Genomic DNA, 144,179 nt, shown 5'->3' with positions numbered 1-144,179 from the left:
TGTCCAATTTCATCAAGCTTGTGGGCAACACAGGGTTAACTCAGATGTGTAAAAATAGCACATGGCAGTGTCTTCTGGGACAGTGCTACTTCATATTGCAAGTTGGAAATTGCATGCTTGAATGTTTCTATCAGGGAGAAACTAGCTTGTCATGTGCAGGGTTGTCAGTTGCTTTTACACTGGGGAGCATTACACTGGCTTCATGTTTTTTCCTGTACCCAGTACAAGTTCCTTGCCCTTAGTAAGCCCTCCACACACTTCTGCCCTTATATTCCTGATGCAATCCTTCCTGTGACTTTCACTCCTCTAACATCACCACCCACCGCAGTTGAAAGGTCTGCTGTTCTCTCAAAAGCCTCCCTTTCCCTCTCTTTCTGGCCTTGTATGCTTGGAACTGCCTCCCCAGAACACCGGTGTAACACTTCTCCTACTTCCTTAAGATCCCCCATCGACCCACCTTTTATCTGAGGCTGTTGGCTCAGCTGCCTTGTTCCCCTGCCTGACTGCAATGAAGCCCGTAACCAAGCCTAAGCATGTGCAATGGAAACAATTGCATATTGTTTCCCTGTGTACTCCAGCCTCCACTTTCCTCCCTTTCGTGTCCTCTGTGTCCTGGCTCCCAACCAGAGACGCAGGACTCGGTGACTGGGTTTTCCTGCGTAAAGCATTATTCCAGACATCAAAACAGGGATCTAGCATCTCACACTAGGCCTAAACCAGGAATCAAACAGGAACAGGAATACTAGATGTTGGAAGCAACAGTAGACGCATTGTCACAACGGCAAAGACTAGCAATGCTACTTCTTATATACAGAAAAAGGGTGGGCACTTGACACAATTAATTCAGGTTCTTTTCTTCACAAACTACAAGGCAGGAGCTATGACGGGGTGGTGGTAGACAAAATTGGGCTACTTGTAACAGTATCTTCTCTAACTTCCGCAGTCTTGGAGACATGCCAGTCTCTGACTCTGCTGAGTCACTTTCATTCCCCCCCCCCCCGAAGTTCCAATGTTTATGTTAGCACTTATCTCTTTTGCCATTACACTTGGTCTTGGTGCCTGCAGAGAATCATCACCAGCCGGCTCAGACAAGGAAAGGCTGTCTGAGCCTTCCACAGTACCTCCAGCAGCTAGCTTCAAGGCTTTTGGTGACACATCCTCCGTAACACCCTCATTTCCTTCATTAGTGCTGGCAATGTCCTCCCCAATGTCGGCAACCCCTTCTCCATCCTCCCAACCTTGCCAGAGATTCTCCTTGGGGCCCATGACACCCTGTGTCAAATTTTAGACCAGGAATGAGGAGCCTGTACTCATACCATAGGCCTTTATTTTAAGTTAGTTACAGCTGTGTAGGAAGAAATATGTTGTTCTAGCAGTGTTGTTTTTCATAATTGGTTTTACATTCAGCCTAGAATTATTTTTAATGTGGTGCAGAAAGAGAGCCTATAACTAACACCACTTGAATTATGTACTGTCAATCTTACCCTGTTGCGTGTTCGCATTCGGTCCCGATTTCTGCTCTCACTTCCTTTACGTGTCAGTCCATGCCAGACACAGAAGGATAACAATTTTCACCTTGTGGACTGCTTATAAATTGTCTGCTTTGGCTTCTCATTGCATTTAAAATGTTCTTTTCACTTCCCCAGGACACACAGTGTTTTTCCTCTCTAAAACAGGGATTTCCAAGCCTCCTTCATTCAGGGAACCATTTCCACATCAGTTTTACATTTGTGGGCACACAGCAAGCTCACACAGAGTACAGACAGGGCCAGACTTAGGGGTGGATGAGCTGGGCCGTTGCCCAGGGTGCCAAGCTGAGAGGGGCACCTAGCTGAGCTGCGGGAGGTGCTGAGCTGAGCATGGAGCTGAGTTGAGGGGGCACCTAGCTGAGCTCAGTGTCTGAGGCTTTTTAGTTTACAGTCTGCAGTGAACTAGGGTGGCAACAAGCGTCTATGACCTTTTTTTCCAAGGTTCGACAGGTTGTTTGGGTACTATCTACAAAAATGATCTTCAATTCATTTTCAAATATGTTTCTGTTTCAGTTTCCACTTTGATGTCATTTGTGCTAAGTGAAGTTCAGTGGATCACAGCTTTACTTTGAGGTAAATACTCAAATACTATAAGCACTATATAAATATAAATATAAATAAAATAAAGCTATAAGATGTCAGCTGGATTTTTAAAGTTTATTTCTTTTGTTTATTGTTTTTAAAGATAAAAATAATGGGTATTGTAAAATAAAGAATGCTTACCAAAAGATAGGAACTGCTACCAAAAAAAATATTTAAAGTAAAAACTGTGATAACTGAGGAGGGAGTCTTGGAGCTCAGGGAAGATAACTTGTACAAGGAGCCATTTTGTGTGTGTACTGACCATAATAATGACTATAGACCTACAACTCTATGGGACCTACAACTCCATGAGAGTCACCCTTTGAGAGCAACCTGTGCCACATGACAGAGACTTGATTGGGATCCTAGAATTGGAGCAGGAGTGCACTGAAAACAGAGCAGCAAGTAAGAGATAGCTCACTCGTAGGCATTGCTGGGGAAAAGCCTGGGAGCGGCAGTGTCTGTTCACTGCTATGTTTTGCTATGGATGCAAGATAAATCAAAGGGGCTGTAATGAGAACATGGGGGAACAAATATCAACTAGAAGCAAAAGCAGTTTATTTTAAGTTGATAAAGTTTATTTTGAGTTGATACAGCTGAAAGTACAAACCTTTGTTTGAGCAGTATTACACTTTTGCACACAAATTAGGGGGGAAAGAAAAAGAAAGGCACCATTCATCGGCTAAGAAGTGGGACTGGTTGTTGCAATAAATAGCTGTAGAACACTGTCAGTAGTTTGCCCCCTGTGGCTGTTTGAAGAATTGCAGAACTGTTTGCCTTGAGAACTGAGGAGAGCAGCTGGAAGTTGCTTGTCCACCCGCAGGAAACAAAATGAAGGAAGGTAATTATATAGTGGGTGTAGAAAGGGGTGTATGAAAAAGGAACAATTGACACCATCACCGACAAACATCAAAGCAAAGCGTCTGCAACTACTAATGGAGTGAAGTGGAGATGTATTGTCCTCCACTTTCCGTATTATCAGCGGATTGGGTTAGTACATATTTATAGGAAGAAAACTGTGATAGCTTCTGTTTGTCACTAATGTCATGTGAATGATGCAAATTAAAAGAAGATGTGAGTAGCACCAAACACACAGTAAACCACCGTGTAGATAAGCCCTCACTGTTCCATTGGTTCCACTGTGTCTCCACCCCTGTTTTCTGAAAATGGGGCACACGATGCTAGTCAAACCCCACCCATTTTTACTGTAAAACCTGGTGGGAGCAGCTTGAGTGTTGTTGTTTTTTAAAATCAGCTTCAAAGAGATATTACAACTAATTGGCAGATCAACCCATTCGTCCTCCAGGTGTGGCTAATGGAAATGCTTTGCTGTAGCTGACTAGTGTGTTCACAGCCCAAAAGTCACTGCTGTTCCAGGAAAAGGGCCAAGAAGATCAATGGAAAACTAAATGAGCAGGGTGTGTTTTAAAACAGGTGGGAAATCCAAGAAGCAGGGAAGAAATCTACAAAAAATAAAGACTGTCACTATTTTAGGAAATACCTGGAAAATTCAGGTTGCACAATTGAAGTTGATTTGGAGGTCTTGTGCAACAAACCCACACACACATATATTATGATCAGAAAGTGACTGGAAATGCTGGTGAGATAACCCTTGCTCGATACATCATATAACTTCCCCATAAAAAAATCAAAATGAATGCTCAGTAAATAGCTGACATCGTCCAATCTTCCTGCAAACATTGTAGAAACAAAACAGGATGAATGCTCAGTGAACAGATCATCTGGTAGTGACCTTTTACTATTGATAATCATTAGTTATAGGGAATACACATAATGGAGTGCAACCCCATCAAAACTCAGATGGTTTTCTTCATTCACCTAAATTACTGGAACTTCTGACTAGCAGTTACTCTGTTTTAAAGCCAGATTAAATTTCAGTTTGTTTATCTTATCTGCTCCTGAACTAATTTCAGACAGGTGGTTTGTCACTTCCACCACCTTCCTTGAATCAGAAGGCCGAAACAAGAGGTGGAACTCTTGTTCCCAAAATCTCCAGATTACCTTTGCCAGCATTTTCATGTGTTAAGCATGAGAGAGAAGATGGAATCTTGTGAACCCCAAAGGCCATGTTGTCGAACAGCACTCTCTCAGCACCAATCTAGGAATGAGCAGAAGCACTGCAAATGAATACATCCTAATTCTATACCTGCAAGGAATCCCAGAAGTACATAATGTTCAACGGAGTAAAAAACCACTGACATGTCCAGGAGAATCGATATCATCACACTAATACCACCCATCCCCCAGTTAAGATCATCTACCACAATGACTGAGACAGTTTCCATTCTAAAACCATGTCTAAAAGCAGACTGGGAAGGGGCTGAATTATCATTTTAATGTAGGAATACCATGAGTTGAAATACCATCACTTCAGATTCATAGGGTAGTTCTTTCTTTCTTGCTTGCCTGCTTGCTTGCTGCTTTTCAGGACCATAAGTCCTCCCAAAGAGGCTTACAATAAAACAAAAATGGGGAACCTTTTTCAGCCCAAGGGCCACATTCCCTCATGAGCAACCTTCTGGGGGCCGCATGCCAGGAGTAGGTAGGGCCAGAGTCAAAAGCGGGTATGGCAATTAATGTGAATAGCAGGCTACATTCCAGCCACAACAAAAGTCAGAGATTTCTATAATACCCCCAACCCCATTTCCCCATCCTCCACCCAAACAAGCAAGAGGCATGACTATACTTCAAGGACTCATTTCAGCTAAACAAAAGCACTTGAGGAGGATGTCGAGCAGGGTTGATGAGAGGTGTGGCCTGGGGAGAGGAGATGTGGCCAGAATTATGGGTGTGGTCTGGGAAGAGTCTTGAGGGCTAGACAGAGAGGACTGGAGGGCCCCTTGAAGCTCCCCACGCCTGCAATAGAACATCACATTTTATGCCAAGAAGCCATTATAATGTGTTTACTACTTCCAGCAGCACCCAGTGATGTGGGGTGTGGACAGGGAAACACATCACAATGCCATGACATGGGTAAACTGAGCTGTGTATTATGGAGGGAGAAGGGGAACGTGACATTGAAATATTTTTGGTGGCAGTCCAGCAATTTTACTAACATGAAATCCTATGCTCAGATTCTTGAAAATGGGATATTGATTCTTGCAGAATATCAGCAACCCATTACTCATAGGAAAAGGGGTAGGGAAGGCACAGCAGCAGGAAGGGTTGACTTATGCCCTTGTTTTGCTTGAATTCCAAATTCAGACATTGTTCAAAGGGGGAAAGGGTCATGTGTTGAGTCCCCCAGACCATGTTTTTTTTGTAATTATATAATGCAACTGACTTCTGTTCTCATAGCTTCTTCTCAGTGATCCAAAATAACAAAAGTGAAGCTGGGATTGCAATGGCTTTAATTACTTATGGACTGCTAACCTGTCACCCTGGTGACTCATAAAAACAAGCTGCTTGTAAACTATGGGGAAAATTCAAAGATTGTTATGGGGTGCTCTATACACCTTGAGGTTATGTTTTTCAGGAATTATAAATAAAAGGAGGAACACCAATTTCAAACACTGTTAGCACTTTGGAAATTGTATCTTAGGTCCTACATGGTATATAGTGTCATTTTGCTGAATTTATACAGAATCAAAGCTGGGGCTTTCAAACGTTACTATAATACATGTGCAGTGTAATTAGTTATTGCAGGTTTATGGGACACCTGAACTTGATGTGTATTTCAAGGCAGATGATAAAATGGAATTCATCTTAAGGATCTGGGAGATCAAATCCCCAGTCAGCCATGAAGCTCACTGGGTGACCTTGGGCCAGTCACTGGCTTTCAGCTTAACCTACCTCACAGGATTGTTGTGAGGATAAAATGGAAAAGGGAGAAGCATGTATGCCACTTTGAGCTCCTTGGAGGAAAGATGGGATATACATGTAAAAATAAAATTAATAAGTGGCTATTGATCATGGAATGTATGCAACAATTTGGTAAGCTAGTGCTGTGACATCCTCCAAAATGCTGAGATCATTGTTACTTATCTCCTGCTTCCAGATCAGATTTGATATGCGGTGAAACTCTTACAACCCTCTTCATGAAAAAAGATTCTAGAAGAGTTTACAAACAATTAATAAAACACATAATCCCTACAATAGCCCCTTGAGGTAGGTTAGCTAAGAGATGGTGGCTGCTCCTATATCACCCAGTGAGCTTCATGGCTCAGCAGTGATTTGAACACAGATCTTCCAAATGCCAGTCCAACATTCTAACCACTACACTATGTTGGCTCTATATTTTAACTTGCTGAAAGAAACCCAATAGAGTAGAGGCTGTCCATGCCTCTAGGGGGACGGAATTTCATGATGCCACTATGCCACTGGGCAGGATATTACAGATGGCCAGTTTGCCAAGTGGTTGCATGCATGTTATAGTAAGTTACCACTTTGCAAATGATAGTTACCCACTTGGTTGCAAGATAATTTCGCGCCCTTATACCCCCCTGCCCCCAGCCGCTATTAACCTTTTCACAATGGGAAAGAAGCAACTACCTGGTAAGCCTGTAACTTTCCATTTCCAGGTATGAGGGTGTTCTGCTACTAGAAGTGCAGCTGTAATATAAGAACTGTGTAATGCTAAGAATTTGTGCCTGAATGTGCTTTTCCTCCTCCCTCCCATTCCTTTTTCTTTGTGTGTCATGTCTCTTTGCGTGTCATGTCTTCAGATTTTTGTGAGTGCTCCGAGAGCCTTTTGGCAAAAGGGTAGGGTACAAATGCTTTAAATACATTGTTAAAAGTCTTAGAAGAAGGTTTGTACTCTCCAGCCTGATTTGAGTTAGAAGGCTTTTGCCTCAGCAGAGAGAACCTTTGCTTCTGGAAATCCTTGAGGGATTTCTGAACTGAATTGCAGGAGATACCACTGGAATTTCTCTCTCTAAACTCTTATAGATAATAAATAGAAAGGATAACACAGCTCTCAAACTGAGTACATCTAGAAGAATGCCATTGCACTATTTGCAATCATGCTGGTGCCTTTTTGCATCACTTTAATCATTTGAAAAGTAAAACTAAATGATGTTTTTATCTGCTCGCAGGCCAGCAGTACAAAAGCATTAAAAAACTTTATTATTATAATTGACTGTCAAACCACAATCCTTTTCTTAATGAGGATCAATCAGACGAGCTTTGAAAAGATTTGGTGCTGGCTAGGGTGGAGAGGTCAGCAATCGTTAAGAACAAAGAGTGTGAATTCTGACCTTGAGAGCCAATGTGGTGTAGTGGTTAAGGAGTTGGACTACAACCTGGGAGACCAGGATTCAAATCCTCACACAGCCATGAAGCTCACTGGGTGATCTTGGGCCAGTCACTGCCTCTCAGCCTCATGAAAACCCTATTCATAGGGTCGCCATAAGTCGGAATTGACTTGAAGGCAGTACATCTCAAACAGGCAATAAGGTAGCAAACCTTTGGGTAGAGGCACACTTACTGTTGTGTCGGTTCTAGTGTGTCTCCACCTCTATTTTCTGAAAATGGGTACACAATGCTAGTGAAACTCCACCTCTTTTTACTCTAAAACTTGGTTGGATCAGCTCGAATGTTTTTTTTTAATTCAGCATCAGACAGATTTCTCAACTGATTGGTAGATCAACCCATTGGCCCCTCCAGGTGTGGCCAATAAAAACATTTTGCTGTAGGCTCAGGGAGAGATGGTGAGTGGCCCAACACTTTTCTGTAGGCAGTCCTAAAAGATCTGATGATACCAGTGCGGAAGGGAGGTGTGTCCAGCTTGGGCAGAGTTGCTTTAAAATGCAGCCAGAAAAACCATTCTTGCAGCTTTTGAAGCAACTAGGGTGCCCGTAGCCTTCCATCTATATGGTACCATTTCAGATTGCAGGTAGAGGAGGCTGATGTGATGGAATGCTCCCCCATGTGTGTATGTGGGAGAGGATATCCCCACACATAGACATCTAGCATGTTAGAGTCAAATTAGGTTAAGAACCCTTCTGCCTTGCCTTCTAGTTTTCTCTGTTTATGGTGGAGCATTCAATAATGTTGTTGGGTTCAAATTTAAACCCCCTCCCCTCCCAGGAAGGGTGAGCTAGCGCAAACCTCAGTCTTGCATAGGGGCGCAAGCTTAGTAATTTAATTTACCTGTTAGTGGTTCAGCCAGATACCAAACATAAAGCAACACACAAAATACTGCTTGATCAAGAGGGATCTCTGCTCTGCACAGACAGAAGTCCATCAGGGCAAAGAGCAACGTTTATTGATTGCAGGTTCATTAAATAGGGTTCATAAGCAAAACAAGGTATTGTTGCAAAATCATAACAAGAAGGGAATACAGTGTTACATAGATAAAGCAAGCGCATCTTCATTTCTTTGTTACATTACTCATTATACACTTGTCAATCTAAGAAACTTAATGTGAGATAAGAACTAAGAAAAGGCGAGGAAGAGAGTAGATTGACATTTAAAGGAGATAAGGATGTTACTAGTCTGCATGGGAAAGTTATCCTACTCTGTAATGTGACGTAAATCTTATGAATACATTTCTAACACGCTGTTTTGAGAATACTGCTTTCTTTGTGCTGAGTTTGCTACAAATGTTGCAAGATGTGCCTAGTGAAGTAGACAGAGAGAAATAGCAACAAAATAAGAGGGAATACACTTTATCTCTATTTCCAAAATATTGCAGTCTTACAGGCGCCTCTGGGTGTTATTTCCCACAAGAAGAGAAACGACTACACTTAGCATCTCTGAACAACTTTTGGGGCCTAGCAATAAAATATTTCCTAACAATCTCAACCCACACCTTGAGTCTGAAGTGGTACAACTCAGATTCATGTTTACCACTTCATCTGCCGCTTGTGAGACCTAGGCCTTCCTCTTGGCACAGGTTCTTCCTTAATCTAACTCTGCAAGGGTTAATATGAGACCAAACTTGCCTTAAACTAGGGGGTTAATCTGTATTACCTCTAGATGCTATCTAGGCCTAGGATTCTATTATCAGCTGCACTAATATTTAACAATACAATTAACCTCACGATCAGGTTCAGCATCTACAAATTACATACAGTCTTTCCCTCAATTACTGTGTTTGAATTTACTGTCTTTTTTTCCATATAGCCCACATTAAGTGTAATCACACAGAAAGTATTTTTAGTCCTTTTTTACCTAGATATCTCTCATAACAGAAACGTGGTAGATCCCCAAGTTATTTGGCTGAATGAGACATGACTGCAAGCATTCAGAAAAAAATGATTCAGAAAATTCAAAACAATGCCACTTGAGACTGCTGGAGATGGGACATGAGGCAGATTGACAAGATGATGGGTAGTTTATTTCTTCATGTCCAAGGTCCAGTTACCATATTTTAGAGCTGAGAAGGGCCAGATTGTGTTGTACAAGAATATCCAACTTGACCTATCAAAGGCCTTTTTCTGGATCTAAAATTAGGGGATCATTCCTAACATTTGGACTTATGCAAAATTTTAGGATACTGTGGGGTAAGTAACGCAGTACCTCAAACTTCTACCCTTTTCATTTCCTATATTTCCAATATTCAAGGTGTGAGTGTTGTTGCTTATATAGCTACTGCTTATGTAGCTAAAGCAGCTGCACCCATACACAAGGAGTGGAGGAGCCATCAGCAGTAGGGATGGGTGAGAAATTCGATTCAGTTCATATTTGAAGCCAAATCTATCAAATTCACACTTTCTCAAACAATATGAGAACTGAAACACAGTCATCCTTCAAAATTTGCACTATTCAAATTATGCAATGTAGTTCGCTAACCAATGTTTAAAAAAGGCATATGTTAGGGGAAAGGGTGCATAAAAATGAATGTATGAATGAAAAGAACATGCAGAAATGCATTATGTGATGAGAAATTGCTTGCAAAAATGTGGACATTAGTCAAAATTGCCTACAAACAATGTGCTTATTAGGAGAAATTTATACTAAAATGCTGGAGAATTTTCATGAGGATTTTTTTTAAAAAAAACACCCACAAATTGCTGCAGAAATATGGAGAACTGAATTTAAGATTGGAAAAATGAGAAACTGAAAGAACTGAAATTTACATAAATTTTCATCCCTAATCAGCAGCCTTGGGGACGCATAGGAACCTGCAAAGGTCCCTTAAATGGAGTCAGACCCATTGGTCCATCTCACTCAATAGTGTCTACAGTGACTGGCAGCTGCTCTCCAGAGTCTCTCCTAGCACTACCTGGAGATGCCCGGGATTGAACCTGGAACCTTCTGCATGCAAAGCAGGTGCCGTACCACTGAGCTATGGCCTTTCCCCAAACTCTAAGTCTTGCAGAAGTATATTAAGGGGGGAGCTGTAGGAGGGGATGCCCAAAACAGCCCAGTGAGGGCTGAGTGTACTCATTGACCATTGAATGCTGACTAATCAGGATGGGGGTGGGAAGAGATGACATATCTGGAATCCTGAACAGTAGCACTCCACACTGCAACATTTTGTTGCCAGGTCATTCTAGCCGCCCCGCTTAATCATCTCTATTTCCCACAGCACTCATATCAATAAGGACTCGTGTGTGATTGAAACCTTGTTGCTATGGAAGACGCCCCACTTAGTTTGGATGAAGTAACAGGGGTAAGATCTCAAGGCATGTTGTAAATGCCATGGCAATTTTAAAAATTGTTATTATCGGCATTTATCAAGAACATTAACAGGAGAGAGCAGACTGATGGATCTTGGTTTGGTTTGGAAAGAACTGAGATGAGTGGCTTATACATTGACTCTAGTGGTGCTGGTGCTGGAGTATTGGATTAGTGTATTTTTTTATACCCCTGTTGGACCACATCACCAAAGTCCTGTTAAAGATTTTATACCACTCAACAGTATACCCATCTGGGCCTGGCGCTTTCCTATTTCCCTCCGTAGATTTAATTTCTGATTCAATTTTAAATTTAACTGCTAGACACAGTTAATGGGGTGGCTGAAACATCTTTTTGCTGATAATCTAAAGATCCACTTTGCCCCCCAAAGTCTGAGTTTTCTGGAGCATTGTTGGCAGAAAAGAGCTGAATAGAGTGGCTTAAATTGATCGTGAGTCACTTTCTGAGGAATATGAACCTGTCCCAGACTGATTTCAATGTAACCATTTCTGGATTATGAAGACTAAACACCAACAAATTACCAACTTTTATTTTGGCTGGCAAATTCCCTGTGATTCTGTTTAATGTAGATCGAGGTGACCTTCAAAATGTGAGAGAAGTAATTTGTTGCCTTCATATTGGTGTATGTGTTTGTCATAATTCTCGAGAATAGGAGTGGTGCACCAACATTTGTACTTTGTTATATTGAGTTTCACTTTTAACCAACCCTTTATTCTGTTGTCTCTAAGGCGTAAGCAGTAAGGAAACCACAAAGATTGTTAAAAAGTCGTTGATTAGCATCAAGGTCTGCATAGAACAGTAGTCACAGAGAGGCGATGTATTTAGTTTCCAAAATATCTCTCTGTGTGTGTCTGTCTGTGTAATCTGTGCCTAGGTTAATTATTAAAGGAATCAGAGAATGATCAGAAATTTATTGTGTGCATACCAATATTGCCAGCTCTGCTCTCCTGTTCCTATGGGCCTCTAATGGTAGTACTAGAAGTAAGCAATAACAGAAATGAAGTGATAGCTAGTTTTATGGGAAGAAAAAGCTTAAACATAATCCTTTCCCATGGGGCAGAGTAAATGCCCTATGTCAAACATATGCCCCCTGCAACGCTGCTCTGAAAAAAGTGGGGTCTGACAATTTTTCACTCTTTTTGTCTAGTTTCATAATCACAGGATATTCCAGTTCCCTGAATTATGATGATCATATGGTGGTGGGGGGGAGGATCTTTCATATTGAGATGAAGAAAGTTTTACCAGCAAAAATGGGTAATAAGTAATGTTCATCATTGTCAAAAGTTTGGAATCAAGCACTTCCAAACTGACATGATTTCCAGGTGATCTGTTTATTGAGCAATTTGCAGGGAGATAAACAAAGTTGGCTATTTAATGAGTATTCATTCTGATTTGTTTGCAGGGAGGTTAGATGGCATTGCATCAAAACAAGTGTTATCCCATACTTTCTAGTGCATTTCCCATGACTTTCCTCATTGCAAAATGAAGTCCAGTCTTTCAGGGAAGTGGGTTTGTTGCTCAAGGCCTCCCAGCTATAATTGTGCAACCTGAATTTGCTGGTATGTGATTAAATTCCACCCCAAAATAGTGACAGCCTGGATGCGCCCTAAGATTCCTGTGTAGGAGGGGTACAGCAACACCCCTTTCTCAATTGGAGTTCCCAGCACAATAGGTTCCACCCACTCTTTTTTATTTTTTAAAGTTCACCTTCCTTTAGGAACCAGGTTTATGGCAAGGCTGCTCTTAAAGCTACAAAGAACTTGCTTATGTATATGAGGGGTTCTGAAGCCTTTTCTCATTCCATCACATGACTGTTAATGCAGATATAATTGTAGGAAAGGAAAACACAGCTTGAAATAAGATAGGGCTGCTGCAATACAGATAAGCCTAAAGAACATAACACTGCCTAACTGTACTCAAATTGAGAACTAGTAGTTTAGCAATCAGTGCAGGAGAACAAAAAATTAGAAAGGACAGTGAGAAGAAAGATTAACAAAACAAGTAGAGGAAAATCTTGTAGAGTTCTAGTGAGCAAACCAACACGAATCGGCAGTACTGTTGCATGGCTTCCAATCTAAATAATTAATTTAAAAAATTTAGACATGAAAAGCCAAGGCATTTGCAACAGCAATTAGTGAATATTTGATTTAAAAAAAAAATGGGAGAAGATGCAGCTAGATATACATGTGTCATAGGTGGGGTATCTGTGGCCCTCCAGATAGTGCTGGATATCCAGATCACATCAGCCCGTGCTAATATGGCCAGTTGTCGAGGATGACAGGATGGTAGGTATTGTAGCCCAACATCTGTAGAGCGACAGGTTGCACACCCCATTTTAAACAATATTTTTGTTTCATCATATTATCCTAATATAAAATGCATTCCTGGATGAGAATGTTTAGCTAGATTTACTATAATCTGGGTTCAGCCCTGGTCTCGGGATGGAATCAACCTTGGTTGCCCTGATGGATGACCTTTATTGTGAAAGAGACAGGGCAAATACAACCCTGTTACTTCTGCTTGATCTCTCAGCAGCTTTTGATACCATTGACCACGGTATCTTCCTGAACCGACTCAGTGGGATGGGCATCTGGGGCACTGTATTCTGATTGTTCCATTTCTTACTTTCAGGGCTGTATTCATTGGGTGAGTACTCCTCGCCCTCTGGCACTTGTGCTATGGGATTTTGCAGGGTACTGTCCTTTCCCTAGTGTTATTTAATACCTATATGTGGCTGCTGGGGGTAGTCATTAGGAGTTTTGGAGCAAGGTGTCATCAGTACTCTGATGACACACAGCTGTTTCTCCATAACATCTGAATCAGGAGAGGCTATGAAAGCTCTGGATACATGGCTGAATGCAGTGATGGACTTCATGAAGGCCAACAACCTTAAATACTGGGAAGATGGAGGCTTTTTGGACGGATGATTCTCATGTCTGGGAGATAGGCATGTTGTCTGTTCTGGAGGGATCACACTCCCTCTGAAGGAGCAGGTGCGTAGCTTAGGGGTACTCTTGAATACATCTCTGTCACTAGAGGCTCAAGTGCATCAGACAGGGGGGGTGCATCCCTGTTGGTGCCACTGGGCCTCTCTGCGGCCTTCGATACGATCGACCATGGTATCCTCCTGGACCATCTGGCTGGGATGGGAGGCACTGTTTTACTTCTGTCTGCCGTGGTCTTTAACATTTATATGAAACTGCTGGGAGAGGTCATCAGGAGATTTGGAGTACAATGTCATCAATATGCTGATGACACTCAGCTCTATCTCTCCCTACCACCTGATTGCAGGGAGGGAGTGATCATCCTAAACCGGTGCCTGGAGGCTGTGAAGGGCTGGATGTGGGCTAACAAACTGAAACTTAATCCAGACAAGATGGAAGTTCTGCTGGTCAAGGGAAAAACTGCATCAGGGACAGGGTTGCAACCTGTTCTGGATGGAGTTGCACTCCCCTCGAAGGAGCAGGTCCGCAGTTTAGGAGTTCTCCTGGATCCTGCCCTGCTGCTTGAATATCAGGCGGCTGTGGTAGCCAGGAGTGCTTTTGGCCAACTCAAACTGGTCTACTAGCTGCATCTGTTCCTGGAGGCAGTTGACTTGGCCACAGTGACACATGCATTGGTAACATTGAGGTTTGATTACTGTAACACACTCTTTGTGGGGCTGCCTTTGACAACAGTTCAGAAATTGCAGTTGGTTCAAAATGCAACAGCCAGAATGTTAACTGGAGCATGGCGCAGGGAGCATATCACCCCTGTGCTTTATCGACTCCACTGGCTCTCAATTTGTTTCCGGGCCCAATTTAAGGTGCTGGTTCTGACCTTTAAAGCCCTAAACGGCCTTGGACCAATGTACCTGAGGGACAGCTTACGCCCATATGTGCCTGTCCGGGATTTAAGATCATCTGCCTCTGGTCTCCTCTGCGTGCCTGGAGTGAAAGATGTTAGACTGACAGACAAACAGGAGAGAGCTTTTTCAGCTGTGGCCCCCAAGCTCTGGAATACCCTACCCCATGAAGTTCGCTTTGCTCCCTCCCTGTTGGTTTTCTGGAGACTTCTGAAAATGATCTTGTTCCGGAGAGCCTTTGGGAGGGACTGAAGGTAGAGCCTGACACTGATTTTATGTCTTCTATGTTAAATTTTACCTTTGTAGTCCCTTTAGTACCAATCTCTCTCTATATGTATATATATATATATATTGCATTTTATGTATTTTAATTGTATTTTATGTATTTTAATTTATTTTAATGTTTTTTGTGATTTTACTTCTTACAATTTTATTATGTACATGTCTGATTTTATTTTTGTAAGCTGCCCTGAGTGCGCTATTACACGGTAGAAGGGTGGGATAGAAATATTTGAAATAAATAAATAAGTGTCCTCTGTGGCTAGGAGTGCCTTTTACCAGCTCTGTATAGTTTGCTAGCTGTGGCCATTCCTGGTCAGGGATAGCCTAACCACTGTAGTCCATGTGTTGGAAACCTCGAGGCTGGATTACTGCAATGCACTGTATGTGGGGCTGCCCTTAGGCCTGGTTCAGAAGCTCCAGCTGCTGCAGAATGCAGCAGCCACACTGCTAACGCGGGCACATAACTGACAACATGTGACACCATTGTTAAAACATCTGTGCTACCTGCCCATCTGCTACCAAGCCAGGTTTAAAGTCTTTGTATTAATTTGCAAAGTCTTGAACAACGTAGACCCAGGGTACCTTAGGGACCTTCTGAACCTTTACATCCCAGCTCGATCATTGAGATCACTAGCAGGAGCATTGTTTGTCATCTCCTGATCTGGCGAGGCTCATTTGAGAGCAACAAAAAATCGAGCCTTTAGTGTTGTAGACCCAGTTCTATGGAGTGCTCTGTTTTGACTTTTAGACGCCTGCTGAAAATGTTCTATGCTGCCAGGCTTATGCAGGCAGTTGAGAAAATATCTTTCTGTAATAGTTAATGATTTCTGATTTATTTTTTTACATGGTTTTAAGGTATTTAGATATGATTGTTATAAACTGCTTTTTTATGAATAGCGGTATACACATATTTTTATAAATAAATAAATGAAAGGACAAAGGATATGAGTATGAAAATGATGATAATAATAAACAATAAGCAATAAAATATAAAATAATACTGTTAAAAATTAAAAGGAAGTGATTGTTTATTGCATTAAATATTTGAACAGTCTTTTTCATGAAATCCTGAGTGACCCTGAGTGTAAGGGGAGGAGTTCAGTGTGGACATTTACATTCCCAAGGAACACAGGCAGGCCTGTAGTCAACCGAAAAAAAGTAGGGGGAAGAATTTTTTTTCTTTAATACATTTAATTATTTATTTTTTGTAAACAAATTTTTGGGGCAGGAAAATTTTAGGGGGCAGACCCCCCCTTGCTCTCCGCTGAGCACCCTTAATGCCACTCCTAAACCCTTCCCACCCAGTTCAGGATGGGAGATTGGTGGGCAACACACCAACAGAATGCCATCATACATGTACCATCAAGAACACACAGTTGAAATTAGGCCTCTATTGACTCTTTTACCTTGTAAAGAATGCAAAATGAGCCCCCAGATTTGCTCATATAGAGACTGTCATGCTTCTCTTTATTTTGCCTCTCCGGGTAACAAGGCACCCATGGGTTTTGCCTAAGTTGCGAGTATGATCTGGGTAATCGCTGGGCTTCATGTGTTTTTAAAAATAGGGAGGAGCCATTGCTTCTTTGTCACAGAATCTGAGGTGTAACCTGATACCTGCAGCATCTAGCAGAGACTAAGGCTGGAGACCCACTTGCAGTTGTACTGGTTTCAGCATGTCTCCCCCTGTTTTCTGAAACTGGGGCACACAACGTTAGTCAAACTGCTCCTTTGTAATCCAAAACCTGGGAAATTGGAGGCTCAGTGTGTTTTACCCTGCAATTAGCTTCACACAGACTTCAAAACTGATTGACCATCAACCCCGTTGCCACTTCAGGTGTGTCTAATGGAAACACTTTGCTGTAGGCTCAGGCAGAGACAGTGACTGGTCCAGTGCTTTGCTGTGGGCAGTCCTGAAAGGTCTGACATCAGCAGTGGGAAAGGGAGATATATTTCAAACCACAACCAAACAAAATGGTTTCGCTGCTTTTGAAACAACTAGTGTGCACGTAGTCTCATTCAGTCTGCAATCTCCTTCTTGGAACTGAATCTAAATGCAGATCCTGAGGCTTACAACATCCAGTCTAGTGCTTATATTACCTTGAGGAAGAATTCTGGATTATTTTAAAAAAATGTTTAGACTGAAAGTTTTCAGAATTACAAATCAGGATCACATAACATAACCCAAAAAGAATTTAACATCTTGGTGGTAAACAATGTTGCTACAACACAGTGGCAGCTGGTGGTTCCATGTCAGTGGGGCAATGGAATCCACTCTGGGTTTTAGTCTGAACTTTCAATGAGCTTCATCATCTTGGATAGCTCCTTGAACATTCAGACTAAAACCAGGAGTGGATTCCACTGGCTCACTGACATGGAGCCACCAGCCGCCACTGCTACAACAACAACAGCAACAACAACAAAACTTTGGGCTGCACCTGAAATACATGAGAACATTTTTCTAACTTTGGGTCTTTCCTGACCACTAGTTGGGTCTGCTTCCCAGTCTTTGAATTAGATCAGACCAACTGGATAAATGATTATCAGAAGGCCTGTTAGTGTATTCCTCCTGATTAGTAAACATCAAAAGGGGCCACCATGTTTCCATAAAGCTGTCAGATTTAATCATCACTCCCCTATACAAGTTCTGGAGATACTGTGTGCCCTTTTGGTTGGTCCTAATAAATCTATTGCCCAACTATGGATTTTAGAATTTTGAAATTATGTGACTATTGAACAGGGCATCTGGAGAGGGACTTTACATGATAGACAACTGTTACATTACCTCCCCACCCGTGGGCTTTAGGCTACTGCTGACCCAGGAAACTTGGGAGGCAAAGTTGAGAGAGATTAATCTTCCTACTTTATCCATTCAAGTCTCCTTGATAAATGCTACTCATATGCCACAAACGGCTAATATCAATATGTTTGGGACCTGGACTAGTAACTTTTGTGGCTGTACTTTGTTTGCAATTTGAGAATTACACAGGAAATATGTGAGATTATGACTGTCAGAATCTCACAAGTGGTTTAAAAGCCTAAGAACACTAACAACAATGGGAATTGTTTTAAAGACAATGGAATGTGGGTTCGGGCTGTACATTCACCTTGTTATTGTTCAACTGGAATCCATATCTGCCATTGCTCTTGAGCAAGTGCCTTGAGGCTCTCAGCTATCATGTTCAAAGTATGTGAATTCTTTTAAAAGCCTTGGTGCCATTGAGCCTTTTATTCAGAATGTCTGGTTATGATGGAGAATAAGGATTCCAATTTCTTTTTGTATATAGACTGGTTGATTCAGCACCAAGGAAAGCAGTGGCTCGGAGCAGAGGCATCACTGCCTTCGTTTAGGGAAGGTCTGCGTTTCTTTTTGACTGTTTGATTATTTTATTGAAAAGCAACTTGGAGGCTATGATAAGGAGCAGAAGAGTGTGTGTAGCTACTTAACTCTTTCCCCCTTCTGCTGCTTGCTCAATCAACAGACCTGAGATCTACTAGCGCAGATTTGAGATTTTTCCTGCCCGTTTTGACCTTTGTTTTGCCACACTGCTGCACATAGACCAGGGGTGATGAACTTGATCTGGCTGGTGGGCTGGATCCTTATCTCCTCCACCCTGCTGGCAAGTTTGACTGAGGAGTAGATGGGGCCATCTATCTGTCAATCATCTAGGATCACAATGACAGGTGACCCATTTTCCTTTGCCTGTGTGGTTTGAAATCAAATCAGAAAGGCTCAGAGCTTTGCAGGTGCTCAGCACCATGGACAACTCCTTAAAAGTTTGGACTAAAAACAAAGCAGATTCACTGCCCCACTGGCATCAGAGCCACCAGTCTCCATCTCTAGCAATTTGTGCTTGTGTTATTTGCACTTCCAAAGGCCCTTGTCATGATTTTGGATACAGAAAATAATGTGAAGAAAAGAAAATAAGACATGCAGTATTACTTTGACCTTCAGTAGGAGTGGTAGACACTAGCTAGAGGCTATGCAGCAGGTTCCTCCTGGCGGGGTGGGCTCCATTTCTCTGGATGCTATTAATGTGATGATGATAAATAATGGAGCAACGTCTCTACTGGGATTTGTTTCCAGGGTGAGAGAGAATGCTTTATTATTTCTTTCTCTTTCATTTTTAATTACTAAAGGAATGCTCCTCACACTCCTTTGCATGCCTGAGATTAGAATGAATTTAAAATTCTTCTGCTTCATTCTTTGACACTAACTCATACATATATAGGTTAATCTCAAATCGTGCACTTCAGGTATTGCAATAAGAGTTGGCAAATTCAAATAAAGCCAAAACAGCCACAAACTAAATAGGCACCAATAGAAAGCATTTAGATATATGGGTAAGTGTGGAGGGAAGGGGGGTATTTCTTTACTTATTCTATTAACAAAACCCAACTTCTACTCCAGTGGTTTTCCTGAATCTGTACCTCTGCCACCATTTAATATAGCTTTGAACCCTTAAATTACCAATAAAACTGGTGGGACATAGGCATGATACAAAGCTAGTCAGACATAGTTACTATCTTGAACAAAGACATTTGTTTTTATTACAAAATTATGTAGTGCACAAGCTTATGTGGTTATTTTAATAAAGTACTGTCTCTTTAAATGGGTATTCACTTCACAAACTTGTGATTGTCTCTTTAAATACCAACAGCTTATGTTACACTACTATTACTAAAGCAAGACAGCTTTGAGCAAGCAGTTAGTTACCCTATTAAAACTCTTTTGCTAAATTGCTCTTGCATGTACTCCACCCCATATAACTATAACTGAGGACTTTTGCGGAAGCCTTTGTTTCAACCCTTGCTGATCTGTTTAAGCACAGGTATATTTTTGCTGTACTGTTCTGGAATCTTCCTCTGGCTTTCTTACCAGACCCTAGCATTTCAAGCTGCCTCTCACTTCTTCTGCCTCAGCACTGTAGACAGGTTTTCTCTCGTCTCTTCAGCCAAAGCCAAGTGATTCAGCTACTCCAGCAAGTCTTTGGCCACAAAGCCACTCTGTGTTCCTCCCAGGTCTTCTTTCTTCTTCCCCTGTCCTCTGCTGTCTTCTTCTTCTGGCTGTCCCCCATGAGCACCAAGCGCCCACCAACCAACATGGACTGATTAGCACTGAGCCATATATTCACTTCTTCTGCCCCCTCCCCCAGTCTAGCCCCAGCCAATCACATAGTTTAACTAAGAATTCTGAACCTGCAACCACCAATCGGAATAGTGCACACCTTCTATCCTTCTTTTGCATGCTGAGGGTTCTACCTACAGGACCTCCTCAGCTGTCAGTTAAGGTCCTCCCGTGACAGTTAAACCAACTTGCACCTGATCAGACAGAAGATCTTCCCCATCAAACACATTACAATGTATATTACAATACAAATGGCAGAATACAGTATACAATACCCATTAAAACACAGTTTTACAAACAGGCGTTCTTCACAGTAAGTGAAATACATTCACACAGTTTAAAGTAGGAAGTGGTTTGAAGATCACCTAGGGCAGCAAGTAAGAACTTGCGGCCCTCCAGATATTGTTGAGCTCCATCTCATATTTTCCTGACTCTCCAGATATTCTTAGACAGCATCTCCTATCTTTCCTGACCACTGGTTATGCTGGTTGGGGCTGAGCTGGAGACCAACAAAATCTGGAAGCCCACAGGTTCTTTAGCTCTGCTCTAGGATGATTCCTTATATATTTATTTACATTTCTGAGCTGCTTAATATTTCAAAAATCTCAGGTGCATCACATTCTAATAATCCCTGAAAGATTAATCCACTATCGGAGAGGCACATAGTTAAGAGTGCACACTGTTTCATCTAACACCTGCACAATGCGGAAAAGCCCTACACAGTATTCAGCTAGCCACCCATGACGTTAGGCTGAGGTAAATCCAACAGAAAATATTCCTCCAGGCCTACTGGACACCAGCATGTCTTAAATGCAGGGACATTACACCAACAGACAACTGCTGGAGATGCAAACAGCCACAAGCGGATCTAACTCATTTACTCTGGAACTGCCCAGTAATCAAACCCTTCTGGAAGGAAGAACAGGCTAGAATTAACTTGGTTCTGGACAAGTTTCTATTAATGGGAGACCCCAACACAGTAATCGACTACATTCCTGCGAGGTGGGGGCTATCAAAAGGTTGAGAAGGATGGTTCCACCAAACCAGGCTAACAGCAGAACAAATTGTCCTTCAACACTGGGAAGCTTGGAGCACACCAAGCACAGACAACTGGATACAAGACCTTCTGCAACTAGCAGCCCATGAGGAAATTCTGCTTTGTAAACTACACAAAAAGTCAAAACTTCCAAGAGATTTGGAGTGCGTTTTTGGAGCTCTTCACTGAGTAAAACCTTGAACTAGAAGAAGTAGGAGGCGCAACGCAATGCAGGGCGAACGCTTCTCCAACTCAACAGTTGTTAATCTGGGACCCAGCAGAACATCGACACTCATCTATTGTAACCCTTCAACCTGAACACTACATAATGTGTTATTTGGGCTGATTGCAGGTGTGGCCACCACTCACCATATGCTCAGAGGGACATCTTACCAAATTCTTCCAAGCTACACAGGAAGTGGATTGGACTGTGAAAGACCAACCCAAATTGTGTTTGCATTTTGACACATTTGTAGAACAGTACAATATCTTACAGAGGAGGTTAGGTCTCCTGTTTCCCAGCTTTTTGAAGTTTCATAGAAATGTCTGTTGGCTATAGGTAAGTTCTTAAACTGCAAGGGTTTTTTTGCCTATTAGTGAATTTCTATGCTTTTTAATCTGGGAGGTAAGAAATGGGATCCTGTGCAAGTTTTCTGAGAATTGATTGATCATTTGCATGCTTATTGAGTTCAGTGGGATTTACTCCCCTGCCCTGGGTATGTTTATACCTCTCTCTTGTTCCTCAGTGGCCCCATTTTGCCAAAGACTCTAAACTTACACGTCAAAAGAGGTGACCAATTAGCTTTTGTGGAAAAGAGATTAATAATGAGGATGTGTATTCAGAAATTAAAACCCAAGAGATTGATTTAAGGGTTCTTTGCAGGAGTGTCAAATCTCAGACACCCCAGGGATCAATGTTACTATCTTCAGGATATAGAGTTCGTCACACCACCTGATTTAATTCATGCAGAGATGCAGTGATCAGCCTCCTTTAAAGGCTGCTCCGTTTACATTTAAGACTGGAGTGATTGAATGATCGAGGGCATGATGTGGAATTACATCCGTGCAGGTGATGATGGAAAGGAGCAGAGATGCAGTTGCCAGCTGCCCCTCTGGCTATGCTGGACTCAGAGAAGCCTTCAATAATTTAATGGATTTGTTTTCTCTGTGCACGCACTGCTTGTGAGAACTGGTATAGAAGGGAATGTTTAGAATGTATAAAATGGGTATGATGAGGAAAGAAGCTGTAAGAATGATGGGACTTCAATTAGAAGGTGAACGTTTCTGCAGTAGCAATCTAGATCAAAACGACAAAAGCCAACTTCTCTACTATCTGCCAGGTAATTGCTCCTTGCAAGTCATGCCTATGTGTGGCTGATTATATATGGCTCACTTCAAATACAGGGATAATAATAACAGCACCTGCCCTGCCCAAATTCGAACTCAGCTGTAGTTTTTTCTTTTATTGAAGTAAGAGAAAGTTTCAGTTCAGTGCGCTTCATGAATCTACCTACAACTTACTCAGAACTCAGCATCCCTCTAGCTAACTAGGCATAACTTGGCGGCAATAAGACATTGACTCAGCAACTAACCCCCCTGCGCCCAGCTTAAATAGGGTTGGACCGGCTCCCTGCCTGCGTGTACCCTGAGTCACTATTGGGTGCACGCACATAACCTCAGACTCCTCCTGAGCTGGGATTGTTGAATCTCCTGCCGCATTTACCTCCTGGACCAGGGCAAAGGCAGGGCTTGGTCTCTGTCCTGTCTTCTCCCTCTGTGGGGGGAGGGCTGTCCGGTGGCAGTGTGGGCACTGGGAGAGGTGCCTCATCAGTCGGAGGAGTGACAGGCAGGGGGGTGTCTGGGACTGCTGGAGATAACCCATCGACGTCTGGAGCATGGGCCGCTTTCATAGAATCATAGAATAGTAGAGTTGGAAGGGGCCTATAAGGCCATGGAGTCCAACCCCCTGCTCAATGCAGGAATCCAAATCAAAGCATTCCCGACAGATGGCTGTCCAGCTGCCTCTTGAATGCCTCCATTGTCGGAGAGCCCACTACCTCTCTAGGTAATTGATTCCATTGTCGTATGGCTCTAACAGTTAGGAAGTTTTTCCTGATGTCCAGTCGAAATCTGACTTCCTGCAACTTGAGCCCATTATTCTGTGTCCTGCACTCTGGGATGATTGACAAGAGATCCCGGCCCTCCTCATGTACTTGAAGAGTGGTATTACAGCTCCCCTCCGTCTTTTCTTCTCCAGGCTAAGCATGCCCAGTTCTTTCAGTCTCTCCTCATAGGGCTTTGTTTCAAGTCCCCTGATCATCCTTGTTGCCCTCCTCTGAACCTGTCCAGTTTGCATCCTTCTTAAAGTGCTGAGACCAGAACTGGATGCAGTATTCAAGATGAGCCTAACCAGTGCTGAATAGAGGGGAACTAATACTTCACGCGATTTGGAAACTATACTTGTTAATGCAGCCTAATATAGCATTTGCCTTTTTTCCAGCCAAATCGCACTGTTGGCTCATATTCAGCTTGTGATCAATGACAATTCCAAGATCCTTCTCACATGTTGTATTGCTGAGCCAAGGCTTTGTCATCCCTCCCCTCGCTGGGTCCTTCCCCGACTGAAATGTCCCAGTTCAAGACCTCCTTGCCCCCCTCCTGCTCACCGGCCGACTCCCTGCTAGCATGGCTCACAACAGCACCCATGAAATGATGGCTCTCTTTTAATTGCAGATAAATAAGTGGTGTAGTTAAATGAGCTGTCCCTGACGGGAGAACAAGCAAACCGCATCCTGCACTCCGAGCAAGTCAAGAAATAGGGCCTTTGTTGGTTTATTTGCTTTGAAAAACCATGCCCTGCATTTTCTTTGCTAGTGGCAGCCCTTGCACCTCTTCCACCTGCCACATCTTTGCAAAGTGGTGCCAGAGGTTTGTGCCTTTCTTATGGATGATGGGTAGTGGTGCTAAAAGGTACTAAGGGATCTTTCTGAATCTTCAGTGCCTGCAATATTTTATTTTTTTATGTAGGGTTGTATCCAATGCTGCTGTTCTGCTCCCTCTTGACACCCTCAAAATCTGCTCCAAAGGGTTGGGGGACCCTCTGGAGCAGATTTGGGAGTTATGTAGAGACAGAAGAGGAAGGAGAAGACCCACCATGTGAGCCGAACACCCTTATTTGTTCAATATCTACCCTGTCCTTCCTCCCAAGGGAGCAAATAATAAGGCAGCAATACAAAACAATTAAAAATAAAATGAACGTAAAACATTAAGAACATCTAAAATATTTAAGAGCGCTTGCCTATCCTCAGCCTAAAAGATATGCTATCCAGTAAGCAGCAACTTTGATAATTTCTACAAGTGCCTGAGTGCCCCTGGTTAGAGATGTCATTCAAATTCTGGCAAGCAGGGCCCTGCTCACCTTGATCCTGTGAGTGCCACTGCCAGGGATTCTGGGATTGGTAATTGCAGCCATCCCTGGTGGGGAAAGATCATCTGCCAGGGCCCAGAAGTGCCCCCCCTCCAGGCCCACCACCTGCCTTCTTCCTCTGCCCAAAGATAATTTGCTGGCCGTTGAGGAAAGGGAAGGGGGAGGTGGTGATGGCTCTTGCAGGATCAAAGCAAGCAGCATTTTATTCCCTGTTCGAAGATTTGGAACATCTATACCATAGAGTGTATAATTTCTTTGTGGATGAAAAGGAAGGCAAGCATGAATATTTTCTCATCTATTCTTTCCCTGGTTTATGATTAGTTAGCAAATACTGCCCACATATTTTTGGGACAATCAGATGGACTAGAAACAGGTCGACAATGTAAAAAGTTAACATTTTAGCAGTCTGAGGTTAATAGCTGTTTTTGTCTTCAGCCTATTGGATCCCTCTCAGTGTGGAATGATATTGTTGCATACAGATCCTAGGAAGGTTTAAGTGTTCTAAAAATCCTTGTTCAGGTCTTTGGGCCCTATAGCTCATATGCATGATGTGGATTTGTTATTCCAGAATGCAACCGCCTGGAGTGAGCCCATCATGCCAGTTCTGAAACAGCTAAACTGGTTCTGAGTCTGTTTGCTAGTGTCAGCTCTACACTGCATCAGCAGTGTCAGGGGGGCCTGGAAATTCCTGGGTCTTTGGCAGGGAAGGAAAGTCCTTAGCCAGCAGTCGGGTTGTAAATCTGTCAGGCCTATCCGAAGCATACTTGCCGAGTCAGAAGTCCAGAAGAGAGGTCAGTGGAGGTCCGGGATCAATTGCCAAGGAGGTCAGTCAAAGAGATGCTGCAGGGACACTAGGTCTACGCAAAGCCACGCCTGACGTTGCAGTCAGCAACAAGCTGCAGCCAAGGTGTGCCTTAAAGAGCAGGATGGACAGCAGGTGTGAGCCCTCAGCGTTTGGGCCTTAAGGAGACAGGCCTGCCTCTCTTCTGCCTGACCTTCTGCTGTCTACGTTCTGCAGGTGAGGGGGGAGTATCCTGTTCACTGTCTGTGTCTGGCTGCAGGGCCTCTGCTGTCCCTGGGGTGCTCTGCAGCTGAGGGGCAGAAGGAGCTGGATTCTCAGGAGGCTCCTCCATGTCTCCTGCTGCTCCTGGGTCTGCTGCTGTTACTCCCGAGTTGTCCTCATCTGAGGAGTCCTCTGACGGGGCCATAACACCATCCCCCGCCCCACAACCAACCCTCTGCCTCCCGCCGGGGCCCGGCTTATCCAGGTAGCGCTGGTGGAAGCGCCGGACCAGACGAGGGGCATGCACCTGCGCTGCATCTTCCCATGAGTGTTCCTCAGGGCCGTACCCCTGCCAGTCTATGAGGTACTGGAGGCGGCCCCGATGCCTCCGGGAGTCCAGGATCTGCGCCACTTCGAATTCCTCTTCCCCGTTGACTTGTATCAGTGGTGGGGGCCGTGGTTGACTACCCAAGGGGTGAGGTGGGAGAGCGGGAGTCAGCAGTGATCTATGGAAGACAGGGTGAATGCGGAAGGAGGCAGGGAGTTGAAGCCGGAACGCCACCGGGTTAATTTGCTGGGTGATCCGGAAGGGACCTGCATTCCGAGCCTCCAGCTTGTGAGACGGCCATTGCGAACGCAGGAATTTGGTTGAGAGCCATACCCGGTCGCCTACCTTCAGCGGCGGGCCTGGTTGGCGGTGGCGATCTGCAAAGCGCTTATACACGTCCTTGGCCTGCTCCAGCTGCTCCTTCAGGACTGCCTGCAGGGCCTGCAACTCCTGCAGCATGACATCCGCAGCGGGGACCGGCGACGGGGGTCGCACTGAGGGGAAGAATCGGGGGTGGTAGCCGTAAGAGGCAAAGAACGGGGTCTGGCGCGTGAAGGCATGCACGGAGTTATTATACGCGAACTCCGCCAGCGATAACAGATCCACCCAAGTGTCCTGTTGGAAGCAGGTGTAACACCGCAGGTATTGTTCGACGGTGGCATTGGTACGTTCTGTTTGTCCATCTGATTGAGGGTGGTGGGCGGAGGACAAGTGGATCTGGACGTTCAGGGCCCGAAACAGGGCCTGCCAGAACCGGGCGGTGAACTGGGCTCCTCGGTCAGAGATCAGGTGGTCGGGGAGCCTGTGTAACCGGAAAACCTGGGTCAAAAACAGTTGAGCAGTTTCTGGGGCAGAGGGTAGGCCAGCACAGGGGAGGAAATGGGCCATCTTGGTGAACAGGTCTACGACTACGAGGATGGTGGTCATTCCCCGGGAGGCCGGTAAGTCCGTGATAAAATCCAGGGAGACCGAGCGCCAGGGCCCGGGGGGTAGGCAGTGGGAGCAGGAGCCCCGGGGGCTTGCCGGGGTGGCTCTTGGCTCGCTGGCAGGTATCACAGGCTGCTACATAGTCCTTGATGTCTGCTTGGACCCGGGGCCACCAGAAATCCCGTAGGACCAGGTGGAGGGTTTTATACGTTCCAAAATGCCCTGCCGGCTGGCTGTCATGGCAGAGGTGGAGCACCTCTCCCTGCAGAGCTCCCGGGGGAACGTACAACCGGTTCCGGTGATACAAGAGGCCCTGCTGCAAGGAAAAGGGGCTGTCCCGGGTGGGCATCTCTGACTGGAGCTCTCGGTGCTGGGCCAGGGCGTAGGGGTCCTTTTGCTGCTGTTCCTGCACCCGGTCCAGGAGGGGTTGTGGCTGGTGGGTAGCGGCGAAGTTCTCTGGGCGAAGAATTGGGTGAAGGGGGCGATCGACCTGCTCGGCTCGGTATTCTGTCTTGCGAGAGAGTGCGTCTGCTAGGGTGTTTCGGCGGCCAGGGAGGTAGGTGACCATGAACTGGAACCGGGAGAAAAACAGGGACCACCAGATCTGGTGTTGGTTCAGCCGTCGGGCGCTTTGCAGGTGCTCCAGGTTTCGGTGGTCTGTTCGTACCTGGACCGGATGGCGTGCCCCTTCCAGGAGATGACGCCAGGTCTCGAAGGCTACTTTGATGGCCAGTAACTCCTTCTCCCAAATGGTGTAGTTCTGTTCCGAAGCGTTGAGTTTCCGGGAGTGGAACGCACAGGGGAGCAGGGACTGCTTGCTCCCCACCGGCTGAAGTAGGACCGCTGCCACTGCCTTATCCGATGCATCGGCCTCCACTATGTAAGGTCAGGTAGGGTCGGGTTGCTGGAGGATGGGTTCAGATGTAAAGGCGTGTTGGAGGCGCCGGAAGGCCTGTTGAGCGGCCTCGGTCCAAACAAACTTCTCTTTGCCTCGAAGCAGGTCTGATATGGGCGTGGTGAGTTCGGAGAAGTGGGAGATGAACCGGCGGTAATAGTTGGCGAAGCCCAAGAAGCGCTGCACATCTTTGGGGCTTCGCGGAGCGGCCCAGTGGAGGATGGTCTCAATTTTGGCGGGGTCCATCTGGATACCCGAGGGTGAGATCCGATGGCCTAGGAAATCCACGGTCGTGAGGTCAAAGGTGCATTTTTCGAGCTTGGCGAAGAGGCGGTGCTCCCGCAGGCACTGCAGCACCGCTCGAACGTGCTCCTTATGTTCCGAGGGGTTCCGCGAGTAGATCAGGATGTCATCCAAGTAGATCACCAGGAAGCGGTCTAGGAGGTCCCGGAAGATGTCGTTCATGAAGTGCTGGAAGACGGCAGGGGCGTTGCACAAGCCAAACGGCATCACGGTGTACTCAAAGTGCCCATAACGGGTGCGGAAGGCCGTCTTCCACTCATCGCCCTCCCGCATACGCACCAGGTTGTAGGCCCCCTCAGGTCTAGTTTGGTGAAAATGCGAGCGCCCCGCAGCCGTTCTAACAGTTCTGGGATCAGGGGCAGAGGGTAGCGATTCCGAACTGTAATCTGGTTGAGGGCGCGGTAGTCATTGCACAGCCGGAGTTCCCCACATTTCTTTTTGACAAAGAGGACAGGGGCGGCTGCAGGGGACGTGGAAGGGCGAATGAACCCTTGGCGCAGGTTCTTGTCGAGGAACTCTCTGAGGGCTGCCAGTTCGGGTTCTGACAGGGATTAAAGCCGGCCCACGGGAATCTTGGCTCCGGGGAGCAGATCAATGGGACAGTCGTAAGGACGATGGGGCGGCAACTGGTCTGCCTCTTGCTTTCCAAACACATCCGCGAACTCCCGGTACTGTTCCGGTAAGGCCTCGGGCACAGAGCTTGCCTCCTGGGTCATCAGGATGCGCTCCTTCGGCCTCCAGCAGTTGGCTTGGCAATGGGGGGATCCGAGGGTCAGTCGGCCCGTGGACCACTGGATGATGGGGTCATGCCACTGGAGCCATGCCAGGCCCAGCACGACTGGAAAGTGGGGTGCGGCAGCCAGGTAGAACTGGAGGCTTTCCTCGTGCTCCCCCAGGGCCATGTCGAGTGGCACTGTCTCCTGTACTACAGGGCCCGAGGCGAGAAGCCGGCCATCAATAGTCTCCACCAGGAGGGGGCGGTGAATGGGTTGACTAGGAACCCGGTGGAGCTTGGCAAAGGACACGTCCATAAAATTGCTGGTGGATCCTGAGTCCAGCATGGCAGGTACTTGTAGGGTCCCCCTTCCAGGGACTGTCAGTGCGATCAACACGGTCAGATGCTTGGGCGGTGAGGAACTGAGGTGGCGGGCCCCTTCAACCATGAGGTTGTCCCGGCTCAGGGGCCTGTGAAGGCCGGGGCATGGGCGTTTCCCAAGGCAGGGGCTGTGGGTCGTTTCGCGGAACACTGGGCTGCAAAATGTCCTGGGGCCCCACAATACAGGCAGAGGCCCTGTTGCCGGCATCGCAGCTTTTCGGCCGCAGAGAGACGTGGCCGAGCCCCTCCCAGCTGCATCGGTTCTGCCGGGGGTGTAGGGTCCTTGCCGACAGGCTCCAAGGGCCCAGCCACTGGGGCTGATGCTCTGCAGACTGGCCGGGGTTGGTTGGCAGCACGCCTGCTTTCCAGCCTCCCGTCAATCTGGAGACACAGGCGTATGAGGGCTTGCAGGGTTCCAGGGTGCTCCACCCTAGCTAGCTCATCTAGGAGCTCATCTGACAGCCCCTCCTGAAACTGGTCCATGAGAGCGGCTTCGTTCCAGCCCAGGGTTTGTTGCAATAGATGAAAGTCTGTTACATATTCCCCCAAGGGGCATCAGCCTTGCCGCAGACTGCGTATCCGGCGGTTGGCTGTGGCAGATTGGACTGGGTCCTCGAACATAGCCTTCAGTTCTCTGGTGAAGGCAGCTAGGTCGTTGAGCACGGGGCTCCGCTCGAGGAGCAGGGGCATGGCCCATCTAGCTGCCGCCCCGGTGCAGAGGTTAATCAAGAACCCCACCCGGGTCTTATCATCTGGGAAGGCCTCTGGGCGTAACTCCATGAAGAGCTGGGCCTGGGCCAAGAAGGCTGAGAGCTGGTCGGAAGCCCCAGTAAATTTCTCTGGGAGAGTCACAGGGCACTTGGCTCTCCCTGTAGGGAGAGGGGGTGGGGCTGCTGCTAGCTGGGTTTGCAAGCCTTGGACGGCCAAAAGCAGCTGGTCTACTTGTGAGCGCAGGAGCAAGTTTTCCTGCTGGAGTTGCTCCATGGTCAGCACTTCCCCCACTCCTTTGTTGCCTGCTTTGTTTGGGCTGACTGCAAACTGTCAGCTCTACACTGCATCAGCAGTGTCAGGGGGGGCTGGAAATTCCTGGGTCTTTGGCAGGGAAGGAAAGTCCTTAGCCAGCAGTCGGGTTGTAAATCTGTCAGGCCTATCTGAAGCATACTTGCTGAGTCAGAAGTCCGGAAGCGAGGTCAGTGGAGGTCCGGGATCAATTGCCAAGGAGGTCAGTCAAAGAGATGCTGCAGGGAAACTAGGTCTACGCAAAGCCACGCCTGACGTTGCAGTCAGCAACAAGCTGCAGCCAAGGTGTGCCTTAAAGAGCAGGATGGACAGCAGGTGTGAGCCCTCAGCGTTTGGGCCTTAAGGAGACAGGCCTGCCTCTCTTCTGCCTGACCTTCTGCTGTCTACGTTCTGCAGGTGAGGGGGGAGTATCCTGTTCACTGTCTGTGTCTGGCTGCAGGGCCTCTGCTGTCCCTGGGGTGCTCTGCAGCTGAGGGGCAGAAGGAGCTGGATTCTCAGGAGGCTCCTCCGTGTCTCCTGCTGCTCCTGGGTCTGCTGCTGTTACTCCCGAGTTGTCCTCATCTGAGGAGTCCTCTGACGGGGCCATGACAGCTAGCACAGTTCAGAGTGCTGTTGCTCACCTTAAAAGTCTTTTAGAACTGGGGACCTGAGTACTTGAAAGACTGCATATACCTGCCCACCCATTGAGATGTGGGTCAGAGGCTCTCCTCTGTGTACCTTCTGAAGTCAGGTGAACAACAACTGATAACAACAAGCCTTTTTAGCTTCGGCACCCCATCACTGGAACAGTCTTCTCCAGAGAGGCTTGCGTGGCTTCCAATCTGTCTTTTAAAATATCAGCTGGATTTTTTATAATGTTTTCCTCTGATCATGTGTATTTTAATTTTATCTGTGTGATTTTAATCTTATTACTATTGATAGTTATTTTAGTTTTCAGTAGTTTTTAGTGATGTAAGCTGCCCTGAGAGGGTGTTTTGTTTATACTCAAGGATGGGGTAGAAATCTTACAATAAAATAAATGTGATAGGGCAGATTTAGTTGACTGTAAGTTCCCATAATGGTTCAAAGTTGAAACACTGGTCCTCCCAAGTTTGATTGCGATGGCATCTTTCCCAGACAATACACATTAGTCACCGCAAGAGAGCTCAGATCACCCACCTTGGTTATAAATCTTTTGATGACCTGCAATTACTGACATGACACCTGGGCCAGGTACATAAGACATGGCATCCATCATCATAGCACCCGAATGCCAGCTGGCCTCCATTTCCTTCTGTTCTCGGATACCATGTTCGATGCAAAACCAATATTTGTGGTAGCCAGTCACAGCAATGTTCTGTAGGTAAAGGGAACTGATTGATTTAATCCGGCTTGTTTTGCTGCTGTTTCATACAGTGCAGTGCCTTTTGGATGAAAAGAGCACGAGATGATGTGCCTTAAATGTACATTTTGGTCCACTGCATTGCCAGCCAAATCTTTGTGTTGTGAAGCAGCCAACCCCATCAAATAAATGGCTGAATGTGTATGACATCTATTTTATGTGCCACATGAATGGATTTTTTTTAAAGTCTTTTTCTGATGAGTGGGCACTCATGGCATAGTTAAGGGGTTCACTGTGTATTGTTTTTGCTTACACTCCAAAATGGTTATAGCAGAATCTGAATTTCTGAAAAATGCACACACACACCTTTAAAAAAGCCCATGTTTCTGACCATCATGGTTGTGGAAAATAATAAGAACACAGTGCCACTACCAGGTTTGGGTAAAGGTCCCCCAGTGTTTCCCCCTCTCTGCAGGCATCCTCTCTCCTCTCTCCTGTCCTGTCCTGCTGCCCACTTGCTTTCCCTCTCCTTTTGGGACCAAATGACAGAACTGCCCTGAGGGAAACTACAAGCAAGGCAGATTCAGCTGTATCACCTCACTTTGGTTATTGCATACATGTTTGCAGATGGCAGGTGAAGACAGGCAGCGACCATAAAGAGGATGTGCATCAGAAGCAGGAGTCTCCAGAAAGTGGCAGTGGACTCCCTGCAGTGGAGTGGGCCTACCCCTGATGCTGGCCCTCTATGCACATGCAGCATCTGTTAAAGGCTCAGAAATGAGTCAAAAACAGGTAATACCTTTCAGGGTGTAATTTCTGTGCTTTATTATCCCGCCCCTCCTCCATTAACCATCTGCCGCCATTCCCATTTGTAAATACAACTTCTTCTTTCTCTTGTTAAACTGGAGGAAAGATGTAAAGTCAAGAAATCTCAAATATGCAATTCAAAGTCAGCAAACTGTGAACATTTACCTAATTGGCACACTTTATGCTTTATGCAACCTACATGCTTCATTGCCATGGAACTAGGATTTTTGAGGGAGAGGAAGGGGGAGGGGGAGGAGAAGAGCATAAGCCATAATTTGCCATCTGTGGAGGTGTGCTGATTTTTCTAAACCTAGTGAGGACTTCAGTGACTTTTTAGAGAATCAAATATCCTAATATCTGCAGTGTCAGGAAAGGAGCAAGCCTGAAAGGGAATTGTTTGTAGATAGGTCAAACAGATCAGTTCAATCGCAGGTCCTAACATTTGCTGGCCCTTTTGTGTTGGCCCTTTTGCGTTCCTTGATCAAGGGTAGTTTTCATTCTCCCAGAGAACTATAAACATACGTGATGCACTTTCTGTGGAACTTTAGTGCACAAAGCCACCACTTCTTGTTCTAGCCTTAGGGCTGCTACCTGTGAGCCATCAGAACAGCATAAAATCCTGGATAAAAAGAAGTATTGGGACTCAGCTGGATTTTCTAGACAGAAGGAAGGTGGGAGAAATCTTCAGCAAGACATCTTTGTAGACATCAAGAAGTGGAGTCCTAATGAGGGAGTAAGTTGCAGACCACATCAATTGCTGGGAAAAACAGTTGGTGTGGAGATACCCTTAATAATAACAGCCCAAATCCACAAAAAGAGGTGGGGAAGGAGGATGACATTTGATATGAGTTGTTCTTTCCAGAGACTGAAGCTGGGATGCTATAAGCAGTTATATTGTTTTTAATTTGAGTGTATATTTTATATTGTGTTTTTAATTGTAGCCAAAGCATCCCAAAACACACTTACAGGGCAAGATGTGCATTTTAAATAAATGAAGACTATACAAGGTAATTTAAGATATGCAGACAATATCATACTACTAGCAGAAACCAGTAATGATTTGAAACAAATGCTGATGAAAGTTAAAGAGGAAAGCACAAAAGCGGGACTACAGCTGAACGTCAAGAAAACGAAAGTAATGACAACAGAAGATATATGTAACTTTAAAGTTGACAATGAGGACATTGAACTTGTCAAGGTTTATCAATAACTTGGCACAGTCATTAACCAAAATGGAGACAATAGTCAAGAAATCAGAAGAAGGCTAGGACTGGGTAGGGTAGCTGTGAGAGAACTAGAAAAGGTCCTCAAATGCAAAGATGTATCACTGAACACCAAAGTCAGGATCATTCAGACCACGGTATTCCCGATCTCTATGTATGGATGTGAAAGTTGGACAGTGAAAAAAGGGGATAAGAGAAAAATCCACTCATTTGAAATGTGGTGTTGGAGGAGGGCTTTGCGCATACCATGGACTGTGAAAAAGACAAATAATTGGGTGTTAGAACAAATTAAACCAGAACTGTCACTAGAAGCTAAAATGATGAAACTGAGGTTATCATACTTTGGACAAATAATGAGAAGACATGATTCACTAGAAAAGACAATAATTATGGGAAAAACAGAAGGGAGTAGAAAAAGAGAAAGGCCAAAGAAGAGATGGATTGATTCCATAAAGGAAGCCAGAGACCTGAACTTACAAGATCTGAACAGGATGGTTCATGACAGATGCTCTTGGAGGTCACTGATTCATAGGGTCGCCATAAGTCGTAATCGACTTGAAGGCACATAACAACAACGTACAAGGTAAGGGTAAAGGTGGCAGAGGTCTTCATTTTCTTTTGGCTTGGGGCCAACCTACCTTTTGACCCTCACCGACAACATAGAGCCTCACTTTTTATTTCATATTTTCCCTTGTCACATAGTCTGCCCTGGAGTGCTGCTTTTTTTTACAAACATTTATTTTTTGGGGGGGGAATGGCTATTGGGACTGTGCTGTGGAGGAGGGTCCGAAAAGTGCTCACACACTGGCGGGGTGTGTGTGTCTGTCACTATGGGAGGAAAGACCATTGTGTGGGAACTTCAATTCAGTTTCTTTCTGGAATAAAATTATGAAGTAAATTTCACTTTACATTCTGTGTGAAATAAAAGTTTCACCACCCTTGGAAATTTGAGAGGGGGGTGGCAGCAGCCTGGAAGAGGGAATTCCCTGTGGGTGACCCTAAGTTGTCGAATTCCCTCCCCATTGATGTGTGTCTGGCACCTTCATTGTGTAGCTTTTGTCATTTACTGAAGATGCAGCTCTTGATCCTGGCCTTTGACTTATTTTTGAGACCCACCCTATTTAGATTGTAAATTGTTTTAACTGATTTTAATGTATTTTCACATTGTTATAACCCGCCTGGCATGTTACGGTGAAGGACAGGTATGAAATCTTACTCCTAGTAGGTCCTGTCTTGAGTAAGTTAGAGACAAATACTCAGGCATCCTCCTGCAAATGCACGATAGCTCCTTTGTAGTCCTGATTAGAATCTCACACCCGTGTGCCTGATATTTGCAATGAGAAGAAAGCTTCCATCGGCACGAGGGACAAACAACATGGCAAATGTCACAACTACTTTGGCCCTCACTCTCCATTTCTCTCTCCTCCAAAAATGGCCATTTTGCCACTGGTATGGCGCACCTTGAAGACCAATGAACTAGGCCACTGAAATTCAGAGGAATATTGTACCTCCATCGAGCACATTGCTACCTGCGTTTTCCCCAGTACAAACAAAACCCCAGACGGCAGCAAATGTTCTAGTGAATTTCTTGCTGGTTAATCTGACATTTAACTAGTTTGCTTTTGAAATGTCATTTGTGAGCAGCCTAGTATGTCTGTTGTTTCATGACCTTTTGCAGGGCTTTATCTAGGTTAAGAATAATAATTTCCTCAGGAACTTTCAGTATAGTTGTGCAGTTAAGAGCTCATCCTTAGTTCTCTCTGTGATAGCGCAGAGCTGGAGGGTAAAAGTTGTTGCCTGTATATGAGTGGGAGTGCAGGAGATGGGGAAAAGCTGGTCTGTTGACTTGGTGGCTGAACCTGCAGTCTGAGGACCTTGTACTAGAATCTGACTTAGGGCCAAAGATGGGAGGCCTGACTCTGCTCCCTTTCAAGAAATGCACCTCCTCCCTTTTGGGCAGTTTCTCAATGAGAAGGATGTGCAAAAAGGGAAAGCGCCTTCACAGCACAGATCCAACACCCACTCTGCGTGAGATCAATGCTTGATGCCCTCACTCTGAATTATTTTGTGACATCATCACAGCCAATTTAGAGTGAGAGCAGGAAAGTTTTGACACTGTCACATAGCCCACTTGGATTGTCTATATATTGCCACAATGCCATTGCATTCACATCCTACTTGGCTGAATTCGTAGTTCCTGAGACACAGTTAAGGAGAAACTGGAGCAGGATCAGCAGTCAGTCGGAGGGACTGTTAATTCTTAAGAACAGTCACGGAAAAGGTAAACATTTGGGAGGAGGGAGTTAAGAGAACCATCCAATACCACAAGTTAATTTCACACCAGAGATGCTCACTGAAAATATAATTTGGCCCAGCATTACTTGCAATATTATTATTATTATTATTATTATTATTATTATTTATTAAATTTATATACCGCCCAACTAGCAATAGCTCTCTGGGCGGTGAACATAAAACAGCATAAAAATACAATGAATAACCAAATAATACTAAAATACAATCAACAATCCAATACAATAAACATTTTTAAAAGTAAATCAGTGTAACTTAGAATGCTTCAGAGAATAGGAAGGTTTTGACCTGGCGCCGGAAAGAGAGCAGAGTCGGCGCCAGGCGTACTTCCTCGGGGAGACTGTTCCATAGTTCGGGGGCCACCACTGAGAAGGCCCTAGATCTTGTCATCACCCTCCGGGCCTCCCTGTGAGTTGGAACCCGGAGGAGGGCCTTCGTAGCAGAACGTAGTGCACGGGCCGGTTCATATCGGAAGAGGCGTTCCGCAAGGTATCGTGGTCCCGCACCGTATAAGGCTTTATAGGTTAATACCAACACTTTGAATCTAGCCCGGAAACATATTGGCAACCAGTGCAAGCTGGCCAGAACAGGTGTTATATGCTCGGACCGCTTGGTCCTTGTCAGCAATCTGGCCGCCGCATTTTGCACTAGTTGTAGCTTCCAAACTGTCTTCAAAGGTAGCCCTACGTAAAGCGCATTACAGTAATCCAAACGTGAGGTTACCAGAGCATGTACCACTGATGTAAGGTCCTCTTTACTCAAATAGGGACGTAGCTGGGCTACCAACCGAAGTTGGTAAAACGCATTCCTAACCACCGAGGCTACTTGAGCCTCAAGTGAGAGGGAAGAGTCTAAAAAGACTCCCAGACTACGAACCCGGTCCTTTAGGGGGAGTGTAACCCCGTCCAGGACAGGGTATATATCCACCATCCGATCAGAGAACCCGTCCACCAACAGCATCTCAGTCTTGTCTGGATTGAGCTTCAGTTTGTTAACTCTCATCCAGTCCATTGTCGCGGCCAGGCAACGGTTCAGCAAATCGACAGCCTCACCTGAAGAAGATGAAAAGGAGAAGTAGAGCTGCGTGTCATCAGCATACTGATGACAACGCACTCCAAAACTCCTGATGACCTCTCCCAACGGCTTCATGTAGATATTAAAAAGCAGGGGGGACAAAACTGACCCCTGCGGGACCCCATATTGGAGAGCCCGCAGTGTCGAGCAATGTTCCCCAAGCACTACCTTCTGGAGACGACCCGCCAAGTAGGAGCGGAACCACTGCCAAGCAGTACCTCCAACTCCCAACTCCGCGAGCCTCTCCAGAAGGATACCATGGTTGATGGTATCAAAAGCCGCTGAGAGATCAAGGAGAATCAACAGAGTTACACTCCCTCTGTCTCTTTCCCGACATAGGTCATCGTACAGGGCGACCAAGACTGTCTCGGTGCCAAAACCGGGCCTAAAACCCGATTGAAATGGATCTAGATATTCAGTTTCATCCAATAGCGCCTGGAGCTGGCCAGCAACCACCCGTTCCAAGACCTTGCCCAGGAATGGAACATTCGCCACTGGCCTGTAGCTGTTAAAATTGTCTGGGTCCAAGGAAGGCTTTTTCAGGAGTGGTCTCACCACTGCCTCTTTCAGACAGCCCGGGACCACTCCCTCTCGTAAAGAGGCATTTATCACTTCCTTGGCCCAGCTACCTGTTCCATTCCTGCTAGTTTTTATCAGCCAGGAGGGGCAAGGATCCAGTACCGAAGTGGTTGCACGTACCTGTCCAAGCACCTTGTCCACGTCCTCGAGTTGAACCAACTGAAGCTCATCCAACAAAACAGGACAAGACTGTGCTCCGGACATCTCACTAGGATCTACTGCTATAACTTGAGAGTCTAGGTCCTGGTGGATACATGAGATCTTATTCTGGAAGTGATCGGCAAACTGATTACAGCGGGCTTCCGATGATTCCGCCGTGTCCAGAGGGTTTGAATGGAGAAGCCCCTGGACAACTCGAAAGAGCTCCGCTGGGCAGCAAAGAGATGATTTAATAGTGGCAGCAAAATGATGTTTTTTAGCTGCCTTCACTGCTCCTACATAGAGCTTAGTCGAAGCACTAACCAGCGCATAATTGTATCCATCGGGAGTTCGTCTCCATTTCCGCTCAAGCCGCCTCCTATCTTGCTTCATCGCTCTCAGCTCCGGAGTATACCATGGAGCTGTATGAGCTCTACACAGGAGAGGGCGTGCAGGAGCGATCGTGTTTACAGCCCGGGTCATCTCCGTATTCCACAGAGCGACCAGGGCTTCAGCAGGAGCGCCAGTCCTATCAGCCAGAAAATCCCCCAGAGCCCTTTGAAAACCTTCAGGATCCATTAGTCTCCGGGGGCGGACCATTTTAATAAGTCCCCCACCCTTGCAGAGGGAAGAGGCTACTGAAAGTCTAAACTTCAGCAAGCAGTGGTCTGTCCATGACAAAGGGAGTGTTGTAAAACTCCCCACATCCAGATCACTTTCCCCATGCTCAGTAGCAAAAACAAGGTCTAGAGTGTGCCCCGATACATGTGTTGGACCACTAACATATTGAGACAGCCCCATGGCTGTCATGGAAGCCATGAAGTCCTGAGCCGCGCCAGACAAAGTGGTCTCGGCATGAATGTTGAAATCCCCCAGTACTGTTAGTCTGGGGGACCTCAACAATATATCCGAGACCACTTCCGCCAGCTCAGTTAGAGAAGCCATTGGGCAGCAAGGTGGGCGGTACACCAAAAGGATTCCCAGCCTGTCCCTCTGGCCCAACACAAGGTGCAAACACTCCAGGCCAGTAACTGAATGAACATGGTGCTTGGTGAGTGAGATGGAACTCTTATAGACCACAGCAACCCCACCTCCCCGACCCTCAGATCTACCATGATGCTGAACCAAGTACCCCGGTGGGCAGAGCTGAGAGAGACCAACTCCTCCCTGCTCACCCACCCAGGTCTCGGTTATACATGCCAGATCGGCTGCCTCATCCACAATCAAATCGTGGACGAGGGAGGTTTTATTATATACCGATCTGGCATTTAATAACAGCAACTGGAGATCTGAGAGTTGGCTGATAGGACTACCAACGACCTTGCGGGTGTGGGAAGGACCGGAACAAGGCACAGCCACAACATGTCTGGACTGCGTTCCCCTTACTTGGCACGTCCTTCTCACAGCGCCATGCGTTCCTTTGCCCGTCACTATGGTAATTGGGTCCCCCTCAAGTCTCCCCACCTGATGGATAAAACTCTCTCTGAAGCACATAATACAACTAAAATATACAACAATTAAACGTATAAAAACAGCCATATATACAGCCATATATACAGCATATAAACATACACACTCACTCAGACATACATTCATATAATCAGGCACCCATTCATCTCAAATTGCATCAACACACCAACAAAAAAGAAAAAGAAAGCAGCAGCACAGCAGCAGCACAGCAGCAGCAAGAGCAGCAAGAGCAGCAAGAGCAGCAAGAGCAGCAAGAGCAGCAAGAGCAGCAAGAGCAGCAGCCTCTCCTTCCCTTGGGCGATGGTTTCTTCTTCCTGCAGGCACTGGGTCTCCCAGGCCACCTCAGCCAGCCGGCTTAAAGAGGGACAGGTGGTAAGAATCAAGTCCTGGCTGGCTGGGTACCTGGGGCCTGGTCCTGCCAGGCAGAAGTCCCTCTGGGAAGGGTGGTGGAGGTGGTGGTCCCACGGCGGCGGCGGCAGCACGGCGGCAGCACAGCGGCAGCACAGCAGCGGCAGCACAGCAGCGGCAGCACAGCGGCAGCACAGCGGCAGCACAGCGGCAGCACAGCGGCAGCACAGCGGCAGCACAGCGGCCTCTTCTTCCCTTGGGCGATGGTTTCTTCTTCCTGCAGGCACTGGGTCTCCCAGGCCACCTCAGCCAGCCAGCTTATGTATCCCTCCAAAGAGGGACAGGTGGTAAGAATCAGTCCTGGCTGGCTGGGTACCTGGGGCCTGGTCCTGCCAGGCAGAAGTCCCTCTGGGAAGGGTGGTGGAGGTGGTGGTCTCACGGCAGCAGCAGCAGCACAGCAGCAGCAAGAGCAGCAGCCTCTCCTTCCCTTGGGGCGATGGTTTCTTCTTCCTGCAGGCAATGAAAATGAGTGTGTGGGCACACATCATTACAGCCTGCAGAATGGCTGAGAGGTGAATGATAAGTCTGGAAATACCGTCATGGTAGAAAACTAATCTAAAAGAAGTGTATTATACTACAGTCCCTCAGCTGCTCTTCACCTTATAAAGCTGACCTTCAGCACATTTGGAGGTTAATACAGATTCAGTCATTCCAGATTTCACCCATAACTGTAGAAGATACCATTTTAATTTGAAGTGCATCCCCAACATACTTATTTTCTAAAGTATGAAAGCACCCAAGAGTAAAACTCCCAACAGCCAAATCTTAAATGGTGGAAATTCAGAACCAAAAAAAAGTCTGTGTGTATATCTACCACATATACGTTGGCAAGTTGTTTGTCTGTTCAGTATGCATTTGGAAACCTCTTAAAAATATTGTAACCAAATTTTGCATGATGGTTCCTGAGATCAAGGAGCAGGCTTTTGCCTATGTTTGGATACAACTGGACGCCATTTTGAATCAAGATGGCAGGTTGAAGCTTTCAAAACCGCACTGATTTTAACCAAATTTTGCATGATTTCCGATTCCTGCATGATCAAGGAGCAGGTACGAGGCTACTAGTCTGTTTATGTATTTCTAAAATAAAATAAAAGCAGGGATTACTTGATGGTGATTGACATATTACAGAGCTTGTTTCCACCATCTCTCCAAGATAGAACATGACCATCACTTGTCCTGCGGCAGCAAGGATAAAGGTAAGGGCAGTCATTGGCCAGAAGACAAAGGGTAGCTTGGTAACTGTACCAATTCCATCCCAGGACGAACACCAAGAAGGGAAAATCAGCCTCCCCACCCCCGTGCCCTGCGGTGGATGTAAATTTATTTTTAGTTATTACATTTATATCCCACCTTTTCCCCAGGGAGCTCAAAGTGGTGTACAGGGTTCTCTCATCTCCATTTTATCCTCACAACAAACCTGTGAGGTAGGTTAGGCTGAGAGATAATGACTGGCCCAAGAGCATCCAGTGAGCTCCATGATTGTGTCAGGATTCAAACCCAGGTCTCCCAGGTCCCATCACCACAGTGGCTCTAAATGCCAATTACCAGTTTGCTGTCTCTCCAACACAACTTCCAGACTGTTACTTTTTTTGTGGGAGATTCAGTTGCATACTGGCAAAGTCAGGTTGTGCAATTAAAGTAGGTTTGGCAATCTTGCACAACAAATCCACTTCCTACAGAAATCTGACATTCTGCAATAAAGAAAGTGATGGGAAAATGTGCTGGAAAGGTGGGATTACAATTTCTTGATCCAACATCATGTAACCTCCCTGGAAACAAATCTGAATGTGCTTGATAAACAGTGAATGTTGAATAACCTCCCTGCATACTTTGAGTGAACAAATTAGGATCAATGCTCAGTAAACAGGAAGTGGCTTTGGTCTTTGTGTCTCTGGTCTTGTGACTTTATTTTGGTTTATGTACAGTGCCTTGTTTATGCAGGTTCTCTAAAAATGATAATTACAGTCAACGAAACAGACTAACAAAATCAATGCCACACTGATAAAACTCTAGGTATAAATGATATTAAAAAATTAATAAACCAAAAACGATTGTTGGTGGGAGGTAGAAACCCTATGGAAAGCCTATAGCCCTCTGCAGATGTTTAAACTCATTGTGGAGTGGGAGAATGGGGTTATTTGCATGGTAGAGCAAACATTTTGCAGAGGGGTTGCATGCATAGGACACACAGCGTATAGGCTGTGTGATCGGTGTAATACAAAATCAATTCATACAAATGGTAAGAATACAAAAAGTATACTTTGTGACAACTCAGTTAAAGCTTAAAAGTATGCAAAACTACTCTTTACGGGAGCAGGAATTGTTGACTACTTCACAATGCTAAGATTATTGTGTTATTTAACACATGGAGTGTGACAGGAAACCACTGTCTCTATTCAGAACAAAATGAATAGAACCACACCCTTTAATTTATATACTCTCAGGAGTTACTTTTCAGAGTACTAGTATAGACAGACATTAAAACTCACAACACAATGAGGAATTAGGATCTCACTGGGCTGTCCTGTTCCACCGCAAATTTGAGTACTGAAAATAATGTTTGCACTGTGGCCTACGTTCAAAGAGCCCAGTGCGCAAAGGGCCCATTCAACTGCCATTACACTCTTGCCCCTTTACATCTATCTGTCTCTATCTACACACTACACAACTGAGGATCACACTTCATGCTTCTTCTTAATTGCATTTGTATCCCCCCTTTCTCCAAGGAGCTCAAGGTGGTGTACATGGTTCTCCCCCTCTCAATTTTATCCTCACAACAACCCTGTGGGGTAGGTTAAGGTGAGAGGCAGTATTTATTTATTTTATTTATTTTATTTCAATTCATTTTTAAACCGCTCATAGCTAGTAGCTCTCTGGGCGGTGTACAAAACAGAGTTAAAATACCATGTCACAATAAAATCCGATTCAAATAACAGGAAAATTTAAAACATTAAGATGGAACAATTAACATTAAACATTAAAACATTAAAATGCCTGGGAGTATAGCCAGGTCTTAACCTGGCGCCTAAACGAAAATACCGTAGGCGCCAGGCGTATTTCCTCTGGTAAGCTGTTCCACAATTCGGGGGCCACCACAGAAAAGGCCCTAGATCTAGTAGTAATCCTCCGGGCATCTTGATGAGTTGGTACCCGGAGGAGGGCCTTAGATACTGAACGAAGTGGACTGGTAGGTTCATAGCAGAAGAGGCGTTCCACAAGGTACTGCGGTCCCACACCGTGTAAGGCTTTATAGGTCAAAACCAGCACCTTGAATCTGGCTCGGAAACAAATAGGGAGCCAGTGCAAACGGGCCAGGACAGGTGTTATATGCGCGGACCGATTGGTCCTTGTCAACAGCCTGGCTGCCGCGTTTTGCACTAGCTGTAGTTTCCGAACTGTCTTCAAGGGCAGCCCTACGTAGAGCGCATTACAGTAATCCAGTCTAGAGGTTACCAGAGCGTGAACAACTGAGGCGAAATCGTCGCTGTCCAGATAGGGGCGTAGTTGGGCGACTAAGCGAAGATGGTAAAACGCATTCCGTGCCACCGAGGCCACTTGAGCCTCCAGTGACAAGGAAGGGTCAAAAAGGACACCCAAACTACAAACCTGTTCCTTCAAGGGGAGTGTAACCCCATCTAGAACAGGTCGGACATCCACCATCTGGGCAGAGAAAGAGTTCACCAACAGTGTCTCGGTCTTGTCTGGATTGAATTTCAGTTTATTAGCTCTCATCCAGTCCATTATTGCGGTCAGGCAACAGTTTAGCACATCGACAGCCTCATCTGAAGAAGGTGAAAAGGAGAAGTAGAGCTGCATGTCATCAGCGTACTGATGGCAGCGCACTCCAAAACTCCTGATGACCGCACCCAGAGGCTGCATGTAGATGTTAAAAAGCATGGGGGACAGAACCGATCCCTGAGGGACTCCACAATGGAGAGTCCAGGGTATCGGGCAATGTTCCCCAAGCACTACCTTCTGGAGACGATCCGCTAAGTAGGAGCAGAGCCACTGCCAAGCAGTGCCCCCAACTCCCAACTCCGCAAGCCTCCCCAGAAGGATACCATGGTCGATGGTATCAAACGCCGCTGAGAGATCAAGGAGAATCAACAGGGTCACACTCCCCCTGTCCCTCTCCCGACAGAGGTCATCATACAGGGCGACCAAGGCTGTTTCAGTGCCAAAACCAGACCTAAAACCGGATTGAAACGGATCCAGATAATCGGTTTCATCCAAAAGCGCCTGGAGCTGGGTGGCAACGACCCGCTCCAAAACCTTGCCCAAAAAAGGGACATTTGCCACCGGTCTATAGTTGTTCAAAACATCTGGGTCCAAAGAAGGTTTCTTTAAAAGAGGTCTCACTACTGCCTCCTTGAGACTGCCAGGGACTACTCCCTCTCTCAAGGAAGCATTTATCACCTCTTTGGCCCAGCCGGTGGTTACAGCCCTGCCAGCCTTCACCTGCCAAGATGGGCAAGGGTCCAAAGCAGACGTAGTCGCCCGCACCATTCCAAGTACCTTGTCCACTTCCTCGAGCTGCACCAACTGAAACTCATCCAATAATAAAGGACAAGGCCGCGCTCTGGACACTTCAATGGATTCAACTGTCATAACATCAGAGTCCAAGTCCCGACGGATGCATGCAATCTTATCTTGGAAGTGCTCCGCAAATTCGTTGCAGCGGGCTTCCGATGTTTCCTTAGTATCAGGAGGGCCAGAATGTAAAAGCCCTCGTACCACCTTAAATAGCTCCGCTGGGCGGCAAAGAGATGATCTAATAGTGGCAGAAAAATAAGACTTTTTCGCCGCCCTAACCGCTTTTATATACAACTTAGTGGAAGCACTCACCAAAGAATGACTACATCCGTCAGGAGTTCGCCTCCACCTGCACTCTAGCCTCCTTCTCTCTTGCTTCATCACTCTCAGCTCCGGGGTATACCACGGTGCTGCATGAGTTCTGCACCGAAGGGGGCGCGCAGGAGCGATCATGTCAATGGCCCGAGTCATCTCCGTATTCCACAGATCGACCAGGGCCTAGACAGGCGCGCCAGTACTATCAGCCGGAAAACCCCCCAGAGCCCTCTGGAAAACTACAGGATCCATAAGCCTCCGGGAGCGGACCAAATTAATAGGTCCCCCACCTCTGCGGAGGGAAAGGGCTGTTGTGAGTCTAAAACTCAACAAGCGGTGATCTGTCCATGACAATGGAGTAGATGAAAAATACCCCACCCTCAGATCACCATCTCCATGACCAGTGGCGAAGATCAAATCAAGAGTATGTCCTGATACATGCGTCGGGCCAGTAACAATTTGAGACAGCCCCATGGTTGTCATGGAGGCCATGAAGTCCTGAGCCACCCCAAACAAGACAGTCTCAGCATGAATGTTGAAATCCCCCAGTACCACAAGTCTAGGGGACCTCAACAATACCTCCGAGACTATCTCTGTCAGCTCAGCTAGGGAAGCCGTTGGGCAGCAAGGTGGGCGGTACACCAACAGTATTCCCAGTCTGTCTCCATGGCCCAGCACAATATGAAGACATTCCAGACCAGTCGCCATCTGGACAGGGTGCTTGGTGAGAGAGAAAGAACTCCTATAGACCACAGCAACCCCACCTCCCCGGCCCTCAGATCTACCACAGTGCTGCACCGAATACCCAGGTGGGCACAGCTGGGAAAGAGCAACTCCTCCCTGCTCACCCACCCAGGTCTCGGTAATACACGCAAGATCGGCGCCCCTCTCCACAATCAAATCATGGAGAATGGTTTTTTTATTAGCAATCGACCTGGCATTTAAAAGCAGCACCTGGAGATCCAAGAGCTGGCTGACAGTACAACCAACAGTCCTGTGGATATGATGAGAACCGGAACAAGGCACAGACACAACTTGTCTGGGACGAGTTCCCCTTACCTGGCACGTTCTCCTCCCAACACCATACCTCCCATTACCCGTCACTACGTTAATTGGGGCCCCTGAAAATCCCCGTACCAGGTCTGAAGTATGTTCTCCCAGGCACATCTTAACGCTAACACAACAAACTTAACAACACGAAAAACACAAGATACACACATACATCCACTCAATCTCATTCAAGCAACAACAGACAAAACAGACAAACAACAGACAAACAAACAACAACAATTTAAAATGCAATCAAACAACAATAACAATAACAACCAACATTAAAAACCCTCCTCCATAGCAGCCTCGTCTGCAGGAGGTGCTGTCCTTCACAACGTTCTCCTGCCGCCGCCGCCGCCACCAGCTGGGCCGTAATGACAGCCTGGTCTCCTCCAGCGATGCCCTCACCACCGCCAGGCCATGATGCCTCCTCCAGTGGTGCTCTCACCACCGCCAGGCCAGGATGTCTCCTCCAGCGATGCTCTCACCACCGCCAGGCCAGGATGTCTCTGGCAGGACCCCACACTCAGCTGCTCCGTGTGGCGCTCTCTCGCCGCCGCCACTCCACGCCAGCTGCCCAGAGCCACGCCCAGAGCCTAACCAGCCTATCAGCTCTCCTGTTGGGCTATATTCAATCAGCGTCCTCCTCCACTCAAGACTGCTGAATCATAGATAACAAAGCATGGCCTACAGAGGCCTCTCACAAACATTCATCAGCAGTATTCACCCAACAGGGTGGAACCAGCTCAACAGTCAAAGTAGATGATAAACTTAAAATATCTTTTTGTCTTTTTTTTCTTCTTAGTTCCACAGTGATTTAGTTATAGTGTGGGTTAACTCCTATGATGTTCCTTTCTGAGTTGTTTTCGGTTGCTCTCAATAGCAACCCCGGCTCTGAGCTGCTCTAAGCTGCTGTAGACGACCAACAGATAGTACGCCACTCCCCGGCTGCAATCTTATCTTCAAGGCCGCTCAGTGGCGTTTTATAATCTCATCCAAGACAGAGTGTAATTAAATAAAAACTCTTAACTTACACTCTCCTCGGGCAATGTTCCCTTATAGGCCCCTTCCCAGCTGCAAGCAAGTGCTGTTTTGGAGTTGGAAGACAATGTTTTGGTCTTTGTCACAGGAGAAAGGAGAAAGCGTGCCTCTCTTCGGCTCTCCCGGCTGTACAGTAAGTGGCTTAAGATCAGCCAGTGAGCTTCATGGCTGAATGAGGATCTGAATCCTGGTCTCCCTGGTTCTAGTCCAGCACTATAACCACTATACCACATTAAATGGATTCTAGCCTACAAAAGCTTAGTCTTGTGTCCTCCACAGTGGATGGCCTGAACCCTAGCGACAAGGATCCCATGTGGAGAACACTGTGCGTCTGTGTGTAGAAATGTACTGCAATTCCCATGACTTTTTGTTGTTTATCAGTCCTCTCTCCACATAGGTTGCACTGGGTATTTTACTAGATAATAATACAGTTTCCTGCTTTTTAAGATGCCCTTGCAAAAAAACATTCCAATCTATTAATACCTTATATAATATGGACTACCCCCCCACAAGCTAAAACTAGAAAATATATCAGAAAAGGACAACAAAAATGATCAAGGGCTCTTTCATTCAAGGAGAGTTGGGACTCTTCATCTTAAGAAAGACATGGCTAAAGACCCTTTATAAACAGGGAACATACAAATCATGAATAGCGTTTTATTGTTTTACATGGTACTGGAACGAGAAACCACTTGATAAGATCAAGTGTAAAATCCAATATAGCAATTATAAGGCAATACTTGTTCATACAGCACAAAATTTATCAGGGGAATTTGCTTCCAATAACATGGTTATTTACACAATGTTTATGGATTTCTAAACAAGAGAGGACCATGTTCTATATTCCTGAGGCCCACAGTATTGATCAGACAACAATCCTGGGTACAGAATTGTTCTTTGTCGCACAATCTAATCCCCTTGCTGTTTGTCAGTCATGATGTAACAAAGTCAACAAGCACCTACTGGCTGGCTCTTTACATACAAAACCAGAAAAGTTGTAACATTAAAATGTGGAATCTCTCTCACAGACACAACTTTTGAAACTGATTTTCTTTTTCTTACAGGTGAAACTATGAGCAAAATTTCTACAATTCTCTTGTTTCTCTTTTGAGAGTGTAGGTGAAATTTCTTCATGGGTTACAGAAGCTGGCCATCCTTGATGCATTATTTCCCAGGTACCTAGTTGATTACTCCTGTCCACTGGGTGTGGGGAAATACGTTATTCCAGGGAACCTATGGCCCTCCAGATATTGATGGACTCCAACTTCCATCAGCCTTTGCAAAGTATCTGGAGCACCACACGTCCCCTCCCCTGCTGTATTCCACTCACACCCTTTGCGAAGGAAGTGGTCTTTGCTGTCCTGGGCTGTTAATGTGGATCTTGTTTTTTAGGAAATGTATAATATGGGAATGCATGTTTTTACTGGTCTTTGTTTAGGAAGGTAGAAGATTAACATGCTTGAATCACCTGGCCTAGGGGCACAGCTTTCAAGGCAATGTGTCCACCTTGGCCTATGTGTGGAAAGTCACATCAGTCTGGATCATTAATCACATCCTGCAACCGACTCGGAAGGGGTATATGACTGACAAGGAGAGCTTTTTTTAAATTAAGGAATAGCCATTCTGGAGTTTTTTAGAACAAGGTGGGTTCTCAGGGGGATGAGGTACCTGGGAGAGAGGCAGAAGTTTGCTGATCCTGGAAGGTAGGCCTCAAGGAACAAAGGGTTGCTCATGTGCAAGATTTCCCTGAGAGCCTGCTGAGCCTAGCTACTGATAAGGCTAGGGCAAGGGGATTGTGTTTATCCAGTTTTATATTAGTTTTTCTCCAAAGAGGAACATACTGATTTTCTGTAATTTGTCCAAAAGGATATTCTGGGTTTCTTGTAATTTTTTCTGCATCAATGTGGTGGCATTTTTATGTAATGCATATCTTTCCTCAAGAATCATATTATTATTTCTGTTTTTAGTTAACTCTTTAATTGTTTGTAAACCTGGTGTGGTCTCTCTATTTTCACTGCTCACGCCTGAAGCCATTACACCATGCTATCTCAAAAGACTTATTATTAGGCTGAATAATAAGGGGCAGCCTATAATCAAATCAAGCAACTCCCCCATTTGGGGGCAGCATACCCCTAAAGGGGGGAAGGGGGGCAGTTCCAAGAGGGGTACTCTCTGTGTTGTGGTCAGATCTCCCTTCCCCAGGCAGCCAGGGGCCCAGGGTGGCTGGGGGTGACCATCACATTTTCCTTTGCGGTACAGGACTAGAGAGACCATTGCCTATCCTAGGAAAGCTGCTCTCCTTCAAAAGTCATTTTTCTTTGTAGGCATTATGTACTTTCAGTACATCCACAGTTTAGCAGAGATTTGGTTCGGCAAGAACCACTGCCACTTGGCAAAAACATTATGCTTCTCACTACTTTGGAGGCCCAAGAAACCAAACACATGCAGGAGCAGCACAGCTTATGAAAGCTGACCCGAGTGTCCTAGCTCACAAAACACTGCATTCTCTTTCCCTTGATAAGCATGACTGAATACAGCTGTATGCCCAAGTCAACCATATTTCACACTTTAGGAATGGCTGGAGATGTCAGGAGGTCAAACTTGATCAGTGGCCTGGCAATCACCCGGATCTCCTCATTTAATGGGTTTGACTTTAGGTTCACACTCTGCAGAGACTCCATAGAGGCCAGCTTCTCAACAGGCACATCTGTAGCAAGAAGAATGAGGCAAGAAATTAGTGACATCCGTGCCTGAATGCCAACCATCAGCATTTTAGAAACAGTGGACTTCCCCCATTAAATCACCATTAAAAAAGAGTAGAATTGGGCATTTGGTCAGTCAAATACTGTAAAAAATGATAATGTATTCAAAATATTAAATGTATTTGAACTGTACTTATTGGCAAAAAGGCCATAGTCCAATGGCAGAGTACATGCTTTGCATGTGGAAGGTCCCTGGTTCATTCCCCAGCATCTGCAGCAGTGGTGGCTGGTAGCTCCATGTCAGTGAGACAGTGGAATCCACTGCGGGTTTTAATCTGAACTTTCAAGGCTTTGCACCTTGGACAGCACCTTCAAAGTTCAGACTAAAACCTGGAGCAGATTCCACTGTCTCACTGACATGGAGTCACCAGGCAGGACTGGCAAAGGCTCCTGTCTGAAGCTCTGGGTAGTCTTCAAGACCCACCTGCAGTCCAAACGTGCATTTGGAAACCCACTTAATGTGTCCTGAGCCCTGAAGGATAATGGGGTAGACAAGCCTGAGCTAGTTGAAGCAAAGGTCTGACCCAGTGTAAGACAGCCCCTTACATTCCTAATTATAAAACAAAAACACCCCCCAAAAAACCAACCCCCACCTATTGTTATGAAACAATATTTAGTTCTAATCAGATATAGTAAATTATTATTTATATTTATTCCAAATAGCTGAGTAATATTAAGAAAACTGAAAATTCAATTCAGAAAACATACAGCATTGAAAACACAGTAAAACATCAGAAAACAGACGTATTAGAATACCATTTATAGTTCAAAGGTCTCCTGAAATAAAATCCCATTTTAACCTGGTGTCTGAAACATAGCAGGGATGGTGTTTGCCTGATTTCAAATGGGACTCCTTCTCCCTTTTAGTTTTTGATGCTGCATATAAGTGAGTTGAAACAGCATCTGCTTTGAAGTATTTATTTATTCATGGCATCAATTTCTAGCCCATCTTTCATTGATTCATGATCCCATGGTGGGTTACAACCTAAAACACACATGATAGTGCATTACACTACAGAGTGTGTCACAACAATTCAGTTGGGAGATTACCAGAGCATGGATTACTATGGCAAGGCTCTCTCTCTTCAGGAACAGCCAGAGGTGTAAATAGGCACTCTCTACCACTGATGCCACTTGGGCCTCTAGTGACAAAGGTGGACCAAGGATAACCTCCAAGCGTATGCACCTGTTCATTCAAGGGGAATGCAGCCCCAACCAGAACAGGCCATCTATCCAATTCCTAGACTGAGGACAACAAGACCTCTGTCTTGTCAGGATTCAGCTTAAGTTTATTGGTCCACATTCAGCCTATTACTACCTCCATGCACAATGTGCATTTCCTAAGCCATTTGTAATCAAGGGGTCTACATGAAGCTCATCAAGCCGGTTTTTGCTATATCATTTCTGCAGCATCAATATTGAGTGCAAGGAGCCTGCTGTCTGTACTTGCAATGATAGCCCAGTAAGAAGTCAACAGATACTGAACAAGTAACTGGCTGATGTGGCCATAGCACTATGGGGTGCTAAGCTCACTGCTGTTTGAAAGCAATCACAGACTAGTAAGTGAAGGAAATGGTTCACATCACTGAGAAAAATGGATGCTGTAAGAAGTGGATTACTGTCAGCTTCCTGCAAACAACTTACTGCATCCAATAAAAAACATTTTGAGGAAAAGGGCCGGTTTTCATTTTACATTTAATAACCAGCCATATGCATGTTTAAAGCTTCTCCGCCACACTTTTCTCAAAATGATAGCAGTTCAATACAATATATATTCCTCCTGCTGTACTCAGATATCTATTTATGTTTGCCAGTTTTGTATTGTTTCTTCTATCTCAAGGAGACCTGAATTTGCGGACAGTTCATGCACTTTGGGAAATATCAGTAGATGATACAGGCTGCAGTCCTATACACACCTACTTGGAAGTAAGTCTTGTTGGTATCAATGGGACTTACTTATGAGCAGATGTGTAGGATTACTAAGTGTAAGCAAGATATTCTTATGAGAAGATGACAGTCAATAACATGGAGACTCCTCCACCAGGAATACTGTTAGAGAAGGGAGTGGAATATATGTTTTTAATATTATTAAAACTCCTCTAATATGGAGTATTTGTTTATTACATTTATGTCCCACCTTTCATCCAGGGGTCATTCTCAAGCCAGGATACAGTATATAGGGTTCCCATGCAAGTTTTTTGCTAGGCACTTGCACAAAGACCTGCTTAATTTCATCAAGGTTGCTATGCCATGTGCCTTCAGATCAGCAGCGGGGAACCTGTGGTCATCCAGGTATTGTTGGACTCCATCAGTGAATAAGGCTTTAGATGCTTAGTTTCACAATGTCTTAATCTGCCTTTTTAAAATATCTTGTGCTATTATTGTTTTTAATCTTGTTTTATTGTTGATATATTGTCTTACTGCCTTTGTTGTAGTTTTTGACTTAGAACGTCTTAACTGTTCTGATATATAGATGTAGTGATGGCCACCACCAACTTGGGTGACTTTAAAAGAGGACTAGGCTCTCCCCAGTCGCAAGTGGGGAGAGTACTGTGGTCCACTTTTCCTGCTGCTTCTGGGCTTTCCATAGGCATCTGATTGGCCACTGTAAGAACAGGATGCTGGACTAGATGGGTCTTTGGCTTGATCTAACAAAGCTCTTATGACCTGAAGAATGGAGTAAAATAAATAAATCTCCAAAACAAAATACAGCTGAATAAAGGTGTGAAGACTGTTATCTCTAAACAGATCACAAACATCCATGCAAGAAAACTTGCAACCAAGCTAAGCCCAGGGAGAGATTGCTGTCTGCACAAAGAACAATGAAAGACATTTTTTCCCCATCTGGTTGAAAACAAAGTTTTCTGCTTCTTGCCTATTTCTGTGGCAGGGCCAAACTTACAATACATGAAGCAACAAGAAACAGATACTTTGGGTAGCTCGATCTAGAGGTGTCTCATTTCCCCCACTTTCAACTTCCATCCGTGCACCATGAGAGGAGAAAGATATGATTTAAATTTTTCACTTCAACTGCACAGATATCTAAAGTTGACCCTGCCCTGCAGGCAGACACTAATTCTGTAAGGCCTAGAGGCCAACTTTTGAAGTAAGCTTTCATTATTTGCTTGACCTTGAAAATGTCTCAAGAAGTGAGTTGGCTCAATGAAATGTGGCCTTGTTTACTGGCTTTGATCCATTATTTAAAAAATAAAAGAGTTTGAAGAATACTACAAGGTACGTGAAGGGAGAGATAACTGACTTCCTAGGCCTTTTATTTCTTTTTCAAAGTACAAATTGGCACACTAAGGCACACAGAGATGAATTGCTGAGCTGTTTCTTCAACGCTTCAACAAAAAATAAGCTAGACAGAGTTGGGAACAGTTTCTGGCAGTTTGCATGGGAAGAAATCCATAAATACTTCCTCAAGAGTCTGTCTCATTCTGTATTTGAATTGTGATAGTGCCAATTTGCCTACACCTTATGTGCATATAGGCTACATGGCATAACCAGTAACTGAACAAGCACCACATTTTCCCTGTAATAAATTATACAGCCACAGGAGTGGCTGTATACTATAGCCAGTGTGGATTTTTCACATTCCGCAGTGTTAAATTGAAAATACCCCCATGCCATTCTGATGCTTCCCATAAGCGCATTTCAAAACAAAACCTTACAAAACTTATAGTCTTGAACTCAGAAACGCTTGCTTAACAACCCTCTAAATTTTCATGGCGATACACAAAACAGTCAGAATTAAGAGTTCACAGTGTAAAAAGAGGGGGGAAAAACCCAGACCCCTTTTGGACTTTTCTGTCAGAGTTCTCATAATTTGTTGAAATTAATTAAAAATCAGCAGTGTTCACAGAGTACCTGTAATCCTATTACTGACCTTGCCCCATAACAATGCTTATATTTTCTGCTTCCAGAGACAGCAATAACTGCTCAGACAAATTTACAAGCGTTAATTACTACTGCTACACTCCAGTTGCAGTAATTAAAACTTGCTCGCTCTTGCATTGTGACAGTTACTATGACTTCCCATAACACCTGTATTGGAGGGCTTGGCCACAATTGCTGCAATTCGAAGCATACTCACACCAGGTAGTAAATACAGTGGGATACAGTGGGACTTACTTTTGACAAAATATATGTACGATCAGGCTGTAAATCTGCTCCAGTGACCAAACCATGATTTTCAGGCTTTGCACAAATTGTGCACAAATCAGTTTGCCCAGTTTGAGAGAGAGCAGCAAGCTGTGTTTTAGCACAAATTAGGAAGTCAGGGAGGGATCCTGAGTGTTCAAGGATAGAAGGGAGGTGGAGGATTGTGGGAGCTGGAGGTTCACAGGGGGAGGGAGGAGCTGGAGAGTAAGAGAAAAACCTCCATCTGGAATTCGAATTTGCAGAAGAGAGAAAACTGCAAGTGGGAGTTAGCTGAACCTGGTGACGCAATCTTGGAGGAACTATGCAAGTTGCTTTGGGGCGATCTGCTCTCTGTATTTAGAACTCTGCTTCCAGTCAGATCTTCTTGAATATTTGTAAATACAGCAGATATTTTGAGGACAATGTTAGAGTGTTGGACTATGACCTGGGAGGCCAGGGTTCGAATCCCCACACAGCCATGAAGCTCACTGGGTGACCTTGGGCCAGTCACTGCCTCTCAGCCTCAGAGGAAGGCAATGGTAAACCACCTCTGAATACTGCTTACCATGAAAACCCTATTCATAGGGTCGTCATAAGTCGGAATCGACTTGGAAGGCAGTACATTTCCATTTTCAATGTTCATCCAAAGAAAGTGAGGATGGAGCAACAGGTATATTCAGTTTCTCTATATACAAGGTGCTATTTTCAATAAATGAAGGCAAACTGGTCTGGGAGCAGGACATCCCGTAAGTTAGTAGAGGAGACATAGTATTGCCTCTGTCACCAAAATGCCCAGGGTGATCTTAAGATGGAGAATGAAATCAAGGAGCCAGTCTTGTAGCAATGTGTGACTTCAACTGCCCTCACAAAGGGTGCATGCATGCTCCAATCATGAGAAGAGGTACAATTTCTAGATACTCTAGAATCAGGGGCGGGGAACTGGATCCAGCTAGCAAGCAGGATTGTTATCTCCTCCACCCCTGATGGACCAAGGTGGACATGTGGGCATGGCCACCCACCTTTCAATCACCTGACATCAGAATGACATGAGGTGACCTAGTTTTTGCCTGTAAGGTTTGAAATCAATTTGTAGAGCAGCAAGCACAGGCTCTGCAATATCCACAGATCAGCTGCTCATTGGTGCTTGTGAAGCCCTGTGTACTTGGATTTGCAAGCCCTTTGCATGAGTTTTGGAAACTCCCTTTCAGCTCAGGTGTGTCTTTATCAATGCTACCACACCTGATTTTATATATGATGTCAGGTGTAGGGCAGGTGGGCGTAGCTTGGATGAAACAGCCTTGTGGGCCAAATTAAAAGGTCTGGCAGGACAAAAAAGGTTCATGGTCTGGAGGTTTCCACCACTGCCCTAAATGATTATTACCTAGTATGGCCATCCTGGACTTCATCTTAAGTGGCACCCAGGACCTGGTGCAAGAGAGAAGTATTTTTAAACCGCTTGGGAACAGTGACCATAGTGGTATGAAATTCAATATATGTGGACAATTGCCAAAAAAAGTCCAACATGGTCACATTTGACTTTAAAATAAACTTTTTAAAAATGAGGGGATTAGTAAAAAGGAAGTTGAAAGGGAAAGTGAAAAGCATCAAATCTCTCTGGAATGGTTTGGGTTTGTTCAAAACCACAGTAACAGAAGTTCAGTTAGAATATATACTGCAGATCACGAAAGGTAACCACCAGGGCCAAGATACTGCCTATGTGGTTAACAAGCAGAGTCAAGGAAGCTATTAGAGGTAAAAGGGTTTCCTATTCAAGAAGCACACTGCTAAAAACATAAAAGATATTTAAGACTTTTAAAAATCTTTAAATTCATTAGAAGCAAGAAACTGGCTATTGAGGCAGTTGGACCTTTGGATGACTTGGGCTGAAGGAGGAAAAGGAAACAGTAGAAAGGTTAAATGAATTATTTGCATCTGGGTTCTCAGCGAAAGATATAGGGCAGATCCCTGTGCCTGAACTAACTTTCCGAGGAAGGGAGTCTGAGGAACTGGGGCAAATAGTGGTGAACACAGCTGATGTTCTAGGCCTTGACAAATGATGTGATTTATTCTGGATCGATCCCACTGAATGCTTCTGTTGCTAGGACTCTCAGTCAAATACTTTTTCACACCAGCCAACCTGATGTTTTTTTAAAAAGCACTGTTTATTAAACAGCAAATCTTGCCTAGAGAGCTCATGCTGATATGAAAGCAGCCTATTATAGTAACTGGCCTTACTCCAAAAAGCAGCACAGTGGACACCAGAACACCTTGTAGCCCAATAGTGCCTGGCCTAATTGGTCTTCACTTTAAGTATATAGTGAGGCTGGCTGTGTGCTACTTTAACTTCCTAGGCAGGAAAGCAAACAAATCCCTTTCTCCTTTCATATTTCAGAGAAGTAGCTGTGTTAGCCTGTAGTAGTAAAAACAACAAAGCAGTGTCTTGGCATCTTAAAAGACTAACAGATTTATTAAGGCATAAACGTTTGTGTAGTCCACTTCATTCCGGGTGTGCCTTGGACAGGGATATGTCTTATGAAATGCGGTTTAGAGTTAATTGAGACACAATTCATAGTTCAGTTGGAAGGAGGCAGGTATGACAACATACATGTTCCATAGGATGAAGGCTTATATTTTGCTGAGAAAACAATCCTCAGGTCAGAAGGAGGAGCTTTAATGTCAGAAGGGCCACAGCTCAATGGCAGCGCACATGTATTGCACGCAACAAGTCCCTGGGCTGGAACCTCCTGTCTGAAATTCTGGAGAGCCATTACCAGTCAGTATAAACAAGCAGTTAATTCATCAATGGTCTGATTCAACGGAAGGCAGCTTCCTATGTGCTTTTTATCACGACCTTCGATTTTTAATTATTACCCTGATTACCCAAAACATCCTGGGTAGGGACGCTGCATTTTATGTCAGATACCTTTTATCTGATCAAACACCTTAAATCACCAGTAAGGTTGCGAGATTCTGTGCTGCAGCAATCACACATCGAAGAACACTGCTAGCTCAACAGCCCATATAGTCTTGAGACTTGGTTTTTGTTTTTTAATTAGAGCCTGTGTTAGCACAGAAAATGTGCTGTTTTAATATTGTTTTCTGATGTTTGAGCTTGTGTATATTATATTGGTCTCTGACCGTAATAAAATTCCATTCTATTCTATGTTCCTATGATGCTGGCCTTGTGTCATACTGAAGTAATGCTTGCAGTTGTAGAGGAGTTCTTAGAAATTGATCCTATACTGCATCAGATCATCTAGCCCAATATTAACTGGTGGTGGTTCTCCAGCAATTCAGGCAAGGATCATTCCCAGCCCTGCCGCTCGAGTTTCTTTTAAGTGGAGATGTCAAGGACTGAGCCTTGATCACTTTACATACAAAGCAGTGTTCTATCACTGAGCTATGGCCCCACCATAATGTTTAAAAAGGTTTGACCAAGTACAGAGTTTGCACACCAGTGAGTAGGAACCTTTTAACCATTACACCAGTGGCATGGACTTCTTACATGGGTAAGAGCTTTGTGGGTAGCAATGTATACAACCAGCATCATAGCTAATCTTGTCTTTATTCATACAAGGACCAGGTGCCCTCCTGAAAGAAGATTATGGATTTAAGGTATTTTCCTACCCCCTCTTTATCTCTCCCTCTTGTTCAGGTTAAGTGTTAGCATGAAGGAGGAGACCATCTAGGGAGGCGATTGGACCCTTGGATGATAAGGGAGTCAAAGGTGTACTAAAGAACGATAAGGAGATTGCAGAGAAGCTAAATGAATTCTTTGCATCTGTCTTCACAGTGGAAGATATAGGGCAGATCCCTGAACCTGAACTAACATTTGCAGGAAGGGATTCTGAGGAACTGAGACAAATAGTGGTAACGAGAGAGGAAGTTCTAGGCTTAATGGACAATATAAAAACTGACAAATCACCGGGCCCGGATGGCATCCACCCGAGAGTTCTCAAAGAACTCAGATGTGAAATTGCTGATCTGCTAACGAAAATATGTAACTTGTCCTCCTCCATGCCTGAGGACTGGAAAGTGGCAAATGTAACGCCAATCTTCAAAAAGGGATCCAGAGGGGATCCCGGAAATTACAGGCCAGTTAGCTTAACTTCTGTCCCTGGGAAACTGGTAGAAAGTATTATTAAAGCTAGATTAACTAAGCACATAGAAGAACAAGACTTGCTGAAGCAGAGCCAGCATGGCTTCTGTAAGGGAAAGTCCTGTCTCAGTAACCTATTAGAATTCTTTGAGAGTGTCAACAAGCATATAGATAGAGGTGATCCAGTGGACATAGTGTACTTAGACTTTCAAAAAGCTTTTGACAAGGTACCTCACCAAAGACTTCTGAGGAAGCTTAGCAGTCATGGAATAAGAGGAGAGGTCCTCTTGTGGATAAGAAATTGGTTGAGAAGCAGAAAGCAGAGAGTAGGAATAAACGGACAGTTCTCCCAGTGGAGGGCTGTAGAAAGTGGAGTCCCTCAAGGATCGGTATTGGGACCTGTACTTTTCAACTTGTTCATTAATGACCTAGAATTAGGAGTGAGCAGTGAAGTGGCCAAGTTTGCTGATGACACTAAATTGTTCAGGGTTGTTAAAACAAAAAGGGATTGCGAAGAGCTCCAAAAAGACCTCTCCAAACTGAGTGAACGGGCGGAAAAATGGCAAATGCAATTCAATATAAACAAGTGTAAAATTATGCATATTGGAGCAAAAAATCTGAATTTCACATATACGCTCATGGGGTCTGAACTGGTGGTGACTGACCAGGAGAGAGACCTCGGGGTTGTAGCGGACAGCACGATGAAAATGTCGACCCAGTGTGCGGCAGCTGTGAAAAAGGCAAATTCCATGCTAGCCATAATTAGGAAAGGTATTGAAAATAAAACAGCCGATATCATAATGCCGTTGTATAAACCTATGGTGCGGCCGCATTTGGAATACTGTGTACAGTTCTGGTCGCCTCATCTCAAAAAGGATATTATAGAGTTGGAAAAGGTTCAGAAGAGGGCAACCAGAATGATCAAGGGGATGGAGCGACTCCCTTACGAGGAAAGGTTGCAGCATTTGGGGCTTTTTAGTTTAGAGAAAAGGCGGGTCAGAGGAGACATGATAGAAGTGTATAAAATTATGCATGGCATTGAGAAAGTGGATAGAGAAAAGTTCTTCTCCCTCTCTCATAATACTAGAACTCGTGGACATTCAAAGAAGCTGAATGTTGGAAGATTCAGGACAGACAAAAGGAAGTACTTCTTTACTCAGCGCATAGTTAAACTATGGAATTTGCTCCCACAAGATGCAGTAATGGCCACCAGCTTGGATGGCTTTAAAAGAAGATTAGACAAATTCATGGAGGACAGGGCTATCAATGGCTACTAGCCATGGTGGTTGTGCTCTGCCACCCTAGTCAGAGGCAGCATGCTTCTGAAAACCAGTTGCCAGAAGCCTCAGGAGGGGAGAGTGTTCTTGCACTCGGGTCCTGCTTGCGGGCTTCTCCCAGGCACCTGGTTGGCCACTGTGAGAACAGGATGCTGGACTAGATGGGCCACTGGCCTGATCCAGCAGGCTCTTCTTATGTTCTTACGAAGAAGTAGGAATAAAATCAGTCTGTAGCATGAAAATGTTTAAAATCTCAGAAATCAGGTGGCATAAAAGCAGTTTTATTTTTGTTTTTATTGTTTTGCAAAAGTTTCAGGAGATGGTTGCATTCTTAAATCACGGAACCCTTCCATAGTTTAATGGATATAGTAGTGACAGTATCAACCAACAAATCCTTTCAGTGAGTTATTATTTTATAGTGGTAAGATCCTCACAAGAACTCTCTATATCATTTTATAGACAAATTTTCATTTGTCAGCAATGCTAACATCAAGCAATGGCAGGGAAAAAAGCCCTAAAGACTTTTGAATTGCTCCCAGGCAGTACATTGATAAATCTTTACAGCTAAACAGCAACTGCATTTCAGTTAAACCTCTGAGTGGAAATGAGCTCAAGTAAACTGATCATTCTGTTTCATAACATTTCACAGCATGCACCAACAAGAACCTTACAAAACAACTTACATTTAGTGGGAAAACCAATACATGAGATCTCAGTTTGTTTACCAGCTGTGATAAGTAGTACTGATTGACAGAATGATTAACCATGGTTTATTGTGACGGGCACAAGCCTAGGCCAGCCTTTCTGCCCTCCCTTCCTCATAGCCATGAGGAGGAGTTTGGAAGCTTTTGCTTCCATTTTATATTAATCTTAGTTTGTCGTACCATCCAGCCCCAGCAAACTAGTTAATCTTAACTATGGCTAGATAACACAAGTTAGCTTAAAAGCACAGGTAATTAAGCTGGCTTGTTTTGAACACACCACAGTTGAAATTAATCACAATTTAGGATTTGGACATAATGCTAAGGTGTGATTAATTGAAATCAGAAGCAAAAGCTTCCAATCTCCTTGTGGCCACACTAGGAGAAGAGAGGGGGCAACGCGCAAGCCCAAACCTCACCTATTCTTGTTGGAAAGCAGGCATTATCTTTAGAAAACATGAATGGTTTAGTTTGTTCTGTATTGACTAAAAAGCAAAAAAAAGGTATTATTCTTTGGCAAGAATAATCCAGAGTAGCAGAAAGAAAACATCTTAATTAATAGGATGTCCCCATAATTAAGGTGATATTAGCTAATATATGGTCCATGCTATTCTCGGGAAAGAGTCATTCCCAGTCTGTAGCTTTGTTGGGTCTTTTTGGACAAGCTCTGTCAAACTTCTGACAAATAAACTCATCAGTGGTGTAAGTACTCCAATGATTCAAGTAGGCGCTTAAGACACTGCTTAAGAATACGGGTGGTAAAAACCTAATCTGAATAGGGAACACCATTTAAAATCAGTTTGCACAAGAGTTGCTCAAAGGCTTCCAGCTGAAGATCTGTGACCTATGGAAACTCAGTCAGTGCTTATAACTTAAACTGGCCTCACAAAAATAAGTCCATTAAGAACATAAGAAGAGCCTGCTGGATCAGGCCAGTGGCCCATCTAGTCCAGCATCCTGTTCTCACAGTGGCCAACCAGGTGCTTGGGGGAAGCCCGCAAGCAGGACCCAAGTGCAAGAACACTCTCCCCTCCTGAGGCTTCCGGCAACTGGTTTTCAGAGCATGCTGCCTCTGACTAGGGTGGCAGAGCACAGCCATCATGGCTAGTAGCCATTGATAGCCCTGTCCTCCATGAATTTGTCTAATCTTACCATTACCAGCTCACAGAATGTGTACAAGCCTATCAGTGGATATATACTTATATTAGACATTCTGGGCTCATTGAGATGGTAGTGAAGTTAGTACCAACTTTTCTAAAAAAGTGTCTTGGCTTAATTGATTAGGGCCAGCTCTTATTCTCCTTAAGCAACCCTAGGTGGCTATTTAGAAACATAGTATAAATTGTTTTCCTTTTTCATATTGATAAACCATAAATTTACAATCACACTGTAATACAAGAGGCCATTCCTTTATCAATGTCAGAGATTTGCCTTCTTCTAAGGAAACATGTTTCTTTAGCGTGCCAGTGGCCAGAATGCATTTCCTACATATTAGCTGCTTATCTTATGTAAAGAGAATATCCTCCCAAGTGGTGGGATTGCCTATGGTAATATGGATACAGAATGTTGAGTGCTGATCTCTCTCTCTCTGTAGTTCCTCATCCATTATGAGTGCAGAACAGGCCATCAGTTTCACATGACTGTTCATGGGGCTGTGCCTAAAAGTCATTCACAGCTGATGAAAATGACAGCCTCAAAGGGCAATGCCATTTCCTGTATATTGTACTTCTGAATACAACTTAAAGATGGTATACAAAATATTAAGCAGTTTGGAAATGCTTTTAAATAAAATAAATATCTAGGCTGGAAATGCCAAGAAATGCTGGAAAAAAACATGCATGAAATAAGGGGAAAGTGGGGAGGGGAAATGCCTGCTCAGAAGATGGCAGCGACACATTGCACTCTTAATGTGTGCAACACCCCCCCCCCATAACCTCTAGTCTAGTCCTTTCCATTTTGTTTAGTGGAGATTTTAGTTCAGTAGTCTGTATCTCAAAGTGTGACAACATTCATTAGAGCGATGAAATGGGAAAGGCACAACTTTTATTGCATTTAGATTTTTGTTTTCTTTTTTTGGCTGAAGAATTACTTTCAAGACCCAAATCTACAGTGGAGTATTGGCAGCATTATTCCAGAAATCTTGCAGTGGCTCAACTTAAATTTGGCACTGGCTAATCGGTAAACTAGAGGACTGCACAAGCCCTTAAAGACTATTTACGTTCATAAAAATATTCCTCTTCTATAGGATTCCCAAGGCTGCATGCATTTCACACATCCATGGCTTTGCTGTTCAAGCATGGTATCTGGTATCTGGTATCTTGGCAATGTGAAGATCTCAAGTGCAGTGCCCTACCAAATTTCTTTTACTGATATTATTTTCTGCCCCCAGTGTCTACAGACATCCCAAACTCCATTCTTTCATTTGCTCTTTCCTCCCCAGTTTTACATCTATCCCAGCCTTCCCCACCCTAGTTCTAAATGCTTTAGTTACTGTAAACCGCCCAGAGAGCTTCAGCTATGGGGCGTTATATAAATAAATAAATAAATAAATAAATAGAAGCAGAATCATGTAGAGCAGGCAAGTGCAAATACAATTGATCTACAGCAGGGATATGGAACTTGTAGCCCTCCAGAGGTCATTGGACTCCACTTCCCATCGGCTCCACGCCAGCTAGCATGGCCCATGTTCAGGGATGATGGGAGTTGTCTGCCCAACAACATCTAGAGGGCCACAGGTTCCCCATCTCTGTTCTATAGAATGTATTCTGGGCTTTCAATGCCATTTCTTTGACACACTCCCAGAACCCTGTTTTGCCTCCTTCAGGATTTTAAGAAAAAGTTGATGAGGAGGAGGGGTAAAGGGGGTGGTTATGGAAAGCTGAACTGAACGCAAGAGATTCAATTATACATATATTCATGTATGATATACATGTGTGATCATGTCACATATTTTCTACACGAATCCCACTTACGTGCAGGAAATTTGCATGTAACTATATGTGTACTTTTCAGATGTGATGAGTGCATGTAAATCTGTTGTACTGCACATACAACTCTGTGAGAAGCCACAATTGGAGTAATAATCTGCCTAGGAACATTTTGTGCATGAAGTCTAATTTTAAATGCAATAAGCCACTGGCAGTGATCGCGTAAGATGAGAATGAAAATTTGCAGCAGCAACAAATATTAAGAAAGATATTGTTAATTTAGTGCTCAGTATCTCTCAATGGCCTGACTATGCTTTTAAGTCATACTTTAGGTAAAAAGTCTGCTATTTTATTCAAACCAAAATGGTCTATTTTCTACTGAATTTTCACAACTGTTATGTTACATTCATGTATCAAATATTTATTGTTTTTCTGTTGTGGTTTTACCTTTGATCATGGAAGACATTACATTTTTGGACAGGTCTTGTTGTTTAATGGACTCTGTTGATGTTCAGGTTATAACACTGCAACAGAAGTCAGAATATGTACAATTAAGGAGCAGATCAATGCTTGTTCTCTCACAATGGCGACATGTACTTACTGTATATGTGAAAGATTGGGTAAAACAAGCAGCAAACACAGCAGCCTTCTGGCAATATGAGAACTGTACACTTGGAATGAAATAAATGCAGTTGCTATCTTCTTTGTATCTAGTAGGCAGCTGCAGCTCTTGGGATGCCTGGCTCGAGCAATCATTAGGGATTCCCACCTTTTATTAATAAAATCTGTGCAGCAAAATATTGTTACAGTAGCCCATTGTTCTTGGAAGAATATTGGATATAACTCCATAACTTTTTCTTTTCATGGGTTGCCATGATCAACAATTCTCCTTGAAAGGCCTTGTTTTCCTCTTTCACAGGACTGGAGACCAAGATGGATTTCTTTCCTCTTCTATAAAGAACACAAGTTTCAACAAAACCAAAACTATGCTCATTAGTCAGGTGAAGGGAGGCACTGGTTAATTTTATTATTTATTGAATTTATATCCTGCCCTTCCTCCTGAAGAAGCCCAGGGCGGCAAGCATAAACAAAACAATTTAACTAGAAACAAAACAATTTAACAAGAAATTGGTTTAATCTGGGGTGGGGAACCTTTTTCAGCCTGAGGGCTTTGTTACCTTCCAGGCAACCTTCTGGGGGCTGCATGTCAGTGGTAGGTGAGGCCAGATGTAAAAGTGCCCTTTCAAAGTGGCCTACATTAAAAAGTCAATGGTATAACAAAATAAAACTATAACTGTTGAACATTGAGATATCAACATGAGATCTGGTGCACACATTCAAGGTCACAATTTTTTATTTCAATGACCTGAACCCCAGGCAGTGGGGTTGGGAATGGGGCTTGAGCTTTAGCCCACCTCCTCCAGTGCATAAAGTCCATCTGTGTGAGCTAGAGCATATGTGCATACACTGGTGTGTGAGTGACCTGCTCGCTCACACAAACACACACGCCTCCCACTTGCTGGCTTACAGCCCCCCTCATGCCTGGCCATGCTGGCTGGCGCTGAAGGGAGTTGAGTCCAGCAACATCTGGAGGGCCACAGGTTCTCCATCCCTGGTCTATGTGGAATGTGTATGTGCATGTGCACATGGATAAGGGAGGCCCTAAGCCCCAGTATAGGGAAAACATGCACGGTTTGGTCATGCGTGAACCAGCCTTGAGCACTGAGTACATTTGTGATTCTAGAATGTTAAGTCCTTGCTAAAGGCAAGCCTCTTTGTGATGATCTGTTCTTCATCAATCAACATTCCATTGAGAATAAACCATGCTTTAAGCAAATTTAAACTAATCCAGCTTTCCTAACGGGATCAATGCCATCAAGTAGAGGAAATTACCTGTGTTTTGTTGGGTTTTTTGTTTATGCACAGGGAATTCAGTAATTGACTTTTGCTGTTGGTAGTGATGATGGCATAATTGACACACCACTGGCCATTCATTCCCCCCCTTTCAGTGGTTCATTATTTTTAGGTGTTATCCGTCTAGGCATATCCAATGACGAAATTTATGGAACAAGACACAAAATCTTTAGAGCTGGTGGAATGAGACTTAAATGTCACAGGCAAAAATGTGACTTCTCACGTACAAGTGTTAATAGGCAGTGACTCATGCACTGAACACCCAGAACTCCAATAATGTTGTTTATATGTGCTTGCCAAATAGTAACTGTGAAATGAAAGGGGCTCCTTTGATTGGATGATTCTCTAACATCAGAAATTAAAATACCTAGCTTTCAAACAAATAGCAAATTAAAGCAGCTTTCTTCACACATGGTTCTAAAAATCTATTTTTTTGGGGGGTAGCTTTTGGCCCTCCAGATGTTGAAAGACTACAATTCCCATCATCCCTAATCAATGGCTATGTTGGATGGGGCTTATGGGAGTTGGGTGTCCAACAACATTTGGAGGGTCACTGGTTAACTACCCCGGATCTATTGCTTTTACTCCTCTCTGCCATTACATGTTGAGCAAATGTTTATTAAAATCCAGCATGGCCAAGCCAGGGATGATGGGAACTGTGATCCAACAACATCAGGAGGGCCACAGCTTTTCCCCACCCTGGACTGAAAATGGAAATGGACTGCCTTCAAGTCGATCCCGACTTATGGCAACCCTATGAATAGGGTGTTCATGGTAAGCAGTATTCAGAGGGGGTTTACCATTGCCTCCCTCTGAGGCTAGTCCTCCCCAGCTGCTTAGGGCCTGCTCAGCTTGCCGCAGCTGCACAAGCCAGCCCCTTCCTTGTCTGCAACTACCAGCTATGGGGCAACTGGGCTCCTTGGGACTATGTAGCTTGCCCACGGCTGCACAGGTGGCAGGGCACATAACCCCTGAGCCACTCACTGGGGGAGGGGTGATCTTTAGCTGGCCCTTTACACCCAGGAGACACGAGACTCTGGACTTCAAGACTGGCTCTCCTCCTACAAAATACTCAAGGAAGCCAGTTCATTCTCCCTTCCACCTCACCAGATTTCCATTTTTTTCCAACTGACACTCAACATTTTGTGGCTCCTGGATGCCACTTAAAATGCTCATTCCTGACTTGGCTGCTTGAGGGGAGGCCTCTTTTTGTAGTTTAATGTTTTGAACTTCTGTAGGCCTTGGGGTTCACTTGAGCCTGCTGACACCTTCCTTTTGTTTCTCAGTGAAACATTTTAGCTCAAGCCCTTGAGTTTACTATTAAAGGGAATAATGAGACCTGGAACAAAATGTTGTAGTGTACCTTTGCCTTCTAACATGTGCCCCTGTTCAGGGTTTCAGATAGCCAGCTGCCCATGCCCTTTTTGAGGATGCTGTAAAATTAAAAGGAGCAGGGCATCATATTCCCTCCCCCTCAGTTTTCCATTTTTCTTGATAATATTCAAGACACTGAATATTTTCAATTTTTATTTAAAAAGCAAAAGACTCAAGGAACCAGCCAGGATGATAGGTCCATCCACCTCATCCTTTTGGTTGTGTCTTTGGCTGAAGCGCTTAATTCTCATTGAACTGACAATCCAAAAACTGAATAGACAATATTCCATGACTACTGAATATGCTCCATACTCATTCAGCTGTTTTTAAAAATGGTTGTGTGGGGGAATGCCCCCTTAGTTTTTCTTTTTTAAAGCTGTACATCTGTAAACCTGAGGATTTCCCCCTGAGCATGGTAATGCCTCTCTCTTGTTTCTCAGTGGCACTCACCGCCTGAGTTTACTACTATAGGGTGTGTTGCTTATCACTTTTATGGGTCCTGCAATGGCTAGAAGTAAGCAGAAAGCACAAACTGAGAGGCATGCTTAGTCTATATCTTGCAACTACCCCATTTCTGTCTGGGCTTTATAGTATTGTTATTTACATGGAGTCATTAATTTTATTTATTTATTATTAAATCTATATCCCACCCTTCCTCCCAAAGGGAGCCCAGGGCAACAAAAACAATGACAAAACACTAAAAAAAACTTTTAAAAAAATCTTTAAAAAACATATTTAAAACAAAATGTTTTCAAAAACATCTTAAAAACAATTCCAAAACAGATGCAGACTGGGATAAGGTATCTACTCAAAAGACCTGTTCAAAAAATGGAAGTCTTGTCCAAATGAAGAAAATAAAAAAGAACACAAACTCTGGCAAAAGAAATGCAAGAAGACAATAAGGGATGCTAAAAAAGAATTTGAGGAGCACATTGCTAAGAACATAAAAACCAACAACAAAAAATTCTATAAATACATTCAAAGCAGGAGACCATCTAGGGAGACAATTGGACCCTTGGATGATAAGGGAGTCAAAGGTGTACTAAAGAACGATAAGGAGATTGCAGAGAAGCTAAATGAATTCTTTGCATCTGTCTTCACAGTGGAAGATATAGGGCAGATCCCTGAACCTGAACTAACATTTGCAGGAAGGGATTCTGAGGAACTGAGACAAATAGTGGTAACGAGAGAGGAAGTTCTAGGCTTAATGGACAATATAAAAACTGACAAATCACCAGGCCCGGATGGCATCCACCCGAGAGTTCTCAAAGAACTCAGATGTGAAATTGCTGATCTGCTAACTAAAATATGTAACTTGTCCCTTGGGTCCTCCTCCGTGCCTGAGGACTGGAAAGTGGCAAATGTAACGCCAATCTTCAAAAAGGGATCCAGAGGGGATCCCGGAAATTACAGGCCAGTTAGCTTAACTTCTGTCCCTGGAAAACTGGTAGAAAGTATTATTAAAGCTAGATTAACTAAGCACATAGAAGAACAAGCCTTGCTGAAGCAGAGCCAGCATGGCTTCTGCAAGGGAAAGTCCTGTCTCAGTAACCTATTAGAATTCTTTGAGAGTGTCAACAAGCATATAGATAGAGGTGATCCAGTGGACATAGTGTACTTAGACTTTCAAAAAGCGTTTGACAAGGTACCTCACCGAAGGCTTCTGAGGAAGCTTAGCAGTCATGGAATAAGAGGAGAGGTCCTCTTGTGGATAAGAAATTGGTTAAGAAGCAGAGAGTAGGAATAAACGGACAGTTCTCCCAATGGAGGGCTGTAGAAAGTGGAGTCCCTCAAGGATCGGTATTGGGACCTGTACTTTTCAACTTGTTCATTAATGACCTAGAATTAGGAGTGAGCAGTGAAGTGGCCAAGTTTGCTGATGACACTAAATTGTTCAGGGTTGTTAAAACAAAAAGGGATTGCGAAGAGCTCCAAAAAGACCTCTCCAAACTGAGTGAATGGGCAGAAAAATGGCAAATGCAATTCAATATAAACAAGTGTAAAATTATGCATATTGGAGCAAAAAATCTGAATTTCACATATACGCTCATGGGGTCTGAACTGGCGGTGACCGACCAGGAGAGAGACCTCAGGGTTGTAGCGGACAGCACGATGAAAATGTCGACCCAGTGTGCGGCAGCTGTGAAAAAGGCAAATTCCATGCTAGCCATAATTAGGAAAGGTATTGAAAATAAAACAGCCGATATCATAATGCCATTGTATAAACCTATGGTGCGGCCGCATTTGGAATACTGTGTACAGTTCTGGTCGCCTCATCTCAAAAAGGATATTATAGAGTTGGAAAAGGTTCAGAAGAGGGCAACCAGAATGATCAAGGGGATAGAGCGACTCCCTTACGAGGAAAGGTTGCAGCATTTGGGGCTTTTTAGTTTAGAGAAAAGGCGGGTCAGAGGAGACATGATAGAAGTGTATAAAATTATGCATGGCATTGAGAAAGTGGATAGAGAAAAGTTCTTCTCCCTCTCTCATAATACTAGAACTCGTGGACATTCAAAGAAGCTGAATGTTGGAAGATTCAGGACAGACAAAAGGAAGTACTTCTTTACTCAGCGCATAGTTAAACTATGGAATTTGCTCCCACAAGATGCAGTAATGGCCACCAGCTTGGACGGCTTTAAAAGAAGATTAGACAAATTCATGGAGGACAGGGCTATCAATGGCTACTAGCCATGATGGCTGTGCTCTGCCACCCTAGTCAGAGGCAGCATGCTTCTGAAAACCAGTTGCCGGAAGCCTCAGGAGGGGAGAGTGTTCTTGCACTCGGGTCCTGCTTGCGGGCTTCCCCCAGGCACCTGGTTGGCCACTGTGAGAACAGGATGCTGGACTAGATGGGCCACTGGCCTGATCCAGCAGGCTCTTCTTATGTTCTTAAAGAGGAAGGTCTTCAGTAGGCGCTGAAAAGACAATAGAGATGGCACCTGTCTAATATTTAAGGGGAGTGAATTCTGAATGGTAGGTGCCACAACACTAAAGGTCTTAAAATATCCATGGCTCCAGACAAAGTTTTACTAGCAAAAAATGATAGATCCCTGTCTCCAAGGAACTTACCAGTTAAATTCTGATGTTGAGGAAGTCATCAGAAGAAGGGGGGAAACACAAAGGACAAGTGCTGAATGCTGACTGCAAATAAATGCAGTTATATATCGTTAGACTTGCTTACATGAGGATTAAGAGCTTCAGTCAATGACTTTGAAGAAAAGGCACAACCAACAGGGTGAAATGGATGGAACTATGACTGTGGCATCGTTCAACCTGGCTGGTTCCTTGAGTCCTCTACTTTGGGGGGAAAAAATTAAAGGCAACCAAATGCAAAATCGAAAGTGTGGTACGGTAGAGGGGTGCAAAACATTTTTGATAAGTTTGAGTGCAAGACAGAAAAAGATGGATGCCATTTAGTCCCAGGCCAGTTGAATCAAAGTGAAGTGCTTACATGCTTTGAATGGGGCTTAAGCACCATCACCTGATGTCCAGATTGCACCCACTGATACTGGCCAATTTAAACCTCAGTCCTGTATCTTACCTGAATCTGGCATGTATTAGAGAGCAAACTATTTCAAATTACACGTGACAGAAACTGACAGATCAGGAAATTACAAAAGACTCAAGATTTCTATTTGTCTGTTTGCCTCTACTGGATAGTGGAATGGCACCATGGTCCATGTTTAAATCCTGCCTTCACAAACTATAAACTTGTATGCAGCTGTGCCCCTGAAATTGTTTTATAGTGGAATTGGCAATATAAAATTACAATTCATAATACTTCCTCCCAGTTATATGGAGTCATGCATGTTATGTATGGAAACAGAAATAACTGCTCCTTTTGTAAAGTTTTGCTTTTTCAAATAGACTAAGATCAACCACCTAATGAATACATTGGGAAGTTATTCAACATCAGTGTTTCTAATCCTTTTATGACAAAAAGAAATAAAACTGTTTCATAATTAAAGCCAATTAGTGGCATTCATTGGATGCAAAATTGACTTTTCTTGTATGCAAAACTTGATCTTTTAAACTCAGTGGGTTCCTGATGTTTACCAAACTAAAGGAAGACAAATAATGAATACCAGCTATCAATTCTTTGCTCACCTAAGAAACTCTCTAGTCTGAAAAGGGTGTATTCAAAAGAACCTCTTCTTCATCAATGGAAACAATTTCTATGTGCAATCTGCAAAAAAAAACCCTATTGATAGCTGAAAAAATAGATTTGGAATGTATTATATTCCTTTTACTGAGCAAATACAGGTTATGTTGGAACCAAACTTCACAACTTCATACACAGATAGCGCTCTTCATGTAAGAAAACAAAATCCATATAGTTTGAAAAGGTATGCACGACTGCTATTTTAATTTAGAGTACACAGTGCCAAAAAGAATTTGCATTCCACACTTCCAAGGACACAAAATACATTATTCTTCCTACACTGATATTGTAACATCTGAAACAGTCCTAAGCACAAAAGAATGGCTGACATTTTATTTATGCAATAGTTTATGTGTTTGCAGCATCAGCACCAGGCACCCAGAAAATGGTATGAGGGCACTTCATATTGTTACATTGTTAGAGCTAAACAGGACTCAAGCCTGGTCAGTGACTGAATGGAAGAGTGCCTGGGAAATCTACATAAGCTACTTTGAGCTGTCTTGAAGTAAACATTAAAACATGGGTAGGGAACCTTTTTTAGAGAGCCAGTGTGGTGTAGTGGTTAATATGCTGGACTAGGACCTGGGAGACCAGGGTTCAAATTACCACACAGCCATGAAGCTCACTGGGTGACCTTGGGCCAGTCACTGCGTCTCAGCCTGAGAGGAAGAAATGGTAAAACCACCTCTGAATACCGCTTACCATGAAAACCCTATTCATAGGGTAGCCATAAGTCAGAATCGACTTGAAGGCAGTCCATTTCCATTTTCAGGGAATCTTTTTAGCCCAAGGGCCATATTCCCTTCTAGGTGATCCTCTGGGGGCCACATGCCAGCAGTAGGTGGGGTCAGAGGCAAAAGTGGGCAGAGCAACAAATTCAAAACGTATGTTTATATAGCAGACCAATTGTAAATACACTCACTTCTCTATCCTCCATTCAGGCAAGCAAGAGGCTGTATCAAAGTCCAACAACACATTCCAGCCAGGCAAAAACATTTGAGGATATTTATTTATTTCCTACCTTTTCCCCAAGGAGCTCAAAATGGTGTACATGGTTCTCCCCCTTCTCATTTAATCCCCTCAACAACACTGTGAGAGGCAATGACTGGCCCAAGGTCACCCAGGGAGCTCCATGGCTGAGTGGGGATTCAAACCCTGGTCTCGCAGGTCCTAATCCACCACTCTAACCACTACATCATACGGGGTCAGCTGGTGAGGGGTGTCGCCTGGGGGGAGAAAGTGTGGCTGGGGAGGGTGTGTGGCCTGGGGGAAGTCCCAACGGCCTGATAGAGAGGCCTGTGGGTCCCATTTGGCCTGCAGTTTCTCAGCCCTGCATGAAAACCACAGCATAGTCTAAATTATGACCTTGCATGAACCTGTGGGTTGCATCTTATCAAATGTGAACAATTCTTTATAACATTCATTAAACTATTGTTTTTTCATGTAAGCATCTTTGCCTTTTCGTATTTAAAGAAAAAAAATGAAACCTGAATCCTCATTAGGCTCAGGTCATGGATCTCCCTTTTTTGGTCCTTTCCTGGTATTCCAATGGCTAAAAAATAGTGTTGGAGAATACAGAGAGCAGGGATCAGGTCACATTTCTAATATGGACTGACTGCATGGACTTCAGCCATTCACTGTCTCTTGCAGATTCAATTTCCTATCTTTAACATGGAAATAAACATTCCTGGCTTCACATATTTGTTGGGAGGCTAAGCATAGTAAAAAGGCTGTAACGTACTTTGCAAATTAAAAAGTGCTACATAAATATCAAACTGATAAGGGCTCTGGAAGCAAATGACGTATTGATAGAGTGCTTATGAGCTTCATAGACAGAGCCCCCTGAGTTCTGAGAATCAATCCCATCTTGGCTGTTTTCAATGATCTTTTTTTAATAGCAAAAAAGTGTCCATGCAAGACAAACGCCATAGTCGTTTATGCTCCTACTGCCTGCTCGCCTTCAGAATTGTTTTCTCTGGGACCTGCTTGCAATTCTACAGCAAAGGTTAACAGACTAATTAAACTGAAGCCTGGCGAACAGTCCTATTGGCAATGCCCAACCTGGCTACTGTCCAACTTCTTTAGATGTATGAATTATGCAGAGCTAATAGAGACATTAAGGAGCAAAACAAGAACAGCAGCAGCAACACTCAAGCCAGAACTGTCCTGAATATTCACAGAGTATCAACCATAAGGCTGTTGTTCTGTTTCAACATTAGGGACAGGTCACGTTCATGATGACTCTAGACCCCGAGAGTCCAGGCAGCAGCAAGTCCCAGATAGATCTCTCGTAGGTAGCACCACAGCAAAATAGCAAGCCAGGACCCAGGGCCAACAGCCCAAGTCAGAAAGAGTTGTAGGACGAGGCCCCACAACAATCGGAAGTCATATTGCAAGTATGTGAAAGTCAGTTTTATACCATCAGTCTGTAGAGAGCAATACTGTATACTTCACATGGCAGCAGCTCTCCAGGGTCCTTAGGTATAGGCCTGTTATTCAAGACACTTTAATAAGGGTTACTGGGAACTGAAACTGGGACCTGGGAGCAGAGAAAGCTGTCAAAGTGAGTCAGACCATTGATCCAGCTCGCTGGCTGGCGGCACCTCTCTAGGGTCCCGAGCAAGGACTCTCCGAGCCCTACTGTGAGATGCTGGAGACTGAATCTGGGACTTCTTGCATGCAAAGCACCTGCTCCACTACTAAGCTACTGCCCTTCTCCTTATGGATATTCTCTGCTATTGGGTGTTCCTCATATTTAAGCAATAAAAAAGTGTTACATGCAACCCCCACAAAAAGCATTAAAAGCTATATAAACTTTACACTGAATAAAAACTTTACAACAAGCTTCCCACATTCTTTCCCTTGGTTTCCCCATTTCTCTCCCTCCAGTCTCACAGATCACTCTCCTTTTCCTCCTGTACTTCCTTTTCTTTTCTGTCCTCTCTGTCTGTCTGTTCTGCTGCTTAAGTGCTGATCTGAATCTTGAAAAGCACATAGCGCTGACAGAGAAAGTAGAAAAGAGCTATGCTCTTCCTGCTTCCTCTTTCACTGTTAAAGATTTATACAATATATGCCCTGCTCTTCACAGACCATCTGAGGGCAGGTCACAGTTAAATAAACTAATAAATACGCTCATTAAAATATCTCATTAAAACATTACAATCACATTAAAGCCATATAAATTTTACAATGAATCAATATACTTCCTAGAGCTCAGGTGTGAGTCTTCAAAAGCAAATAGAAGTCAAGGAGGAAGTGGGAAAGAGTGTCACTCTTCCCATTTCTTCTTCAGCTCTATGTGCTTTCCAATGGGGAGAACAGGTAACCACATACACCACCTCATAAGAAAGGAGGCACTGAGGAGGGCAGGAAGGTCAGAGGCTTTGTAGGCAGTACATTCACAAAGGGACCACTGTAGGCAACTCTGGGATTAGAGCATCACACATTTGCTGTGCAGCATGAGAAAATGATGACTTTAAATTATTTCAAGAAGATAAAAGTTGCAAAGTTTGAGTGTAGAAAAAAGAAAAGAACACAAAAAAGAGAAAAAGAAATTAAACAGAAATTAATACAAACAAATAATATTGACTAAAGATAATAATGGTAATAAATTATCAAGTTTTAGAGCAGGCTCACAGACTGTACAGATTTTCTGTTACCAGTTTGACCCTAGCATATAAAGGTATAAGGCCAGTACTTAGACTTATGTATATAGATGTATATATTTTCTAATTTTTTAAAAATAAAACTTATATATCACTTGATTGTATTTACTGCAGGATCTTCAAGTGTAGAAAAAAAGACAAAGTGGTTTTTATATTATCCTGAAACTTGTTCCAATAATTTACAAATAACGATCATTTTTAAAGAAAGAAAGAAAGATTGCATGAACAACATTTAATTGGAGTTACACAACATGGCCTTGTTCAATTATGGTTTATCTATGTAAGGAACTGAGTGATTCCATCTTTTTCTGAAATCTATAAGGTTGGGACATACTCTCCACCCAGCAAAGCAGCACCAGCCTAAGGTCCTGGGCTCCTTCAGGAGGAAGGACAGGATATAAATTAAGTAAGTAAGAAAGTAAGTGTGCCTGAATAAGAGCTACAGATTCAGTCTCATTGTTTCAAAACCAACTTGACAAATACAATTCAACAGGAACAAAATCTTAACCTTTATCAGTTTTGCAATTTAGTTTTCATGCCTGTCAGCCACTGACTTTATTATGCACAATCAAACAGATTTCTTTTTGTGTGTGCTTAAAGTCATAATGTTGGCTACTGGGTGGAATATAAAAGCAGAGAGACAGTTGAGCCTGCATTACCCCTACTTATCTATTCCACATGCTGTTCTCTAGATCTTTTTGGAAAGAATGAACTAGTTCGACGTATCAAAGCATGAGATCAAACTAAAAAATCAAATATTAAAATCATTACTATCATTGAAAACTTTAGGAGTTATTTGAAGATGCTAGGACATTATTTCTCAGCAGCTTTAATTTAACACAACAGTTTGTTGCAAGCAAATCAATGTCTACTTGGTGGGAATCAATGTCACCAAGGACGACCAATACAAGAGTTTGGATTACTGAGGGACAGGATATTTCAGTCAGCACCATTCCAGCACGATGCACAGCTTTGCATACTGGTGATTATTGTTATCACTGTCAGAAATTTAAATTCAACAGAAAGCAATGTTAAGAATAAGAATTACACAATGGCATTAGGATGCTATTGGCACTGGGATGATGTTTCCGGTACCAGAACAAGAGGACACACTTGTTTCCTTGCTCCACTGTTGGGCCTCAAACTTTGCTCTTCTGTGTGTCCCGCCGTCCCCCAGTGTCACTGGACAGAAGACAGGGCCTTATAAAGCATCTACAAGACTGGCCCTGTCAATCTGCATAAGCTGCAGTAGGAGGTAATGTGAGTTGTTTATGTAGCTGAATGGTGAGAAAAAAGAGAAAATCTTACTAGTGAGTTAATAATTATAATGAGAATTCAGCTGGAACTTTCTCATACACAGCTTACGTTCTTAGCCACTGCCATATTACTAGCAATCTGCTTAGCATCAGATATTATGTTAACTAAATGGGTATTACTAAGCCTCAGCTTATGTGGCAGCAGCTGGCCTGCATTTCGATTGCTGAGAACATTAACTGACTGTCATTGATGTCCATTCAGCTGGCACTTTTGAGCTATACAGAAGCCTAGAGAGAAAATCTCTTCACTGTGCATAAACAGTATGGGTATAACAACATTTGTCCTGACTAGAAAGCTATGTCTGTGCATGCTGCCCTGGTCCTCTCCTTAATCTCTAAGCCCCATAATGTTCCCCATCAGTAGAGAAATGCCACTGATTTCTTCCATTGGGGAGTAGTGCCTTCTCAAATCAAGACAGTAGAGATTTATCAATGGTTTTAGTTTACCACAGTTCTTTAGACTAGTTCTGATCTTTAAAAAAGAGGTTTGGAGAAGGGCCATAACTTGGTGGTAGAGCATTTGCTTTGCCTGCAGAATGTCCCAAGTCCCAATGAGAGACCCCTGTCTGAGATCCTGGAAAGCCACTACCAGTCAGTGTAGATATTACTGAGGTAGATGGACTAATGATCTCACTCAGTATAGGTTTCTGGGCGAATTCACAGTTCAATGCACTCCAGCTGGTAATGATTTTATTCATTTATTCATTATCACACTAACAGACCACTTTTCATCACACTGTGATCATATAATGATCTCCATCAGCTACATAAAACAACACATTAAAATTCATAAAACAATTAAAATTTCCATAACTTGGATTGTAATAAAAATTACAATAAAACAAGTGACATGGCAAAATGAAGCAATCTCACAAATCCAGCACAACATAAGCAAAATCTGCAAAAGCCTGACAAAGAAAGAGTGTTTTTACTAAGCGAAAGACACCCAATAATGTTATGGCAATCTGTGCTTTCAGGTTAAGCACTTCCATAGCCTGGGCACCACTATGTAGAAGGCCCTGTCCTATCTTACAAGAAGGGTCTCTCCCCACTGATGTCAGGATTGGCTGATATAGGGAAAGGTACTCCAGACCTTCTTTCAAATGAATGTTAAAGAGACATTTAATTTTTTTTAAAAAAAGATTGTGTTCAAAGCACAGTGTGCTTGTGCAAGACCAATGATAACTAAGTCAACATGCAATTAGCTGATAAAATATGCAGCAGGAGCTTGCGATTATCAGTGTGCGTTACTGAGTGCTACTACATGGGCAAAGGGACCCCACCTTTTTTACCTGAGAGTGTTGTGAGGCAGTGGTGGAAGCATAGGGTGGTTAACTCAGAACTTTGCCTTTAATTCTAATTAAACCTTCAGTGAGAGTGAGGTTGCTGATTCTTATCGCATACTGGGGATTTCTTACACCCGGTGGTAGATTGCATCCACAATCTAAAAGCAGATACTGGACTAGAGAGACTGCTGGTCTGTTCCAAACATGTTACAAATTCCTAAGGAGCCGAGCACATTCTAGGAAGAGGTGTGACAATCAGCCAGTGCAGAAATCAGATTTTCATTTATGCCAGTGTCATTCCTTTCTTCAACAGAAGAACTGCTGCTCTAAATGTAATATAACTAGGAATAGTCAGAAAGGGCAGCACCAGGCCTCAGTGCAAGGATCCTGCACACCAGGGATTTATTTATTTATTGTATTTGTATACCGCCCCATAGCCGAAGCTCTCTGGGCGGTTTACAGTAACTAAAAACATTAAAAACAAATATACAAGTTTAAAACACATCTTTTAAAAACAATTTAAAACACACTGGGATGGGGAACTTCCAGATGTGGTTGGAGTCACAGTTCCTATCAGCCCCAGCCAGCATGGCCAATGGACAGGGATGCTGGGAGTTGGTAAACATCTGGAGGGCCAAAGGATTCACACTCTTGTAACATACTGTACTAATAGCGAACTCATTCTTCAAGTATGGATTCTTATGTAGTTAAAATGGTACCACCTACACACAAGAAGGAGCCTCTGCGCTGGCTGCCAGTGAGGTCCCGGGCTGAATTCAAGGTTTATTTATTTAGGACCAAATGCACATGGTACTGTACAGAAAACAAAACAATAAAAACAAGTCCCTACCGCAAAGGTGGACAATCTAATGAAAATAAAATAAAAAGACAACAAAGAGGAAGGGAAGGGCATAAAACAGGCAGGAGACAAAGCAAGCACTTCAGGTACACATACTCTGGATATACAGGATTATAAAAGTAAAACCTAGACTGAAATTCCAAACGCTTTGGAGGAAAGTTTTTAGCTGAGACTTAAAAACTGAAATTGAAGGAGCAGTCCGCAAGTGGTCCAGGAGACAATTCCAGACATATGGAGCAACAAGAGAAAATGGACAAAGTCAAGCTAATGGATAAAAAGCATAGAGTTCACAGAAAGAAGATCCGAGCAGGGCTATAATGAGAAATAAGGGCTGAGAGATAAGGGGGAGACAGATCTCATAAAGCTTTAAAGTATTAGTAGTGGTATGCAAGATCCTAAATGGCTTGGGACCCAAGTACCTAAAAGAACGCCTTACCCAATATCAACCATCCCAGGTCCTATGATCAGCAGGGGAGGCCCTGTTGGTTGTTCTGCCACTGGGGGCTGCCTAGTTGGCAGTGATCTGTAATAGGGCCTTCTCTCTGATGGTCCCCATTTATGGAATGCCCTCCCTCATGAAGTGTGTCAGTCTTCGTCACTACTAACTTTTAGGAGAAATTATAAAACATTCCTGTTTACCTTGGCATTTGATGTCTTAAAGTCCTGTCTAGCAACTCTGTAATTATTAGTTTGAGAGTAGGTGATTGCGTTTAGGAGTTAACTGTTTGTAGAAGGTTGTTTTTAATTGTTTTTAAAAGTTTTAATTTTAGTATTGTTATGTTTGCCACCCTGGGCTCTTTTGGAGGAAAGTGCGAGATATAAATCTAACAAATGCTGAGCACGTTCAGCAGATATGAAATGCTGACCGACTGTTTTGCTGGGGGGGGGGTAGATGGTGGTGGTGGAATGGAATATCCTAGAAAAGGGCATGGCTGGCTGATGGGCTGGCTGGAACCCTGAACAAGGAACTTCACACTACGACATTCTATTGTAGTTCCCACTTGTTACTGTACAGTCTAGACAAGACCAAAGCAAAAGCAGAACCAATCAGAGCAGAACTAAACCAATGTCTGAATTTAGGTAGAGTGCAGTGCAAAATCATTTTAGTTAGGCTTGAACAGTTTCTTGAAATAATTAACTGCTATTTTCTGGTGCAATGTTTTAGTTCCCTGCTGTTTGCTAACTGCGTTGAAGTACTCTCAGGCATCACGTAACTGGCCAATGTTAGCTATCTGCTCACAAAAAAAGGAGCTGTTCAGAACGAATTTTGTGCCACCTGACACCACTTGATTCTGAATAAATATGGAGCAGATGGTGAAGGGTTCTGAGGGAAGGGAGAATATATGGTGACCATCCAGGGCCAACTGCTCCATCTTCAAGGAATAAATGTTTTCAGGCAGCACAAAATTAATAGCTGCATCTCCCATCTTAGAAAAAGGACACCCAATGTTGGACAGTTATATAATTGCTTTAAACATGGTTAAAAACAATTCTGACTGATTAAACAAAACCTAGCCCAGCAGCTACGAACTGCAGTTTGCCAGGTTCTTTACCATTCTCATTTTTGTAGTCTGAGGCAAGCAGCAAAAACCAGGCTTGTCAGCCTCTGGGTTGTCTGCCCTAACTAGCAGCATCTCTCCAGCATTTCAGACACGTTTCTCCCAGTCCTACCCAGAGGTGCCAGGGACTGAGCCTGGGTCCTTTTGCATACAAAGCATGTGCTCTGCCACTAAGCTGAGCTAGGTGCAAGCCAGCCCCTTAAAGCAAGAGCGCTTCCTTCTGCTTCAGCAGTTTCACCTCACAAGCCTCATTTGCCAAACACTCAGCCTAATACCTAGGGTCTGAATTGTAGGTATAAATTCATGCAGCAAATCTCATGCAGAACAAGTTCATCCCATTCACATCTGGACGCCAGGAGACAACTGCAGCCAGGTACTGTTTCTGTAGTGTTTTTGTTGGTGGCTATTCCAATATGAGTCTGGTTCTGTTGGAACTTCTAGAGCAGGAGTGGGAAACCTTTTTCATTCAGAAAGCCACATTCCCTTCTGGGAGCCACATGCCCATGTTGGGCTTGGCCATAGGCAAAAGTGGAGCAATGAGCATACATTTTTACCTTTGTACAGTAGTTTCTGCGCACACACACACACACACACACACATTTCTTTTTAGCCTCCACTGTGTCCTACTACTTCATGGTCAACTGCAGAATTTACAGCCCTATACTGCTGTTAGACACATACAATCTTCTCCTACTCCTGCTTTCGTTCTGAGTACGCTGTCCTGCTCCTGCATCCCTATGGGTTGTAGGGTTTCATCTCCCAGCCTCAAAACTTCAAGGCTTTATCTGGACTGTTACATGCTTTATCGATTTGATGTATTATTTACCTGTAGCTGATTGCTCTGTAACAACTTAGGTAAGTATGCCTGGCTGTTTGATATTGGTACAGAATGTAAATCATTGAGAAGAAGGGAGAGTGTTCTTCAATGCTTAGTGGCTAAACCAAGGAAAAATAAGGAGCATGATGCTAATACCACTAAACAGTGGTATTGTGGAATACAGCCAATGTTTGATGACTGAGTTTCCACTATTTTTTTTTTCATCCCTTTCAGGAATTTTGTTACTTTTCTCTTTTTAATTAAAAGGCTGTAGCTTAAGACTAGGGTCACTGAACTGAGCTCAGAGTTGCTCAAGTAGGGGAGGGGCTGTTGCTCAGTGGGAGAGCACATGCTTTGCATGCAAAAGATCCCAGGTTCAATCCCTGGCATCTCTAATTAAAAGGATAACGTGATGGGAAACAGCTCCGCCCAAGAGCTACAGCCAGGCCGGCTAGAGGGACCAATGGTGTGACTCAGTATAAGGCAGTTTCATATGTTCTAGATAAATTTTATTTCATCACGGGTTCTTGAACTGACGGTTTTGACCCACATGAGGCAGTCTATTGAATACTATACTAGTACTGAGAGACAGCCTCATCCCCTCCCCACTGCAGTTTTGTACATACAAAGAACCCCTTCCCCCTCAAGCCCAGGCCACATTTCCCAGCAATCCCAATTCAATTTCTCCTATCATATTAAAACATTTTCTTATCCACAGATGGAGATAGGTGAGAGAAGTGATGATGCTGGATGTGAATGAGGAAGAACAAAGCTAAGGCAACTATGATGTCATTTCAGACTGCAAGTTTTTTGTCCACGTAACCTCTTTCAGAGTGTACATCCCATCATTTACACCAGCAAGCACTTTTGTCTCCTTCACATCTTAAGATTTTTGCTGTGCATACTGTATACATGAGGAGGTTGTTTGCTTGACCCATCTGTATGAATCAGGAATCTATGGCCCTTGAGATGTTGTTGGATTACAGTTTGCATCATCCTTGACCGTTGGCCATGCTGGCTGCTGGTGCCAATGGGAGTCCAAGAGCATCTGGAAGGCAAAGCTTCCTTATCTCTGGCATATATCTTTCCAATTTGCTTCTGATAGATATGGTATTCTCTTATTTATTTATACTTTTTAAATTCAGTGATCTCTGACAGCAACTCACTTTGATTCCTCCTATTCTATTGATCTGGATATACTGGTTCATATTTTTGGAAAACATTGTTCATATTTCTTTACAGATTTGGTAAAATTGCAGGTAATACAGAAAATATCTCTGGATTGGGCCTGTAACAGCACCCTACTATTACACTATTCCAGGGACCTTTTCTAGGCCTATTGTTCTTTGGCATTTATTTATATCTGATTCAGGCTGATAAATAAAAGCTTTTCAATACCTCCTCACCCCCAGCACATCTAAACAAATTAAAAACTGATCCATGCAAAAAAAGAAAAGAAATTCACATTAATCCTATCTATACATCTTTTTGAAATGCAGCTCACCATCAAGGTATCAGAGCCTCTAAGACACACAGATCTGAAATCTAACGTACACTGCAACAAACAGCCTAAAATAACAATGCAGGCAGACTCTGAAAGCAGCTATGTTTTATGTCTTAAAATTATACCCTACTTTGATTTGTCTCCTTCAATCACATTCAGTATTTTATGTCCCCTGTCTTCTTACAACAGAAGCACAGAATTATTTTGAAAATTACAGTACAAAATGAGCTCAAAAAAGGACCTCCCAGTCTACTTCTCTCTTTGAAGCAGCAAATTGTGTACTCTTCATGCTTCTATGTATGTTTGCCAAACACAACTCCCCATAGTCCTTCTCCATTGATTGCATTTGTATACCGCCCCATAGCCAAAGCTCTGTGGGCGGTTTACAACAATTAAAAACATTAAACACAAATATACAAATTTAAAAACACATTTTTACAAAGTAATTAAAAAAACCACCATGTCACTTCTCCCATTACAACATTTTCTTAAATCCTTAAATCAACATTCCTTAAATCCTTACACTGCCTTTCCGTCTGCCTCCAGATCCAACATAAAACTTCTTATGCTTACCATCATAGATCTACCCCTTCATCCTTCTGCTCATATTCCAAAATATTCCCTACCAACAACAATTACTCATCTAGCTCCACCACCCTCAGCTGTCCAAAGTACTCCTTCAAATGACTTCACTCCTTTTGCTGCTGCATCTTAAATCTGCAGCCACCTCTCAGAATATCTGTGTGATGCTACCTCTCTCACTTCTTTCAAATACCTCCTCAAACTCATCTTTTCTGTGAAGCCTTTGCATGCGCCCTACTAAAACTACTTCCCCATCCCTTTGGTAGCCAATGTGGGGCTGTCCAGATGTTGTTAAACTACAGTTCCCATCAGTCCCACCCAAGATGGCCAATGGTCAGGGTGATGGGAGTTGGAGTCCAACAAAATCCGAAGGGCACCACACTGGCTATTCCTGCCTTACTGAAACTAAGCCTAAATAAGTGTAGGTATAAGAGGGTCGATGACCTTCCTGGGGAAAATGAAGTTGAAGGGGCAGGATTACAGTTTGAGATTGATGGACAAATGGTCTATGAACAAGTTCAAATCTGCAGGGCCTGATGAACTGCATCCTGGAGTACTGAGGGAACTGGCTGAAGAACTTTCAGAACCACTGTCTATTCTCTTTGTGAAATCTTGGAGGATGGGTGAAGTGCCAGACGACTGGAGGAGGGCTAATGTTGTCCCAATCTTCAAAAAGGGCAAAAAGGAGGAACCAGGGAACTATAGACCAGTCAGCCTGACATCGATCCCTGGGAAAATTATGGAGCAGATTACAAAGCAGTGAGTCTGCATGTACCTTGAAAACAATGCAGTGATTACTATAAACCAACATGGATTTATAAAGAACAAATCCTGTCAGACTAATCTTATCTCAGGTTTTGATCGGTTAACCTTACTGGTAGACTGTGGGGATGCTGTGGACATATCTCGACTTCAGCAAAGCTTTTGACAAAGTGCCCCATGACATTCTGATTAGCAATCTAGCTAAATGTGGGCTGGGTGGAACAACTATCAGGTGGCTCCACAGTTTGCTCCAGAATCGTACTCAAAAAGTGCTTATCAATGGTTCCTTCTCAAACTGGGGGGGGAGGTAACGAGTGGGGTACTGCAGGGCTCAGTCCAGGGCCCAGTGCTCTTCAACATTTTCATTAATGATTTGGATAAGGAGGTGCAGGGAATGCTTATCAGATTTCTGATGATACAGAATTGAGAGGGATAGCTAATACCTTGGAAGACAGAAACAAAATTCAAAGGGATCTTGACAGGCTGAAGCATTGGTCTGAAAACAACAATGAAATTTAACAGGGATAATTGCAAAGTTCTACATCTACAAAAAAGAGGTGGGCTCTCCAACACTGGAGGCATTCAAGAGTCAGCTGGACAGCCACCTGTTGTGTATGCTTTAATTTGGATTCCTTCATTCAGCAGGGGCTTGGACTCGATGGCCTTATAGGCCCCTTCCAATTCTATGATTCTATGTATTTTAATGGGCCGGTTTTATTGGAATTATATATGTAGCTGTGAACTGCCCTGGTTATTATTGATGAAAGGCAGTATAGAAATATTTTTAACTAAAATTGTGTGTACATATTTAAAGCGAATTAAAGTAATGAACAGAGGAAACAGAGGAGAAAAACACCCACAGTTTGGACATACATATCTTGGATTAATAAGCCAATATATGAACAAAACTTATTCTGCCTGCACCATCTCTTCCTTCCTCCCTTTCCAATGCATAGCAATTCACCCTGGAAGTCTTTGATTAACTATAGTTTCCCATTAGATCCAAACTGGGAAACTAAGGTTATTAGGTTCAGAACAAGCCAGGATCTTACACCATAGCTTGAAATCCGCTGATGAGCCTGGCTTGTTCCAAACGTGTAAACCATAATTTCCCAGTTAAGATGTAACAGGAAACTATGATTAATTAAAGTCTTCCTGACTTACGGTGGTGCACCATGAAGGGAGAAATACAGTGATGCTTGGTGCCCATTTAATCGCACAGGGAAGAGGCAAGACCAGACACACAAACAATAGCACACCCTACACACCAGCATATTCCTGACACACAATCTCGTAAATGCCCCTAATTTATACTGGCATACACGACCAGCTTAGATCTGCTATGAATAATGTAGTGGCACCGACTATCTCCTTAGAGTTTTAACAAATCATAGCACAATCTACTAACCAGTGATACCAATGCAAACTGATTCAATGGGTACTTTGCCAATGCCAAGAACTCTCCAGACCTCTGGTCTAGCATATGGAACGTACAGGATAAGGTTTTCTAGAAATCAAAGCAAAAAGCCTGAAGCAAAGCTTTGTGGCTGTAATGCACTGCTATATAAGCCGTGGCTGGTGTATTTATTTCAGTATTAGAGACAGATCCATGTGTGTAATGGAGATATGTACACACAAAGCTGCCTTATACCATATTAGAACCCAGGACTATCTATTCTGAATGGCAGCAATTGATCTCCAAGGTTTCCCATCCCTGCTACTTGAGCTCTTTCAACTGGAAGTAATTAGGATTAAGCTTAGAATAGTATGTGTGCAAAGCATAAGCTCTGCCACTGAGCTACAAGGTGTGTATGCACAAGTGGTTGTCCAACAATAAAATCTCTGCCTGCATGGAAAAGACAGACTAAGAAAAGAGGAGAATATGCTAAACCAGCCTACAATTGTTACCAGACTGCAAAATAAATAAATAAATTACTAGCTCTCTGGAGATGGTAGAAGAGGGATGAACAGCTCCATCCCTTTTGCAGCAGCTTAAGCAGAGCCTATTTCTATACAGAACACAGAGGAAAGACTTCTTTCCTCTGGCAGCCTGGCTGGTTCTGTGCTGGGCAGAGGAGGGACAGAACACTTGATCCCTTCTCCACAAGCCTGCTCACTGGCTTGCAGGTAATTCCTTGTTGCTGATGCCTACCAGGTTAGCGGTTAAATACAAGACTGTGTTGAACATTGGAGCAAGTTTTAATATAAGGCCTTTGGTATTCCACAGTTGTAACAGAGAAATCCTTGGATGCCCAGATACAGTCTTACCTGCAATCTCATTCTCTTCTAGGTTGATTGTTTCAAGAGCTTGCAAAGAGGTCAGCTGCTCTGGAAAGTGACGAAATTTGTTTCTGGAGAGGTTGATGACTCTCAGATGTAGCAGGGTTCGGACCTCTTCTGGCAGATGATGAATGTAATTCCCTTCCAGATTAAGTTCTGCAATTGGACAGGATGAGAAATCATGAAAACCTGGCCAATTCAGAAAGTCGCCCAGCCAAACCTCCCTTTCTCAGGCAATGTCCTTGTTATTAAATACAAGTAATAAAAAACAGAGATTGTAGGAGAGAAGATGTCAGTGCTTGCTGGCTTCTTTGCTAACATAACAAACCCTGACAGCTTAAGCCAACCTTAAGACGGGGGGAGAGGGGGAGAGAAGGCTTTTCTGTCTCTCCAGAACTCTCAAGGAAAGGTTGAGGAATATGCGTGTATGTGTGTGTACAGTTGTTCTACAGAATTCTAAAAGTCTCTTTTTGCAAACTGACATGCCAGACCTTTATTTAAGGATGGGAAAACTGTGGCCCTTCAGATGTTTTTTGGACTCCAACTCCCATCAGCTCTCGCCTGCATGGCCAGTGGGTGAGGAATGATGGGATTTGCTGTCCAACAGCATCTGGAGGGCCACAGGTTCCCTATCCCTGATTTAAGATATTTATAATATCTTAAATAGATCATCAGAATCGATTCCAGGATGGTTTACAAAAATTAAAACTATAACCACTAGATAAAAATACAGAACTATAAGAAGCGGCAGATGGAAGACAAAACAGCAATACTTAAAGTGCCTGAGAGAACAAAAAGGTTTTAGCCTGGTGCTTAGAAGCCAACAACAGTGAAACTGGGTGTGTCTCCTCAGAGAGGTTATTCCACAGTGGGAAATGGACAGAGCTTGGAAGATTACTTTTAAAAAGTAATAAATTACAGTTACAGTTACATGGCCCAAAAAGTAGCAATTACCGTTACAATTACAATTGCTTTGAAAGTAACTGATTACTTTGCTTTTCCTTCAAAGTAATCACTACAATTACATTTCAGTTACTTTAAAAAAACTGCCTACAAGGTGCTGACCTTGGCTGCTGCACATCTAAGTAGCCTAAAACAACATTACAAATAAACAAACAGTAAAATAAACAGAGGCAGTAGAATAATTATTTTTATTCATAAGATAGCAATGGTGGTCTCTCCACTGGTAAGGGTGGTGGGGAGGGAGGCTGAGGCCACTACTCAGATCTTTGCACGTCAAACCAAGTGCAACCCCCCCCCCAGCCAGCAAGCATAATCTCTCTCACTTAACTACCTCCCAGACCCTGCCCTGCCACCAACTAAGGGACACTCACTCAAGCAAACATTTTCCCGAGATGCAAAAAAGTTAAAATACTGCAAATGCAGCACAGTAGCCAGAGAGGGTGGTGGAGGCCACTTCGTGTGCCAAAACATGTTGTCATCTTTCATCTCCACAGTTCTTTATTTCCATTCCGCTGTTGCCTCCTTCTCCTCCTTTATCCATGTTCTTGACCTCTGGATCCTTTTCCCCTCCACTCCATTCTTCACCACCACTATCCGTTTTTTAAAATAATTGTTTTCTCCACTCCACCCCGTCTCACTCTCTGCCTCCTCCCTCGTTGCTTCCTACCCACCCATAGAGCATGAGGGAAGAGAGACACTGCACAGAAGCCCAGTTTGAGGAACATGATTTTCATCCACAAATCAGAGGAGCAGAAGACTTCCCCCTGCTCCCCCCCCCAAGTAATGCCCAAAAGTAATTCTGGAAACATTACAATTACTCCACAAAAGTAGTAAAATTACTTCTAGTTCTATTACAATCAAAATGTAAAGGAATTACACACTTGTTACTCAAAAAAGTAATGAATTAGAAGTAATTCGTTACTTGTAGCTAGTTACTTCCAAGCTCTGGAAATGGAGCACCTCTGCTGAAAAAAATAACCTTGTGTCTAGCTGAGTTGTGGCTAAGAGTACAGGCAGAATGGTATGCAAACTGGCGCTCCATGAGATTCTCAAACTGTTCAGGGCTTTAAAAACAGCTAAGTACCCACACTTTGAAATGGGCTCAGAAATGGACAGGTATTCAGTGAAACTCTTTTTAGTGTTGGCAACACATAGTCTGAGTTTAGCTGACCCAATCAACATTTTGGCAGCTATATTTTGTGAGGCTTCAGGAGGTTTTCAAAAGGCACACTAACAGTCTGGTTTAACACCTGAAAAAAGCACCGAATAACCAACAGGTTAAAACTAAGCAGTGTACTAATAACCATCTCTCTCAGAAAAGGTCTGAGGAGCCAGAGAGGTGAATCATCTCTGTGTACCTCTGGTATATGTCGTAAGGTATCAGAATTCATTTCCCCACATGGAATTCAAATTCCCCCCCTTTCCTTGATGGCTATTTTGGAGGGAATAGAAAAAGGAGGCATGTTAAAATTAGGCTTTTAATTAATCTAAGATTAATTAGGGTCTGACATACAGGCATTCAGCTGGGAGGCTTCAGAATCTTGGTCTGTTTCAAAAACTCCTCATTTCTAAGCAAAATCTTGACTTTTTTGATAGGTAATGTGGGCCTTCATTCAATATTCTCTCTAATGTGAAGTTTACAGAAATCTCTACAGGTCAATTTAAAGAAGAGATTTGCTGTCTATGATATGAAGCTTAAAACTTTCATTATTAGGCTTCACTTTGAAGAAAGGGAGCAAGGCTAACCATCTGGAATATACCCTGCTTGCCCATGGGGTGCCAAGGAAGTATCCCATTTCAATATGACTTTTGTGCAGCATACTCAAAAGGGGGGAGGGGAAATTTGGCCTGCTGAAATCTTTTTCTCCAAATTATTAATTAAAAAGAGAGAGAGAAAGAAAGAAAACTGGGGGAGGGGGTCTCCCTCATATCCTACATTTAGAAAGCTATAGAATTCGAAGGAAACTTATAACGTGGTGAGCCTGCAAATCTACTTCAGCTAGTGTGAACATTTTAATGTGAGGGTATCATCATCCCTTTTTAGGACTGTACATTCAAATACAGAAGCAATTGAAATGTTCCTTCTAGTGCTGACATTGCACCATATATTTCAAATATATTTCTATAGTGCTTTTCTTATTAAAGCAGTTTGCATAGCCAGAGCTGGCACCAGACTGCAGGGGCTCTCAAAGGCAGTTGCGGGGACTTAAATAGGCCTGGCTGCGTCAGCAGATTAGTGCGCTGCGTGCACACGCCTGCCAAGATGGCAGGGGCTCCGTGTCCCGATACTAGCGCAGATCACGGAGCGGGAGCTACGCCCACTCAGTCCCAGCCACAGGGGCCCCTCTCAGTGCCAGGATCTCCTCCCAGGGCCAGGGGCTTTGGGTCAGTGTCCAACCTGGCTGCCTGCTAGTGCTGGTCCTGTACATAGCAATAAAATTAATTAAGAAAAATAAAATGCAAAAAAAACCCACAAAAAAAACCAGGCAGGCACAGTATTACCACAATTTCTGGTGAGGCGAACTGAGGCCTTATGATCCTCTGGCTCCAATCTACCCCTCCTAAGCTCCACCCCCTTGTATAAAAGGGCCATCCTCCTGTTCTGGGGGCAGGTGCTACATTTGCCGTTTGAGGCTTCCTGCCTGCCATGTTCTTTGTGCCGCTGGACGGGAGCAGCAAACTCCTTGGGCTCAGGGGAAGGCACTTGTGAGAGCCTCATATCTGGCCCTGCAGGCTTCTATCTGCAACCCCAGGCTCAGAGGGCTCCTAACCATCAACCTCATGCTCAGAGTCAGGAGCTCAGTCCAGTTCCCCAGCCAGCCACACAGCAACTTTGGACTCAGCCAGCTCTTTCTCCTCCTGCAAGCTTGAGGCTGGGGCCGTAACACCAACATGCTAGCTTTCTACAGGTAAGCCTTTACCCACAACCTGAAACAGTACAAGTCACACATAGCTTTATCAGTGCATCTTCTTTTTGTGAGAATTAAGCCAAAGTCTCATCTAAATCTTCTGTCTGACATGAAAGTCTTGTTATTGTTCATTATTACCACTCCTACAGTGCCACTGGTGGTACTTAGCAAGTCACCGAGCAGGAAAAAGAAGACAGGGCCTTGATCTGGAGCGCTTACAAACCAGAGATTTCTTTTCTCCAAAAAAGGTGTACAAGTGGCTACCTTTTGCTCTCAGTTTTAAACAATCTGACTGTGGAATGAAGCCTGTAAGTGAAAAGAGTTACATCGTGCTAGAAGAGTGCCTGTGTGCGTGAAAGACTTTGATTCACAGTTTTGCTAATTTTTAAAACTCCTTGCAGCTCCGTGTATTGGCTCTGACTTTAAAATTTTTCCATAAAAAGCTATACCAACATTTCGCTAAATGACGGCAATGCATTCTTTTATCACTGAATTTAGGCCACATTTCCCTGCTTCCTGCTGCTGTTATTCAGGAACTGCTTAAGCTATGGACATTACCAAAAAAGTGCCATTTGGGTGGAGTCTCTCAAGCTCAGAATCTCCTTAGCCATAGATATTTATCTTCCTTTTGCCAAGGTTTATGCTAAGCTATCTTTCCTACCGCACAAGCAGCCAGACCACTGCCTGCTCCTGAAGTAGTCAAGCAATTTGTCCAATTAATTAGCAGGGGTTTTTGTGTGTGTCAGTACTCACTGCTATGGAGTACCGGCACCTCTTTTTTTGCTGCCCATGGGAGCCATTTTGTGCTGGCATGCACAGCACTTTTAAGATATGAGTACTGGTGCCTCATTTATTTATTTTTACCAAAAAAGCACAGACTATTAGTATAAGGTTATGATGATTTGAAAGGAACCAGTATTGATCTTCATTTTCTATTTCTTTTTATCTTTTCCTATTTATTTCATCTTTAGAAACTACCTAGCACTTTATTAAATCCCATATGCTCAACTGCACAAAAACCTGTTTCACACTGCATTTTTTTTTTTGACACTGCACAAAATTTGTCTAGCTGCATGTTAGAATAAACCCTGCCTTTTGCACTGATTAGCAACTAGGAGTCAGAACAAGTATAACTAGATCCCGATCTTGACTTACAAAGCTAGGGTACAGTAGCAAGCCTTCTACATGGGATGACAGTAAAAAGCGTCTACTCCATGTTTTCCCAGTTTTCTTCCTCAACTTGCCTATTTTCATTACAACTTTCTTTAAAGCCACTCTCCCCTCCACAGACCGTGTGGGCCTCTGGCGCCACTCCACTCCACCTACCTCTCCTCCCTTTCTGTGAATGCCCTGCACGCTGTGTGCGCAGCTGCCATCAACCAAGATGGCGGCGGAGGTTTCTCTAAGGGACTGATAACCCCACCACCATCTTCGTTGATGCTATGCTGCGTGCGCGAATATACCTGCCATCAATCAAGATGGCGGTAGGGGCATAAGCCCCTTAGAGAAGTCTCTGCTGCCATCTTGGTTGATGGCAGCTGCATGCACAGCGTGCAGGGCATTCACAGAAAGGGAGGAGAGGTAGAAGGAGCAGGATGGCACCATGGGCCTGCATGGTCTGTAGGGTGTGTGTGGGAGCTCCATCTCTGCGATCTGCAGCAGGGTCGGGAGTCGACACTGCTGAGGATCACGGAAGGGGAGCGCTACTCCCACACCCTAGGCCCTTGGCCAGGGCCAGACCTGGTCACCTTTTGGCATCAGCCCTGATAAGAAGAACCCTGCTAGAACACACCAAAGGCCTATCTAGTCCAACATCCTTGTTCCCAGAGTAACAAACCAGATGCCCCCAAGAAGCCAGCAAGCAGGACCCAGGGACAACATGTCTCTCCAAATGTTGTTCTCCAGCAACTGGCATTCAATGGAATACGGCCTCTTGGCTCTGGAAGTAACGGAGCCACTGAAAGCCTTATCCTCTAGGAATCTTTCGAGTTCCCTTTTACAATTATCTAAGTTGGTGGCTGTGATGACCACATCTAGCAGCAGCAAATTCCACTGTTCAACAACGTGCTATATGATGTAGTAGTTCCTTCTGGTCTGCCCTGAACCTCCTACCATTCTGTGAGCATGGGTTCTAGTATAGAGGGACCTCTCTATTTGCTTCTCGCCATGCATAATTTTATGCACCTCTATCACGTCCCCCCTTGCCCTTTTTTCTATACTAAAATGCCCCAAATGTTGTGAGGAGGCAGATCCACCCATGCCCTTAACTTTAGTTCAGCAAAATCCATACGTGGCAGAAAGTCAGGCAGGAGGAGGAATTGAGCAAAGAAGTTCTGAGAAATGTAACTGTTAAAAAAAACTGCTTAACTTCAAGAATCCTGCTCAACCTGGTGGACATGTCTCTGTGCTTATGCTGTGAAATTCCATTGTCTAAGAAAAGGGGAAGTAGATAAGCATGCATGGCTTTAGCTGAAAGAGTATATCATCTCAGTGACCTCGCAGTTTGGCAGAGCCACTTGGAACAGTGGGGGGGGGGAGTTGCCCTACTGTCAGTGTTCTCTCCCTGCACGCTTGTTTTCTCGTTGCAACAATAAAGGTGCCTCTGGCTGGCTTGTTCTAATATCAATCTTGTGTGCCTCTTTTCCACAACAGTCGTAATCTTTTCTCATACTGAAGTTGCTCTAGCCCCTCAGTCGTTATGGTTGCCATTTTCTGGCTGTACAGTATCATTTCTGAGATGCAGTGAATACCTAATTATAGTTCAGTATAGTTCATTTGCTAATTCAACATTAAGCAACCGCTGCCAGAGCGAAGAAGGAAGGAATGAGATGGGGCAGCAAGGAAAGCCCCCCACTGTTGTTGCCTGCGGTGCAGAAGGATGCCGCGGCAATGATGCCTCTTCTTGCTGGGAGCACAGGGCAAGGCATCTGCTTTTGAGAGCTCTCCCGCTGCTGTAATGCGTATGACACTCAATTACAGATGAGGAGAAGTTGGCAGGCACTAAACCTTTAGTGTCAGATGGATGCTTGGCAATGTTCCATTATAACGTGGAATGAGGTCACTAATACAAAGTATTAGTATAAACAATGAAAGAACAAACCCCCACAAATTATACAGCACCATCAAGGTACATAACACTTTACAAGAGTCAAAGAGAATGAGACCCACCCAATCTAATCTGATTGCATAATAAAAGCATTAAGTTGTCCATCAATAATTGGACAGCAGTCAGACTTGACACAAATAGCTCCTTTAAGTTTATTATTTCTGACTGTGGCATTTATCTTGCCCCCCCCTAATTTCCAACCCCCACCCCAACACCAAGATACCTATATGACTGTGTGTGCATAGTTTGCTGGTAGCACCAGACAGCAAACATTTGCCTTCATGCAACAGGAGTTAAAAATGTATGAACAAGGACTAATGTGCATACAGTACACACTATTGAAATTACATGGGAAATGACAATGGCTTTTCACCTGCAAACAGTAAAAACAAAACAAAAACTCATGTCATTCCTTTTAAAAAGACACATTCCATATTTAGGGCTGATTATCTCGCCTAGTCGTGAATGATTTCTTCCCCCATCTATTAACCTGTCTGTCATGGATCTTGTCTAAGATAATATGCAGACCTAATGCCTTTTGGAGTACTTCCATACGTTTCCATAATGAACTGCATAAACTGCTGTTCAGCAAGCAGGAATCTCAAGAAACATTACTTGAGGAAGTGGCTGTGGTCCCATACTTTATAACTGGATTAAATCTTTTCTATTTAGCAAAACATATACAATTTTAAATCAGGGATGGAGAACCTTTGGCCCTCCAGATGTTGGTAGGCTACCACTTGAATCATCCCTGCCCATTAGCCATGCTAGTTGGGTTGTTGGAAATTGTAGTCTAACAACATCTGGAGGGCCATAGGTTAGCCACCCCTCATTCAAACAACAAGCAAGAAACACAATAATATGATTCCAAGGGATCCCACTTCAACTCAGACAAGCCCGGAATCAGTCCAATTTAACTTGGGATTTGAGTTATGTCCAAATCCAATGCAAACTCCTAGTAGTAAGGGGCAGGGCTAACTGTGCGCTTCACACACACTACGCACAATACTATACGTTTCAAAAATTAAAACGTCTAACTACTTAACAAAATTGTTTGGTTTGGAAAGAAGAGGTGGGGTGGAGTGTTATAAGAGAAATGGGAGACCCTGATTATCTCCCAGGGCCTCCTCTACATCCATCTCAGAAAGGAAAGGAAGCAAGTACATCTCCACCATGGGCTCTCCCATTTTGAAAGAGAAGATATAATATTGCCATCCCACCCCAACACCACAGCTATCCTCTTCTTACTTCCACTCCCTTCCATCATAATGAAGCATCTTCTCATTTTCTCAGTGCTCTAATTATGAGGGATTTAGCCCATTTTAAGTGCCCTGAAAATCCCAGGGTATTCCCACCACTGTGGTGGATGTGGCTCTCTTTTCACACATGTGGAAAACCTTCCGTTTTGCACATATGCAGACATGACGATGGCAAATGCAACTTTTGAAAAGGTTAGTGGGGAAGAACTTAAACCCACCACCCACCTCCTCAATTTGCAATGTGGATCAGTTTTAAAAGAATGTGAATATCACTTTAGTTGTCATGCTTAGTTTACATTGCTTCAGTCTCCTCTGCCAGGAAAGCAGGAAGACTTCACATCTCCAAATTGACTATTGCAAATATGGTCTCCCCTTGAATTATTTGAGCTGGAAAAGGTAAGCTGGAGCCCCCTTTTTTCCCTCTTGAAGATGATGGCATTTGAGCAGGTTGGCCTGGTTCAAACACGATAAGCCAAGCTATGGCTTACCAAGACAGCACAAATACGAGGGCTCCCAGAGAAGAGCTGACAGCTGCTTTGCTCCTCCCTAGACCTTTTCTGCTCCTGTGCTGTGTTCAGCAAAACCAATGTTTGACTTAACAGGTTATTTGAACCCGGCCTTGTGGTTAAGCTCTCTCCTCCCTACCTACAGCAACCCTGCTGTTGGTGTGTGGTTCCTGTGACCGGCTGAATGGTGTGCGGCCTGCTCAAGATGGGGTCACACTCCATCTGAAGGAGCGGGTTCGTAGTTTGAGGGTTCTCCTGGATCCACTGCTGTCGCTTGAGGCACAGATAGCATGGAGTAGAGTGCCTTCCATCAGCTTAGGGTGATGTCCCAACTGCGACCTTATCTGGACAGGGATAATTTGGCTACAGTTATCTATGCTCTGGTAACCTCAAGGTTGGATTATTGCAATGTGCTTTACGTGGGGCTGCCTTTGAAAACGGTTAGGAAAATTCAATTAGTGCAGAATGCAGCTGCCCGATTGTTGATGGGTTCAAGACCAACAGAACATATCATACCTATGCCGTTCCAGTTGTGTTGGCTGCCTGTATGCTTCCGAGCCCAATTCAAAGCGCTGGTTGTGCCCTATAAAGCTCTTTACGCCTTAGGCCCCCAGTATATTCTGGAATGCCTCTCCTGATATGAACCTACCTGGAACCTTAGATCTGCCTCTGAGGCCCTTCTTTAGGTCCCCGCTCTAAGGGAGGCTCTGCGGGTGGTGATAAGAAAGAGGGCCTTTTCAGTTGTGGCTCCCCATTTGTGTAATATGCTCGCCAGTGAGGTCTGCCTGGCACCTTCATTGACATCTTTCCAGTGCCAGATAAAGCTATACCTTTTCTCCCAGTCATTTGTTAGATTGAGATGTTTTGTTTTAATGTGCTGCCAAATCTTCCTGTGGCTGCGCAGGGGTGTGTTATTGCTATTGTTTTGTTGTTGTTTATTGTTATGTTTTTATAGAATTTTATTTGTTTTTGTTTTAACATTGTGTAAGCTGCTTGGGGACCTCTGGGTATCAAGTGACTAATAAATATATATAAATAAATAAATAATAGCTGTAGCCTGTAGTTATCTGGCTTAGCTCAGCGTGGGAGCAAAAAGGGCTGGGGAGGAGCAAAGTTTCTGCAAGCTCCTCTTTTGAAGACTGCATATTCACACAGTCCTGGTAAGCCATTGCCTTACAGTGATGTGCAGACCAAGCTGGTGTGCGTTTCCGTTGGTGTAGCCATTTTTTCCATTGCCTAAGAGGTTTACAACACTTCTTTCTTAGCCTGTTCTCCAGTACAGTGGGAGATGGGTAGGGAGCTGCTGCAGAACCATTTTCAAAACGTTTCCAGGGCAGTCCAGATAGTAGCCACATTAAAACAGAAGCGAAGTTCAAGCCAGGCAACTGTAGAGGTGAGAGCTACCTTCGGAAAGGCTTCAACTCTCCATTTATGTTAGTAAAGAAACATAGCGTTATCCCTCTCCTCAACTCTATGATTTCAACGAAGAAACACACCCTTCTTTAGTCAAGTGGCAAGGAACTAACGTAGCTGAAATTTTAACTCATAATATGCTGTACTAGGTATTAATCCAATACAAAAATCCAAACTTCCTGAGAACTGCCATTATAAAAAGTCTACTTATCTCTATTAAAGGCCTTTTCACAACAAAAAGCACAGCTAAGAACTATAATTCAAAGAAGTTTCTTGATCTTAGGCAGATCTTTGTCTGTTTATGAAGCTAACCAGGAGTGTGTTTGTGTGTGTAAAGTTGAGAGTATGATATTTTATACTATAATTACAAATGCACACATGATTTTGCCATCTGAATTCCACGGAGTTACCTCCACATTTGTTCTTTCTTTAATATTGAAATAAAGAATGCAATTTGTATATGATCCTTTTTACAATATTCTTGTAAAGCCTTTTGAAAGAAAGGGAGATAACTACTTATATATATCATTTAAAGCTACCAGATAAGCATCAATTCAAAAACAATTCTCATTCTTTCATTTATATACTGACTTTCTTAGAAAGCTAAACAAAATGGTTTACAGAAATATACATAAATAAATAACCCTTTTATTTTATTAAACATTAATAAAAAGCCTAGCAGTGAAGTCCTATACGTGTCTACTTACAAGTGAATCTTACTGAATTCGACTGGGCTCATTCTCAGATAAGTGCGTATAGGATTTCAGCTTAAGACCATCAACATCTAGAAGTCCAGATAAAACTACAAATTCTAGTTACATGTACAAATATTAAAAGGTACATATTTGCTTTAGAGAATTCATATTCCTGGATATATCTCAGGTGGCCCTAAAGAACTGTTCTTCAACCATGGGTCCCCAGATGTTGCTGGACTACAACTCCCATCATCCCTGACCATTGACCATGCCGTCTGGGGATGATGGGAGTTGTAGTCCAACAACATCTGGGGACCCAAGGTTGAAGAACAGTGCCCTAGAGAACCAAAAAGGCCTTCTGAAGACAACTTTCAACAGTGACTCTATTATCACAAATGTCTGCTTGCCATTTGTTCTATGCTATCAATTATATAAATCATTATCTATATTTAAGTACTGAGGATTTTTCATCACCGGTTTGGTGGTGGTGGTGATGGTGACTGGAATAAAAAAATGTTGAGCATGGAAAAAGAAGCCACTTGGGTTTTTGCATTGAGCCACAGCCATAAACATTTCAGTGACAAAGATGGGAAAGCTCCAAGGGACAAGCATGGTTCAGTTAAAATCCCATTTTATCTTCTCTTGCTGGAGGAAAGCATGCTGACAATACATACAGCACATATTGGGTGGAAGAAACTTGATGAAAATGGCACACAATAAAAATAAAAAACACCTCCCCTCACTTTTAAATTCTTTTGACAAATCCCTAAGTAACTCTTAGTGTCTTCTGCTTTCTTGGACAAGACAGGTTTTTGAACAGTATTGCGCGGAAAATATAAATTATGGAAACTTTTCTTTTGTACTTGAAGCTTTCATTTTCCAACAAAAGGCTTTATTTTATTTTATTTGGTAATGCTGACAACACATGGGGTACAATTAAGTAATAGATAGGTATTGGATAAATCCAACTGATTTTCAATGGAAGAGTGAGTCATGTGCTTAACATTTCTCCTACTAAGATCCATGGTACAAAACGCTGCCTAGTTTTTGCTAGATTGTGCCCATAGTTCTATATCTTTTAAAAATTCTTTTCAACCTGTTTGGGTCATCCTGTTTGAATTCATTAAATGACATTCCACCTTAGCAATAGCATAAAAACTACTATTTGGGTTTTGTTTGCCGATAGGTAAAATGTTTCTGCATCACTGAAAAGTATAAAAAAAGCTAATACATCTAAATATCCATAATGATGTTTCTTCTGGCAATTATGATTTGACACAAATTACCTGCTGTAATTATGCACAGCATACCATTTAACCTCTTAGTTCAGTGGGTCTTTACTTCGTAGTGTTGCTCTATTCATGTATTTTGTGTCCCTTTCCCTTTCAAGGACCTTGATTCCTTCCACAGCAAGGAAAGACAACAGCACATTTTATAGGACTAATAAGTAGTATGGCCCTTTTGTTTTCTAACTGTAAGCATCTCTTTGCTTTTGCCCAGTTTATGAGGAGTGGACAAAAAACAATAAAAACAGAAAACAACAACATTATATTTATTTACTTATATATTAAATCTATATCCTGACTTTCCTCCCGAAAGAGCCCAAGGTGGCAAACATACAAGCAATAAAAACATCTTTTAAAAAGTAAAACAAATGGTCACCCTGATGGATGACCTTTATCGGGAGAAGGACAGGAAGAGTGCAACCCTGTTATTCTTACTTAATCTCTCAGCAGCTTTTGATACCATTGACCATGGTATCATTCTGGGCCAACTTGGTGAGATGGGTATTGGAGGCACTGTTTTACAGTGGTTCTGATCCTATCTCCAAGGTCGCTCTCAGAGAATGGCATTGGGTGACTGTCCTTCGGCCCCCTGGCAGTTATGCCACCTGCTAGGATACCTGCTAGGATCCTGCCTATAGTCACTGCCTTGTCATGGTCCCACTTCAGGGTCCTGCTCTCAAAACAGTTCTCTCACCGGCTCTAGCAAAGATCTCACAAGATCCCACTGCTGGCAGCACCACCAGACACTCCCTGTAAACAATAATGCCTTGAGACTGTGCCTTAGTCTCCTCCTGGCTTATTGCTACTTTGTGTCTGGGTGCACTTACAGGCCTCAACCCCCCTGTATCTTTGTGCCTCTAAGATTACAGCCCTGGGTAGCTCTGGATACCTGATGATGTTACACTATCTCTTCACCGCTGCCACCATTGATACTGTTTCCCAAGCTTGATATATGCCCTGCCCACCCTTCTGGTCTGTGTAAACCCAGCCAAGGATCAGGTGTTTTGGTAAACCAAGAAATATTTATTTATATACACAGGGAATAACAAGATTACTTAAAGGTTTAGTCAACAAGCGTGTGGTTTCATAAGATGCGTTACTCTTTATGTTTCTTAGTCATCAATAACCTGCCTCACTACCTGCCTAATCCAATCCACCCTCCAACCCTCAGAACCAACCGAACCCCCTCTCCACTGTCATCCTCTCATTTATACCTTCTGGCACTCAAGCGCTCAGCCAATCATAATACACCACTCATCAACATTCCAACCCATGTACTCCCCCCTCTCACTCAGCCTGCTTACCACATATACTCTAATAAACCTGCACTTACCATATTTACAGTATTATATGTATACAGGGACATCACAAAGGCTTCCTGCTGATACCGTCTTATCAGGAGGTCCATTCTGCACAACATAGGAAACGGACCTTTAGTGTGGTGGCACCTACCCTGTGGAATTCAGTCTCCTTAAATATTAAGCAGGCACCATCTCTGCTATCTTTTCAATGCCTTTTGAAGACTTTCCTCTTTCAATAAGCCTTTTAAGTTGAGACCTATCCCAGTCTGCGTCTGTGTTGGAATTGCTTTTAATATGTTTTTCTTTTTTTAAAACAATATGTTTTTTAACCCTTTTAAAAAAAATGTTTTTAAAGTTGTTTTGTTTTAATGTATTTTAAGGTCTGGTTTTATGATGTTTTGATGTGTTTTTAGCGCTTTTGTTTGCCACCCTGGGCTCCTGCTAGGAGGAAGGGTGGGATATAAATCAAATAATAAACAAACAAACAAACAAACAAATAAAAATAAAACAAATAAAATTATTATGTCTCCTCCAGTCCTCCACAGTGTTAAGCAGACATAAAATACTAATTTTGATAGAAAGAGCTGAGAAAAAGAGCAGGCAGGGGAACCAAGACTCAGTGAATACTACATAAATTTAATCAGTTTCTTTTCTCTCTATCACTTTCTGCTTCTTTGTGTTGCTCTGTAGTTTCTCCCACTCTCAGTCCTTTTGAGGCCTAGTCAAGAGGACTGAAACAGATTCTCCAATGATCAGATGATTGTCAGCAGTTTGCAGGAAGTGCTTTTGCCTGCCCAGTTTGATTTCAAACCTTGTGGGCAAAAACCAGGTCACCTCATGTCATTCTGATGTTAGGTGATTGACAGGTAGGCAGCCATGCCCACATGTCCAACTTGGTCCTTCAGGGGTGGAAGAGATAACAATCCTGCTTGCTGACTTGATCCAGTTCCCCACCCCTGATTTAGAGTATCTAGAAATTGCCCATAAGCACAGAAGGCACTGAATCCTCCTTCCTTCTCTTGTGTCAATGACAGTGCCTCCTAGAGGCAGAAATGCATCTTGCTCTTGCATTTCAGAGTTGTACTCCCAGTGTACAACTCAGGATTTGCTTGTCCCCCGTGTACAAGAACTGTAATCATCTCATATAGTACATAGCCTTATTTAAAGTTTTCCTGTTATTTTTTTTAAAATCTATAAACACCTTGGCTTAAACATTTTATTAATCATTCTGAAAGAAAATATTTCATAATCTAAAACTTTCCAATTTTTCCAAGAAACAAAACAAAGAAGTCTTTGTTTTCCCCAACATTCTTCCAGTTTTTCAAGGCCTTCACATCTCTAAAGACAACCCCAGCTCACAACATACACAGGCTGTTGTTTTTATTTCTGGAGAAATGATTTCTTCTTTCCATTGTCCCTAAATCAACACAGAGATGATGAACACCTTTTCCAGCACATTCAAAAGTACTTTTGGGGGGTTTAAAATGTATTTATTTATATAACCATTTATCCCCTGCCTCTTCTGCCCAACTAGAGTGCTCAGAGTGGCTTACAAATGCCATAGAAACACTAAAGGCAACATAAAATTATTCTGAGACAACAATGCAACAGAAAAGCTAAGTAGCACCCACTTCAGCAGATCTGATGTTCCGAGTACACTCTAGATCTCTCTCAACAGTGCATTATTACAAGCCAAATCATTCCATTACATGTGCTTGTGGTGGGAGAATCTTAATCTAAAGAAGTCCTGTACAAACTTGGAGGGAGGGATAACTAGCCTTGATGGATTTAAAAGAATGTACCAGAAAATATTAACATTTATTTATTTATAACCCACCCTTCTGCCCAGTAGGAGCTCAGGGTGGCAAACAAAGTGCTAAAAACACTCTAAAACACAATTTATTTATTTATATATCCATCCCTTCTTTCCCCCCAGTAGGAGCCCAGGATGGCAATAATAAAAACCGACTTTAAAATATATTACAACAAAACATCGTTAAAAACTTTTTAAAAAAAGCTTTAAAAATATCTTAACATGCAATTCCATCACAGACACAGAGTGGGATAATGCCTCTACTTAAAAGGCTTGTTGAAAGTGGAAGGTAGGCATCGAAAAAGTAACAGATGGTGCCTGTCTAATATTTAAAGTAAGGGAATTCCAAAAGGTAGATGCCACAACACTGAAGGTCCACTTCCTATGTTGTGCGGGACACACCTCCAGATAAGATGGTATCTGTAGAAGGCCCTCACCTGCAGAGCATAGTGATCAACTGGGTACATAAGGGGTAAGACAATCTTTCAGGTATCCTGGTTCCAAGCTGTATAGGGCTTTGTACACCAAAACTAGAACCTTGAAGAGCCTGGAAGTTAATAGGCAGCCAGTGCAATTCTTTCAGCAGCAGGGTGACATGTTGGCAATACCCTGCCGCAGTGAGCAGTCGTGCTGCCGCATTTTGCGGCACCTGCAGCTTCCAGACCAACCTCAAGGACAGCCCCACATACAACACATTACAGTAATCCAGCCTGGAGTTTACCAGAGCTTGGACAACAGTGGCCAGGATATCCTGGACCAGAAACGGCTGTAGCTGTCTTACCAGCCTAAGCTATTAAAAGGCACTCCTACCCACTGAGATCACCTGGGCCTCTAGTGACAAAGATGGATCAAGGAGCACCCCCAGACTAAGGACCTGCTCTTTTAGAGGGAGTACGACCCCATCCAAAGCAGGCAACTGACCAATTATCTGAACTGATGGAATATTACAGACCAGTCAGTCTAACATCAATCCCTGGAAAAACTCTGGAGCAGATTATAAAGCAGTCAATCTGTAAGCACCTTGGAAACAATGCAGTGGTTACTAGAAGCCAACATGGATTTATGAAGAACAAATTCTGTCAAACTAATCTTATCTCATTTTTGGACGGGTAACCTCCCTTGTTGACTGTAGGAATGCTGTGGACATAATAAATCTCAACTGCAGCAAAGCTTTTGACAAAGTGATCCATGATATTCTGATTAGCAAGCTAGCTAAATGTGGGCTGGATGGAACAACTTTCAGGTGGATCCACAGTTGGTTCCAGAATCGTACTCAAAGAGTGCTTATCAATGGTTCTTTCTCAAACTGGGCAGAAGTAATAAATGGGGTACCACAGGGCTCGGTCCTGGGCCCAGTGCTCTACAACATGATGAGGAGGTACAGAGCATGCTTATCATATTTGCAGATGATACAAAATTGGGGGGTACACCTAATACTGTGGAAGACAAACAAAATTCAAAGGGACCTTGATAGGCTGGAGCATTGGGCTGAAAACAACAGAATGAAACTCAACAGAGATAAATGCGAAGTTCTACAATTAGGAAAAAGAAACCAAATGCACAGTTATAAGATGGGGGATAGTTGGCTCAGCAATACGACATGTGAGAAGGATCTTGGAATTGTCGCTGATCACAAGCTGAATATGAGCCAACAGTGCGATGTGGCTGCAAAAATGGCAAATGCTAAATTAGGCTGAATTAACAGAAGTATAGTTTCCAAATCACGTGAGGTATTAATTCCCCTCTATTCAGCACTGGTTAGGCCTCATCTTGACTACTGCATCCAGTTCTGGTCTCCGCACTTCAAGAAGGATGCAGACAAACTGGAACAGGTTCAGAGGAGGTTCAGAGGAGGGCAACAAGGATGATCAGGGGACTGGAAACAAAGCCCTATGAGGAGAGACTGAAAGAAGTCGGCATGTTTAGCCTGGAGAAGAGAAGACTGAGGGGAGATATGATAGCACTCTTCAAGTACATGAAAGGTTGTCACACAGAGGAGGGCCGGGATCTCTTCTCGATCGTCCCAGAGTGCAGCACATGGAATAATGGGCTCAAGTTGCAGGAAGTCAGATTTCGACTGGACATCAGGAAAAACTTCCTAACTGTTAGAGCTATACGACAATAGAATCAATTACCTAGAGAGGAAGTGGGTTCTCCAACACTGGAGACATTCAAGAGGCAGCTAGACAGCCATCTGTCGGGAATGCTTTGATTTGGATTCCTGCATTGAGCAGGGGGTTGGGGGGTTGGACTTGATGGCCTTATAGTATTCTATTATTCTATTAAGCAAACTAAAGAAGGCTGTTCAGCCCTAGTTTTCACAAAGTAGATATGGAGATAAACTTGTGCCTGAGAAACACTTCAGACTACAAAAGGGGATTCATTCACATGATTGGATGACCCTCCCCCACCCTTTATGACTAGGATTGCCGGGTTTTACCCGGATTCTATGCATGCCACCCGGCGCCTGGCTAGCCCTTTAGGTGGCCCGGATTCTCAGCTTTAATTAAAAAAAAAATTAAGTTTCTAGGTGGTCCGGTTCTCGAGATATACATAAAAACGTCAGCCGCCCCCCCGACTGTTAAATCTTTCTTTAAACAGTACTGTATAGCACTTCTTAGCTTTAACCCCGCCCGTTCAGGGTTGCAGCCAATCAGGGATTGTGTTTCAGTTTCATTGACCTTAGGCAGTGTCTAGAAAACAAAATGGTGGTTTCACCCCCTGTTTATCTGAAAATCTCATAAATTGGGTAAGTATATACATTTCAGGTTTTTTTCCTCTTGTGTGCAGGAGTCATATCTTGGGCAGTGTTTTGAAAACTTTCCCAGTGCTTGCTTTTTGTAAAAGCAATGCTAATCCCATATGCCCAGAGTAAATCCCATTGAATTCAATAGGACTTACTTTTGAGTAGACATGGTTATGAATGTGCTGAAAATCAATGGGACTTTGGAGTGAATGTAAAAAAGAATTGTGTTTGTGCCCTCCAGTCCTATTTTAAAGCAAGCAGGCAGAGCTTACTTAGGTATTACAGTTTTTATTCTGTAGGAAAGTAATACTGATTTTTTAAAAACTAATACTGATTTTTCTGCAATGACCAACTGGTTTGACAATAAACTATTATATGGGCTGTATGTATTTGTACATCTGCAGTGTCTGTGTGTGCGTGTATGGAATCTTTCCGACACCCCTGTGAGGTAGGGTTGGAAACCAAGGCAGCTCACAACAAGAAATAAAGCCATTTAAAATCCAATAACCATAAAAACAAGTATAAACAGTTGCAAAACAGCGTAAAGTGGCATGATTCGGAATTTTGGGTTGTGTGAATGAAGTTGCTTATCACTTGAAGTTGCATTTCTGTCCCTGTTTGAGTAAGCCCCACTGAATACGCTGGGACTTGCTTTTGAATAAATAAACCTAGGATTGCACTATAAATATCTTTACAGTTTGTGTAAATAATAAATATATTTGATAGTCATGCTTTTATATAAATATTTCTTCATTTATCATATTTTTGGTTGTGAGATGCTTAGTTTTCTGCCTTACTCATAGGAATCTTCTTGTGGTTGGTATGGTATTACACTTAGGAAAGTGTTACTGCCTTTTGTGTTGTTTTTTTCCTATTTGCATTTCACTTATCTTTAACCTCACTCCGTTACAGCCATAGAAGCAACAGCAGCATATGCAAGATAATTAACTCCCATTAGTGATAAGAACAAGAATTTATAATTATTATTTCAATTAAAACAAGAGGCTTATCAATACTTTGAAGAGGACCAGATATTTATTTTCTTTCTGAGCCCAGGACTGGGTCTTTCATGATCTCCGGGGGGGGGGGGGGGAGCAGGAGAGTAGTCCATAAGACAGACATCCTGGCATTGGTAATCTAATTAGCAAGGTATGTGTGGGGTTGTTGCACACTTCCAGGCCCAGTTTCATTTTGAGTATGGAGGTGGAACCTGTGTAGATGTGGTTGATCAAAGGGAGAAGAAATTTTGAGTTAAGCAAAGCTCTGCTTTTATAAAACCTAAGAAACATACAGATACTTTGAATGTCTGAGTGCCTGCACCAGTGGAATACTGGAGGAACTTGTAAAGCTTGCTGCAACAGTATTTACAACTGAGCATGTGGTGTGAAAGACTCCTTTTCCTAACATTTTGGCTTCTTGTTTTTCTCCACCCACCACATCTTTGAAATATATCGTATATGGTTAACCGTACTGTTGCCCTGACTTACTTTATGTTTGTTGCTATTTTGTGTTTTTATTATGTTTTTATATTGATTGTGTATTTTTATTGTTTTTATTATATTTGTAAGCTGTGCTGAGCTCTGTTTTTAACAGCAAAAGGGCAGGATATAAATTCTCTTAATCAATCAATAAATACTCCATAGTGTTGGAAACTAGAGTCTAGGCATTTAAGGCTAAAAATGTTGCTTTTAAAAAAAAATTTCTCACATCTTTCCCCAGTTTTTGGTGGTAATTCCTAGGCACAAAAACAAAACAACTGGACAATCCAAGTAATAATATGCAAATAATATGCAAATAATTTGCATAATATGCAAATACTTTACATAATATGCAAATTAACCTGCCCGGATTTGTGGAACTGGAATATGGCAACCCTATTTATGACCTGCACATAAAGAACTAAATGTCAGGGAAATGGGTTCCAACCTAGCCTTCTCCCTGACATGCTAGATTTCCATTGTGTAAGGATATTTAATGGGGGAACTTCCCACCCTACCCGTAGTCTGAAGTTATATAGCCAAGGCACAATTTACTGTTTGAGAACTGAGTAACCCTGTTACTATCTGCATTTTATGTGGCATACTTCTTCAAATCAAAACATCTAAGGAGATCATAAAATCACAACAGCAGCCTGCTGGATCAGGTCACAGGCCCATCTAGTCCAGCATCCTGTTCTCACAGCAGCCATCCAGATGCCCATGGGAAGGCCACAAGCCGAGCCTGAGCCCAACAACACTTTCCCTGCCTGCGATTCTCAGCAGCTGGAATTCAGAAGCACACCACATCCAACAGAGGAAGTAAATTATTACCCATTCTATAATGCCATCAAAATCCTTCAGACCTCACAGCGGCTTCTGTTTTTTTCATTGGTTGTATTGGAGACATAAATATTGCCCTCTTGTGGAATGCACTTAAATGCTTCCTCAGTTCTCACAACTCTTCTGACCATCTATATAGGCAATGCTTGAGGCACTTCTCTGTACGCAAGGGGGTGGCTGCAGGGTCTCCCACATATAACTCTTGCCTTAGCAACAGGTATTGTCTTCTCCCCCCTCCCCCATCATGCGTGAGATTGAGAGAGAGAGAGAGATCAGTTTGACCAAACAATGGAGGCTGCACTAGAGTTACCAAACAGCTTGAGGAGATGAAGGGCTCACCTGACAAGAATGCAAGCCACCCTACATATAGTTATAGAGGCATATAGTTATAGAGGCACTTAGGCTATTCCCTTTGTGAGGCTGATGGCTGGCTGGCTTGTCAAAAGTGGTTGGTTGCTCCCAATGGCAGGAGATGGCCTGCTGTTCTGATAGTTGGGAACTGCTTCCCAGCTTTTGGAATGATACACCCATCAGTACTAGATGATCTATGATTGACTCTATAATTTGTGATTCTATGGACAGCCATCTGTTGGGTATGCTTTAACTTGGATTCCAGCATGAAGCTGAGCTTCAGCTTTATCCTCCATGAATTTGTCTAAAGTTTAGGTTGCCAACTGCCAAGTGATATGAATCAATTTCACTGAGACATGCAACACATGACAAAGTAGAGACTAGAATAATTTTCTCTTCATAACAGTGATCATTTTAAAATCATTTGCAAAATAATTTGATTTTTAGTATATCTTATTCTGACAAAAAGCAATAATTTTAAGGATTTTATTGATGATGGTGATGATGACGGAAGACTGAAAACACCAAAGATGGGCAGCAGAAGGCTCTAGAAATGAGGACTGTGCTGGAGATAGATTCCACTGGGGCCGCAACAAGCCACAGAACACAGTGGAATCACTCAGGATTAGAATGACTAATACCCGGTTATGGACCAGGGTGGGCATCCTTTTATGGTATTTGTGTAAAGCACTAAAATATTTAATACCAGCTCTATAGGACTCTCAGGTTCCTTAATTAAGAACTGTGGATATTCCTTCAATCAGTATATTAAATCAACATGGAGCCCACAAAAGCCCCTCATGCAAGCATGCCCAAACCCACTGGCAAGGCTGCCATCTGTGGTACCACCAGCATCAGATAGCTCGAGTGTCTGACTTCAGTATAGCGATACGACAAAGCTTATAAACAGTATATATATATTCACATACAGCATTCAGCAAAACTTACAAGTTTATTGTTTTTTAAATAAAACAAAACAGATTTCCAAAAAATGGTTATAAGAACAGTTAAACGAGTCAGCTGCCTGGTGGTAAAAAGACCAGAATAGCAAAAGGTGGTCCTGAAAGGTGTCAAACAATATCTAGCATTCAGATCTGTCGGGGAAACTTTATTATGGAAAGAATGCTGCCTTGTTTGGTTTCAAAACAGTGAAAGGGTAACTGGAGAAGTAGAGGAAATCCAAAGCAGCAAGCAGAAAAATGAAGACCACATTAGCTTTACAGAACATTTTAGTAAAATCCGCTGCTTATGCAGAGTTCTGCCATTGGGAGCTTTCACATTATTGAAGACGATCTCCAATATTAAAATAATGCTTTGCACTATTATCATCTTGCATCAGCCCCCAGGTACTTTGTCTTGAGTACTTACAGTTAATTATAGGGGCCTAGCCAGGGAATTGGCTGATTTTCCCTTAATAATAAAAGTTGACAGGAGTCCAATCTCTCTCCTCATGGACTCACTATCATAACAGCAACTTATAATTGGGTTATTTTTAACTCTGCTTTATAAACTTTGGTTTCGACAATAACCTCAGGGCCAACCTATACATTACATTACGTGGGAGGTGTGTGATTTGGTGTCTCAGCGCTTGCCTTTAACTTCACAGCAACAGCTGGGAACTGCTAATTTGATCAGGGAATCAGTGTTAGAGGATGGTATTTTACTCTTTCTCCCCATGCAGTTTTCCTGCTCTATATCACAAAGGCTGCTACTAGTCCTGCTGCGGGAAGAAAGACAGGCACAATACAATCTATCCCTCAAAGGACCAATAACAGCTTTGGAGGGGGAATTTACGTTAGGGAAAGGGTGTGTGGGAAAGCCTTTTCTCCTGATCAAATTAGCAGCCTTGTATGTACAAGCACCTAAAAAAATTAGGAACAGTTACGCTTTTCAACATGTTATCTATGCTTTTATTATGTATGTACCCATGCACATTCTTTCTAGGACAAGTAATATAATTTGTGCATGTATGTTCTTCCTATATAAGAGACCTTTAATGCCTCCAGTCAAGCTTCTGTGCATAAACTTTGTATATTTTCTTTATAAACTGTCTTTACATTTCTTCAATATTATACCTTTAGTCTCCTCAAAGTAATATCAGTCTTTTAATGCTCTCAGTGTAATATGAATCAGTTTTATATTGTGAGAGTGAGAAATGAATGTTTAGCTAAAATTGTATATCACTCCGCAATGAGGAAAGACGAAACAGGCAAGGTGACATTAACTTCATTACAGAGCTTGGTATTTCACAGTTGCCTGCATATCTTGTGCAGGAGCTTTGGCTGTGGAGATTACAAAACAAAACTGGCCAAAGCCTAATCTCTTTGGAATTACAAGGAAGATCTCCCAGCCAGGGCCCTGTAAGGGTGACCTCAGTCCTGAAGAACAGCCTGTGATGTTCCTATATTAATGTATATATGGTAAGTGTTGTTGTTTTAGAAGATACATGGTAAGTGGAGTGAAAGAGGGGGAGTGAAAGAGGGGGAGTGAATGGGCAGTAGAATGCGAGATGATTGGCTGAGTGTTTAAAATGGCTGAATGTATAAAAGGAAGAGTGAGAGTGGAATAGGGGGGAGAAGAGAAAGAGTGGATTGCTTGGTGGGGTTTAGAGAGTTGTTTACCAGGAGGGAGGTGGAGTTCGGATTAGTATTGAGTAAAACCATATGCTTATGTGCCTTAAGAAGAAATCTTGTTAATCTTGTTAGCTTTGTTATCTGTAATAAATACTTAATTTGGTTTACCAAAGGCCTGATCCTTGGCTGGGGTTTCACAGACCAGAAGGGAGGGTAAGGTAATGACCAAGGCTGAAGGGGAACAGTAACAAATGGTGGCAGCGGTGAAGAGACTAACAATACCAGTATTCAGAGTCTCTGGGAATACTAGTATTGGGACGTTACTGGTGGTTGCCTAGCAGGGGGATCTGTTGAGATCTGTGCTAGAGCGGGGAGAGAAACCATAAGAGAGTGCGGTCCGGACTGGTGGAGTCCCTGATGATGCCTAGAGACAGGCAGCAACCACGAGCAGGTAGGAACCTGACAGGGAGAGCCAGGGAAGGACGTATCACATGTGGTGGCAGTAGCGGTGGGATACGAACAACAGAGAATCCAGATACGAATACTAGAGAATCCAGAACAGTGGTGTGGCAAACAGAAATAACAAAACAAGATTTCTTGTGAGAGTGACTGGCAAAGAGTGTGTGGCAAAGAGTGAGTGAACTCAAACACCATGGCTGAATACATAAAAATGAAAAGAGAGGAGCTGGTGGAGAAGTGCATAACATTCAATTTACCTCATGAGGGTAAAGGGGTAGATGAATTGAGGGTAGCACTTATAGGATTTGCTACTGCCCAGCAAAAACAACCTGTCAGGGAAGAGACCCCAGAAGGATATTTAAGCAATCCCGCTTATATAGAGTACTTGAGAGAGAAGTTAAGATGGGAGGCTGAGGAAAAAGACAAGCAGAGGGAGTTGGAAGCTGAGAGATTGAGGATGGAAGGTGCAGAGAAGGAAAAACAGAGGGAGTTGGAAATTGAGAGAATGAGATTGGGGTTTGAGGAGAGGGAGAAGCAACGAGCATTGGATGCTGAATTACAAGTAGAAAAGTTAAAATTTGATAGAGAGAAATTTCACTCTGAGGAGACAAGGAAAGACAGAGATGGAGCAAAAATAAAAATTACTCCAAAGGACTTTGCTGTCTATGAGCCTGGTCAAGATCCTCAAATTTACCTCAGCACCTTTGAAAAAGCAGCTCAGTTGTGGGGGCTACCTGAAGATAAATACATGCAGTATTTATCAAACCTGATTAAAGGGGAATTGGCTGAGGTATACCAATATTTCCCCTCAGACAGGCCCGTCACCTATGCTGAATTCAAAGAAGCAGTGTTTAAAAGATTCAGACTGGGGCCTGATTATTTTAGAAAGCTTTTCAGAAACTGCCAGATACAGACAGGGAGGTCTTTTGTGGAACTGGGAGCAAAGTTGATGGATATATTTGGAAAGTGGATGAGTAGTGCCAAAGCTCAGTCAGTGGAAGAGGTGAAAAGCCTCATGATACTGGATCAATTATACCACCAGTTACCACCAGAAATAAGGCTCCTGGTCAAAGACCGTTCCCCTACATCTGTGCAGGAGGCTGCAGAGATGGCGGATCACTTCGCCTCCAATAGAACTGGCTGGGTGGGGAAAACATCAAGAGAGTTTAAACCCAGACCATATAGTGCTGGCAGGAGGGATGTGGTACCACAGCGAGTGAGTCCTCCATTAAAATCTGAAGGGCACAGGACACCCCAGAGTGGATCTGTGTACCCTAAAAGTGAGGAGAAATTATGCTACAAATGTGGTAGACCGGGGCACCTACATTTTTAATGTGAGGTTGCCAACCCCATTAGTAATCCTGCTCAGACAAGGGCAGTGAAAACAGAGCCCAAGGCTTTAGAAGCAGCGAAAAAGGTTCAGTTTTGCCAGATAAACTGGACAGAAGTAACAGACCTGGATTCAAGTCTGAGAGAGGAAGTGAGAGTACAAGGGGCAAATTATTGGGCATTGCTTGACACTGGTGCCGCTCAGACGTTACTGAGGCCAGATTTAATAAAATCTGAAGAAATATTACCTCAGGAAACAGTGACTATCCAAGGAGTGAGTGGTCAACCAGAGAGTTTGCCTGTGGCCCTAGTGAAAATGAAATGGAGAGGCCGAAAGGGCCAATATAAAGTTGGTATTAATGCCCAGCAACAAGAACCAGTAATACTGGGAAGAGATGTTATGGGGGCACAGGGGAAAATATATGTAGTGACCAGACAGCAAATTGGCAGAGAAAAAGAAGCCATATTAAGGGGGGCTGAAACAAACAGGGTGGAATCTGTTAACCAGCCTCAGGTCACCATAGCAACCACTAGCAGGCCTGCTGAAGAAGACAAACTGTATCAAGTGGTCTCTGGGGAAGAAGCAGAGCAATTCAGGGAAGAGCTGCATAAAGATATAAGTCTGAAGCAGATAAAGGAACAAGCGCTGACCCAACAGATTCCTTTCACTGACAAACTGAGGAATCAAGTTGTGTGTGAGAATGGGATTTTATATAGATTGTGGATGCCTGCTGAGAGAAAGGATGAATGTGAACCAGTGAAGCAATTGATAGTACCTAGCAAATACAGAACCAGATTGCTAGAGGTAGCCCACGATGTCCCATGTGCAGGACATCTGGGAATAAAAAAGACCAAGAGGAGATTGGCTGCACATTATTATTGGCCAAATATCTCCAAGGATGTAAAACAACATTGTCTATCTTGTGGAATATGCCAAAAGGTGGGAAAGAGTGGAGTAAAGACCAAGGCACCCTTAAAGCCCCTTCCTATAATTGGACAACCCTTTTATAGAGTGGGAATAGATTTGGTGGGCCCTTTTTCCAAACCCACAAGGCATGGCAAGAAATATCTAGTGGTGGTGGTGGATTTTACCACCAGGTACCCAGACGCAGAAGCACTGAGATCTGTAGAAGCCCCTGTAGTGGCAGAGGCTTTATTAAAAAACTTTATGAGGCTGGGTTTCCCTCATGAAGTGCTGACAGATCAAGGCAGTGTATTCATGGGAGAAGTGATGCAATGTATGTGGAAATGTTGTGGTCTAAAACATCTAAAGACCACTACTTACCATCCCGCCACTAATGGGCTAACTGAGAGATTCAATGGAGTTTTGAAGGGCATGATAAGAAGCTATGTTCAAGATCACCCACAAGACTGGGATGAACGGTTGGGATGCTTCTTATTTGCATACAGAGAAGTCCCTCAGGAGTCAACAGGCTTCTCACCCTTTGAACTCATGTTCACTAGAAAAGTGAGGGGACCTTTAGAACTGCTAAAAAATTCATGGGAAGGAACTCTGGGAGAGTACAAAACTTCTGTAGTAGATTTTGTATTGGAATTCCGCAATAAATTAACATCAATGATGGAAGTAGTGAAAGAGAATTTGAGTCATGCACAGGAGAAGCAAAGTTACTGGTATGACAGAACAGCCAGAGAACGTGTGTATGATGTGGGAGATATGGTTATGGCGTTCATACCCAGGAAACATGACAAATTACAGGCTAACTGGGAAGGACCATATACCATCAGAGAAAGGCTTGACACAGTGACATATGTAATCACCACAGACCAATTAAACAAAAGCAAAGTGGTTCATGTAAATATGTTAAAGCCTTACCATACCAGGGATGCAAAGGTGTTGCAAGTTACCTTATTCCCTGAGGGAAGTGGGCCTGAACTTCCAGATTTGGTACAGGAAAGCAAAGACAAAGGAGGGGTAGATCAAGTGGAATGGTCAGAGGAGGTGAAGGAGGAAGTAAAAGAGGAGATTCTGAGAGTTTTGAAAACCTATAGGAATCTCTTTAGCAACAAACCTGGCCGAACCAGTATAGTTATACATTCCATTGATACTGGAGATCATGCCCCAATCAGATCTGTTCCGTACCGTGTGAATGGGAAAGTTTTGAATGAGATCAAAAAGGAGGTGGAAGAGATGCTGGAATTAGGAGTGATCAGGGAATCCATCAGTCCCTGGGCCTCAAGTATTGTCCTGGTTCCAAAAAAAGATGGAACGACAAGGTTTTGCATTGATTATCGGCTAATCAATAAAATTACTGTCCCAGATGCGTATCCTATGCCTAGGGTAGACGCTATGTTAGAGTTATTGGGGGCAGCAACCATTATCTCTACACTAGATTTCTGTAAAGGATTTTGGCAAATGGAACTAGACGAGCAATCCAGAGCCAAAACTGCCTTCAGTACACCAGATGGGTTATATGAGTTTGTGACCTTACCCATGGGACTAAGGAACTCACCAAGTTCATTTCAGAGGCTAATCAATACTGTGTTGCGAGGCATGTCAGATTTTGCAGTGGCCTATATCGATGACGTGGCCATTTTTAGCAAGTCGGTGCCTGAGCATGTCCAACACCTGACAACAGTATTGGAGGCCTTAAGAAAAGCAGGCCTCACAATAAAAGCTAAGAAATGCCAGTTTGGACTAAAGGAAGTAATCTATTTAGGACATAAGGTGGGGAGTGGGAAAATCACCCCCTTATGGAGCAAGGTGGAGGCAATACAAGCGTGGCCGATCCCCTTAACCAAAAAACAAGTAAGGGCATTTCTGGGTGTGGCTGGATTTTATAGGAAGTTTGTGAGAAATTTTGGGGAAATAGCAACCCCCTTGCATGAATTAACAAAGAAGAAGTGTTCTGAGTGTGTGGTATGGACAGATGAATGTCAGAAGGCTTTTGATCTACTGAAGCAAGCCTTGTGCCAAGGACCCATATTAATAGCACCAGACTATGAGAAACCATTCATCGTGGCTACAGATGCGTCGGACCTCGCGCTGGGAGTTGTCTTGCTGCAGGAGAGAGAAGGCACCAGACATCCAGTGGCGTACCTGAGTCGCAAGCTGACGCCGAGGGAGAAAAACTATTCGTCGGTCCAGAAGGAGTGTCTAGCAGTCGTGTGGGGACTGAACAAGTTGCGCCCATACGTGTGGGGACGAAGATTCACAGTGACTACGGATCATCGGGCCTTGTTATGGTTGCAGACTATGAAAAACCATAGCACTATGCTGCAGAGGTGGTCCTGGGCCCTACAGGACTATCAAGTGGACTTCCAGTTCATCAAAGGCAAGGACAATGTACTGGCCGATGGACTTTCCAGGCAAGTGGCTGGGACTGCAGTGACGTGACCAGACAGAGGAACAAAGAAAGACATTTTCCCCATAGAGACTTTTATTTGTTAACGCGACGTATAAATCCTGGAACAGGAATAATACTCTGCTGTTGTTTAAGGGGGGGGGAAATGTGATGTTCCTATATTAATGTATATATGGTAAGTGTTGTTGTTTTAGAAGATACATGGTAAGTGGAGTGAAAGAGGGGGAGTGAAAGAGGGGGAGTGAATGGGCAGTAGAATGCGAGATGATTGGCTGAGTGTTTAAAATGGCTGAATGTATAAAAGGAAGAGTGAGAGTGGAATAGGGGGGAGAAGAGAAAGAGTGGATTGCTTGGTGGGGTTTAGAGAGTTGTTTACCAGGAGGGAGGTGGAGTTCGGATTAGTATTGAGTAAAACCATATGCTTATGTGCCTTAAGAAGAAATCTTGTTAATCTTGTTAGCTTTGTTATCTGTAATAAATACTTAATTTGGTTTACCAAAGGCCTGATCCTTGGCTGGGGTTTCACAGACCAGAAGGGAGGGTAAGGTAATGACCAAGGCTGAAGGGGAACAGTAACAAATGGTGGCAGCGGTGAAGAGACTAACAATACCAGTATTCAGAGTCTCTGGGAATACTAGTATTGGGACGTTACTGGTGGTTGCCTAGCAGGGGGATCTGTTGAGATCTGTGCTAGAGCGGGGAGAGAAACCATAAGAGAGTGCGGTCTGGACTGGTGGAGTCCCTGGTGGTGCCTAGAGACAGGCAGCAACCACGAGCAGGTAGGAACGTGACAGGGAGAGCCAGGGAAGGACGCATCACACACCCCAAGATCAGCACCTATCTGATCACCGGTGTTACAGGACAATGTTTCTGACCATGTTGTGTTATTCTGTGGACAAGACAGCAAAGGGTCTGAAAAGAGGATGCTTGAATAACTGATCTCATGAAACCTGGGAAAAAAAGAACGTAAGAGCTTGGGCAGAAGATAGCACCTTTGGGTAAGTTGGGGGCAAGAACTGTATATCCACATAAAACAACGTGAAGAGTATGGCACAGCCCCACTCCTCCCTCCTAACCTGGCTGTCTAAGTATTAGGAAGAGCAACAATCCAAAGTAACTATATCCTTTGCAAAGTGAGTGAATGAGAGAGAGAAAGAGAGAATGCATGTTCTTTGATTATCTGAACTGTGATCACCAACATGACGCTTGTGGGCACATATGCACTCCCAGAGGCCTTTCCTGGCACTCGCAAGGTCCCATTCCCCTACTGAAATTAGGCTTGAAAGAAGCATTCTATTGTAGTCAGTCAAATTGGTTATGGTGTTTGCTTGGTTGCAGCGTGTGCATGCGGTGATCACAACAGTTTCTCCAGCTTGCAAATGTGCCCATAGATCCAAAAAAACTGGCAGACATGATGTTCCTATTCCCCTTTCTCATATAAGCAAGAAGATTGTGTGTGGCGAGTTCCTCTTCATCGGTTTGGCTGAGACATGCCCTGGTCACCTCTCGACTGGACTACTGCAATGCGCTCTACGTGGGGCTACCCTTGAAAACGACCTAGAAATTACAGCTGGTACAAAATGCGGCGGCCCGTCTGCTTACAAATAGCCGCCGCCGTGATCACATTACGCCGGTGTTAGTTCATCTACACTGGCTTCCAGTTGCTTTCCGGGCCCAATTCAAGGTGTTGGTATTAACCTTTAAAGCCCTATACGGTCTCGGCCCAGTTTACCTGAAGGAGCACCTCCAGTACCACCAATTTAGCCGCCTGACTAGATCAGCCACGCAGGGCCTTCTCTCAGTACCACCAACGAAAACAGCTAGGTTGGTGGGAACTAGGGAGAGGGCATTTTCAGTGGCGGCCCCCACACTCTGGAACTCCCTCCCGTTCGATCTTCGACATGCCCCTTCCCTGGATACATTTCGCCGAGCATTAAAAACGTGGCTCTTTGGACAGGCCTTCGGGACCTCCGGGGTGGGCTAAGCTTCCTATCACTATTACTGAATGCCCGTTGTTTACATACTGTTTTATGCTGTAACTTAATCCTTTATTGTCGACTGTATTGTATTGCTATGTATTTTAAATTGTATTTTAAATTGTATTTTACTGGAATTTAATTGTGTACGTCGCCTAGAGTGGCTTTGGCCAGATAGGCGACACAAAAATTAAATTATTATTATTATTATTATTATTATGTCTCCCAGAAGAACTGTGGGTATTACATCTAGCTGCATTAGAGAGAGAGAGGTGAGAATGTTTACAATGGCAAACATGCATTTAGAATCCTGCAAGGTGAGTGGGGGTGGGAGAAGCAGCTTGGGAGGGAAACTTTTGAGTGGAAGGCTGCTGCTCCTCCACTCATAATTACAGCCTCATAATTTCAACCTTCCCCATCCTATTTTGCTGCTCACACTCCCAGCCATTATGCTATACCAATTTTCAATGGGCAACATCCAATAATGTCCAACGGCTTACACAACAGGACTTCCAAGTTCTTTTCTTTCCCTGCTGCACCCATGCACTCCCAAAACCTTCTCTGCAGGGGTCCTAACCCTCAGAGCAGATTTTGGGGGCATGCAGGGGGAAGGAGAAACTTCATGATGCAAACAGAAGTCCTCTCACACTAAGTTTGTTTTCACCAAATATTCACAGAAAAGCATTACTTTCAATGGCTCTTAGTCAACTCCAGAGATGATTTCATTCCAAGCATGCAAGGAGGATACAATTCAGATGACCAGTGATGAACTCAACCCTTTAGGTGACTCCAAGTACTGGGATGTTAGCATTTGTCCTCCACTAATTCTCACACAACTTTATCCTTTCCCACCAAGGTTTACATAGCTACTGCTAAAACTGCTAAAATATCTTACATCTCCACTGATTTCAAGCCTCTAGATATTATTAGCTCAACTATTCAATCATCCTGTTTCTGTTAGGAACCATCTATCAACACATGTAGAGGTTTGTTATGCCCTTCTTAAACTACATCAAGAACCTGAAGTTTCATTAGTTTTACCATCTAGATGTACCATTTTTCACTAATGCTTATTTTATTTATATATGACAATTTGATTACAGTCCATTGAATGGGAATGAGATTTCTGTATTAATACTTTAATATTCCACTCTCTCTTTCAACACCTGTCAGCAACTTGATCAGACTGCAAAATTCATTTCAATTCTATGGAATTGCAACTACAAAGAGGAAATTAGTTCTACCAAGAGATCATTTATCCATGTTAGAGCAGATGATATCAGTTCCACTGTGCACTCAATCCTATGCCTAAACTACTTTATTTTTCCAAGCCAGGACACATAAATTTAGCAACTCAACATCCTGCCCGCCCCAACTGGAAACCTAGGAAGTTACTTTCTACAAAGTCAGACCATTGGTTCATCCAGCTCATTATTGTCTACACTGATTGGCAGCAGCTCTCTGGGCGGGGGTCAGACAGGCCTCTCCCTGTCCTTCCTGGAGGTGCTAAGGATTGAACCAGTGACCTTTTCCATACAAAGTAGATGTTCTGACTGAGCAATGGCTCTTCCCCATGTTCGCAGTAGCTCTCAGTTCTGTGCTGCCTTAAAGAACTGATGCACAACAACATAAAGCACCCTTAGTTTTAGGGGCAAAAATTGTAGAGTAAAATTCACTTAGACAAAAAACAAATGGAATTATTTTGTTCTAGTTCATTGATATATACTAATCATGCACAACAATTTAAGTGAAACACGGGTAAAGCTGAAAGCAGAGTACCTATGAGGAACATATAGTCCTTTTGCAAAGCAACAACTCTCCATATTGTAGAGTGTTATAAAGAATAATGAGAAATGCAAATCTCTGACTGGATCTAAGACTGAAATGTAACTAATGTCATCACTTCAGTGAGAAAATTTAAGTTGAAAACTTAAAACTGCTCTCCCTACAGAGGCCTACGAGGCCTACCTCACGTGATCATTACTGACCTTTAGAAGGTTAGCTAGACTCACCTATACACCAACCATTCGAGAGGATCTAGGATGATCTAAGATTCTAGCACTGCTGCTGATTTTTAAAGGGTGGTTATTTTGATAATTTCTGCTTTATTAGTGGTTTGTAATTTTATATGCACTACCTTGATCATTGGAGGAGTAGGAATACATAAATACAGTACAGTGAAAAAATGATGAGATGTCCAAAACATGATCTAACATGTGGAAGAAGTATTGAGATGCCACTGTCTCGCCATTTCCATGGTTATCTTCAGAGATGCAGACCTACCTCTCAGCTGGCTGAAGGTAGTGATGAATTTGCTGGTCACAGACTTCAGCTCATTATTTGCCAGAGTGATGAGATGTATGCCTTCAGTGACATGCCTCATGACTTTGTAAAGGGCAATGGGGAAGGTCATCAGTTTGCAATCTGCCAAATCTAGAGCAAAACACCAAGGGAGGAAAGGAGGAGAAAGTGAGTTGAGTTTTGCAGGCAAAATGTATTATGTTCCAACACATCACATTTTAATTGGTTGTCCATGAGGACTGGACAGTTGTATTAGAAAAGTCAGGATAAGACACAATGTTATCATGTGGTAAGAAAAGTCATGTTTTTGAAAACAAGCCTACATAGACTAATTAGGCCAAACCCAAATTTGTAGACTAGTCCTTAGGGGATTTTAAGATAAGAAGTAGAAATCTCTCTGTCTCATTGAACCACGCATTCATCAGCTATACATGGAACAAAACTCTAAGTTCAATTAAGAATGTTCAGTGATCAAGCATCAACACATTTTGAAGGGACAAAGTCCAGAGTTTCTAGCCTTCAGTTCAACTAAACTTCCCAGAAAGTCAGTCCCCCCAAAAAAAATGGGGGGGGGGAAAAGAAATTTACTGACAGGGGGACGAGTTGCTTATTTCTAACAAACAATGGTAGGAACACACAAAAACCTACCCAAACCCAATTTTATTGTCAGAGACATTCCATGAGCAAATCACGTTTTTGTCCCATTAAAAGTGAATTAGATTAAGTTAAATTAACTACAGTACTGGTATTTGGACCCCAAGCCATAGAGTGCTGTTTGAATTATTATTCACATGAGTGTAAAATGAAGGGATGGTAACAAACTGGCTAATATGGAAGTCAGGTAAATAGAAGTCCTTTTTCTACACTGGATTTCTCTGCCTATCGTCTTCAGAATATCTCTCCAAACTACAATTTGCATTTCAGAAATACACTGAAATTGAACTCCCAGATGCCAGAAGGTCACATTCATCAAAATAAAGCAGAGCAGGCTGACCTGAGACAAAAAAAAAAGTAGTAGAGCCGGTTAAACACACCTGCTTTGACTTCATTCCAAGTGGCAAAACATTTTGCTTTAGTTTATGCATAAGCACTAGATGATTAATCACCTAATTAAAGCCGCTGTTCATTCATATGTTCTTGTGGTCTGCAATTATAACTCTAGGTTACTAATTCCTATGTTTTTAAAAAAAATTTTTTTTAATTTAAATAAAGTTTTTTTGGGGAACAATTCATTCAAGAATAAAACTGGAATGAATTAGCACTGAAAGTCCCATCAGTTCACATATCATTAGCAATTTGGTATAAATATAACAACAGACTTTTTCCAGGGCTATCACAATTAACATCGTTATTTCACAATGGGTTTATATCTCACACAGATGATATGCTTGATAATTTGACTATATGGCAACAATTAGAATACACTATATGATATAATATTACATAAAGGAATTAAACCTTATGTAGAAATTACAAATATGTCGGGATGTAGTTGTCCAGGGTCCCGTGTGTGTCTTAGACCCTTTACTTTTTTGGGTTTCTATGTCTCAGCCTCCTATGAGCCAATCAGCATGAAAGGAGAGTGTGTTGGCCACTCCAAGTCTTCTAACATGCTTCCTTGTCCTTTCCTGCTGATCACAGCCAATCAGAGTCAAAGGAGGTGAGTAAGCCACTGAAAAGACTACCATGAAAGACTTTTCTCAGCAGCTAATACGCTCCCCTTTGATGCTAATTAGCTCCTTGGGACATATGTTGTTGTGGGAGAAGGCACTAAGAAGGTTAGAGAAGCAGAAAACAATATTCAAACCTGGCCAGATTATAATCTTAGAAGCTTTTACAATCTTAGAAGGGGCATAGCTGTGATGTGGTGTGGCTGTGACTATCATGAAGGGACCCTGTATGTCTGAATTTGCCGTTACACTACTGCAAATCTGTCAAATTGTCATCCACAACTTTTCCAGTATTAACAAATAAAATAAGCTATAGCATTATTAAGGAAATATGGCTCATCAAGAAACGAAAGTAGATTTGAAAATCTACTATTTGCTGATGCAAGGAAAATCTGATAGGAAAACGGTTAAAGAAATAAAAAATATGGAAAATTTAAGAAAAACACTTGGAACAAGATGGGCCATTTGCAATACGAATTAGAAATAGATGGAAGTGAATCTGGCGTAACACACCTCATAGATTAATTTATGTAGATTTAAAGGAAAATCATTTCAAGATTCAATAACAGTGGTATTTTACACCATACAGATTATCAAAAATATATTGGACTGTATTGGATAAATGCTGGATATGGTCAGGGGTCAAAGCAGATTGTCTGCATATATCTTGGAGCTGTCCAAAATTACAGACATATTGGGATAATATTCTAAAATGTATACATGAAGTAACAGGACACAGAGTACCACAAAATCCTTATGTAATTCTTGCTGAACTATGTTAAAGATATAGTATTAGACACAGATTTAGAAATGGTAATGACAATGTTAATATCTGCAGAAATAGAAATGCAAAAAATTGTTAACAACCCAACTCACCAACAGAATACGGACATAAGAACATAAGAAGAGCCTGCTGGATCAGGCCAGTGGCCCATCTAGTCCAGCATCCTGTTCTCACAGTGGCCAACCAGGTGCCTGGGGGAAGCCCGCAAGCAGGACCCGAGTGCAAGAACACTCTCCCCTCCTGAGGCTTCCGGCAACTGGTTTTCAGAAGCATGCTGCCTCTGACTAGGGTGGCAGAGCACAGCCATCATGGCTAGTAGCCATTGATAGCCCTGTCCTCCATGAATTTGTCTAATCTTCTTTTAAAGCCATCCAAGCTGGTGGCCATTACTGCATCTTGTGGGAGCAAATTCCATAGTTTAACTATGCGCTGAGTAAAGAAGTACTTCCTTTTGTCTGTCCTGAATCTTCCAACATTCAGCTTCTTTGAATGTCCACGAGTTCTAGTATTATGAGAGAGGGAGAAGAACTTTTCTCTATCCACTTTCTCAATGCCATGCATAATTTTATACACTTCTATCATGTCTCCTCTGACCCGCCTTTTCTCTAAACTAAAAAGCTCCAAATGCTGCAACCTTTCCTCGTAAGGGAGTCGCTCCATCCCCTTGATCATTCTGGTTGCCCTCTTCTGAACCTTTTCCAACTCTATAATATCCTTTTTGAGATGAGGCGACCAGAACAGTACACAGTATTCCAAATGCGGCCGCACCATAGAGTTATACAATGGCATTATGATATCGGCTGTTTTATTTTCAATACCTTTCCTAATTATGGCTAGCATGGAATTTGCCTTTTTCACAGCTGCCGCACACTGGGTCGACATTTTCATCGTGCTGTCCACTACAACCCCGAGGTCTCTCTCCTGGTCGGTCACCGCCAGTTCAGACCCCATGAGCGTATATGTGAAATTAAGATTTTTTGCTCCAATATGCATAATTTTACACTTGTTTATATTGAATTGCATTTGCCATTTTTCCGCCCATTCACTCAGTTTGGAGAGGTCTTTTTGGAGCTCTTCGCAATCCCTTTTTGTTTTAACAACCCTGAACAATTTAGTGTCATCAGCAAACTTGGCCACTTCACTGCTCACTCCTAATTCTAGGTCATTAATGAACAAGTTGAAAAGTACAGGTCCCAATACCGATCCTTGAGGGACTCCACTTTCTACAGCCCTCCATTGGGAGAACTGTCCGTTTATTCCTACTCTCTGCTTTCTGCTTCTTAACCAATTCCTTATCCGCAAGAGGACCTCTCCTCTTATTTCATGACTGCTAAGCTTCCTCAGAAGCCTTCGGTGAGGTACCTTGTCAAACGCTTTTTGAAAGTCTAAGTACACTTTGTCCACTGGATCACCTCTATCTATATGCTTGTTGACACTCTCAAAGAATTCTAATAGGTTACTGAGACAGGACTTTCCCTTGCAGAAGCCATGCTGGCTCTGTTTCAGCAAGGCTTGTTCTTCTATGTGCTTAGTTAATCTAGCTTTAATAATACTTTCTACCAGTTTCCCAGGGACAGAAGTTAAGCTAACTGGCCTGTAATTTCCGGGATCCCCTCTGGATCCCTTTTTGAAGATTGGCGTTACATTTGCCACTTTCCAGTCCTCAGGCACAGAGGAGGACCCAAGGGACAAGTTACATATTTTAGTTAGCAGATCAGCAATTTCACCTTTGAGTTCTTTGAGAACTCTCGGGTGGATGCCATCTGGGCCTGGTGATTTCTCAGTTTTTATATTGTCCATTAAGCTTAGAACTTCCTCTCTCGTTACCACTATTTGTCTCAGTTCCTCAGAATCCCTTCCTGCAAATGTTAGTTCAGGTTCAGGGATCTGCCCTATATCTTCCACTGTGAAGACAGATGCAAAGAATTCATTTAGCTTCTCGGCAATCTCCTTATCGTTCTTTAGTACACCTTTGACTCCCTTATCATCCAAGGGTCCAATTGTCTCCCTAGATGGTCTCCTGCTTTGAATGTATTTATAGAATTTTTTGTTGTTGGTTTTTATGTTCTTAGCAATGTGCTCCTCAAATTCTTTTTTAGCATCCCTTATTGTCTTCTTGCATTTCTTTTGCCAGAGTTTGTGTTCTTTTTTATTTTCTTCATTCGGAGAAGACTTCCATTTTCTGAAGGAAGACTTTTTGCCTCTAAGAGCTTCCTTGACTTTGCTCGTTAATCATGCTGTCATCTTCTTGGCCCTGGCGGTACCTTTTCTGATCTGCGGTATGCACTCCAGTTGAGCTTCTAATATAGTGTTTTTAAACAACTTCCAAGCATTTTCGAGTGATGTGACCCTCTGGACTTTGTTTTTCAGCTTTCTTTTTACCAATCCCCTCATTTTTGTGAAGTTTCCTCTTTTGAAGTCAAATGTGACCGTGTTGGATTTTCTTGGCAATTGGCCAGTTACATGTATGTTTAATTTGATAGCACTGTGGTCACTGCTCCCAATCGGTTCAACAACACTTACATCTCGCACCAGGTCCCGGTCCCCACTGAGGATTAAGTCCAGGGTTGCCGTCCCTCTGGTCGGTTCCATGACCAACTGATCTAGGGAATAGTCATTTAGAATATCTAGAAACTTTGCTTCTTTGTCATGACTGGAACACATATGCAGCCAGTCTATGTCTGGGTAGTTGAAGTCACCCATTACTACCACCTTTCCTAGTTTGGATGCTTCCTCAATTTCATATCTCATCTCAAGGTCTCCCTGAGCATTTTGATCAGGGGGACGATAGATCGTTCCCAGTATTAAGTCCCTCCTGGGGCACGGTATCACCACCCACAACGATTCTGTGGAGGAGTCTGCCTCTTTTGGGGTTTCGAGCTTGCTGGATTCAATGCCTTCTTTCACATATAGAGCGACTCCGCCACCAATACGTCCTTCCCTGTCCTTCCGATATAGTTTATATCCAGGGATAACCATATCCCACTGGTTTTCTCCATTCCACCAGGTCTCCGTTATGCTCACTATATCAATGATATCAATCTCTTACTTATTATTTAAGGGAGAAAAATGGACAAATTCATACAGAACTGGTCAATACTTATATTAACATGGAAACAACATCATCAGGAGAATAAATAACTGTCTAAATTAGTTTTATTAATTTAACAAATACTCCATACATACGTTTATGTAAATATATTTTTCTTCTTTTTATAACAAATGTAATTTTTGATGGCTTTTTTGTTTTTTCTTCTTCTCTTTATTATGCATCTGATTAATTCATTTATGTACTTTCTTTGTAATACTTTTTTTTAAACTTTTTTGGGAGGAGGCCAATCTTTACTATGAACACCCTGCCCACTCTCTCTCCCCTCCAAATACCGAGCACACACTAGGATCCCAAGACAGATTTTCTTTGGCCTTGCATACAAAATGAAAGTTAGGCATATGAAAATTTAACGAAGCAAAAGGCTGCTACTTTGAAATAATTATTATGCATAGTGCAATACAAAGGTTTTTATTGTACAATCACTGAAGCTGAAAAACAGGTATTCGGAAAGTCATGCTTCTTTGCCCTGCTTAATCATCCTCTTCTTTCATTTAGCTAGCACAGACACAGCCTTATGCAGAATTGAGGCACCTTAAAGAAGAATGCATGCATTGTGTAGCATAAGCTTTCACAGATTAGAAGAACTTGCTTCATCAGAAATATCTCATCAGTGGCTCCCATACTTTTTTTCTCCTCTTGGGCCACTTCAAAAGTGCTGAGGGTGTTGGTGAACCACTTAATGATTTTGCTGCCTGTTGTAGCAATTGTAACTCAACAGAATTCAAACTGTATTGCAATAATATACAATTAAAAATCAATATAAATATTCAATGTGATGGATGTGCCATTTCACATCTTCAACCACAAATCCACAGACACACCATGGACTTGTGAACCACTGGTGGTCCATGGACCACAATTTGGGAACCCCTGATCTAGATCACAAAAACGTATGCTGCAATAAATCTGTTTATCTTTAAGGCTCTTCTTTGGCTTTGCTGTTAACAGAATAACATGCTGTCAACTCTAGAATTAGTCACCTGAATACTGTGCAGCTATGATGAAGGAGAAGGCTACTGCTGAAATGAAGGGAAGTATCCTATGTTACTTCTTCAGAATTATTTTTGTACCCTTGTAGTTTTATCTACAAGGTGGCACATCATTTACTTTACTGCAGTTCCGTAAGAAATCAAAGCAGTTTGATGAGCCACAACATTCACTCTCCCGTGCCCTGGTTCATGGAATGTAGTCAATTCCAGAAAGCTATTGCAAAGGCTCTCTAACTTCCCACTGCAGCCTCCATACCAAAAACAGGTCAGATTCTCATTTTGAAAAATAGGGAGATAGACCATTTTCAGCTGTCGGTTTTCCAGTGATTTTTATCCGAACTACTCATTCAGATTTTACTGCACAGTTCCTCTGTGCCAACAAACAGTATGTTATTGCTTGGTTTACTGGTCAGAATGCCTAGTTTTTTTCTCTGAATGTGTGATGTGTTTTAGGACATAGGCCTTATTCTGATTCAGACCATTAATCCATCTAGCTCTGAACTGTCTACAGTGACTAGCAACGGCTCTCCAAGATTTCAGGTAAGAGTCTCTCCCAGCTCTACCTGGAGATGCTGGGGACTGAACCTGGGACCTCCTGCATGCAAGGCAGATGCTCTACCACTGAACTATAGTCCTTCTTCTTGAAGCCCTCAACCGCAGGACCAGATTAAGCTAAGGAGGGCCCCTAGGCTGATTGGTGTTTGGGGGCCCCTTCTCCTCTTAGGCACGCATGCATGCCATCAACCAAGATGGTGGCAGAGGCTTCAGCCCCTTAGGGAAACTGCGGCCGCCATCTTAATTGATGGCAAACCACAAAAAACAGCTGAGAAAAAGGTAAGCGAAGCGGGGGGATGGCGGGCAGTTCAGAAGCTCTTGTCCCAAGATCCGCGGCTCCTGTCCTGCTTCTGTGGATCATGGAAGGAGAGCAGAGGGCCCTCTGTAGCTCCAGGGGCCCTCGGGCCAGTGCCCCACGGGCCCCCAAGAGCTCCAGGCCCCTAGGCTTCAGCCTACTAAGCCTAATGGATAATCTGGCCCTGCTCAACTGTATTATACCTGGGCACTTGTTTGATTTGGCTGTTATTTGTGCAGATCACTTTTTAAATTATACATCTGGAATGGTTATGTAACTCCAGCTCAGATAGCAACATGAAGTCAATTGTTTAGGTCCAGACTAAGTTAGTTGTCCTTACGTCCCCTTTAAAATCAGCAATCTGGAGTCCCACTGAAATTTCCCTGGGAACTAAGTGCAACTAACTTAGTCTGGATACATCTCAGTGGATGTTGCAATCAAGTGTTGTGAGTGAAAGGATAATATAGAGCTATGGAAAAATGAGTGACTATCCTCCCAGACTATAAAAGCAGAGTATTAGGACAATATTAAATCAGAGAAACCATAAAATAATAAAGCTGTTAATATGAACTTACACAGCAATGTTCATCACACACACATTCAAATAGTCTCATTCATTTAGGCTTACCCCATCAAATGAAGCTTTAGTACATGCATTATTTATAACACAAATCAACACTGCACAATCCCAGCATTTTCAGAATATTCAAAGAAATAGCAATAGTAAGCGCTACAGATTTTGCCCATGATCATTTTATGTATCGTGAGCAGGTTTGTTTCCTCATCTCCCTTGTGGGATTATTGCTAAAAGCAGTTGCTCTTACCACAGGAATGTTTCAGCTTTTAAATCGTCACATTCCACTTCATGAACATCCTCCTCCTATTAGCATGCACCCCAGTGGCTCAAACAAGGATAATTGTAGCTAAATCTACACTTGGGCAATTTGCACACATGATCGCGTACATGGGTCCTTTCTCTCTCTCTGGTACACACGTATATGTTGTATCTGTATAGGAAAAAAGTGTCCTGTGAGAAGCATCTTCACATAACATCATTTGAGAAGGCTTGATCATGCAAGCCAAATGCATAAACTGAACCACCTTTCTAAGGAGTACATCAGGCTTCCATATCCAATCACCTCCAAGCTAGTTGTTCCTAGTGATGGCGATTCCTTTCCACCATTTATGGCTGCCTTCCCCAACCTGGTTGCCCTCCATATCTTTCAGACTCCATTTCCAATCTGCTCCAGCTGGCATGGGCAATGCTTAGGGATAATGCAGTCCAAAACATCTGGAAAGAACCAGGTTGGGAAAGATTGCTCTATGGCAAAGCTTTAGGAAGAAATGCTTTACGATGGGGTAGACCAACTGTACTGTCCCCATATTCTCTTGGACTATAATTCCCATCATCCCTCACCATTGTCCATGCTGGCTGGGGTTGATGGAAACTGGAGTTCAACAACAACTAAAGTGATACTGGTTCCCTTCTCCATCTGTTTTTTGGTAATGCCTCTTACTATGAACCAATGCCATATCGTGATGCACCACTGTGCACATATAGCATAGCACCTCACCATCCATCTTGAACAGTGTAGCAAGGTCTAGATATGATCTGCCTAGATATAACATGCAGATGAAAACCGATTAAACCATGTGAGTGTTGCCTAGCACGTAATTTTATTGTTTCAGTCCTTGGTTTAACAACAAAAACAAAGTGTTTAGGAAAGAAACTGAAAGTACAATATACCATTCAAAATGACCAATTAGAAAGCATCTCCTACTCAGCTAAGAGCTGTGAATAATTAATTTAAATCACTCACAGAGACACAAAACATTCAATTACAAAAGTGCCAATTTATTCACTTCAACTACTACCTGCTGCTTATATTACTTTTTGCTGTATTCCCAGTGCTTTCAGTAATTAGCATTTTAATCACTTTCAGAGGTACCTTGCAAAATGCTTTGCTAGCAGCCAGATCAAATCAATACATACCCTTTAATGAGCCTTAGCATAGAGTGGGTTTCAGGCACAATCACTCTTCAGTTCAAGACAGTGCTGAAACCTTGTATTAAAGGGGGTGGAAGATGCAACCTTAGTCTGGTTTGGTCATGCTGTACATTCTGCTTGTTAAAACAAAAATCTAGCCATAACCAACTCCTTCTTTTCTTTTTTGATATTTTATTAGCACACCGCATTCTTCCTTTGGAACGTCCAGAGTTGCCAACATGGTGCTGCCAGTAAACACTCGTTCTTGCAGGCGCTGGCCGGGCCCTTCATTACAATCCTAAACATACGCCCTTGGATATTGCATCTTAGTAATATGTTTAGAATTGAAGTGTTAATGTCAGATACAGAAATGTTTGTGTTTGGGAAGCTTTAATAAGCAAGAGATTCTGACATCTCAAAATCTACTTAGCCTCATCTTTGAAATGCCCTTTCCCCCCCACTCCCCATATTTTTTCTTGTGCAGTCACAGCAGACAAAGCTGACAAAGAGAATAATAGAGTTGGAAGGTGCCTATAAGGTCATCAGGTCCATCCCCCCATTCAATGCAGGAATCCAAGTAAAAGCATATACAACAGACGGCTGTCCATTGAACTATGATCTATGACTGATTCTATGATCTATGGAGTCAACCATACATCACCTGGTACTGATGGGTATCTCATTCCAAAAGCTGGAAAGCAATTGCCAGCAATCAGAAGAGCAGACCACCTCCTGCCATTGGACATAACCAGCCATTCTGGACAGGATGACTAGCCATCAGCCTCACAGAGGGATGGCCTAACTATAACTATATCCCATCCTGTATCTAAGGCTTAGGGTGAATAATAACTTATAGTAACAATTTTACATTTAAAAGGAAAAAGAACTTAACCTCAATAACTCCATTAAGAGGCTTGAAAGAGTCACAAACATAAGAATGTAAGAAGAGCCTGCTGGATCAGGCCAATGGCCCATCTAGTTCAGCATCCTGTTCTCACAGCAGCCAACCAGATGCCTACAAGAAACCCAAAAGCAGGACCTGAGCACAAGGGCACTCTTTCTTCCTGCGGATTCCAGCAACTGGTATTCAGAAGGATACTGCCTCTGACTGTGGAGGCAGAGCACAGCCATCATGGCTAACAACCTTTGATACCCTTATCCTCCATGAATATGTCTAAAGTTCAGGTTGCCAACTGCCACGTAAAATGAATCAATTTAATTGAGACATGCAACACACTATAATAAAGATGTAAAGTAGAAACTAGAATAACCTTCTCTTCACAACTTAATGATCATATTATGAGGCACCTGTGTTTTGTACTTGGGTATACAGTACCAAATACACAAAGTATCATCTGAAATGGGCTTAACTTTCCTCCCTCTTTTATTATAAGTGCCTAGAACTTAATCAAAAAGAAAAGTGGTCACATTTCAGCTCCCATCTTATTGCAGAGAATTCTACACTTCTGGAATTATCTTCCTAATGAAGAATGTAGGGCCTTTTCTGAATTTCCATTTACGCCTGGGGACGAGAACCTCTGGGCCTCCAGACACTGTTCCCATCATCCCTGACCATTGGCTACGCTGGCTGAGGCAGATGGGAACTGCAGTCCAACAACTTATGGAAGACTGCAGGTTCCTCACCGCTGCTTTAAACATTTGCTTTGTTTAGCATCTAAATCATGTGTTATATGCACTGATCGTTAGGTGCTGCTCTTTTTTCTTTTTTTAAATTGTATTTAAAAATACAGTTCTTGTTAGAAATTTTTGTAAACCACCTTGGGAGTTTTTTCTCCCCTGAAAGGTAGGGTATGCATTTATTTAATGAATTAAACCACATAAATAGAGCCTTCCGTTGATTCTACTAGAAGCTAGATCATCCCTTTTAAATTACTCATCTCATTTCTGTTTACATCTAATTCTTCATATATTCTTCTTTTAAACCTTCGTGAGCTATTCCTCTTGGTGCAACCTCATGGTTTCCCTGAATTTCACTAAATGAAAAGAACACATTTTAAATATAAAAATGTTTTCCTACAAATCTGCTTCATTCGCAAGCAGTTTTTCTACTCCACTGCACTCTTTTTATAAATCAATACAGTACCACATTACATTTTAAATTAAATCTACAATTATCAAATTATGACAGGTACGTGTGGGCATGTGCACTTTTATCTTTTTTACATTCATGTAAAAAACATTTGCTACTCCTACAACTATATGGGCACAGTCCATCAATTAAATTAGTACTAATGACAACCAAGAAATCATATCAAATTCAAGTCGACTACTACAGGCACTGGAGCATGTGGCACCAGTGAGTCAGTTTCTCCACTGATATCCTGTTGCTGCTTTGAGTACCACTAGTGGCCCTTCAGAACTACTATTCTAACTGATTTCCCCACCTGACATATCTATATTGTCTAACAATGCCCAAGAACAGAACAGCAGTTTTGTTGGCAAGTTTCAACTTTTTATCCTCCAAAATCCTAGAAGGCCAAATTTGCTAAAGATTGCTTCAAGGACAGATGCTATATTTGCAAACATTTAGAGCTTGAAACAGTTTTTCATGTATTTTTCGACTGTAGATTCTAACAAGGGGTCAGTGAACACATAATTTATCCCCTTTTGAGGCAAGTCCCTGGTCGATCCTTAGAGACCCTTTTGAGTATCTTCCTTGAAGGGGTCTAATATATTCATTACCAAACAGGTGCTTCTATATTTGAATGTTGTAATATCTCTTAGATCTGCTATGACTGTTAGTTGCTAACTTGTCACCTTTGCTCTTCTGATACTGTGATTCTGTATTTTTTGTATTCTGTATTTTCTTTAATGTAATAAATATTTGATTGTTGAGCTGTGCTTTCCCCACCTGCCCTGCAACAGGCACCTCTCAGCTGAGTCAAGCGCCGGGGGGGGGGAGGTGAAGTACTCAGCCCTTTGGCAAGAATTAAGAGTGACAGGGAGGCTGCACTTTGGAGTGACAGCAGCTGTGACAAACAGCTTACTGGCTCACACCCTACACTGACCATCACCCTGAAGAGTGCACAAAGACTATTTACGACTTCTAAAGCAAATAATTCAAAAAATATTTTGTTTGCACAATCAATGAAAATCCAAAGGAGCATTAAGTCTTTGCTAAGTGACCTAGTGAATACTAGTGAATACTCCATTGGAAGATACCCAAGAAAAAGAAATGATGTGACTGCACTTTCAATCCAACCAATATTCTGTTTCATTTTGTCATTGTTGCCAGGGTTGAAAACATAAAATGAGTGGACTGAGATTTCCTGGTTACTAGTGAAACTACGCCACCTGCTGGATTTGTAGCCATGGTGCATACACAACATGAACCACAACACTGCAGAGATTACTTCAGTGTCTCATGTAGCCCAGTGAATGAAGAATCTGCAGAACTGCTGAGGCTAAGCAAGTGTGGACCTGATCAGTCCCAAAGATGGGATTACAAACGTAACAATAATTTTTTCAAAGAGTTGGTCTCATCTCCCTGCTATTTCATTTAGTGAAAGTTCAACACATACCCATCCTGCATTTTTAATTTACAGTTTTTATCATGCTGTTCCAAGAAAAGGTCGTACACAGGCTTGAAAAGGTCGCCTGCAGAGCATGAAAAAACATCTCTAGACCAAGGCAAGGAAACCGCACGAAAGCTCTTCCTTTCCCCCCCTCTTTTAGGCTAACAAATATGCAAGTGGACTAGTAAAAATGTGGGCTAGTAACATTTATGGACTTGGAAATTAATGAAGAGCAGTAAAGTGAGCAATTACTGTCTTGCATCCATTTCCAATGTATAAATGAAAATTTATTTATTTATTTATTTATTTATTATTTTATTTACATCCTGCCCTTCCTCCCAGCAGGAGCCCAGGGCAGCAAACAGAAACGCTAAAAACACTTTAAAACATCATAAAAACAGACCTTAAAATACATTAAAACAAAACAACGTTAATTTTTTTAAAAAAAAACCCTTTAAAAACATCTTTTAAAAAAGGGTTAAAAACATATTAAAAAACACATATATTAACAAGCAATTCTAACAAAGATGCAGACTGGGATAGCTCAACTTAAAAGGCTTGTTAAAAGAGGAAAGTCTTCAAAAGGCACCAAAAAGATAGCAGAGATGGTGCCTGCCTAATATTTAAGGGGAGGGAATTCCACAGGGTAGGTGCCGCCATTCTAAAGGTCTGTTTCCTATATTGTGCAGAACAAACTTCCTGATAAGATGGTATCTGCAGGAGGCCCTCACCTGCACAGCGCAGTGGTCTTTCAGGTATCCTGGTCCCGACCTGTATAGGGCTTTGTACACCAAAACTAGAACCTTGAACTTGACCCGGTAGCAAATGGGCAGCCAGTGCAATTCTTTCAGCAGCAGGGTGACATGTTGGTGATACCCTGCCGCAGTAAGCAGTCTCGCCACCGCATTTTGCACCAGCTGCAGCTTCTGGACCAACCTCAAGGGCAGCTCCACATAGAGCGCATTCCAGTAAACCAGACCGGAGGTTACCAGTGTGTGGACAACAGTGGCCAGGCTATCCCAGTCCAGAAATAGCCACAGCCGTCTTACCAGCCAAAGCTTAATGTAAAAGGCACTCCTAGCCACTGAGTTCACCTGGGCCTCTAGTGACAAAGATGGATCCAGGAGCACCCCCAGATGACAGACCTGCTCTTTCAGAGTGAGTATGACCCCATCCAAAGCAGGCAACTGACCAATTATCCGAACACAGGAACCACCAACCCACAGTGCCTCCATCTTGCTAGGATTCAGACTCAGTTTATTGGTCTTAATCCAGCCCACCACCGAGTCCAGGCAGCGGTCCAGGGCTTGAAGTTCTTCCAACTCTCTATCTGCTTATAATTATCCACTTGCCGGTGAAAACTGAGAAACTTTGCAAGTCTCTCAGTCACAGCCTCCCTGTAATAGTGACCTACCTCACAAGGAATTCTAAGAGGGGAGAATAATTGCACCCTCATCCTCCCAGGTCGATTCATTACAAACCAGACACTCCCTAGCTCCTGTCAGCTTTCCTCCAGGAATCAGTTTAAAAGCTGCTCTGCAGCCTTTCTGATATTAACTGCCAGCAATCTCATCCCATTGTGGTTCAAGTGGAGCCAGTCTTTTTTGTTTAGGCCCCACTTGTCTCAAAACATCAACCTAACAATTCCAGACCCCTTCTCCTGCCTTTCTCCCATCTGATCCACAGGGCTCAGTCTCTAGCTGGCCCTGTGCATGAAACAGGTAATATTTTTGCGAAAGTTATGACAGAAGTCCTGGATTTCAACTTCCAAGCCTAGCAACCTAAAGTTTGCTTCCAGGACCACATGACTACACCCATGTCATTCATACTGACATGCACCATGACTACCGATTCCTCCTCAGCACTAGCTATCAGTGTATCGACAAAGCATACCATCACAATCTTTGTAAGGAAGGGAGGCCACCATGCAGTTTACATGCCCACCACAAACCTATCTTTCTATGTTTTTAATGATCAAATTGTCCACTATTAGGAAACACACACCCCAACCAACTTCTGAAGGCATATCCTCAACAGGATGTCAGGTCATCCCAGAGGGTCAATTATAAGGGACAATTTCCCTCTTTCTCAGGATGATACTCTTCTCTGAACCCTCCCTTCTCTAACAGTAGAGAAACTATATCCCTAGGAGTGGGGCATTCCTATCACATCCCAAAGATCTTGTCCACAAACCTTTCTGCTCTCTCAGCTTCTCTTGGTCAGCTACCTTGGTCATTACCTGAGCTCATTATGACTTCTTCCCTGCAGGCAAACAGTTTTTCAACTGACACCCTATGAAAAGCACTGATGGCTTTTCTACCTTGACTTAATTTTTGTTTTGTTTTGTTTACTGTGGTTATTTACTTGGAAAGTTCAGTTATGACAGATCAGGCAGGGGGTGGGTTGATTGCCATGGACTCCTGACCTGGTTGTTAAACATGCACAGGTACTTGTTCCCTAGCTGCTTAAATGTTTACCTGGATGGTTTGTCACTGGGGCCCAGATCCTCTATTATCTAGGGCTTCCTTACAAGCATGGCCTATCTTTACATCTCTGGTTGGTTTCCCCCAGCTTCTGCCAATTTGATTAGGAAGGGAAAATGAGGGTGTGTGGATCAACTACTGGGCTGCACAAGCCTGCCCTGAGCTGGAAATTTTAAAGAGGGATTTGGGTCAGCTGAGCTCCTGGGAATGGTGATTTTTATTAGGAGGGTGGACAACGAGTGAGGATTAAAAAGACAGTATAGGCAGTTTTAAGTTTCTGTTGGGTTATCTCCCTAAATTTAGCTCTCAGCATTCAATGTCCTTTTCTGCCCTTGTTCCAGCTGGTGATTAATAAATTAAATAAATGTGAAAGAGTTATCTTCTTGCACATGTGTTTAACTCACCTGTCTGCTTATCTGTTTACCTGGACAATGTCACTGGAGCTGAGATGCTTTATCAGCTGGGGTTCCTCTCATGTTTGTAATACACAACCTTTCCTCCCAGACAGGAGTCCTCAATTGTAGTCTTAGCATGTGGCAAGCCGTTCATTCCCTTCCAATTAGCCTCATTTCTGCCTTGATTGATTCAACCTCCATTTGTTCACTCTCATCCATCCTACTACTGCTGCCTCCAGGCACCAATTCAGGCATCCACTTCTGTTGCTTACATTACAAAATACAGACCAGGGTGTCTTCAGCATATTGATGGCACCTGACCCAGAATTCCAAACAACCTCTCCCAGTGGCTTCATATGAACATTAAGACGACTTAGGAGAGAAATGAAACCCCTACATCAGATTTCCCAGGGAGCAGAGCAGGCCTCCTTAATAATCACCATCTGAGGAAAGGACAAAATCAATCCATGACTAAACCCTTCATTCCCCATCAGGTTTTCCAAGCAATAGAACAAATTATCATGATTTGCACTGTAATAAGTCACTGAAAGATCTAGCAGAATCATTAACAGAATTATTTTCTCTGTCTATGTAAACTGTCTACTGGGGCAACCAACATTGTCCCAGTCTCATATAGAAATCTGAAACAAGACTGAGAAACAGCACCCAGGAATACATTTCCCCCTAATACAATTCCCCAAATCTAGATACAGTAGCCTTCAAAACTCCCAGTAACTTGACAACAATCCTGAGTCAGCCTACTGAATTAATGCAATTTCACATAGTAAGAGGCAGTGTCTGATATAAGCATAAATTCAGACTCCATTTGCTATACAATTTGGGCAATTTTATCAGCAAAGAATCTGGCTGAGGTTATAGACTTCTCCTTAGGACAAGGTAAATCAACAATATTATTATGGTCAATTTCTATCCACCTTTTGGCCAAAAGGCCCTCAAGGCGGCTTACAAAAAATAAACACAAATATAGAAATACATATCAATAAAAACAGTACAATCTACAAAAAATAAACAAGGCAATATTATTAGAAAGCAACAATAACAACTTTCAACGAAAATGCAAAAAGAAATCACACTTTCCTAATAAATTCCTAACAACTAGACAATGTCTACTAGTTCTTACATCAATATGTTGACATCAACACAGGATACCACTGAGGTGTCCTGCTGCTACTGCATCTGCCAGTCCTAATACAGGAAAATGAGCAGGAGTGGTCCAGCTTGTTGCCGACACAGATGATGTCCATGGTAAGCAGTACTTCAACTTGATCATGGGGATGAAGTGGTCAACATTCTGGCTGTCGTAGGTTGTTGCAAAGGTGGAAACGACAGGCTCAGAAAGAAAGAAGAGGAAAGAAGTAGAAGCCTGCTTGGTGTGGGTGGGTCTGCCCGTGGGAGAGATGGAAACGACGGGCTCTAAGAGGAAAGGGGTGGAGGCCTGCTTGGTGTAGATGGATCTGCCCCAAATCCAAAATAAATCAACTGAAAAAGCTTCCGCTTATGCAAAAATAAATATTTCCCATCTTCATTGCCATCTCATGCAAGTTCAAAAAATGGGCAATACCACATCCCCTACAAAGTATTTTCACTGCTCCATCCTATCCATACATCCCTTTATAGGTGTAAAGTATTAAAATACAATCTTAGCTAAAAGAACATACCTTCCAGGCTAAAAGTTCTTGCAGGTTTGCAAATATACTCAGGCTTTAGAGACTGTTGCAACAACAGATGTTGACATTAACAATATTTGCTTACTTATATAGATATAAGAGCATCCTAGTGGTACACCAACTGTAAGGAAGCTATGCTGATCTGTGTAACATTTGATAACCTGTCCTAGGCAGATGTTGGGTGCAAACATCCACAAGAGCAAAATATGAAAAGGACTCATAGAAAAATGACAACTTCTCTAACCGAGTTATCAGTTATCAAGAACCAACTGCTAAAAGAGTCCCTCTGAAATGCTCCGGAGATGGCTCTGAGGCTAGGAGGGGCAGAAGCTGAGTTGAAGAAAATATGATTTTCATGCAGAAGGTTCCAATTTCAATCACCTGTTTCAGATAGCAGAACTTATGTTATGTTATGGTTTATTTCTAGGCCGCCTTTTGGCCAAAAAGGCCCCCAAGGTGGCTTATATACACATAGAAAAACACAAGACACAAAATACAAATAAAAACAATACAATTTACAAAAATTCAAGCCAACAAAATCCTAGCATTTCTAAAAAGCAACAACAGCTAAAAACCAAAAGCAGTTATATTCCTGGTAAAGGACAGTCCCCAGAAAAATGTCACTAAGAGCAGGGGTGAGGGGGCAAGGCTGGTGGAAAAGCTTGCCCTGGATGGTCCCAGTACAGTCTCACCCCTGCAGCCTTAAAACTGGAATGACGCTGGACTTCCGGGAAGGGTGACTTAGCCTGTGCCTGCTTTTGAGACGGGCTCCTGCCTCAAAAGAAGCTTATTCAGATATATCAGTCAGTTTTTTCTTTTTTTTTTGACTGATTAAACTTCTCCCGGGTAGGGAGAAACGAAGAGATTAACCTCAAAGCCTATTTTTGTTGGGACGACCAGATCTCATTAATTTATGGGACGAGGTCCAGCCGACGAAGGTGGGACGGATTTTCAACAGCAAGCTCTATCTGTTAAAGCGAAAGTTCATCTTATCTTCTAAGAGAGAACGCACTAACAGGCAAGCACCCTTCTTTCTATATTTTTCTTTTACTTGACTTAAATTGTTGCTGTTTAAAAGAGATTTGCCAGATTGATCGGTTTTTGACATCTCACTGGGGAGCCGTAACTTCTCTCTGCTACGCACTAATTAATAGCTTATCTCTGTTTTTGTTGCAAAAAGCTGTCCTGGATTTGCATTCTAAAGATACACACAGAAGAGGGATTTCTATTCCAGATTTTTATTTTGAAAAATATTATACTGTTTTGAGACTACTCTCTTTTTGGTCTATTTTATTTTGACGAATCTGTTTTTTGACGATTGCCATTAATTGCTTCGATCCTGGGAACTGCATTTTGTTTACTTAACTATTGGAGAGATAAGGCTGTCTGCTCTGTTTATACTGTGATGTCACCAAGTTTGGAGTATTAACCCAATTGTTGCTGAAATAAGAAGTGGTTTTCCTATATTTTTCTTTTAAAATGGCAATTAAGAAAGTGGCTGAGAATCTGGAAATAACTATGTTTCAGAGAATAATGAATGAGATTGAGATAACGAAAATTGAATTGAGTAAAATGAAGCAGGAGATTAAAGATATAAGGGTCCCTGTGAGAGAGGTGACCCTGGAAGGGGTCCCTGTGAGAGAGGAGACCCCGGAGATTGGAATAGGGGTCCCTGTGAGAGAGGAGACCCTGGAGACTGGAATAGGGGTCCCTGTGAGAGAGGAGATCCCGGAGATTGGAACAAACGTGGAACAGGAACAAGATTTGGAGTCTATGGACTTTAGAAATAAAATCTATTGTTTGGAACTTAATGTTATCTCTGAAGAAATTAATGAAGATTCTAGAGATAAAGTTATCAATGGCATGGATTATCTTCTGGACTGGAATGATGTGATGGAGCCCAATATAGAGAAAATCTATGGAATTAACTGCAGCCATGTGACAATGGAAAAACTTTTAAGAGATGACCCAGTGTATTTTGAAAAAAAGAACAGAGATATGATTTTACAGCAGTATTTCAGCAACTTATTCAGAATGGATGGCAAGAAAATATTTGGGATAGAGGTAATTCCCATCAGACTCTTATTATATGACTATGGCTTTGACAGCAAGATTATTATGGAATACTGATAATGGAAGATTGGATATTGAAATTACTGGACTTAACAAGACTACTGAAGATGGAAGATGGAAAATGGAACTAATAGAGATAATAGAACAATGGCTACTGAAATTACTGAACCTAACAGATTCTGATGTGATGGATTAATTGAAATGTTTATTTTGACTATGGTTATGACAATAAGATTATCATAATTAGTAATGAGATGGATTAATCGATATGCTTATCTGGAAAAAAAAATTGATAGATATATTTCTTAAAGAATTGAAACCTCTCTTTGACTTTTTGTGGAAAGAATAAAGTAATGTTTATGAGATTTGATGATTAAGTAAGATAACTACTGGAGGAAAGTGATTTTATAATATGACTTAAGAGACAGGATTGCTATATATTATAGACTTATAACTGATTTGATCTTTGACAAATGGGAAGTCAATATTTTACTCTTTATTTTTTATTTTTGTTTTTTTTTTTCTTCTTTTCTTTTTTTCTTTTTGTTTAACTATTTTTGATTTTGTTTTTTGTCTTTGAATGTTTTATGATTTTGTCTTGTATGTTTTATGAAAATCTGAATAAAAATTATTGAAAAAAAAAAAAAAACTGGAATGACGCTGTCAGTCAGAATATAGATGGACCAACTATCTGATATTGTGTTGGGTAGATTTCATATTCTTAGATGTTCAGTGCTTCAAGTAGCCACTCCCACAGCTTCAAAGATCTCCAGATACATAGACTCAGTAGCCTCACACACTGGCAGATCAGGCTCTGTGGCCTTCAAACTCCAGTCAGTCAGCCAGCTTACGTCCTGGGTCAGCCTCACCTATTGCTCCTTCTGTAGCCCTATTCCCAGGGTAGTGAGTTTCATCTACCCACGCACTTCAATAGCTCAGTGTGAAATGTCAACCCCGAAACACTTACAGGAAAAAAATTGGACTAGTAGAAATCAAGAGATTCCAGGTGTTTATGAAAGGACATCTGTGGGTGGTACACATTATCCTGCAAGTTTAGCTTTTCTCCAGAGGTGAACCAAACACTTTGTTACATGTCAAACTGTATGGTCAATTACCAAGGGCGCTGTCTATTTTACATAAAATTTAACACAAACTGCGATCCCATTATTTTTGGCCTCCTGTGCACACACACTAAGCTGCTTTTCCAGGTGGATATCCCATTGTAGCTTGCGAACGTTTACCACATGATTAGTATTCTTCCTACTGGCATAGCGCTCACTGGCTAGAGAAAACCATGCAATAAGCCCAGTGACAACCTTGAAATAGCCTTCTCCACATTGTAGCCACGTGGGATGTTACCATGGCGAAGCATCACTCAAGTGACTTGAGGGGATTCTTCTTACACCTAAGATATAAGGCTGCAGCTCAGCGCATGCTATGCAAGCAGAAGGTCCCAGCTTTAATCCTTGGCCCCTCTGGTAAGAAGGATATTGGGTAGCAGGCTTTGCCTGGCACCTTGGAGATTCACTGCCTCTCAGAGTACATAGCACTGAACTAAATTGATCGATAGTCTGACTCAGCACTATATGTTCAGATAGCCAGCATGAATCAGTACTCAAACAATGGGTACCAAACAGGACGATCTTCTTACCTTTGGCAACAGTCCCCTTAGCTTTTGGTTTTAGAAGGCTAGGGGGGCATGATTTGGCTAAAATGGGGGTGGACGGGAGCCAGTTTGCATGTGGTTTTCATTAAGAGGCCCCTTACATCTACTTCTTCCATTATAAATTCACACACAGAGGTGAACTAACTCCACTCCAGGCAGAACACGTATCAGTTGATTGTTGCTGTGATACTCTCCACTTTGATTTGCCTTTATAGCTGTTTTACTTGCTGCTCTGTTGAACCTAGTTTTAGTGGAATTGTGATTTTTCATGTTATTTTATGTGACACCCAGGGAACTGTTGTTGGTTGGGTGACTGATAGATGGAATAAATAAATAAATAGTTCAGAGCAAAGCCAAAGTAATCAACTTACCAAGTGAATCTCCTTTGTTTTCAACTGTTTCGTTCACTTTTCTGGCTACTCTGGCGACAGCTTCTCCCATCTTTTTCTCCATGCAGGCACGTCCCACCAGGAAAATACTTTGGAAATTGCTACTACCGAAGGAAAACAAAGCATAACAACAACAGGTTCCATTGTACTGGTACTTCATAGCCGGTTTCAAAGACAACTAGGACTTATGCTAAAACCAGTGTGCACATAAAATTCAGCATAATCCACAATCGCCAAGTTGTTCCCCACCCTACCCCCAAAATCTTTACCAAAAGGTCAACATAACTGGGACAATTCAGAGAGCAACCTATTTACTGGTCCCCTTTCATTCTTTCTAACTGGTGCTGCCTAAGAACAGATAATGAGTTCAGGAGGCAGATATATCTTGAAGTGCAGAAGCAGGCCAGCCGATGTGAATACATGGAGGGGGGAAATATACATGTGAATATAAAAGTGCTAATCCTCAGCTTATATAAGTTTTTGCTGTTCATTAGCCATTTTCCTTTCTTTTCTAAATAATGTATTTAAAGTGGACATCTGTGGTCGACCACCTTGACTCACCACTGAACACCCAAGTACAAGGGAAGTGAAATACTACCAAATTATGGTAAATAATTTACAGCTACCTTTAGCTATCAATAAAACTACCAGAGAAGATTCCGGCCCTATCCACAATAGGGATGCTATTTTCTCAATTAATTCCAAAGCCTTTGGCCCACTAGAAAGGATCCATGGGCCCCAAACTAAAGCTGGCATCTTAACAACTTGAGCTATAAGATTAGATGATATTCATCTACTGGAAAAGAAAACTCTTTTGTTCAGTGCCAGGGACACAGCCGATATCCACCGTTTACATACTTAAAAGGAAATCCAACAGCAATCAAAAGGCCTTGCGCCTGCATTTAAGAGTGAGCTGTGTTATGAGAATGGAGCTATTTAAGGCTGCAGTCCTATTCTTACATTGGAGCAACCATCATTTCAACCTTTCCTGAAAACATTTTACCCTGCCTTTCAGCATAGAACTCCCAACACATTTATAAAAATACAAGTGGCACCTGATGTAGTGCATCTTCACCTAGTAACAGAAAAGGGCCAAAGCTCAGTGGCAGAGCATTAGCTTCACATGCAGAAAGTCCCAGGTTTGATCCCTGGCATCTCCAGGTAGGACTGAGAGATTTCTCGGTCTGAAATCCTGGTGATCTGCTGCCAATTGTGCGATCAATAGTGAACTTGTTGGACCAATGGTCTGACTCAGTATAAGGCAGCTTCCTATGTACTCCTGTGCGTGTTCCGCATCTTCCTCCATCATATTCCATTCCATTTTCCTATTTGCCTTTTTTCTTTTCAAACAGAGCTGGTGGATCCAGTGCCCAGTCTGTAATTTCTTTGCATGTATCCTTGCCAAGAGGATTTTCTAGCTACCACAAAAGTAGCCCAGCACCTTGGTCCTATATTTAGTTGACAGAACAGCAAAATTAAAATGCTGGACCAGTGGCAGAAAGCCAATCCGTCGAGCCAAGGTACTTCGCCAAACAAGTAACACTAAACCTGTCTACAACTGGGTTATCTATGTCTTGAACAAATCTCAAGAGTACAAACTTAAAGAGTATAACGACATTCACCAGTTGCCAATCACAACCATGTTGGAGCATACAAGCTGCTCTGTGGTGAGCACTGCAGCCAGTAATTGTGTGCATTTAACAAGCACTTACACCACAAATTTACACCTGTAAGTCTTGTTGATTCCAAGCAGAACTTGATTCCAAATAAGCATGCCTTAGCACTGCAGCCCTTTTAAGTTTCCGTAGCATTTGAAAAAGCAGCAGTTGTTGCATGCTACATTATTTTTCTATGGCTGAAGACAACCAGTTGGTACCAACCTGCCCTTTCCATGTTCAAGGTTACATTTCTCTCACTGCTCAAAACACACAGCCTGGACTCTTCTGAATGCATTGCCCATTTTGGCGAGGGCTTCTTCTGCCTTTTACACTCCGTCCGCCACCCAGGCTTGTAGTTGTTTTTCATCAAACACCCTCACTCCCACTTGTATAAACATTCTTCTTTCTGGTATAACATTTCCCTTTACATTTATTTAAGATTACTGGAACATGTTCTGTGCACCAAAAACAGACACTTCCCCAAAACATGACTAGCACAATGCTCACCATAGGCCAACAAATAAACAGAACTGATTTGCTCACCCAAGGGTGTCTCAGTTTGAGGGGACCAGCTAAGTTAAGAGTGGGAAAAGAAGTATAAAGCCCTGTGCCTGGAGAATAGCCTTCAGTCTGAAGGCATTGTGGAGTCACTGCGAAGGCTCAGGAAAAAGTAGTACAGTTAATTCTAAACTGGGAGAGACAAGTACTACCTATTTCTTGTTTTCTGAAAAGTTTCCCTCCACCTTTTAATCCGTCCTTCGGGGGGGGGGGGGAAACCCTGATTCTAGGTACAGCAGAGACAGTGCAAGCTATAGGCGGAATAAGCATCACACACCAATCAGATTATAGAATTAAATCGGGTTTGCACTCTTAACTTCCAACGAAAAAATATAAAAATACTAAGGCCTCTAAACTCCCATCAACCCCACCCAGCATAGCCAATGGCCAGGAATGATGGGAGTAGTAGTCCAGTGGCATCCGAACGGTGGCAAATTCTCTGGTCTTGATCTATTAAGCACGACTCCACCCTGGACAGTGACGATTCATTAAACGTTGAACCGCTACCGGAAGTTGAAGCTGTGCATTATTCTAATCTCTTTCTGCCCCACGAGTGCGGTCGCCTGAAGTCCTCTATTCATAAAGCCCACCCCGCGCGTTCTCGTTCGTCGCTCGCAGCAGCTACACTACCGCGCTGCGCGCCTCGCATTTCCAGGCGTTAGTGAGCGAGCTCTCAGGCTGCAGGTTTGCTTGTGCAATGGTCTCTCTTACCGAAAAGCTAAGGCAGAGTTTTCTTCTGCACGCCGCTGCTAGAGCTTCTCAAACCTACGAGCCAGACGCTGCCGGCGCGGCCTCCCCTGGCCATGGTGAAAAGCAGCAACAGCTGCCCTCTTTCTTCTAGCCCAATCGCCAGGCGATAGGGATGGCGGAAATCCAACAAAAGCGTGCTGGACGAAAAACGGCGACAGAGCAAGAACCAATCAGCATAGGAGCTGATGCAGAGAAGCCCCGAGTAGCTCTACTTGAAAGAAGGAATAAGACACCGACTGCCGCCCTGTTTGGAGAGCGCCCTCCCCTGTTGGAAAGAAGGGACCCCAGTCAACGCACGCTGGTGCATAAGGTGATAGAAGCCACCGGCCAAATTCAGACTGCGAACGGGAGACAGCGTTTGGAACCCAACTTTGCATTTATTTTTTTTGTTTTGTTTCTGTTTAAAACCAACTCTCCCTGCAAGCAGAAGGTTAGCTAGTCAAAGCAAGAGTTGCGCTAGAACTTTATATGCTGGTTTGTTTTTACTTTCAGGAAGTAAAAATTCCTTTAGGGAAAGATCTGTAGCTCAGTGGTAGATTATCTGCTTTGCCTGGAGAAGGTCCCAGATTCAGTCTCTGCCTAGTGTCTCCAGGTAGGACTGGGAAGGAGATGGACTGGTGGTCTGACTTGGCATAAGGTAGCTTCTTGGGAGGTGTTTTTTGTGTATATGAATCACTGAGGGCAGGATGCTGGACTAGATGGGTCTTTGGTCTGATCCAGCTGGGCTCTTTTTGTGTTCTTAAAACACAAAACAATGACAAAACAACGTCCTCTTTCATGTGTAGAAATGACTTCTGTGAGGTCATTGCAAGGTCACATTCCTACTTTCTTAACTTCCACCCTCTTGTGGGAAGACTTTTTTTTTTAATGGACTGCCTTCAAGTTGATTTTGACTGATTGCGACCCTATAAAGGAATAAGGTTTTCATGGTAAGCGGTATTCAGAGGTGGTTTATCATTGCTTTCCTCTGAGGCTGAGAGGCAGTGACTGGCCCAAGGTCACCCAGTGAGCTTCATGGCTGTGTGGGCATCCGAACCCTGGTCTCCCAGGTGGTAGTCTGACACTCTAATCACTATGCCACACTGGCTCTCAGGGAAGAGGACATATGTAAGTTTAAATTGCTTTCCGGTAGAAAACCTTAATTTTGTGGGCAAACCTTTCCCCTTAGTAGCATGCATGTATGCAAATGAAAGCTTCTTTGGAGGACGTTGCTTAATATTAAGGTTTTTGAACTCTCAAAAGAAAAAAGAAAATTGGTGACTTTAAACCAGTCTGACCGTACTTTTAATATGTGCCTGCATACTTCCAAACCCAGTTCAAAGTGCTAATTTTGACCTTTAAAGCTTTTTACAGCTCAGGACCCTAATGAAGTTCTGCAGAAACAAAATATATTATTTCTGTACTGATCATATACTACATAACAAAGTGGATGTATTTCTTACTATTCCCTGAGTGGACCAACAAGATGCATTTATTTTTGCTCTTTGTTAATCTGAGACAATGTATGTGTTGATATCTAACCATTTTCTTCTTCTGGAAAAGCAGTGCCCATCAGTGGCAATTTCTGAGTGCAGAATGGAAACAATATCAATCAAGGCAAGGAGTGGTAGATGCTTTAGCATGGCTCTGACCCTGGAAAAGAACACAGATGGCAAAATAAGCATATTGCGAGCCACTTGTTGCCTGATCAGGAATGGGCAGGGATGATTAACAAATACACTTGCATTCATATCTCAAGTAAGGACTCTGAGCACCTCATGAGTGGTAAGATGGTTATGCACTTTCTCAAATCCTTGCCTTCAGATACACATGGGGATATGCTTTCATACTATTATAGTAGTTTATGGTTGAGATATTAAGGCCGCAATCCTATATATTTATTGGGTAATAAAACTTACTGAACTTAACACTAGTTGTTGATGATAATAAATCTGATACAATTTCCAACATATTACATTACATTTTATGTATTTCCTTCAACTGTCCTTTTTCCTTAAGTAAATAATCTGTCGATCCTGTATGAGGGAGGGGAGAGGTGAAGGGTAAATGAAGGTTAGAGGTTGAACTGGAAATGTTATTGACATGCCTTGTTTTGTTTTTGATACTCAATAAATATATAATTAATAATAGAAATTTAAAAAGAAAAAAGGACTTCCTTGTGAATAGACATACATCTATTGTAATATCAGACTATAATCCTTTTCACACTTGCTTGGGAACAAGCCCTACTGAACACAGTTGCTTCCCAGTGCCTTCTGCAGAGGATCACACTGTTAGGCTCCACACAATCTTACGCACGTTTACTTGAAGGTAAACTCCACTGAACACAAGAGTAAAGAATATCTTCTGAAAAAGCGACTGATACATTTTTAGAGTTAAGTGCATGCTTAATGGCAGAATGCTTAATGCTTTCTGGGGACTTAAAATGGAGCTTTGACAGGACTGTGCAAAACGTGTAGGGACAGGCATGGAGTGGGTCTGAATAGGATTGGAAAATCTAATGTGGAAGTATCAAACAGGAATAGGTCATGCTCCTTTTCTCAGTGTTTATGGGGTAACATGTCATAGGAGGAGTTGCATGAATTATATCTGGAATCAGGTGCTCATGAGTAAATGATAATGTTTTGGGCTCTCATCTACTCAGTCATACTTACCTACTTTGTTCTGCATATGTTGTTTTATGTGTATAAGCCAGCAGGCAC

General features: G+C 43.0%; 1 protein-coding gene across 4 annotated transcripts; it reads right to left on the bottom strand.

Annotated features, from left to right (window-relative positions):
* Positions 1-46,914: 46,914 nt before the first annotated feature.
* LRRC20 (leucine rich repeat containing 20) lies at positions 46,915-141,659 on the bottom strand. Of its 4 annotated transcripts, none has more exons than XM_061635282.1 (5): positions 141,439-141,653; positions 138,494-138,612; positions 116,872-117,021; positions 84,251-84,418; positions 46,915-48,980 (listed from the first exon to the last, which is right to left on the bottom strand). In XM_061635282.1, exons 2-5 carry the CDS (start codon positions 138,573-138,575, stop codon positions 48,835-48,837), a joined length of 546 nt encoding a protein of 181 aa, XP_061491266.1. In that variant the 5' UTR covers positions 138,576-138,612; positions 141,439-141,653; the 3' UTR covers positions 46,915-48,834. The 4 variants fall into 4 exon arrangements, with proteins under 4 accessions (XP_061491266.1, XP_061491265.1, XP_061491267.1 ...); XM_061635281.1 differs by having other exon boundaries at positions 138,494-138,615; positions 141,439-141,651; XM_061635283.1 differs by lacking the exon at positions 141,439-141,653 and adding an exon at positions 140,392-140,413 and having other exon boundaries at positions 138,494-138,615.
* Between the last annotated feature and the right edge of the window lie 2,520 nt (positions 141,660-144,179).

Source organism: Rhineura floridana, chromosome 7, assembly GCF_030035675.1.
Source record: "Rhineura floridana isolate rRhiFlo1 chromosome 7, rRhiFlo1.hap2, whole genome shotgun sequence".
Lineage (NCBI taxonomy): Eukaryota > Metazoa > Chordata > Lepidosauria > Squamata > Rhineuridae > Rhineura > Rhineura floridana.
Note: the sequence above shows the minus strand (reverse complement) of the source record. Positions and strands in the feature narration are given on the sequence as shown.

Coding starts and splice junctions, on each gene's coding strand:
- LRRC20 (XM_061635282.1), bottom strand. CDS start 138,575: ATGGAGAAAAAGATGGGAGAAGCTGTCGCCAGAGTAGCCAGAAAAGTG. Junction 117,022..138,493: donor AAACAAAGGAGATTCACTTG/GTAAGTTGATTA, acceptor GTTTTGCTCTAG/ATTTGGCAGATTGCAAACTG. Junction 84,419..116,871: donor TACCTTCAGCCAGCTGAGAG/GTAGGTCTGCAT, acceptor GTCCAATTGCAG/AACTTAATCTGGAAGGGAAT.